This window comes from Ochotona princeps, chromosome 1 (genome assembly GCF_030435755.1).
Source record: "Ochotona princeps isolate mOchPri1 chromosome 1, mOchPri1.hap1, whole genome shotgun sequence".
Taxonomy (NCBI): domain Eukaryota; kingdom Metazoa; phylum Chordata; class Mammalia; order Lagomorpha; family Ochotonidae; genus Ochotona; species Ochotona princeps.
In genome coordinates, this window is record NC_080832.1 from 130599807 (window position 1) to 130743985 (window position 144179).

General features: G+C 43.9%; 1 protein-coding gene across 1 annotated transcript; it reads right to left on the reverse strand.

Annotated features, from left to right (window-relative positions):
- Positions 1–32741: 32741 nt before the first annotated feature.
- On the reverse strand, positions 32742–98109 carry RNF182 (ring finger protein 182). The gene is made up of 2 exons (XM_058667863.1): positions 98039–98109; positions 32742–34016 (listed from the first exon to the last, which is right to left on the reverse strand). The coding sequence occupies exon 2, from the start codon at positions 33809–33811 to the stop codon at positions 33065–33067; it is 747 nt and encodes a 248-aa protein (XP_058523846.1). The 5' UTR covers positions 33812–34016; positions 98039–98109; the 3' UTR covers positions 32742–33064.
- Between the last annotated feature and the right edge of the window lie 46070 nt (positions 98110–144179).

Genomic DNA, 144179 nt, shown 5'->3' on the forward strand with positions numbered 1-144179 from the left:
CAGTGTGTTTTCTGATTCTGATGGTTAATGCCAGTGTTTATGAGATAAACATTGAGTACAAAGGTCAAAGGGGATGCTTCTGTCTTCATCAAGCCCATAGAATTTGTAAAACAGAAACATAGGACCTTTTTTATGCTCTTAGAAGCTAGGAGAACTTCAAAACACTATCAGGTAGCCTAATAACAGCTTCATGATGTGGAGGAGGTGAAAATCTACAGGTGCAATTTCTAGAAGGTGAAGGAGACCCAGACAGGTTTTCCCAAAGCCCCATGCCTTGCAACACAGAGAACGGAGGTGACAGGTGACTAGGGCCCATTGCCGATGGCCACCTGGTGAAGATGGGAAACCAGACCCTCTGCTGCAGACTGTCAGAACTCCTCATTCTCTCACTGACTCCTGAACTTCCTCTGATTTTATGCCAGGGGTATGCTGGAAAGTGCAAGGAAGGGTGCACCACTGATTCCAATTTGGGCTCGAGCATCTATTTAGGAAGGAAGCTCTGTGGTTATTTTGCAGGCAGGGCCACTGGGGAAGAGAAGCCAGTGGCTCTCTCTGATCACAGAACTGGTAAATGGCAGAGCCAGTAGAGGGTTCAGACCTGCCTCTTGTACCATGTCATCCCCATGTTGCCAGACTTAACCCACCTTAAAGTCCCCTTCGGCAGAAAATAGGAAAAGATGAATCTCTATTTTTGGTGAAGAAGTCTGTGTGATAACCGATCAGACTCTGCTAGGAGATAATCTCACTGACATTTTGATTTCTAAATGTCATAACATGTAAAGAAACAAGAAGTCAAAATTAGATCTCAGGTGGATTAGGGGGAAATTGTCATGTTGAAAAAAAGGAGATGGGAGAAAAAAAGAAATAGAAACCCCACTTAGTCTCTCTCATAGAACAGTAAGAATCACTGTCAGCAACATGCCATCCTCAATGACAGTAGTGACACAGGCACCCTGAAGAGGACTCAGCTCAGCTGACTTTCCAGCCACCACCAAAGCATTCAGTGACAACAGTCACCAGTGACAGCCATGAGAAATGTTCCCAAAACATGCAGAGAAACGCAGTCACTGAAATGAAATCCTACATGGGGAAAATTCAAATGAGGACACAGCTGAAGGTAAGAGCAGTTTTCTTCTGGAAACTCCTTCCCTTTGTTCTACAGGAGCTCTGAGTTGGGAAGAGTGCTAGAAAGAAAGGAAGAGAGTGAAGTGGGAAGGGAAAGTTGAAGAGGAAGAGGGTAGAGGAATTCACCCTATATTGTGAAGTAGAGCGCTGGGATTGTGACCTGAAAGGCCAGCATCCTGCGTGAACACTGGTTCAAGTCCAGGCCATTCCATTTCTGATCCAGTTCACTGCTAATGAGCTCTAGAAGGCAGCAGCAGGTGGTCCAAGTGCTTGGGCCCTTGCCTCCCATGTGGGAAATTCAGAGTCCAAAGCACCTGGCTTTGTTCCGGACCAGCCTCTGTCCATTGTGGTCATTTGGATCAGTCTTTGATTAGTGGATCAAAGATCTCCTTCTCTTTTTAATTCAAATAAATAAACAGATTACTTAAAAGAAAACTACACTAGAAACATCTTCTTAAGGTGACTGTCACACTTATTTTTTTTCCTTTCAGGTGTAGTTTAGATGTAGAGAAAATGTGGTATAAGAATCCCAATGAACAAATCTGTAAACCTTGTATTTGAGGAAAAGCAACAGATTGGCAAAAAGAACTTCAGCAGACTGCTAACAGGTGTGAGTTTCATGCTGTGTCGCTGTAGGGAAGTAGGACATCCTCACTGACATAGGAGCACAAGAGGTGGGTGTGGAATGACTGCTGTCAACCTGACAGCTGGATGAGCAAAGGAGGTAGGTGACCAAGGGAAGGATACGCAAAATGAAGCCCAGGGCTGGCACTGGCTTCCACTCCAATCCTTCACAGCTTCAGGTCAGTTTGTGTGTGTCTGACAAAGGAAACAGTATCAATGAGCAAAGCCTCAGCTAAGCACAGAGCGCCACACTGGAGTCCTAACTCTGAAGGACACTTCCCAATTGTGATCTTGGCTTCCCTTGCATCAACAGTAACACCTTTGGGGAGGCCTTTAGCGTAGCAGCCTGACACACCTGCCTCCCTCACGAGAGTGCCTGGGTTCCATACTAGCAGCTCTGGCTCCTAGCAGCTAATGCATCCTGGAAGGCGGTAGTGATGGCTCAAACTTGGGGTTTATTCCTGCCCCAAGGTCACCACGGGGTGAGGCAACCAAGTTCTTTGGCCACAAGAACCACTGGAGACAAACTGGTGAGGGATGTCCAATTTATTGTGCGTAAGTAACAGGTTTATAAAGGCCAAGGAAGGGGCGGTCCAACAGTGCTCCCACCCACCAAAGTCAGTGTAATTGGCTAGGAGGCACATCTATTCCTCTAGACCCTCCAGTAATGCCTCTGGCAGGGCTGTGCCTCAAGTCATAGGCAGGTAAACTGTCAGCCACACCCACCAGGTAGCAGGCAGAGACCCAGGTGGAAACGCCCAGGTCTCAAGTGATGGTTCCCGCCACCTCTTTGTACAGCAGATGTGCATTGACACACAGAGATAACACACAGAGATCTTTCATCTGTAGACTCGTTCCCCAAAGGGTCACAACAGCCAGGTGGAAGCCAGGCCAAGCTCTAGCTAGAACTAACCTAGAACTCCAAATAGGTCTTCTACCTAGGTGGCAAGAGCCCAACTGCTAGGTCCATCTTCTGCTTCGTTCCATAGCCTTGCTTTTACACTGCCTAAAAGGAAGTTGCCAGGTACAGCAAGGAACACGGCTGTGCACACATCTTCGCTAATGGAAGTAAATGAGCCATTCTAGCTCTCAGCTGTTCACCTGCTCTCATTCTTGGAAGCAGACTGGTATAATCTTGATAACAGGAAGTTTCATTTTGATTGTGTCCAGAATAGCTTATCATGGTGTTAGTCATTGGAGGGAAAATGGACAGCTTTCTTAGAAAAGTCAGGGCATCTGTGGAGTGTCTGTGGTAGAGCGCCCAATGGCCATCTTTCATGCCTGATATTCCCACCTGTTTCCACTGGGAGAGAGATTTACAAAGATCTGTAGAAGTGCGTTGACTTTTGCTCTCACCTTGGAATTTGAAATAAGAAACTGTCTTTAACCTGGCTACAATGATCATCACCCAGCTCTGTCTAAATGAAAACCAAGAGCTGATCCGACATCTGGGTCTGCTCCTCACAGCTCCCTTCACTCACTGCCCCAAGCTTATTGATTTCCAGCAGCAAGATTCACAAATGTGTTTATGGAGATAATGAAGCAGACAGCAGCCTGGGTGTGTGGCCTCCATCACCGGCAATTTTCTGGCCTTCACTGAACTTGCATCTCTTATCTCAACGTGGGATCAGAACAAAGCTTCCTACGAACCAGTCTATGGCAGACAGTGGAAGGGTGCGCAGCTGAGCAAGTGAGCAACACAATCATCCACGTCTCTTCCCAATCAAAGCTTCACAGTCCAAACCATCTCTCTGCTTTAGTTATTCCGTCGATCTTAAATAACTGTCTTTAATTGACAGAGGAATGAACAGAATAGTTTCTACAGCACCTAGGAGGATCTGAGGAGCGGGAACTTATATCCTGTGTCTTTGTTAACAAAAAGAAAGAGGATAAAAGAAGCGCAGGATTTTTGACAGACATCTGGAAAATACTGCCCAGCTTCAAGGGTAAAATGAAATCTGCCTGCATTCTGTGCTCTGTTGAAAAACACAGTGAAAATATCTTTCCAAATCATTCCAGCCCTTCTTCTGTTTTCTCTCCACAGCTAAAACATATACATTTATTTCCTGATTATTTTCCTTGTAATATGATAAGAAGAATATTCTTGTTATTACCAGAGGAACTCTGAGGATGAGAATCTTTTCCTAATTAGTTGTTTTGTCCCTGTCCTCCTGTGATGGAATCATTCATCATGTTGAAAGGCTTTTGTTTCGAAGTTTCATTACATTCTGATTAAGCAGGGATTGTAAAGTGTTGTTCTGGTATTGCTGAGGTTTGCAGGAGCTTGTAAACCTTGAGCAGGAATCAGGTTTTTTTTTTTTTTGAAAGATTTATTTTATTTTTATTACAAAGTCAGATATACTGAGAGGAGGAGAGACAGAGAGGAAGTGGAGCTGCCGGGACTAGAACCAGCGGCCATATGGGATCAAGGCGAGGACCTTAGCCACTAGGCCACACTGCCGAGCCCAGGAATCAGGTTTTAAGGGACCACCCGCAAACACACCAAAGATCCAAAGGACACAAACGCCGCCTGGTTAGGGACACCCGCTCTTCAAATGGGGAAAAGACAGCCAGCAAATGCAGAGACAGACAGCGGAGGGATTGTGGAGAAAGTCAATGAACTGCTGATCTGAAGGTAGACTGTCATTCTACGAAGTACTATCAAGGTAAGGAATTTGGCTAGAGGTAAGCTGGGGCTGTAGGCAGTCAGCAATCCCTGCAGCAGCTAAAGAAATATAGAAAATTTGGGCTGGCGGAGTGTTAAGGCAGGCTAATAACCTACGTGCAATGCCAGCATCCCTTATGGGTGCCAGTTCCTGTCCCGACTCTTCTATTTCAGATTCAGCTCCTTGCTTATAACCTAGGAAAGCACTGGAGGCTGACTGAAGTCCTAGGGCCCCTGCACCTACATGGGAGATCCAGAAGAAGCTCCTGGCTTCTGGTTTTGGACCAGCCCAGCTCTAGCCAATATGGCCATTTAGAGAGTGAACCAGCAGATGAAAGACTTCTCTGTCTCTCCTTCCCTCTCTCTCTCTCTCTCTCTTTCTCTCTCTTTTTCTTTCTCCCTTTCTTCTTCCTTCCTCCCTTTCTCCCTCCCTGTAACTGACTTTCAAACAAAATAAATAAATCATTTAAAAATATATGGAAAGTTAAAATGAATTCTGGAAAGAATTCAGAGTAAGATGAAAGATCATTTTCTCACACCCAGTCATGGATAATACCAGGGTTACATGAGCATTAGCTAATCACAGTTGGGAACCTAGTTAATTTTAATTCGACCTCCAAATCTCTTCCATCTGAGTTACCAAACTCCAGAACTGGAAGTTGTTATCAGTTGAATTGTATTCCCTTGGAAACTTTTACATTGAAAGTCCTAATCCCCAAGACCTCAGAACAATCTTATTTGGAGATAGGGTTGTTGTAGATGCAATGAGGGGAGATGAGATCCCAGTGGGGCAGTACGCCCTGATCCTATAGAACCAACCACTTGATGAAAAGAGGAAATGTGCACACAGAAGTGAAGGCTCTAGAAAGGCATGTGGACACTTCAGATGGACTCCTAGATTCAAGCAACTACCAGAAGCCAGCAGAGATTTGACCTTTTCCAGTGTCTAGGAAGGAGCTTGGAGAAAAATCATTGTAAACTATTCAGTTTGCAATATTTTCTTGTAGAAACCCCAGAAGACTAACACAGAAGAAAACCTTAGAAGCAATTTTATGCAGCTTCTGACATTGTACAGATCTCCCTCCCAATGAGGATAGATGCCTGCTTCAACCAGTGTCTTACCTGGTCTCCTACTGCTGTCATAGGATATCTGAGATTGTGCAGTTTATAACAAGAAGAGATTTATTTCGCACAGGGATGGGGAGCTTTTTTGCTGCTAAGGCTCACCAAGGTATTTACATCATACACTGGCCATACAAAATTATCAAGTTAAACATTACCCTGCTATGAAGTTACTGAATTTGGAATCCTCCCTCTAGTTGACAAGGCAGGGCCAGACCAGATGATTTTGCAGGCCCTAATACAACTCACAGGCTAGATGTTCTCCACGCCTGATTTGCCACATGGCTCTGGATGCTGCAAAGTCTAACACGGAGCAACCTCCTATGGGTCTTAAGCTGCACCAGAACATGGCATATGTCATCACGTGGCAGGTGGGCTCAAAGGAGTGGCAAGCACGTGCATGTGGAAGGTGGGGACCAAGGGGCTGATCTGCTTTGTAACAAATCATTCTCACAAGGACAAATTCATTCTCAAGGAAACTGATTCAATCTCAAGAGAAAAACATGAAGCCCTCTTAAAGGTCCTGCCTCTCAAGCCACACGGCAATTCCATTTAAATGTTGAGTCTTGACAAGGAGAAACCACATCCAAACCATAGCAGCCGGAATCCATGAGAAATTTCCAGTGATGGCACATCGGCATTCTTTTTTTTTTTTTTTTTTTTTTTTTTTTTTTAAGATTTATTCATTTTATTACAGCCAGATACACACAGAGGAGGAGAGACAGAGAGGAAGATCTTCCATCCGAAGATTCATTCGATCCGAAGCCGGGAACCTGGAACCTCTTCCGGGTCTCCCACGCGGGTGCAGGGTCCCAATGCATTGGGCCGTCCTCAACTGCTTTCCCAGGACACAAGCTGGATGGGAAGTGGAGCTGCCGGGATTAGAACCGGCGCCCATATGGGATCCCGGGGCATTCAAGGCGAGGACTTTAGCCGCTAGGCCATGCCGCCGGGCCCCACATCGGCATTCTTGAGGCAACGGCACTAACTGCCTCACCATTGGGAGAGATTGTGCTTTTGTACTATAATCACTAGCAAAAATGGATAAATTTAGGCTTCACAACCTTCATCTTATCTAAAAAGTCTGTTTTACATTTGGGCTGATGCCATGGATCAATAGGCTAATCCTCTACTTTCGAGCACTGGAATCCCACCAGTCTCACTGGCTGCTCCATTTCCCATCCAGCTCCCTGCTTGTGGCCTGGGAAAGTAGTGGAGGATGGCCCAAGTCTTTGGACCCTGCACCCACGTGGAACACCCAGAAATATCTGGCTGCTAGGTCCTGGGTCCTGGTTCTGGATCAGCTCGGCTCCAGCCATTGTAGCAATTTGAGTAGTAAACCACCAGATGGAAGATCTTTCTCTGTCTCTCTTTCTCTCTGTAAGTCGGCCTTCCAAATTCAAATAAATAAATCCTATTTTTTTTTTAAAAAAATGTCTGTTTTACATTCTAAAAAATAGTGCAGCATGCGCAAGGTATATGAATTTCTGCAACTAAGCTCATAATTCAGGCACCCTCATTCACCCAGAGATAGCAAAATACTACTTGGGTGAAAACCACCAGTCTCTCTGTCCTGGCCTGGCTAATACAAACTTAAAAGCAACTGTACAGTCCACTCTTTCCTCTGCACAGCCTCCTGCCTGATCCAGTACCCACTAAGAACAAATCAATGCTAACTGAGTCATAAGAAGTACAATTCATGAGCCAGATCACGGCATCCTCCTTTCCTGCTGCAAAAGAGCAGGAAGTGAGTCACACAGTGACAGTAACAAGAGGAAAATCCCAACAGAGCCACCAAGGGCAGGTGAGAGGCACCTTCTCTGATATGTCCCATCGCACGTGTTTACCTGTACTTCAGAAGGGATCAACAGTTAAATGGCTGCCAGCCCCTCTTCAGTGGAATTCAACATGTGTCAGTTGTATATACGCTGGCCCTCTCCTCCAGGGAGAAGCACCCAAAGTGATGCAGTTGATGAATTTTGATGAGCCAGCAGCCAGCAGGTGCTCGGGGGTTCAATGAGTCATGATCAGGGATGGATGCTTTAGGTGCCAAACATGCTGTGTTTCCAGAATGCCTGGCTCTGAAGGTGAATACAAAACTTTCCCTAGTTTGCAATGTGGCTCCCCTCCAACATATCACATCATAGGAAACAGGCTGTTTTTACCTGACAATGCTCTTTAAAAGTTCCTAATTCTTTCTTCCAGATGCACCTAAATTTCTTGTCTCTGCCATTCACATTCAGTTCAACTCCACTGATGTTTCCTGAGTGGTATTTATTCTGGTCAAGTCTTATGCTAAACTACAAAAATAAGACCTCATGTGCCCAAGGAGCTTTTGGAGAAAGCAAGAAAATCAATTTCTGTCTCTCCTTCTCTCTCTCTCTCTCTCTCTCTCTCTCTCTCTCTCTCTCTCTCTGTCCTGCCTGCAGCAGTTAAAGGTTGACATTTCTGCTGCTTTTTCCTCTGAGGATCATGGAAACCTAGGCTCATAAGGCAACATCATATTTATTTGCTGTGGAGCAAACACATCTTAACAGGGGGTTCATAAAACTCGACTGACTGATTTAGAAATTCATAGGAAAAGCAGAGGATCAGGACCAGCTGAGATGGTTTTAATGCGGATGGCCACAGTCTAGGGTGGGCCACTGGCAGACTTCAGATGAACAGCTATGGGCATAGCACATCACTAAGCAAAGCATGAAGAATTCCAAAACTAGGCCTAATACAGTTGAGGATTGCAATAAAAAAAAATTAATGTGGTACTATAAAGCAGTGAGTAGTCTTCCGCACGGTTTACCCAATAGCCTGGCTGTGTCCACCTCCGGGGCCTAGGATGAGGTTGCACATATCTGAGACCTCTGACGGTTAGTCACATGACTAACTCTGACCACTGAAGCTGATCAGAAGAAATGGGTGTCATCTTGTAGAAGAACCACAAAGCCCCTTATGACCCGTGGCTGCAGGTCTCTCGGGCGCCTCTATTCACACGAACCTTCCTTAGCAAACCACGCACTGGCCCATCAGTGTGCATCTACACTTGCAGCTAAACCTCTGAGACTTGAGATGGTTTGTGTCTTCAGTGTAGCCTAGCCTCTCTTCACCCAAAGTTAGTCTCCAAATAAACTCCAGGTGACTGAAGACTTACGTGTGGAGATTTCTAAAATGTTAGAGAATATAGACAACTTTATTTTTTTTCTTTACAACTTTATTTTTTTCTTTATTTTTGACCATCTTCACATAGTTAATTAGGGCACAAAGGTTCAAGGGCTACAGGAATTTACAACTTTGGAGTATAGCAGAATTACCTCAAAGAGTCTTTAAAATGATAAACCATAAAGGAAAAGATCAGTGCATTTGACCGCATCAAATTTAAATCTTTCACTCACCAATAGACACAACACTACAAGGTCAACAGACAAGCCACAAACAGTTGATATCTGTCATATGTATACCTGGCCAAAAAATGTACAGAACATGCAGAAAATCACACTAAAGAATAATAAGAGGAAGACTAATAAAGCAAAGAAAAATGAGAGAAATATATGAAAAGACAAAAGGGAATGGGGAAACTGCTCAAAACGTGTAATGGAGGAAATACAAATCAAAGCAACTCAAGCCACTGCACAAGCATCAGTTTGAAAAACCTCATCTAAAAACATGCTGACACTCAGGAATGTCAAGAATGTAATGAAACAAACTGTTTTGACAATGTTAGTAGATGTGAAAAATGAATGGAACTAGATTGAAAAGCAATTTGACCAGACCAAGCGAAGCTGAGGACGTGTAAACCTCTCAATCCAAGAGTCATTCTTCTTAGTATAGTTCCTGAAGGAAGTGCATGCTTACATGAGGCAGGGGGTACAATCAGAAGGATTCTTCTTCTTATTACTAAAAATACTGGAAATAATTGAAACAGCCATCAACCAGCAGCGACATACTACACAGGCCCTCATGACCAAAAAAAAAAAAAAAATCTCAGAAATACAACATGAAACAACAGAAGCAACCACGTTGAGGAGGCCGTGTGGCATGCGGAGAGCGGTCCCTTGGTGTCCATCAGGAGTCGATTTCAGGACTCCACATGGACACCAGAATCTGCTGATGCTCAAGCTGCTTACATAAGATCATAAGATGGCATGGTGTTTGCATACAACCCAGCTGCACACATTCCTGTATCCTGTAAGCCATCTCCACGTGACTTGCAATTCATAACACCACGTAAATGCTATGGAAACAGTTATTCTACTGCATTGTTTAGGGGATCATGACAAGGGGGAAAAAGTCTGTACATGTTGAATGTAAAAGCAACTTCCTTCTGAACGTTTCTATTTTTGAATGTTTATTCATTTTTATTTATTTGAAAGGAAGAGAGTATTTGAAAGGAAGGGGTAGGAAGAAAGGGAAGCCTCTTATCAACTGGTTCACTCCAAAATATCTGTAACAGTTGGGACTGAACCACGATGAAGTTAGGAGCAAGAAACTCCAACTGGGTCTCTCATATAAGAAGCAGGGACTCAACTAATTCAGCCGTGACCTAATGCCGCCTAGATGCATGAGCAGCAAGCGTTATCGAAAGCAATGACAAAGGCAGGACTCACTCTCACTCACTCTGACATGCGATGTAGGCATCCCAAGCAGTAGTTTCACCCTGTGTGCTACAACATCCTATTTACAAGCACTTTAATCACGGGCAATTGAATCTGCAGATGGAAGGCCCATCCTCTCTGCAAAGGAAATGCGACTCCTTTAGTAAATACATACATACTTGGTGAAACAATGAAAGAGCATATGAGATTGATTAACGCTTCTGGAAAGACAGGACAATGAGGGCAAGAAGGAGTAAGGTTAATTATTAATAAAACCTGAAGCTAGCAGTGTGTGACTGAATGGAGACCAGAGGTGGCTGGGAAGTGAGTTCTCGAGTATTCATTGTAGTGTTCTCTGTACTTTTCCACTGGTGTTTTTTTTTTTTCATGTACGACTTCCCAAGGCCTCCTAATGAGCAAACAACAAGACAAACACCAGATCAGTGTTTTATTCACAATTCTGCTCTGCTTTTGTTATGGTAATGCAATTAAAATTAATAAATCCTAACTGTAACAATTCTGTGCCTCTCTTCAACAAATGAGTCACTCAAGGCAGTGGGTCTCAAATCTGGCTGAATATTGGAATCATTAGGTGCCCTAGATCGCAGACACAGAGATTTTAATTAAATAGGCCTGGGGTGTGGCCTGGGCAAGAACAGTGTTTACAGCTTCCAGATCATTCTGCTGCACAGCCATTGCAGAGAACCACTGCTTTAGGAGTACTGGGAGAAAGAACCAGGCTGTATATTCTTCCCGATAAAGGGGAGAATCTTTGGTCTACCACTGCCTTGTTGCACTGGCCAACTATGCTGTCAACTTTGCCATCACGAAAACAGAATAACACCTTTTTTTACTGGGCTGCTGGAAAAATTTTCATAAGAATGATATGTGTAAATTATCCTGTATAATACCTGATTCATAGCCACAATCAGACTTTTTCTCAGTTACTTTCCTTTATCGTCTTACAAGAAATGAACACCAAGCAAACTGATCAGACCTCAGGGGTAGGCTAAACAACGTCAGATGTCATCCCCACCTGTCCCCCGAGTCCTTCTCCTTCTCCAACCCGCTGGCCTCACTGTGAAACAGCCCACAATCCTGCTTAAGATTCATGCTTGGGATTCTGAAATGTTTTCATGTTTACATGTTCACATTTTAATGTTCATCCAGAATGCAGCTTTTAACCCAATTCTCAATATTTCTAACTGGTATCACTCTTTCAAGTGTATCAACAGTGATCTTGGAAGTAATGCAATGGAAAATATCCCCTTTTGCTTTATTTTGTTTGCTTTTAGCTTTTAAGGATAGAAGAGGTATGTTCTGTTACAAAGCCACAGTAATCTAAATTATTTTGCTCATGAGTCCAGCTAAACCTTGATTTCAGAAGCTTGGATTCTATTTTCAAGGCCTACTGTTTTTCAAACTACCGTTCACGAACTGCAGACATAGCTGTCTAGAGCCATCTCTTCCAAATGTACCCACTAACTTCTCAGTTCTCCTCTTGCACATTATGAGAAGTGGGAGATGAAGAATCAAGAGGTGTGAGAACCGTAAGACTCTGCATAGGTGGCCTGTCCAGGGATTCTGCCCACCAGACTCTACATGTTCCACAGCTCAAGCAAATGTTCCGTGAGTGCTCAACACATGCCAGGTGTAATTTAAGAGATGAAGTAGTGCCTAGGACTTTTTCTATCCTTTATCTGCATCCAGGTGACTGCAGGAAAGTTGTGACATCTCTCTGCATTTAGTGTGCATGTGTGTGAAGTAGAAATGCTTACATCTATCTTGCAGCACTCTCATTGTCTGCTAAGATGCTTGATAGATTACAGCACGATTATGATTTGAAGAAAAAGCTAAGAAACTAAGTTGGCGTCAGATTGTGGAGGTCTTTGAATACTAAAGAGTTGAGACTCGAGTTTGTTGTTAAGAAGACATTCTTGAACTTTTGAATTTTTTGATTGTTAATATTCCATGTTTTATTGTTACTAATATTACCCAGATAGGTTCTCACATTAAAAGTGTATATATATATATATATATATATATATATATATATATATATATATATACTCCAGTTCCGGTGATATAACACAAACTGTCTTGCCTTCAGAACTACCCAAATTTGCACGGGAAGATACTGGTAACCAAAAAACCCTATTTTTATTAAAAGAGTTGAATCAATAATTAAAAACATTCCAAAAAAGAAAGCAGTAGGTGTAGATGGCTTTAAAGGTTATTCCAGCACACATTTAAAGAAGTTGTGGGGCTGGCACAGGAATGCATTGAGTTAAGCTGCCACCAGGAACACCAATATCCCATAGACATGATGGCTCCAGTCCTAATCCAGTTCTGGGTTGATGAACCTGGGAAGGCAGCACAAGATGGCCAGAATACTCAGGTACCTGCCACTCTTGTGGGTCTAGGCTCCTGGCTATGGCATGTTCCACACCCGGCTCTGTTTAAAACTCTGCCTTTCAATTAAATACAATAAATAGAGCTGACACATACAACTCAGTTTTAAAAAGAAAACACTGTATCAGCTCTCCACACTTTCCAAAAAGAAGCAAAAAGAATACTTCCCAAGTCACTCAGAAAAAGATCTTGTTAAAATGAAATGACAAACTATAGCCTGGAAGAAAGTATTCTTTAAAGAAATTTTAAACTGTATCTATTTTACTTGAAATGGGGGGAGGGGAGAACAAAGGAGGAACAAAAGGAGAGAGTAGGGGTAGAGAAAAGAAAAAAATTTCCATTTGCTAGTCCACGCTCCCAAATGACCACGATAACCAAGGCTAGATTAGACTGAGACCAGGAGCCTGAAACTCCATTCAGTTCTCCTACATGGTTACAGGGCCCAAAGATCTGAGCCATTTTCTGTTGCCTTCCCAGGTACATTGGTAGGGAACAGAAGCAGAAGTGGAACACCCAGGGCTCAAACCAGCACCCATATGGGCTGTCAGCAATACAGGTGGCAGAGACTTAATCCACTACATCACAACAGTGGCCCCTGGAAGGAAGTACTTGCAAAACGAATCTCCCATAAAAGTCGTGTATCCAAATTACTCCCTAAAACTCCAAGGGAATGCTAAAACTCGATAAGAAAACAACATATTTTTTAAAATGTACAAAAGACCTGAATAGGTACTTCATCAAAGGAGATACATAAACGCAAAAATGTACAACATTTTATTAGGAAGAACAATGTAGATGTACAATGTAATGTACATAACAATGAGATGCTGCATATTTACTAAAATGATCAAAATTTTAAAAAATGATATTATCAATTGCTGCTGAGAATGCAAAGACATGGAAATACTCATTGCTGGTAAGAATGCAAAAAGGAACAACGGTTTAGACAACAGATTAGCAGTTTCTGGCTAAGCCAAACAAAATTTACTACATGAACCAGCAATTGTAGTTCTAGATATTTACCCAAATGACCTGAAAACATATGTCCATTTAATAACTTCTATATGGTTCTTCACATAACTTTACTTACACTCATCAACACTTGGAAACAACCAGGATCGCCCTAAATAGGTAAACTAAGAAACTGACAGAGTCACACCATGGTGTATTATTCAATAAATACACACACACACACACACACACACACACACAAATGAGGTATCAAACCATGTGAAGATAGAGATAAATTGTAAGTGCATTTTGCTTGATGAAAGCATCCATAGCACACACTACCAGGGGAGGGTATTTAGCCTAATGGTTAGGACTCTGGTTAGGATGGCTGTATCACTGTACTAGGCTTCAATACCTGGCTCCATTCCCATTACAGCTTCCTTCTAATGTGGCTCCTGGGTAGACAGGGATGACAGTTCAAGTAATTGGGCTACTGCCACCGGTATGACAGATCTAGAGTTCCTGGCTCCTGGCTACAGCCTTGTCCAATCCCAGTCACTGTAGGCATCTAGAAAGTGAACCAGCAGATGGGATTGTCCACTCTCTCATAAATAAAAGTCACACATACAAAACAAAGCTATCAGGGCTACCTGGAGAAATGGGTGATTTGAGGACTGGCAGAAGCAAAAATACACAAGATGAGCTTAGAACATCTTGAAGTGCACCAAAGTAAGGAAGTGTTCAAAAACCAAGACAAGGCCCAGTACCATGGCCTAGCAGCTAGGGTTCTTACCTTGAATGCACCTGGATCCCATATGGCTGCCGGGTCTAATCTCGGCAGCCTCACTTCCCATCCAGCTCCCTGCTTGTGACCTGGGAAAGCAGTCAAGGACAGCCCAAAGCCTTGGGACACTGCACCTGCATGGGAGTCCTGTAAGAGCTCTTGGCTCCTGGCTTCAGATTGGCACAGCACCAGCCATTGCAGTCACTTGGGAAATGATTCACCAGACGGAAGACATTTCTCTGTCTCTCCTCCTCTCTACATATCTATATCTATATCTATATCTATCTATCTATCTATCTATATATATATATATATTTATATATATCTGACTTTGCAATACAAATAAATAAAGAAATCTTTAACAAAAAACCAAGACAAAAATCCAGAATGATTGGGGTGTGTCAAAAGGATCTACTCACACAAGCCAAATAAAAGCATCTCCAGTGGCTGACACTGGAGTGATTTCAGCAATCAAATAAATAAATGAAACTGTATTGGATTAAGCCCCAAAGTGTAAGATACATATCCATGAGTCCACACCAAAACACAGAATAAATACACAAAGGAGACGAGACACATTTCCCATGCAGAAATTCTCCGAATAATTGCTGTAGATATGTTACTGAAAACAAGATCTGGATTGCTCACTGCTCACAAGCCAAGAATTGAGAGAGAGAATCTGATGCAAGAAAACCATATTTATTCACAATGTGGCAACCTGAGGAGATGTTGGATACTTCCCCTGTTGGAGTCGGCTGGAGAGCATTTGAAGGAAACAGCAGAAATAAAGAGGATAAGTACTGGGCCTGATGCAGTGGCTCAATGGCTAAATCTACACTTTGCAAATGCCAGAATCCCACCTGGACACCGAATCATGTCTTGGCTCTACTTCCTGTCCAGCTGCCTACCTGTGACCTGGGAAAGCAGTAGAGGATGGCCCACGGCCTTGGAACCTTGCACCTGTGTGGGAGACCTGGAAAGAAGCTCCTGGTTCCTGACTTCAGATCAGCTCAGCTCTGGTTGCTGTGGCTCTTGCGGAGAATGCTAAAACTCAATAAGAAAACCACATATTCCTGGAAGTCTCAAGTCAGGGGTTAATGTTTGATAAAGCCAGATGTGGGCTAAAACGATGAGTACTATCATTACTTACTATCATTCAGCAGAGTGAACAACCGAAGCAACTTTTCCTACCATGGGAGATGAAAGGAAGAATCCTATTTCTAGTTACAGACCCCACCCTCAAGGAAGATGCGGAACTTCACCCTCCAAAGGTAACTCTCTATTGAGTTCCCTCCGAAGAGAACAGCCTGAAAAGCATCAGAAAGCATATCTTTAGAGAGGAGATCTTCAGCAAATGCTGTATCAGCCCAGGAACGAGGTCAGCATCAAGCTCATCAGTTGCATGGACAGTCTTATTGCATATTCTGATATCATGGCATTGGACCTCAAGGTCTCACTCCCTAAAACCTATAAGCCCAATCTACCCAGTCAAAAAGACATCAGACAAATCCCAGATGAAAGACATTTTACATAACACCTGGTCAACAGGGTAAAGGTCACCGGAAACAAGTCTGAGAAACTCACAGGCAACAAGGGGACTTAACTACTGAATATATTGTGACATCCTGGATGGGAACCTGGAATAGAAGAGGGACACTCAAACAAATCTAGAAGCCCAAATAAGCGCAAATGTTCATTAATAAAAACATAATCATATTGCTGCGTTGAGTATCAACAAGTGTATCGTTTTGTCAGATGCTGATAGGAGGGGAAAATGAGTATGCGCTTTGGGGGAAAGAAAAGCCTCATTCATCCGTTTCCTTTTTTATTTTCTGGATTTTTCTGTAAACCTAAAGCTTTTCTAAAATTTAGGAAGAAAATAAAAAAAATTTTCTGAATACCATCTGCAAACATGGGGGAACATATTTCTGAGTCTCTGATCCAAGACCCAAGCACCTTGACTGTGGCCGTCATTTGGGGAGTGAACCAGCCAGAGAAGAGCTGCCTACTTCCCTCCTCCTTCCTAACCCCAACCCCACTCCCTCTCCTTCTCCCTCTCCCAGTCAAAACAAGCTGGCACAAAAGAACCAGAGCTTGAACCCAGCATAATAGTCTAGTAGCATAATCCTCACTGGTAGCAGTTCAGAACTGTTGAACTATCAAAACCACTTGAGCAGGACACTCATAGCACGCCCCACATTGGAACCTGGGATGGGTGGAAGGCTGGGTGGGGCTTCTCCTTTTATCTCTCCCCTTACCCTGGGTACAGAAAAAAATGATAATAATAATTTGGAAACAACGGTCTTATTCACTTTCCTGTAGCCCTTGACCCTTTGTGCCCTAATCAACTATGTAAAGATTATCAAAATAAAATAATTACAAAAAAATAAAGAAAAGAAATAAATAAGAAAGAACCAGAGCTTATGGAACAGAAAAAGGCAGCCCATCACAGGGAAATGAGATCAGGGTTACAGTTCTTGTTGTAAATCTAATCAATGGAAGAATCACAGTAACATAATCAACACATGTTTAGGAAGGGGGATAAGCGAGAATAATGTGAATTTAATATTCTTTCCTTATAGGAGAATCAAGAAAGACGGTGGAGACATTGGTTAGTGTTCATGCAAACACATACACACACACACACACTCACCAGGGAATACCTCAAGGGAGTAGACAGAACTGGGTATGGAGAAAGATAACTTTTTTAGGATTTATTTCTTTTTATTGGAAAGGTGATACACAGACAGGAGGAGAGACAGAGAGGAAGATCTTCTGTCCACTGATTCGCTACCTAAGTGGCCACAATGGCCAGAGCTAAGCTAATCCAAAGTCAGAAACCAGGAACCTTTTCCAGGTCGCCCACACGGGTACAGGGTCCCAAGACTTTGGGCCGTCCTCCACTGCTTTCCCAGGCCACAGGCAGGGAGTTGGATGGCAAACGGGACAGCCTGGATTAGAACTGGCACCATATGGGACCCTGGATGCTTTCAAAGCAAGGACTTGAGCCACTAGTCTACCATGCCAGACCCGAGAAAGAAAACTCTTTCTCACTTGGTAGCAGCCTGAGCGTCACTACTGGTTGAGGACAGGAGTTGCAGCAGTGATGGACTGAGACGATGCATTCAGGGCCAGTGGCCTGAGATCCAGGGCAGGATTGCCATGGCAGACCTGTACATGAGGCTGCTTTAGCAAGAGGGAACAGGGCCTCAGGTTGCTGAGTGGTCTATGTGATTCACCAGCATGGTGTAACCTGTACAGTACAGAAAGCACAGTACATCGCATCAAATGTATGACTGCCTAATGTACAGCAAGTTACAGTTTTGTAAGCTAGTCTTGCGCAGTAATTGGCTGCTGTATGAATGCCAGACACCGACAGCCTCATATTTACCTGCGTAATTGAAAACAAATGATGCCTGACAAATGCTTAATTATTTCTAGGTTTCATATTAGAACAATGTCAGCATCTTGCAAAGTAGATTTTGATGAATAACTTGGCCACAATAAACCTTTTAAAAGAAAAGTACTGGCTTTGATGATCTGAGATTTTCAGATTATGAGATCATTAATCATTGTAAGTATTATGTCTCATTTCTGCCAGACTTATTTCTTACCCTTAGGCCTATGGCTTGGTGATCAGACTTAAGGAAGCAAAGGCTTTCTGCTCGTAGCTATTCAAATTCTATTAAAAAATCATTCTAAACCAGTGACTACTCTTTCTACCTCTTCGTTATATATAGGAAATGTTGAAAAGAGTGTGAAATACATTTTACCAGCCCCCCTGCACAGGATGTTCACTGATGACTCTTTCTCTGGGTGAGATGGATATCAAGAATGTGTACCCTTTGCAACTCTGAACTCCAGTTGACCCCTTCATGTTTCAAGTGGAATTAGCCTATGATTATACACCTGCTTCCTAAAAATGCTTAGTCCAGGGGTTCACACTGTAGTTCAGTGGGTTGAGCTGCTGCTCATAATACCAGCATTCTATATGGGAATGCTAGTTAGGTTGCTGCCACTCTGTGTCCATTCCAACTCACTGTTAATGTGCCTGGGAGAGCAGAGAAGGACGGCCTGCATGCTCGGGCCGTGCTACCCATGTGGGAGACATAGATGGAGTTCTGGGCTTAGCCTGGCTCTCCTTGGCCACTGCAGTCATTTGCGAAGTGAACTAGCTCATGGAAACACTCTGAGTCTCTCTTTCTTCCTCCACCACACGCCATTGCACCTTTCAAATAAATAAATCTTAAAGCAAACAAAGTGGTTAGCCCATTGCATTCTACAGGTACTTCAACTACCTTATAAGGAAAAGTTAATATTTAGCCCCCAATATAGCATGTAAACGGCTTCAATCACAGTATTTAAAAAAAATGTTTTAAAATTTCTAGAATCCAGGGGAGCTCATTTTGAGTCACCACAGCTGATCAAAGCCATGAGCAGAATTCGTACCCAAGGCAGCCCCTCAGACTGCAACAGGAGCTGGTGGAAAAGCAGGACAGATCAAGAGCAAGCCAACGCACGCAGCAGAACCGCGGGAAAGCTCAGGAGTGAGAGAGAGCCCGGCTGCCTCATAAGCCTGGGCAGAAGAGCTCCAAACTGAATATTCTCACGAAGGTACTTAAGATGCCATACTCGGGAAAACAAGAAGAAAATATCATTCAGAGAAAGAAAACAGACATTCCGAGAACAAGAAAACACTCTGCAGAACTTAAAGATGATGGCACAGCGGATAAAAATCTGGGGAATTGGGATGATCGGAGCTGGCACAGAAGAAATGAGCCCTGGAACTGCTCTTCCTCCAACCCCGCTGAAGATCCCACGACCCATTGAAGACCCCGCACCAGGTGCACCTGCACGCCCAGGTAGAGTGCTCTGCTAAAAGCAGCTATTAAATGATGGGCTCTGTGTCTGTAACGGAGGACACCCTCCTTTCCCTGAGCCTCCAAATTACTGGCAAGCAGGCTTACCCTCTGTAGGGAAACTCCTCTACTTAACAGAAAGCTCTACGTACAGTGAGAACACAGCATCTGCCAATAAAACAGGAGGAGCCACCCAGGGGAGCAGTGCATCAGTTGACAAGCCGCAGTTAGGCATGCAGAGTTTCCATCAATTTGTTTAACTTGTCACTAGACTGAAAAGACACCTGAAGATCAGAGACTCCAGGGATGGAGCACCACAGAAGACGGAAAGCAGAGTAAACAGACGAAACCACTCGCGGGAGAAAGGCAACGCAGGGAGCAAGGGAACCATGGGAACTTCAGAATTCATGTTGCCACTAAGATAAGGAAGATGTCCTAATCATGAACACAAGAACGAAGAATCATTACCGGGGCCCGCATTGGGGCACAGCCAAGTTACGCTGCAGTCTATGATACTGGCATTCCACACTGGAAAACAAGTTAAAGTTCTGGCTGCTCTGTTTCAAATCCTGCTCTCTGCTGATGCACCCAAGACAGCAGAGGAAATGTGGGAGACCAAGATTCAGTAACAGATTCCTGCGTTCTAACTGGCTCAGCCCCATTGCAGATATTTCGGAGAGTAACCTGGAAGATGAAAGGTTTCTCTTTTTCTAGCTCTTCATCTGTTCGTTCTCTCTGCTTTCAAATAAATCAATACATCTTCAACATTTTTTTCTAGAACTGAGGGACTTCCACACAGAAGTAGCTACTAAATGCCCCGGTTCTGAGAGGAAAAATAGTCTGAGATGTCCTGAGTTGGATCATTAGGCCTAGAGGACGGAGGGAAGGAGAGATAGTAGCTAGCAAGTCAAGCTAACACAAAGGGGTTGCACCTTGCCTAATGTGTCTTGAGGCCTGGACTCAATACCACAAAGGGTGAACCATCAAAGCACCTCCACCCTCTGTTTACAGCCCCAACCTATAGAAACGCCAAGAGCACGTCTCCCTGCGAACTCTCCCCCTTTTTGCTGACACGCTCCTGGCCCTCATAGCCATGGCCCGCTACAGCCAAATGCCAAAAACTTGAATCATTGGAAGTAACCCATGGAGTCTGGAGCCAACCAGAAAGGTAAAGTCTGGTTTACTGTATAGTAGACTCCTGATCCACATAGACAGTAACGCAAGGGGTGTGCTAACAGGGGCAACTTCCCTGTGGTTTGGAGCAACTGCTGCCATGTGCTTGTGAGAGAGCAGCAGGCACACATTCAGGGGCTATTTGCTGCAATATGGACTATAATCCAAGCAGCAGGCTTGACACTGCAATGTTTGCACAGTTATCAGGAGTTTTCTATTTTTATTATTTATTTTCTCAAAATTTTTATTTTTATTTTTTTTTTAAAGATTTATTCAGTTTATTACAAAGTCAGATATACACAGAGGAGGAGAGACAGAGAGGAAGATCATCCATCCAATGATTCACTCCCCAAGTGAGCCACAATGGGCCGGTGCGCGCCAATCCGATGCCGGGAACCTGGAACTTCTTCCGGGTCTCCCACGCGGGTGCAGTGTCCCAGTGCATTGGGCTGTCCTCGACTGCTTTCCCAGGCCACAAGCAGGGAGCTGGATGGGAAGTGGAGCTGCCGGGATTAGAACCGGCACCCATATGGGATCCCGGGGCTTTCAAGGCGAGGACTTTTAGCCGCTAGGCCACGCCGCCGGGCCCTCAAAATTTTTATTTTTAACTTTGAATTTTATGATACAATTCCATAGCCTGGGATCCCCACCCCCACCAAATTCCCACCCCCGACTGATTTTCCCCATATTGTTACAATAGTATAGTCTTTCTTAAGGAGTAATAATTCCATCAGTCTGTTATATAAGTGTGCCCCGACATTGCTGGTACAGGCAACATCATATAGTCCAGCATCCCGTTGTCCAGATAAGTCCAACAGTTTCATTGGGAGCCCAGCTTTGATTTGGAGATAGGGAATACATATTGCATTGTACCTTCACATCTGGATATGGTAGTCTCTACTACGCCATCATTATACATTTCCTTAAATGAGAAGCCACGAAACAAAGTCAATGACAAGTATGAAGCTAAAACAATAACAACAAAATAAAGAAAAAAATACAACACCATGGAGTCGATAAAGCACACAACTGAATAATTAACTCATGGATGACAAAAAGAAAATACAAAAGCATCTTGGATAAATTGATGACACTGTGATCCATGAGCCAGCAATGATTTAGACAAGAGAAAAGAAGTTATTTGGAAGAAATGAAAATGAAATAAAAAACCTTGAAACACATGGGTTGCTGCAAAAACAGTATGGAAAGGGTTATTGATCTTACAATTTGCATGATGGTTGCTGTATATCAGAGAGAACATATGGTATTTGTCCTTTTGGGATTGATTTATTTCACTGAGCATAATGGTCCCTAGTTTGGACCATTTAGTTGCAAATGATATAATTTCATTCTTTTTGATAGCTAAGTAATATTTCATGGAGCAGATGTACCAGTTTCTTTAACTGCTCCTCTTTGGATGGGCACCTGGATTGCTCCCATGTCTTTGCTAGTACAGACTATGCTGCCATAAATATAGGGCTACAAATCCCCTTCTCATATACAGTTTTCATTTCCTTTGGGTATATTCCTAGGAGCGGGATAGCTCGGTAATATGGCAGGTTTATTTGCAGTTGTCTAAGCACTCTCCATACTGATTTCCATAGTGGTTGTACTAGCCTGCACTCCCCCTAGCAGTGAAGGAAGGTACCTTTCTCCATACATCCATTCCAGCTAATCTCACTGGAGTTAGGTGGTACCTCAGTGTGATTTTCACTTGCATCTCCTTAGCGGTCAGGGAGCCTAGGCATCTTTTCATATGTGTGCTAGCCATTTTGAATCGTTCTTTTGAAAAATGTTCATTTCCTTCACCCATTTTTTCCACAGGTTTTTGTTTGTTTCTTACTGTTCCTTGGATTCTGAAGCTGTTTGTAAATCTTAGATATTAGTTTCCTATCACCCGTGTAGTGTGCAAAAATCTTCTCCCATTTTGTTGGCTGAGTTCTCTATTTTCTAAGAAGTTTCACCAGGTAGGTGATTTGCATCTCTGGGCTGAGCTGGTTTAGTAGACTCCACCTCTGCAAGATAGTCTTGCTTTTCTCCCACATTTTTCTTGTGGAACTGGGATATATTAGAAACCTGCGGGTAATAAGACCTGAAAGGTTTTAAAGGCAGAAAGGTGGACCAGTGTTAAACCACTGCTTCCAATGCTAGCATCCCATACTGTAGTGCTAGTTTGAGTCCGGGCTACTCTGCTTCCAGCCCAGTTCCCTGCTAATGTGCCTGGGAAAGTAGCAGATTTCAGTCCAAGTACTTGGGCCCTGCCACCACATGGGAGATCAAAACGGAGTTCCCAGCTCCTGGTTTCAGCCTTCCCCAGTCCTGGCTGATATGACCATTTAGGGAGTGAATCGGTGGATGGAAGATATGTCTCTCTCTCTCTCTTTCTCTCTTTCTCTCTCTCTCTCATCTCTCTCTGCCATTGTTCCTTTCAAATAAATAAACTTTTAAGTGCAGAAAAAAGATGCCAGACAAAAAAAGCATAGTTTAGAACACTGGAATTTCTCCATATCCCCAGGGGGTAAAAAAGCAACAAAGCAATGGGAAGATGGACTTAAAACCAAACCATCAATCAAAGAAGAGAAGAAACACATACTCGGACATGCAAGGTCTTGACATATTCTCTGTACATCATTTTCCCCAGAAGCCGGTGGTGGTTGTACTTCACCAAGAAATGAAAAACCCAAGAAAAAGAAGGCAAGGGATTCAACAAAAGGGGATCTAGAGAAGGACGGGAAGCCTGGAAGTCCTGCAAGTCCCCCAAAGAGAAAGAAGCACAAATCCGGTTTGGGTGGAGGGGGCGAGGGTTGATGGAGGGCTCTCTGTGAGGGCAAACCGGCAGGTGCTCCAGCAGGTTTGATGGGAGCGGGGGAAAAAAAGAAATGCAGTTATCGGAGACGCTAAGAATGCTTCGGTCACAAGTAAGAGGAAGTCTAAGTACATTTCAAAATGAGGTTATTGGTTAAGAGGAATCAGAGAAAACAAAAACTTGTGTAACAAAAAGATGTACTTGGAGTGCACTGTGACCTGAGCAGTACGATAGTGATAACAACTGTAGTACAGAATGCTGAGTTTACTAAACATCACGCTGTGGCTATATTTGGAAAGTGGGAAGAGTGAAACGTGTGGATGTAGGCAGAAGGTCATACGAAAATCAAATCCTCACTTTCCACAACACAATGGTAATAGATGATTAAAACTGAAAAAACTGTCACATAAGGACATGTTTCTAAAATATGAAAGAGGAAATTTTTAAAAAATTAAAAGAAGAATGTGGTTGCCCTAGTGACAGGCAGAAAACAGGGGTCAGAAAACATGGTTTTCATTGAACACCCTCAGTACTATGCCTTACCACCACAACCATATATAGCTGCAACTTTGATTAAAAAAGAAAAAAACAGAAGTTACTTTTTTTAAAAAGCAGAGACAGACACAAGGGTAGAGCTCTCAGTTCACTCCCCAAATGCCCACAACAGCCAGGACTGGGCCAAGCCAAAGCCAGGAGCCCTGGACTCAATCCAGGTCTGCCCTGTGGGTAGCAATGTTTCTCAAGAGTCTGCATTAGCAAGGAGCCAGAGCTGGGAATCAAACCTGGGTATTCTAATATGGGACACAGAGGTGTCAACCACTAGGCTAAATGCCCATTCCAGAAGCCACTTTCCTATCAGACTCTCTGAGAAAGTAGTTCAGTGGTTCTGGCAGTTAACAGCATCTCTGGAGACTGGGGAGTGAGAATGAGAGTGGCAAGGCAGAGATTCCAAGGACCTGCTACTGGGGTGTGGATCCAAGCAGAGAGGGAAGAAGGCACATGCTAGGGCAGTGTCTTCCTGGGTGTAATAATGACTCCAAATACTGAGATCAGAATAGCACATGACACCCTTACACAGCAGGCAGGAAAATCACCTCCAAGACTTGCTGACATTATCCAGGGAAAGGTCTAAATCGGGCTGGTACAGGAGGCAAGGGAAGGCAGATGCTTCATTCCAGATCCTGATCATCTGTGTCCTGTATATTCAACACTATCTCTTTTTCTTTCTTTTTCATTTTGCTTGAAAGGCAGAGTGTGAGAAAGATCTTGCATCTGCCTGTTTGCTTCCAATACGCCTGCAGCAGCCCGAGGTGGATCAGGCTGAGGACAGGAGCCAGAGATTCCACTAAGGGTCTTGTGGGTGACAGCAGTTGGGGTATCTCCAGGGTGCCTGGTAGTAGGAAGCTGCAATGAGAGTGGAGTTGAAACTCCAGCCCAGGCTCTTCAGTCTGGGATACTGACACCTTAATCACTGCCAAACGCTGGCTCGCCTTCCTTTTCCTAATGACTACAGTCATCTGCTGTGTATGACAAAGCTGTTAGTGTCTGTTTTGTGGATGTTCTCTGTATTCAGATGCTTTGCCTTGTTTCTGCAGAATCAAATAGGATGCTGAAGAACTCAGATATTTCATGTCTTTGTTAAGTAGTTCTGTAGCTAGACAGCTTAGAACAAGATATTCTCTGTCCAGTGAAATATTTTACTGTCTGTAACTCAAAAATTACATGTTCTTGAAAAGAGCAATTGATAGATACTATGTATGGTTAACACAGCAGAGATGAACTGCAAGAACCCTGGTCAGAATTCATCTGCAGGCTTTGTAGAGGGGAACTTCTTTCATCACTTGTGAAGATCAGCTCTATTGTCTGTCAAATAAGGCAGCTGGACTCTGAAAAACATCTTCCCAGCCCTGACATGACATGGTCAAACTTCAGATCTGGTAGTAAAAAGGTGGAATACTGGGGTCCATCCTGAGAATGAGTAGTTGTACCGGCTCAAAAATAACGAGTTCTTAATGACCCAGCTGAGACCTCCCTCTGCCTACCTTGAGATCTTTCCCTGTGTGTCATGACACATAAAAGACTGATGCTAACTTAGGGACTGGAGTGAGCCCATACATCTTTGACAAGAATGCAAACAGTTTAAGCTGCAGACAAATGCAGTGCTCATCAGCCTTTTCCTATGTATGCACAAGCAGTGGGTTGCCTTCCCCTTTGCTTTACCCCTGGACCATGGTTTTCCTTTTCTTCCTGACTGCCTTTTCAATCCACACACTGGTTCAGCAATACACAGCAGCAGTCAGATTTCGTATGATTACTTCTTATCAATTCTCTGGTGCAGCTTTCCCAAAATGTGCTCCACAGAATCAAATTCCACAAGGCATTAGTAGATGTTTGGAGAAAGATTTTCATGGTTAGCTAAATTTGGGCAAACACTGGGTTACAGCACAGAACAGGTTTATTTCCTTTCTCATTCATGAGTCTCTAGTGGTAAGATCAAGTTTGCCCAGCCTCTTGATCATACACAGATCACAAACACAAGGAAGGACCTCATTCCTTGCCCTGGGGATCAGCTAATTGGACGTGCTTCCCATGTATTTTAGAAGAGCGGTTTTAATGAAGCGCTCCTTTTAAACAAGTGTAATGGTCTTTGTGTTTTTCCAGCGAGGTATGACATGCATGGATACCACGTAAAATGGCTAAGAGCTATTGACTTATCATGCGTGGTCAATAATGTGAGTTAAAATAATATATCTTGGGCCCGGAGGCGTGGCCTAGCGGCTTAAGTCCTCGCCTTGAAAGCCCCGGGATCCCATATGGGCGCTGGTTCTAATCCCGGCAGCTCCACTTCCCATCCAGCTCCCTGCTTGTGGCCTGGGAAGGCAGTTGAGGACGGCCCAATGCATTGGGACCCTGCACCCACGTGGGAGACCCGAAAGAGGTTCCTGGTTCCAGGTTCCCGGCTTCGGATTGGCGTGCATCGGCCCGTTGTGGCTCACCTGGGGAGTGAATCATCGGACGGAAGATCTTCCTCTCTGTCTCTCCTCCTCTCTGTATATCTGGCTGTAATAAAAATGAATAAATCTTTAAAAAAAATAAATAATATATCCTGAGTCTTGTATTAAAAAAAATGGCAAAGTTCCCACCTGGACTGTAAAGCTGTAAGAAGAAAAGAGCGGTAAGCAATCAGAAGCTCACTCTCCCTCCTCCCCAGCTCCAAAAATAGAATGCAGTATTATTTGGTCTTCCTTCCAAGACCACTTCTTCACACCTTCCTCCAAACTGGCAGCAAAACAATCCCACAAAATTAGCACAATAATCCCACAAAATTCCCTTTTAATTAGTGACTAGAGTAGGTCAAATGATAGCCTGGATATACTCTTGTAATTTAAAATAATAAGTATATAGCACCAATAAACTTAAGCATAGAAGTACAGAGTTCTGCGACAGATACAGCATGGTTGCACGGATGACCCTGTCTCTTGCCCACAGGCCATATCCCAGGGCCTGGGTGAAGTCCTTGTTACTCTGCTTCAAATTCAGCTTCCTGTTAACACATCTGGGAGGCTACAGCATTTCAGTGCCTGACACCCAGGAACGAAAGAGACTCCGATGGAATTCTGGGCTCCTGGCTGTGGTCTGGCCCAGCCCTGGCTGTTGCAGGCATTTGAATAGTAAATGTAGTAAGATAGACATTTTCTGTTCCTCTCTCATTTTCTCTGTCATTCGGCCTTTCAAATAAATAAATCAATGTTTAAAAAGAAGGAGGAATAGCTTGAAGAACATCGTTCTGACAGTTTTAGCTGGAATAGTTTGAAAAGAATTACATCACGCAGAAGCAACGGCAACAGCTAATCTTCACTGCCCAGTAAGATGAACACCGAGAAGGGGGAATATGTGCCCGCAAGAGGCAGAGTCCATTATCTTATAAGAAGTCATAAATATAGTTGCGAGCGGTCATAATATTGTAAAAAAAATAGTATTAAATGCAATAAAGACCAACTGGTTGAAGACTAATGTGGCTCTCTCTCTCTCAAAACTGCTTCCCTAATTGTAAAGACGTGTGTACTTCTGTGTGTATGAGGGAGGTGTGGATGCAGGACAAGTGGATCTGCGAGGTGTGTGTGAAGGTGACACTGTGTATGCACAGTTCTTCCATAGATGGCAACACAGAAACCAGAGAATCTGGGCAGAAAGGAAGAGAGCAGGAGGTTTTAGCAAAGAATCTCTCAAAATAATTGTTCCCTTATTGACTAACGATGCTGTTTAGCATTAAACATAGCACTTCACAGCTCACATGCTTTTTAAATTCATTTAAATTCCATGTTCAAAGATGAGCTTTCTCATCTGGAGACGTGGAAGAATGAAAGATGCAACTGATTGTAGACTGCTGAGAAGGAATGTAACATAAAGTCTGCTCTTTGGGCTAGATAACCACAGGGCAGGATGCAGGAATCCACAGAGAATTCACACCCAGCTCCACTGATTGGGATTGTATTGGCAAGAATTAGGGGAAAACACTGAGTCTGGAACTCACCTTTACTTAAGAGAGAGAAAATGCAGCAATAGGTTAACTGTTGACTCCTAGTGAACATATTAGTTACACTATTCTCTCCACATTGTATTTGAAATTTGTCATGGAGAAAGACAGCAGCTTAGGAACCCTCTTCGCATGAACCAATCTGAAGTCTTCCATCTGTGCTCACCTTAACCTCCACCCCAACCCCTCTCTTCAGGTTCCTGTGGGCACACATTCTCCAACTTCCACTCCACTTGCTCCAGCACAGCTGCTTCTGCCAGCTCCACTGTTGGGCATTCAAGTCAGCGTTTCAGGGAGCTCAGCCTTGGCTGTCCTTCTTGTATCCCAGCTGCTCCACTTCCCATCCAGCTCCCTACTTAGGGTCTGGGAAAGCAGTAGAGGATGGCCCAAAAGCCTCTGGATCCACATGGGGGACCCAGAAGAAGCTCCTGGCTCCTGGTTTCAGTTCAGATCAGCTCTTAGCAAGTGAATTAGGGTATGGAAGACCATTCTACCACCTTGTCTTAGTAAACCTGCTCCAATAAAAATAAAGAAATCTTTAAAAAAAAAAACAGTACTAGTCCCCACGCCAGACCAGACCAAACCAGGAGTAAATGGATGTGAAAACATAGAAAAAAACTGGAACCTGCAATAACCACTTGGAACACCTGCATCACTATAGGGAAGCCCAAGCTCAATTCACATCTCCACTTCCAATTCAGCTTTGCACTGATGTACATCCTGGAGGCAGCAGGTGATGGCTTAAGCCTTGGTCACCCACATGGGAGACCTGAAGGGTCCCTGGCTCCAGCCTGGGCCAGTGCTCTGCTGTTTCAGGCATCTGAGTGATTCAAAAACATGTAAGATCTCTCTCCTCTCTCTACCTAACACTCTGCCTTTCATACAAATAGAAGATAATCTTTAAAACAACCCATTCTCATAACGCAACCTTGCCTTCTTTTATAAAATTCTAACCAGCTCAATGTAAAGGGTGAATGTATTGCAAAACTAATAAGCTCCCAATTAAAAGGTTTTTGAGAAATTGTTCCAATTTGAACGTCAATTAAATCAGATTCCAAGCATATTAAAAAATACATCAGGGCCCAGCGGCGTGGCCTAGTGGCTAAAGTTCTCAACTTCAACATGCCGGAATCCTATATGGGAACCAGTTCTAATCCCTGCTGCCCCACTTCCCATCCAACTCCCTGCTTGTGGCCTGGGAACGCAGCCAAGAATGGCCCAAAGCCTTAGGACCCTGTACCCGTGTGGGAGACCCAGAACTCCTGCTCCAGGCTTTGGATTGGCACAGCTCCAGCCATTGCATTCACTTGGGGAGTGAATCATCGGATGGAAGATCTTCCTCTCTGTCTCTCCTCCTCTCTGTATATCTGACTTATCAATGAAAATAAATAAATATTTTTAAAAAACACATTAGCAGGGAGAATACTGCAGTGCAGTACACTAAGCCACCCCCTGGCAGGCACATCCAAACCAGATTGTCTGAGGTCAAGCCTCACTTCCTCTGACCCAGCTTGCTGCTGATCCAGCACTCTGTTGGTTCATGTATCTGAGTTTGTCACAAAGAGGCCAGCATGGAGTTCTGGGCTCCTGACTTCAGCAGTTATTGGATGAGTGAACTAATAGATAGAAGATTCTGTCTCTCTGCCACGATGGCTCTCAAATGAATCAATGAATAAAAACATTTCATTTAACTGGAAGTGTGACAGGGAGACAGAAACAGAGATCTTAGATCTCCTGGTTCAAAGTCCAATGGCCGCAATGGCCAGTACTGGGCCAGGCCAAGATCAAGTGATAGAAGATTCATCTGGGTCTTTCACATGGGTGGCAAGGGACCTAGACTTGCACCATGTGTTACTGCTTTCCGGGAACACCAGCAGGGAGCTGGATCAAAAGTGGAGTAGCTTGGACTCAAATCAGTAATCATTTGCGATATCTGCATAAGAGATATCAGGCTAACTGTGCCACAATGCCATCCTCTAAATTTTTACAAAAATTCAAAACATATAAATTAGCACATATTCCTAGTTCATATGCACAGTATTCCCCAAATAATTCAAATTTTTTTTACTCCTACACTTCAAACAGCTTCTTGCCAAATAAACAACCATACACTGAGTATACTTAGATCTAGCTTACATCACACATTTAGATAATGTAAAAATCTAGGGTGAATCTGTATTGCCTGAGGAACTGCTTGGAATTTACACAAATGTCCATATTTAGTTTATTTGCATTAAAAAACGATACCTCTTACAACATAAACGTAAGCTTGTATGGGAAGACCCCAAATTGGGCCTATGGGTTCTCATGGTGGAATAGGGACTCACAAAGGGTACTGACAGCAGAGAGAAGCAACATTTACAAAGGAGCGACAATGCAGGAAGCAGGCAAGACCCCAGCACCGGGCCACGCTCTGCCAGGTCTCTGATCCACAAACAGGACTCACCCTGATTTGGAGGAAAACGCGGGCATAACAGTGGCATTTCAAAGGGGCCCAAGTGAGCATCTGCTATCTACCAAGCAGAGAATAGAGCAAGAGCAGAATCCTCTTCCGCCTCCAAGGTATTCTCTCACGTGAACTCCCCTCTTCCTCGTGAGCACCCCAGGCTTACAGGGCTCACCTCCACAACTGCTCCAGGGGGCTGCTTCCACAACAGCTGTCTCCAGCTTCAGGCTCCACACAGTTTCTACCACTGCCATGCAGGGCGTTGAAGCAGATGTTCATCACTTCCGAGTCTTTCCACAGTCAGGCTTGACTCTTAGTTTCCAATCAGCATAGGCAATTGCTCTAAGTTTTTTCTTTGCTCATTTATGAAAACATTCTAGAAGGGGATGAAGCTGCTATTCTTGTGGAGGTCAATGCACTAACATCCATATGTGTACAACTGCTACATATTCCCAAACTACTGCTGCTTATCTAACAACATTCCTATTTAGATCATCAGGTAATTTGAAAAATTTACCCAGAAACTTCCCTCAGCTCAATCAGACTCTGTTTTGTTGAGCACTTGAGCAAAATCTGAAATCAAATCAAACCAATTACAACCCAAATATATATTTATAAATACAATGTTTTATTTCATTAGGCCTAATTTTTCTCCTCTGCTTAAAAAATAAATAAACAAAAATCTGAAGGCCTTTTTATGAGTGTGATGGATTAGGTGAGCTCTGTTCGGAAGTACTGGTCTTTACGTGCATAATACAAACATTAGCTTAACCAGCGTTTCTGAAAATCCAGAGGTTTTTTTGAAGTTCACAGAGGTCCCCAGTAGTATCTAAATCTCAACCACCAGTCAGAGAAATCAAACTTCAGTTTGGAAATATTAACAGTTTAATAGACAAAACATTATCACAATGAATAAAAGACTAAAGCATTGCCCTTTGTTCATTTAACAGCATGAAGAATGTTCTTGCTGTTGTACATTTAAAACTTCTTAAAACCAAATTAAGTTACAGGCAACAATACACAAAGACATAAATCTAGCACTACAGACATTGTACAAATAAGCAAAATACAAAGTACTCATGTCCAGTGCTTTCTGGAAATTTCATTATATAACTCACCAATGCATTTTGAAGCTACACTTCTGACAAAATGAATGTGTTTTTGAAAAAACCTATAAATGTATAAATCCAAACCACAAAACATTTCCTAAACATTCTATTTACTCAAAGTACAAATGGAGTTCTGGAAACTGCATCCACAATGCTATCTAAACTAGATTTCATGGAATCATAAATGTATTTAGCTGTATTGTGGAGCTTAATTCCTTGGACTCCATCCCACTTGCTCATCATACTTACCTTGGGCATAAATATTCTCAAAGTTAATTGCTATACAATTAAAATCAAATTGCTATTCTAGATAAGCATCAATTTTTCTTCCATAAGGAGATTGGAAGTGGCCCACTGGAACTATAGCACACAACAAATATTTCATCACAAAGTATAGCAGTCATAGTAATGTCTCCAAGAGTTACAAACATGTTCATGTTAATCAATAATGCAGACTGTAGAAGCCAAAAACCTATCTTGTTTGCCTAGTTTCTGTGAACATTCTAACCGCCCCAAATCTAAAACCTGCAAAATGATTTCCTCTTATAAATATATACATTCAATCTCCCCTACATCATGAAAAGCCATTTAATAACTTTAGTCGCTAAGTTTATGTATACTTTCCTTGAAAATAGACTGTGTCAGAAGTTGAATTGATTTCAGAACAGACCTTAAGGGAGTGGGGATGTCAGCACGTGAAGCATGAAGCTGCAGCTTGTGCCTCCCTGAAGGGAATGTCAAACAGGCCAGGAGCTTTGTGTGGCTCCTGCCCATCGCACCTGGACTACAACCACAACACACAGCCTTGCACACTACCCTAACCCACTGTCCTCTGTAACCCCCAGCAACACCTCGGTGCCCAGCGTTTAGGCTGTCAACCTGAGCAGCTCATTAACTATTCCTGGGACCTCCTTGTCATAAAATGCAGCAAAAACTGTGACGGGAATTTCATTAAGCAAGTCCTCTCCAACTTGAACATGAGATGGGGGAGGGGAAGACAATCCTCCCAAATGTGGAGCCACTGATATAAACGGGACTCCATTCAGGGTGATGGTTAGCTGACCTGGTAACGTGGTTTACAAAAAAAAAAAAAAAAAAAAAAAAAACAAAAATATTGAACTAAAATGTTCTAAGTAAATGCTTCAAGAAGGTTTCCATGAACATGAGCTGTTCTATGAGAACTTCATTCTGTTCACTTCTTGTGAGAAGCCTGAGGGAGAAGAAAACCAATGTGGAAGCAAGCGTGTGTCTCAGAGTGGCCACCTGTGCCATGCAAGGGATTTCAATGCTAGTCTCTCAATGCTTTTCCCTCTAAAACCAGGGATTCAGCTGAAACCACCCCAGGGAAGGCGCTCACATGGAGGGAACGGGTGTCTCCATGGGAGAAGCAAAGCAGAGAGTGCAACAAGGACTTAGGAAACATGTGATATTGCCTCAAGAGGGCTCCCCCAGCAGGCTCAGGGAGCAGTTTCCCTCCCCAGTGCACCTGCCATGGGAGACTAGCCCCACCCTTCACCTGGCAATAAGAGCCATTGGCTAAGTTCTGCCACAACACAGCTACCCATCCCCAGTCCCAGTGTACAGGCACTGTCCTGGCTCTGGGGATTTCCTCTGTGGCCAGCATGCCATGAGGGTGTGCTGATGTAGTTTTGCTTCTTTGTTAACCCCTGCACAGAAATGAACATTTTTACCTCCAGTGTACAGGAAAAACTCAAGTCAACATTTTGATGGCAAACAGACTGCCAACATAGGCCCCAGGGCTCTGTAGAATGTCCTGGACGCAAAAGAGAAGACAAGATAAATCATGAATTCCCTAGATTCAAACACAGCAGCACATTGTCAAGTGCCTGGCTCTGCCTAATCAGTTAGGAAGGAGGTGCCATGCAGTCTAGAAATTCATGGCACATGCACTGGCAGAAACCGTACACCATGAGAATAACCAGACTCGAGGGGACAAGGCTGACAAAGACCACCCCGAGGGTGACTTTCTTGGACACCAGTAAGTAGATCCCCAAGGGCAGGGAGCTGAAGTAGAGCAAGCCCAGCAGCCACACCAACACCCGGATGGAAGTCTGGAACAGCAGCGACGTGCAGTTCCACACGGTCCAATTGTGTGACACGGTGGTGACAGAGTCGAAACTTGCAGGCCTGTAGAACTCCACCACGGGCGTGGAGCTCAGGGATGGGGAGCTCTCTCTCTGTACCTCCATGATGGTGATGACCAGGCAGTTGGAGGACGTGTGAGAAGGGCTGACCAGGGAGGCTAGCCTCTTGGGTGTCAACAGTAGTTCGGTGGGGTTGTCAGGCAGGCACTTCTTCCCTTTGCCTCCGCCACAAGTCAAGTTCACGAGAATGTTGTTGTCATCAGGTAGGCTGCTCACCTCATCATCTGGCAGGCAGGTCTCAAACCTGCAGAAGGGGCAGACGATGACCCCTTGAGGGGAGTCCCCAAAGTCGATGATCTTGTAAAGGCATTTGGCACAGACCCTGTGACAACAGCCCAGAACTTTGGGCTTCCTCTGTTTCAGATTGTAACGGTTGTAACAGATCTTGCACTCCAGCTCATCTGACACCTGAGACTCAGCAGTGTCCTCAGATGGCTGGCAGGCCATCTTGGATTCCGGATACAATTCCGCAGATGCTGCAGGATGAGGACTGACTTGGATTAAGGAGTCCCTTTCAATATTCTATTGACCCACTCAGGCAGAGAGGCAGAAGGGCTGGGGACGTGGTAGAAAAAGCCAGAAACCTCTGGGCATTTTCAGCTTCTGTGCAGAACTACCTCAGAGGCAGAATGTAAGCAGGCACATGGAGGGTCTGCAAAGAGAACAGAGAGATTCTTATGGAGCAAGCAGGCCATGGAAAAGGCATTCCTGAAAAGCACTTTGTGGGATTTCCCAAGCTTTACAGATTAGATGCAACGGAGGACATAGCATAAATCCCCTGCATCGCACACACTACCGCCCAGGGAGGGAGACTGCGTGCTGCAGGCTTAAGCTGTTTCAGGTCCCGGGTGTGCTGGAGACAGAGGAAAGAGGAGCCCTAAATGGGTTCAGTGTGCACTGCAGGGCATGTGCTGTGGAGTAGGGCCCTTCAGGACACTGGCAGTCCAGATGTGAGAGATTTTCACTCTGGAAGTTGTGATGAATCCCAGTCTCTGAAAACATAATGGGACATGGTAGCAGAAATAACAGACCGAGCTGTGGCACCATTGGTATGTGTGCCAGTCGACCACATGCCCTCGATACTGCTTAGGAACACATAAAAGAAGGAAATCTTGAGGCCAGTGTTGTTTTAAAATCCAGAATGCTCCACTTCTGATTCAACTTCCTGCTGATGTGCCTGGGAAAGCAGGAGAGCATGGCCCATGCTCGTGGGACTCCGCCACCCACATGGTTGACCTAGATGGAATGCTAGGCTCCTGGTTTCAGCCTGGCCCGGCTCCAGTCATTGCAGCCATCTGGGAAGTGAACCAGTGGGTGGAAAGCCAATCTCTCTTTCTCTCATTTACTCTTTCAAATAAATTAATGATCCCTTTAAAAAAGAAAAGAAAAAATGGAATCGTAAGGGAGAATGCTAACAGCATGCTTCAGGAGGCTTGGATAGAGGTGAGAGCTCATTTAAGCAAAGTAGGCTGCTCTCGACTTCTCAGTGTGAACACATATATCACATCGATGGCTTTACGACTTTAACTTCAACCTCCAATTCTTGGTTTCAGTACCAGGCTTGAAAAACATAGCTGCACACATTCACTCACTCAAGGAAGAAAGATGCATAGTACCACACCCAAAAGAGTGTCACAAACAAGTCAAGAATAATTCCCAAGAAAGTAAATACAGACAACATTTGCACAATTCTATCTGCAGACATGCATGACTACCAAAAAAAACACAACATTTACCTACTTACCTATTCTGAGAGCTTCTTTGTCTTAAGACGTATTTAATTATCTATTTATTTAGAAGGCAGACAGAGATATCTTTCATCTGCACAATCACTGCCCAAGTTGTTTCTTTAGCTGGGACTGGTCCGGGTTGAAGTTAGGAGCCTGGAACTCCATCTGGGGCTTTACATGGGTGGCAGGAACTTAAGGCCTTGGGCCACCTTCCCCTGCTTTCCCAGGAGCATTAGTATGGAGCTACATAGGAAGTGGAGCAACCAGGACTCAAACCAGTGCTCTAGCATGGGATGCCAGCATTGCAAGAGGCTGATTTAACCCACTTACCCCATAAGATTGCCTCCCCTTGAGTATCCTATGTGAAGTCTTTTCCCACAGCAAATACAAAGTACAGCACAATATACAGTCCTATTACTATTACTAGTGGTATCACTATTACTGGCTTTGGAATAATGGTTAAAGGTTGGGTTCCATGAGAACACTCAGTTTTCAACTGATAGTACTAACAGCAGGGAGCAACAAGATGAGAAAGCTCCAAATTACTTATTAGCTTCAATAACATATTTTTGGTGGCAGATTTGTCTTAAGTTATGCTTTAAAAAGGCACCAAAATGTAATTGAATTTCTGAGCACACACCTAAGCAGAAGGCTGTCAGAACGGTTCTGACGAACAGAAAGCAACTGTGCTGGAATTTAAATTTGCTACGGATTTATGCTGCATGATCACGAGTAGTTGTCAATACATAATATCTTTGTTTTAATTTATTGTTGCAATTTTTAAATTGTCTTGTTACTTTACACAATTATACAATGGATCTCAAGGCAAGATAGGTGGTGCCAAAAGGAAGTCAACATAGGTAAGATTCTTCAAAACAGAGTTTATTGGGGCAGGCCTTTGGTGCAGGCGGGGTGAGATACCCACATCCCACATCAGAGCACATGGTTCTCATGCCAGCTCCAATTCTGATTCCAGTTTCCTAATGATGCACACCCTGGGAGGCACCAGTGATGCCTCATGTGGTTAGACCCTGTCACTCATGTGAGAGACCTAGATTGAGTTCCCAGCTCCTGGCTTCGGGCAGGCCCTGTCCCAGTTACTGCAGGGGGAGTGAACTAGAATTTGGTGTAGTGCTCACTCTGTCTCATACACAGATACGTAAGTTTTAAAAACTAATGTACATGAGTATTCTTAATCTCAGAACCGCTACCATGAACCAACCCCTATGTATCTAGTCTTACACATCAACAGCTCTTCTATTCCATTTCCTAATTATTTTCCTCATTCATTATCCTGATCCTATTCAGAACATACATGCTCAGGCCAATGCAAAATGTGATTGTGTCTTGCCCTCAATTCCACACAACTTTGACCAGCTGCAGAATGGCAGGCAGGGGAAATAAAGATGTTCCAGTCCAGTACTAATCCAGTCCTTGCTGCCTCCACACACGGGCTCCAACCTGGGCAACTCCTCAATGACCAGCTTCACAGGAGCTGCCACTGGCTTCCTGATGAACACACTTCCTGCTCTTACAACAGCCTCTGCAGCAGCCACTGAAGACCATAGGCCCACCTAAAGAAGATGGATTTTGTTCACCTTGTAGCCACCCTCCCACACAGCCCCAGCGACTCCCAGATGCAGGCATGCAGAAGCTAGGAGGAAGAGTAGGAATCCAGCAGTGACTGCCCCCATCACCTTCAAAGGATCAAACTATGTATGGAGTTGTGTGAAAAAAGGAACCCAATGTATGAAACACACAGAGAAAGACATCACAAAAATGGTAAAAATACAATGCGGACAATTAAGCAACACCAACAAAGCAACACGCAACACCAACAAAGGTCACTGTGATGGTGAGACACACCATCGCATTGCTGTTTGACAGTCGGCCATCACATCCTCCTTTTCTGTATCATGCTTCCAACATTAAGTGAAAGAGCAGCAGTAGGAATGCCATGTTGGGCTTGCCACAGTCTCCAGCTGGTAATTCAACCTAAACTATCATCTTTACAAAACTGAGTTATTATTTAAATCAATGCTTTCTGCTGATATCAGACCTCTGAATAGGATACAGTGTGATGTAACCATTAACACATTGATTTTTAAAAATTCACTTAGGGGAAGTTCCTTGGTAACATGTAGAGAAAATACTAAAATACTCAAAGAGCTCATCAAAAAGGTACGTACTCTAATTCCAAGGCCAGCTCTAGCACACCCACTTGGAAGATGTCATCAAGTCCCACCTCCAAGAGTAGCAATTTCTGGGCAGGAGCCTGATGCCCTGGTAGCTTCCGCAGAAATGCAGCCAGCACCAAAGTTTCTTCATTGAACAGCAGAATACAGCAGAGTGCTTGTTCTCTTGAGAAATAAGCTACTGACTGCTAGGGAGTTATTTTAAAAGCATTTATTTGTCTCAGAGTAGATCTAAGCTCCCTCAAATAACTTGAGCAATAACCTAAGGTCTATAGATGCACCCTTACATACAACAGGGTTTATCTGATAAATCCATCACCTGTTGAAAATTTCTTAAGTGGAAGTGGAATATTGAATGCACATGACCTCCCATACATCTGGACTCAATAACAGAGTGCAGTTACCTCCTGTGATTCTAAAGCTGGCTGCCTGGGAACACCAAGCCACTGCCCAGAATTGCCAGGAGTGCCAAGGCTGGCTTGGGGAAATATTCAAGTGCCAACTTTCAATTACAATTCCTACCTAATGTGCATCTTTTTCACATCATTGTAAAATCAAAGCATCTTAAGTAAAACCATCATAACTCAGGAGGCATCTGTACACACTGTTTTTTAGAGATCTATTTATTTTTATTGGAAAGGCAGATTTACAGACGGAAGGAGAAACAAAGATCCATTGGATGGTTCACTCCCCAAGTAGCTGCATTGGCCAGAGCTGACCCGATCCGAAGCCAGGAGCCAGGAGCTTCTTCTGGACCTTCAAAATGGGTGCAGGTTCTCAGATATTGGGCCATTCTCTATTGCATTTCTAGGCCATAAACAGGGAGCTGGATGGAAAGTGGAGCAGTCAGGACAAAAACCAGGCACACATATGGGATCCCAGCACATGCAAGGTGAGGATTTAGCTAACTGAGCCACTGCACCAACAGTGTAAACTTTTTTTTTAAGGATTTATTCATTGCTTTGGAAAGTCATATTACAGAGTGAAGGAGAGACAAAGAGAAAGATCCTCCATCCGCTGGTTCACTCCCCAAGTAGCCTCAATGGCCAGAGCTGAGCTGATCCAAAGCCAGGAACCAGGAGCTTCTTCCGACTCTTCCATGTCTGAGGGTTCCAAATCCTTAGACGTCCTTCACTGCTCCCAGGCCACAAGCAGGAAGCTGCAAGGGAAGCGGAGCAGCCAGGATATGAACTGGCACCCATATGAGATCCTGACTGTGCGAGATGAGTACTTTAGCCACCAGGCCACCACACTGGGCCCTGTGTACACTTTTTTTTTAAAGGTTACAGTTAGTAAAAGTGTGTGATCCAATGAAAGACATCCATTGCAGCCCATTCCCCCATCACCTACACTCCTATCAAAAGCTGTGCATCACAGCTGATGAAGATGCTGAATGTAAGAAGCCAGGCCCACAAGAATATATACTGCATGAGCCCATCAGAAAAATATCAAAAAGCAAGCAAAAACTAAGCTGTAGTGATCAGGGTTGCAAAGTTAAATGGTAGAACTTGTGTATCAGAGCCAGGAAAGATTAAGCATAACAGGACATCTGGTGCCTTGGAAAGGAAGGCAGCAGGGCCACAGCAGGTCGTCACAGGCTGCCGAGGGCTGTGCGTCTTCTCTTCCTTGATCTGGGTGGCATCTGTGAGGACAACGCCCTGTGCAGTACACAGGACAGTTTCTGCGTTACTCTTACACTTTTATACTCAGTGTAAGAGTAAAAGTTGGGGAGCAAAGATGGAAGGGAGGAAAAGGAGAAAGGGAAAGAAGAAAGAAGGAACGAAAGAAGGAAGGAAAGACAGAGGGGAGAAAGTCTGTAACTAGATATCTTGGTTATTTTTTAGAAATACCAAGTTTTCTAGACACCAAGTCTGAAGATGTTTCAGGCCATGGATGCTTCAGACAAACAGCACTTTATCCCTTTATGAGCTGAAAGTCTCAATTCTTCTGCAGAATGGAAACACCACTCACGATCTTTCACCTTCATGTCCAGGAACGGCTATACTTTGATCTAACAGGTGGAATCCCCAAGCAGAGCACATCTGGGATGTCCCTTGATGACAGGCACTATAAGGATACCCCCTGTACTCACGCTGAGAGTCTGGCCCTAAAATGGCCTTTAAAAATAAATACAAAAGGATTTCTTTCTGTAGAAAAACACATTTTCAAAGATTTGAATCTGGCAGCTTTATTTACCACTTAATCAGTCTTTGTTCTTGGGTAAGTTATCTGGCCGTAAGAATGCACAAAAAGCTAGTACAACTTTTGTATATTAACTTGAGCCAGTAAGATTCCCACAAATGATTCTTTTGTTCACTGCCCTACAGGACTCTAATTATTTGACTTAAATCAACTTTTATCCCACTCTCTCCCTTGGGAGTGGATCATCTGCTGCTTCTGTCCACCTGGGGACTTCTTGCCTCCCCTCTGAGCCCAACACTGCCTTCCTGACAGCCTTGCCACTGTGCTCACCGCTCAGCCCCAGTGGAGGGATCAGGCTGGATAGGGTCAATTGCAGGATCTGCCCTCCCTCCGAAGGTGCACACCCATGTACCCCGCCTCATGGGTCTCAGACTGAGGACTCCACTCTCGCTCTGCTCATGGGGATCAGCGTGACAAGCATGGGACCAAGGCAGCAATGCTGTTTTGCAACTTCTCTGAGTGAAGCAGAAGGAAAGAGGAGTCATCCAGGACCAGCGGAAGGGCACAGGGCCAGGAAAGGATGTATCAAGGAACTGCCACGCCATCAAGAGTGAGAATAAAGCCCCAGACACCAAGTAGGAAAGACAGGCAGGAGGAAGAGATGCAGATAGAAGCAAAATACACACACACACGCACACCCCTAAGAGGGGCTGAGTTTCTGTATCCAATGGCACATTAGGCTCCCACGAGCGAGTAAGTCCCCTTCTTGATTTATGCTAATTTTTGCTTGAATTTGTGCTACTTACAACTTTATACAGCCTAATTCAGTTACCAAGTTGTATATTTCTGAGCTTTTAGGTCTATATTTGTCCTTAGTATTACAAAAATTATAAATAAGTAACTGAATAACCAGACCTAATAGGCATTCTTTATTGTTAAAATTTCTTTTGCACAAATATACATGTACATATCTACACATATGTGAGCAAGAGGCATCCTACATGCTGCTTTTTATTGGTTAGTTTGTATTTTATACCGTGTGTTTTACTTGGTTCTTTTTTCCTTCATCCATATTAGCCTGAACTCCCACTCCAACTCCAATCCCATGCCCCTAGTCATCCCTATTAAATATCTGATATGTTTTCTTCCATGTTTCTCCAAATACATATAACTACAATGACACCTTAATTTTATCCTGTTGCTTTTTCTACATAGTTTTCTGCACCCATGTTTTTCCTATTAAATAATGGCTCACAAAATGTCTCAAATCCATTAATAACCGCCAAAACTTCCTTTTTAATGTTGCGTGATATTCAGCCACTCGAATGGATTACAGTATATCTAGCCATTGCTCTTCTGGTAGCCATTGGCTTGTCTCCATTTTCCCGTCCCCACCCCCAACATAAACAACACCGCAGGGCACACCTTGCTCATGCATATCCTCACACACTGGTGTTTCACATGCCTTAAAAGATCAAGCAGTGGAATTCCTGGATCAGAGACATCTTCCAACACATGCTGCCAGACTGCTTTCCCAAAAGTCTACAACGGACATGTCAATCAGTAAAACAACTATACTTGGGCCCAGCACAGTGGCCTAGCGGCTAAAGTCTTCACCTTGCATGTGCCAGGAACCCATATGGGCACCAGTTCATGTCCCAGCAGCCCCGCTTCCCATCCATCTCCCTGCTTGTGGCCTGGGAAAGCAGTCAAGGACAGCCCAAACTCTTGGGACCCTGCATCCATGCAGGAGAGCAGGATGAAATTCCTGGCTCCTGGCTTTGGATTAGTTCATGCTAGCCACTGTGGCCACTTGGGGAGTGAACCATCAGATGGAAGATCTTCCTCTCTGTCTCTCCTCCTCTCTGTATATCTGATTTTCCAATAAAAATAAATAGATCTTACCAAAAAAAGACTATACTTTTCTCACAATATTAACAGATATTATGATACTCTAAAGCTTTTGCCAGTGCGTCATGTTTCGTTCTATTCGTTTGGTTCTGAAAGCTTTCATTAGTGGTGTCTAAGCAAGGTACTTCAAAGGTTCACAGATGGGGTGGGCACTCAGCATAGCAGTTAAGAAGCTACTCAGGGTGTTCACATTCCACACTAGCGTTTCAGAGCTCAAGCCCAGCTGTGTTCCAGTTTCCTGCTAATGCACACCCAGGAGGAAACAGCCTTTTTACCATTATATAATGTTTTTCCTTGTTTATGATTCTTACTTAATACCATCTTATCTAAATGTAACACTGTAGTTCTATCTTCTAGTTACATTTGGGTGAAATTTTAATCTATTCTATTACTTTCAACTGGGGTTACTTTAAGAATCTCTTATAGTTTTTAACCCAATTCTATAGTTTAACTCAGTCTGGCAGTGTCAAGTTTTTAATGGGGAAAATTTAGCTCATTCATATGTAATGGAAAGGCTATTTATTAAATTGGAAAAAAATGTGTATTTGCTATCTTTAATCATTTGTGTTTCTATTTTTTAAAAGAACTCAATAATTTTTTTTAAAGATTTATTTATTTTTATTTCAAAGTCAGATATACAGAGAGGAAGATCTTCCGTCTGATGATTCACTCCCCAAGTGAGCCACAACGGGCCAATGCACACCGATCCGAAGCCGGGAACCTGGAACCTCTTCCAGGTCTCCCACGCGGGTGCAGGGTCCCAAATCTTTGGGCCGTCCTCAACTGCTTTCCCAGGCCACAAGCGGGGAGCTGGATGAGAAGTGGAGCTGCCGGGATTAGAACAGGCGCCCATATGGGATCCCGGGGGCATTCAAGGAGAGGACTTAAGCCGCTAGGCCACGCCTCCGGGCCCAAGAACTCAATAATTTTTTTAAGATTTTTAATTGTTATTTGAAAGGTAGATTTACAGAGAGAGGGAAAGATAGATGGAAAACTTTCAGCCACTTTCTCACTCCCAAGATGGCTGCAACAGCCAGAGATGAGCTGATTCGAAGCCAGGAGTCAGGAGCTTTCTTCATGTCCCTCACATGGGTGCAGGGTTCCAAAGACTTGGAGCGTCCTCTACTGTTTCCCCAGGCTATAAACAGGGAACTAGATGGGAAGTGGAACAGCTGGGACATGAGCCAGTCCCTATGTATAGGGTGATAACAGTGCAGATGGAGGTTTAGCCTACTATACCACAGCATTGGCCCTTAAAACTCATATTTCAACACATAAAACTTGTACCTATAGACAGGGTGCCATGTAATGTCTCAATATATACACTGTAGAAAGCACAATCGTAGTAAATGCAACTCCTCAAACATTTACCATCCCTTTAGAACATAAATATTCAAAATATTATCTAATTTTTTCTTCTCATAGAGTACAGTGACAATATCTATAATGACCTTACTATAAACTAGAAGCCCAGAACGTCTTGTTATTCTGTCCCTGTAATTCAGAACATTACTCCCTACCTCCTAGTCCTCCCTGGTCTCCCCAGCCACTGGCAACCACATCATGCTTTTAACTTCTATTAATTCCTCTTTCTCTCTCTCTCTCTCTCTCTCTCTCTCTCTCTCTCTCTCTCTCTCAAGACTCCACATAGGAGTGAAATCATATGATATTTCTGTGCTCATCTTATTTCACTTAATATAAAGAACTCCAATTCCTTCACATTGTTACAAATGACCTTCTATGGCATATATGTTTTTAAATTAATTATTTGAGAGAGATGAAGAGACTGTCTTCAATTCCTGCAACAGCCAAGTCCAGGATTGGGCTGGGGCTGAGCCAGCCCAGAGCCAGGGAAAATGAACTCAGTTCAAGTCTCCCATGGGGCAGCAGGGACCCAAGTACTTGACATATTCTCAAGGTACACACTATCAGGAAGCTGGAATGGGGATTGGTGACAGATTTCAAACCCAGTGACTCCAATATACGATGCAGGTACCTACTCTGGTTAATTTCTATGGTACACTTTTCTTAAGTGTTTTTGAAAATCAGAAAATATCAGATGTGATGATTCTCAAAATTCTTTTAGAATATCCGGTGCCTCACACCCTTCCAGGGAAACAGCAGCTTGCTTATGCATGGGATGCTGGGACTAACTTCCTGTCCATGTCTACACCAAGTTTTAGCTCCCTGAGCCACAGACAAGAAATCGGCCACCAGCCTGACACTTCCTCCTGCAGGTAACTTGCTCTGTCTCTCTGAAAGCTCCTAAAGAGTTCTAGAATGTTCCAAAATGAGGAAGTGTCTTTTTCCATACATCCTACCCACAACTTGATGAGGCATTTGAAATTATAAACTTAAGTCTTGACTCTGAAGCTGAGAAAATGTGCTTCTTTCACTTAAATAGCTATTGTCTTTCCTCCACCTGTTCCTTTTCCTCCTGATTCTCCTGTTACTCACATTTCATATCTATCTACTTTCTCTGGTCCTTTGCCTTCTTTTGGATTTTTATTCTGTGCTTTCAGATTTCTCCACTTGGCCAACAACATTATCAAGTCTCAAGAATGATCATCAACTCCCTCCACACACATTTGCCAACATCCCTGAGTGGAAAAGCATGCATTTCATCCACAGAAGGTTGTTTGTGCCGCATTTAAATCTCCTTATGTGCCCCTGCTATCTTGTGTGAGGTTGTGTCACTGTGCCCAGCCTCCGCTCTCCTGCACTACACATGTATTCTATCTGTGCCTGCAGTGTCTTCTCTATGGCTGTGCTCCATCATGGTCTTTGTTCTGTCACTGAGGTTCAGCAATGACTGCTGGAGGACCCGGGAGACTCCTGAGATCACTGATTCTCCCACCTGTGAACTGGCAACGCAACACATGCAGGCTGCTAGGATCCTGGCAAGAAAATAAAGGGGGAAGACGTTCTGCTCCAAACATCAACCCAAATATTTTCTTCATGGTCACTTGTGAATTACACACACACTGGAATGAAAGTAAATTCCTTCCCAGGAGTTTCCTAATTTCTGTAGATCAACTTCATCCAGCACCCAATACATTCTGATCCTTTCAAGGCTCCTCAGCTGCCAAACCTTAGTGCCAGCCCAGCTCAGGAGAAAAGCTCTCATCTGCTCCCCATCTCCATCCTCAGCTGCCACAAAGCCTGGAGTTTAACTGGCTTATATAGTTCTGTGGGTTCCAGGACTGCTCTGAATCCAGGGAGGTAGAAGAGAGTTGAAAGGGGCAAAAGAGTAAACCACTGTGGCTTATAATCTTCCCAGAATCCTTACTAACTCCAACCCCTGGACGTTGTTTCCACATTTATCCAGATGGAAAACATGGGAATTTGTGTTGGAAAGGTTAATTTGAGGAGAATATTGGCAATCCTAATCATCGGTAGTGAATATCATAATGATATGTATATCAGACTCATATTCAACTTTTACCTAGTGTATGTCCTTTTTTTCCCCTCTACCGCAAACTAACCTTAAGAATTCACAAATTCAAGGGTTTAAGAAACCCTTATACTTTTCCCTTGGCTATCTCCCCCAAATAATATCTTTGAATACTTACATTTTTTTTAGGATGGTAATACTATATATCAGTCACACCAAAAAGGTTGTCAGAGAAGACCTCGATATTTTTCTAGTTGAAAAACAGCCCTTGGTATTCTGCTTTCTGTACCGAGGACTATTTGGATCTTCTTCCCCAGTTTTTCATGATCTAAATCTTTCATTTAAAATTTTAGATTTATCAGTAGTCCACCCAGCCTGAATGTGTAGTAGAATGTTTGCAAATGAGGATGCATCAACCCACCATCATATTGTTCAAATCGCTTCTTGCAGGGTGACCCCCTTGCATAGGTAGGAGAACCTGTCTTACCAGCCCCTGAATCTAGGCTGACTTCCTTACGGATGAATGAAAAGCAGGTATGTGAGAGTTTGGAGCTCTGACCTCAAGGTGCCTTGTAGCTTCTGCTCTTGCACTCCCAGAACCTCGAGACGGCCACAGGAAGAAGCCCAAGTCATTCTCTCTGAAGAGGAGAAACCAGAACAAGAAAAGAAGTCCAGACAAAAAAACAATACCAACACCAGTCAAGTGAGTGAAGTTATCACGACCATCCAGCCTGCCCTGAACCACCTGCCACATCACCATCTAAATGAGGGATTCTGAGAGAACCCAGCAGAAGCACGCTGCTGCTGACCCTTGAACATGCTGGTCCACAGACTTGTAACCCAACAGAACAGTTGCTGTTTTAAGTCACTGTGTGTTCAGGTAGCTTTCCAGTAACAACTGATAACCAAAATACACAGATCAACTGCCTTTTCAAATAATCGAAAGCTAATATTCATAAAAAAAAATGTTACTGCTTCGTTTATCAATGAGTGTGTTCGCTACCCTGAAGATTTTCTTAGAATTCTGAAGTTATCCAATCTTGTAGTACCTGGAAATTCTGGCGTTAGAAGTTATTGGTCAAAATACAGTTTCAGCATATTCTTCCATATAAAAACACAACAAAAAGCTTTTATAGTTTTTATTTTAATATCTTGCTAATTAAGAGTCTCCATAAAATGTTCAAGAAACATCACATGACTCCCACAATGTTAAACAGCATTTACCCACTTAATAGAGAAATATACAGAGGAGTTACACATCTTTCCCAAACCTCCATTAGAAGTCAAAACAGAAGGATGAAAAAGCAAAACATTTAAGAAAATAGAAGTTAGACAGAAAGAGTTATCACTACGATTCTGTTTGCCTGTCTAGGGCTTTATTTCTCCACTGTCTCTGAGAATTAATTATAGAGGTCTTACAGCAAGTTTAGCTTCTCCAAAATGTTTCACACACAGGTTTCATTTTGCTTGAGTCATGCTCATAGAGTCCATCAACTACTGCAATTTGGCATTAACAGGGAAGGTTACATTTTTTTCCCCACTTATGAAACAACTGCCAACCTTCAGTCTTCATTTCCTGAGTACTCCTCCCACCCTGGAAAATAAATATTTAAACACTGCTCTCAAGACAGTGAGACAATCTATTTTAAAGGGCTTTCACACGAGAATGGATATAAACGAAGGCACTGACTATGTTTCTGTTTCTAGATGGTGCTAAGGACTTGCTCTATGTTCAATTTATTTTTGTGCAAAATAGAGCATCTCTCTTCAGACTTTTCCTTTCTATATCAACAGTTCTCATCATCTCCAAAGTTCTTTTACTAATACCTCTATCCCCCATCATATGCAAGAGAATCTAGCACTTGTGTATCCTGGTTTTTTTGTTTGTTTGTTGTTTGTTTTTGACTAGTAAGGCAGAATAGTATGTTTACAGCTGACCTATTGGTAAGTTATGCACACTTTCTATCTCTCTGATGCCAAATCTCTCATTCACAAAACTTACGCCCCTAATCTTATTATTCATGGCGCTTGCATCGCAAATTAAGCTTAAACACTCATGCATGTAGCATTTATCCTCAAAAAAAGTACAGCCTTCCCATCTAGAGATTGAGAAGTTGGCTTCCAATTAGAGCTTGACAGATTCATGTAACTGTTAACACTATTAATAATAATGTGCTAATCTCAGTCTCAATTACTTCAGTTCTCCCTTAGGGAATATTAACAATATTTGAGCTCTTATAACAGATAGTCTCAGACTTGAGGTTGCTGCCATGTCTTCTCAATACACACACACACACACACACACACACACACACACACACACACACACTCCCTCTCTCTTTCCTGCTAGAATAGAAAGTTCCAATTTAGAAAACACTAAAGGAATAGACTCAACAGATGCCAAGTTCCCATTCCCGAATGGCTAGCAGCTGGCTCTAAAGAAATTCCACCTGCCACAACAGCAACCTCTAATGGTTGCTTAGCAGCTTAAGGGGAAATTTCAGAAAGCCTCCTTCAACGATTCAAACCTTTATTCACCCCTCTCTTAAGACCAAGCAATCCAGTTTGATGGCAAATCATAATCTATTCATCAGGATATAGACCCAGTTAATGTTATAGAAATATAAGCCATTAATTTTGGAAGGGAGACCATTATATACGAGTATGAAGAAACGATGCATGATGCACTGTTGGTCTGGACCTTGAGTCCAGCACGGAGGGAAAGCCAGATTGCCTATGGCCAGGGTCTCCATGTCTGCCTCCCTCAGGCCCCTGGGTGTGCAGGCAAGAGCATGCTCTTCCTCTGAAGACCATCTTGAAATGGAAGCACATAGGAACTGGAATATAGAAACCTAGGTTTGGGACCAGGCTGTGGCTTGACTGGTCATGTGATGCTGGACTAGGAGAGGTTAAGTGTAAGTACTTTGCATAATCAAATACTTTATGGGTGCTATTTGAAATTTAGAAATCATGTATATATCCATTTATGCTTAAAGGACTTCAGCATCCTAAGCATGCAGTAGATAGAACAGGCATCAAAAATAGTACCAGAGGGTTACATGGGTTTCCTGCCCTTAAAGAAATCAGCATATAAAGTAAATAAAACATAATCTACCAATGTTGCAACTATCAAATAATTACCACTGCCCTAGGAGCTGAAAAGGAAGTACCATCCTTTTTCTTGTACTTATACTATGCATATGCTCACCAACAAATGGCATATAAGTCTCACGAGTTTAGATTGTTTGACTGGTACTCTACTGTTTTCCTGAAAGGGGCACAGACAGAATTTAAGATCACAGGTTAATAGAACCATGGCCTGAAAATGACATTATTAAAAGTGAATGAGTTCTCTCCCATTAGACTAATCTCTTTCCTATTAATTTCTTCCTCTATAATTTCCCTTGGACAAAATTTTTAAAAATTCTCTTCTCAGGAAAAACTGTCTAAAGAAAGCACAGGTTCTTTGCACCATTTCTGTATTTTCAAAATTACTCCAAAGTAGGCTAATGATTTTGATACCTATTTCACTCAATGAGATGAATACAGGATAGATGTGTTCTCTCTCTCTCTCTCTCTCTCACACACACACACACACACACACACACACACACTCATTCACGCACCAAGTGGTTTGTTTTTCAGACAGAATAGACTTTTTGGTCAATAAAGTACAAAATTAAACTCCTGAAGCTATGACTAAAAATCAGACTGTCCTTCATTTCCATATCAGTGACTGACAGCAAAGTTGCCTTCAACTGCTACGGAATACACTTAAAGATTTAATGTTGGAGCCCCAGTTCTTACTCAATGACTGCTCCCTTCAAACTCAATGGCTTTAAATACCATTTAATGGCATCGCTCCCAGTTCTATGACCAGATCCCATGCCTATGTTCAGTTTAGTACCAACTAGCCAGGCACCTTCACACGTACTATCACTAATATTTTGAATCTAAAATGTCAAAGAATAAAGTTCTTAACCCCAATGTTTCTTACTGTTTTCTCAATTATAACAAAGTCATCAATATTTTCTCAGTTTTTCAGGCCCATAACTAGGAATGATCTTTCGTTCTATATCACACCCCACTCCTTAAACCCAATCCATGGGCAAATCAGTTCAAGCCGCAAAGTTTATAGCCAAAGTATGTCATTCCATCTTCTTTATTAATATCCTAATCCAAATTTAGACTTTGTCCATTACAAAATTGCCTAATTTGTCCTCATGCTTCTAGTCTTTCTCTACTACAGCTTATTTTCTTCGCAATAGCCAAAAATGAGCTAGTAACATCACACATTGAGGGATGAGCAATCAGCCTTGGAGCTAAGACTGTGCTTACGATGCCTCTGTCCCACACCAGAGTACCTGGAGTCAACTCCAGGCTCCAGTTCCTGGTTCCAGCTTCCTGGAAGGTGGGGTTCGAGTTCCCAGCCCTTAGCTCTAGCACTGGCCTAACCCCAGCCAACATAGACATGTGGGGGAGTGAAGTAGCAGATGGTAGCTCACTTACCTGCTGTTTGTTTGTTTTGTCTGTCTCTGCCTTCAAAAAATAATAAAAACGTAAATTGAGCACACATGTCTGCTTACCATACTTGAACGGCTTTCCATTACACACAGATTAAAATCCACAAACCCTGCATGTCAGGGTACTATACCGATGGACCTCTTCTTTCCTCCACCTGCCTCAAGCCACAGTCCATATTGCTGCTAGCTCTGTGAACAGTTCAAGCCCTTTCCTGCTTAAGGTTGTGTCCTCAGGAGGAAACATCAAGTTCATTCCCTGTATATCCTCAAGGAACTCCTCCATAATGACTTTGATTTTCAAAGTCTGCTGCCCTTTATCTTCTGCTACAGCAATTGCTTACTCTCTTGAAACTTCCAGAAGCTCAATGAACTAATTTTTTTGCTCTCAATTTCCATTACAAGAATATAAATTCTAATACAAAAATCAGTGGTAGATTTGATTACCATGGTAGAGCACAAACACCTGTCATAAGCCAGAACAGAGAAGAAACTTACTAAATAACTTACCATACAAATAAAGATACTGACTTTTCTCTACAACCCCTCCAACCTCTAAAAGCTGTGGTGGCCAAAGCACCCTTTTTTTAAAAAAAAAAAGGAATTTATTTATTTTTACTGCAAAGCAGATAAATACAGAGAGGAGAAGAGACAGAGAGGAAGATCTTCTATCCGATGATTCACTCCGCAAGTGGCCACATCGACCACAGCTGTGCTGACCCAAAGACAGAAGCCCAGAGCCTCTTCCAGGTCTCCCACGCAACACAGGGTCCCCAGGCTTTGGGCCACCCTTGACTGCTTTCTGAGGCCACAAGCGGGCAGCTGGCTTGGAAATGGATCCATTGGGATTAAAAACAGTGCTCATATGGGATCCCGGACATGGAAGGCAAGGACTTCAGCCGCCAGGTCACTGTGCTGGGCCTACAATGCACACTTCTAAGCATGGTGGAAACATCATTTGCTTTTGATGAACATTCTTGGATGCTACACAGTTTAAAATGCATATGTTATAACTCTAATATCTCAAACTTTTCATAAAAAGTTATTGAATCAGCTGAACCTTCTAAGAAATCTTTAATCAATAAAAAAGCATGAAAAAGAGTCATAAGACTATAAAACATCACATCAAAAGCGCCTCTAAGAAATATGAAACGAGTGAATAAATTGTATTCATTATAATTTAAAATTCCAACTCTGATAAATGTTTGTGTACAATCAGCTTTAGAATCAAGGTCATCACTCATACCTATTTAATAAAATTCAGAGAACGAAATTCCCATAAGATTGGCTATTTGTAAACTTCCTGGCATCAACCTGAGAAGGCATACTTTGTAGCTATGGTTTTTAAATATATCTAAACACTTCTTAACACATTAATTTCTTTCTAAACTTAAATATTTTTAATTGTATCTTTAAATTATTTACATAGTTCGAAGGTACACACATCCACACGGGCCTCTGTCTAGGGTGGGGAGGTTCAAGGTGTGTAGCAATGGGGGTGGGATAAATATTTTAGTTTTCTTCTTTTCTCTTTTTTCTCCTGTCTGGAGCATGGGAAGGTGAGGAAAAGGCCACTCCTTGCTGTCAAACTACATCCACAATCAGGGATGGGGGACAGTCATCTGATGACTCCTTAGAGACCCCAATGTGCAGAAAAGTGTTATTTAAGTGCTTTTGATAGTTCTGACATGTCATCGGCTTCATTGCAACAGGGTTGAGAAAATCATCCCAAGGTCTATTGGTTGACCAGCTCCACCTTAGTGCTTCCATTAGACCAGGGACATGTTGCAAAGCTTGGCCAGGAGAGTGGTTCAACCTGTTCTGATTTCCTCTGATGAGGCACTTGACATGCTCTGCTGGCCTAGATGAGCTGGCTGTCCTATCCCTCGAGTGAATCTGGGCATGGTGTCCATTGTACAGGCATCAGCAATGGAGGATGCCCAATGCCAGCATATATACTCTAAGATCAGACCACATGTATTGTGATTTTCCCTGTGGCTGGGGTTTGAATCGAAAGATCCAGTTAGACAGGCCCCACGAAACCTTGCCTGTAATGACGTCAGACTTGATCCTTGCGTGTATCAGGCAATGCAGGGTCCAGTTCAGTCCATTACTGGAGTAGCAGTCAATGCACATACTGGTGGCTGCAGCTGCCTAGTCAGTTTTGTCCCCAGCCCCATCTCTAATGCCAACCTATGGGTGCTATGGCCTAGCCCAGCCCAGTATCCACAAGCTCAGTCTTCACACACATCAGTGGATACCACAGCCTAGTTGAGGTGACCCCCAGTAACTCCCACCAGGCTTGGCTCCAGTTCTGGTTTTTGTGTGCCAGCATTCATGTATGTGTGCCAGTATGCACTTAACTTGGCATGGCCTGCCCCCAGTCTCAGCTCTAGCTGGTGGGTATTGCAGTCCAGCTCAGTCTAACATGACTCACACTCCATCCAGGCTTTCACACATACCGGCAGGTGCTACAGCCTGGCTCAGCCTGCCCCTAGACCTGACCCACACACAGGCTGAGTGCTGCAGCCTTACCTGACCTGGCCTGCTCCCAAGTACAGCTCTTGTGTACCTTAGCAGGAGCTACAACAATAATTTCTACCTTTCTTTTTTTTATTATTTTATTTTTTAAATTTATTTTATTGTATTGTTGTTGACAATCTTTACATAGTTAATTACAGTTTAAAAAAAAGGTTCAGGGGGTATAGGGAAGTGGGTAATACTGTTATGTCCATATTGTTTCCATCATGTATCTGAGGTAAAGGGGGATATTGAGGGAGAAGCCCCACCCGGTTTCCCACCCACCCCAAGTCCCGGATGTGGGGCATGCTCTGAGATATTTGCTCAAGTGGTTTTAATAGTTCTCCAGTTATGAATCGCTGCCAGTTTCGCTCGATGAGGTCGTCCGCTGATTGATATGGTCCATCATAAAGTCTCCGTTTGCCCCATATTTCGCTGCCAACATATAGCTGAGATGAATGATTGACCTGTTCTGTCTTCTGTTTTTTCTTGGTTAGAGTTCTGAGTCCAGCAGTTCGATTGGGGAGATCTCCAAAGAAACTTTGAGGTATGCCCAGACCAGATTCTTGTATGTTCTAGCAAGCACAGGGCCCGGCACAGTCCATCACCCCAATCAGCTGGTGGTTTCAATTGCTGGGTTGGTTCTGTTTTCAGTCCCGAGTTGCACTGGAACCAATGGGTGTTGCAGTCCAGTCTGGTTCTGCCCAGCACATACTCGGCCCTTACATCAACCAGTGGGAGCTGCAGCCTAGTTGGGGCGACCCATAATAACCCCCACCAGGCCCACCCCCTACCCTGATTTGTCAGTATGTGTGGCAGTAGAACAGTCTGTCCCCCATCCCCTTTGGCTCAATTTCTACCTTTCTAAATACTCAAGAGGTTTCTCATATAGTAGAAGCTAGAAATATATTATTTTATGATATTACTCCAAATGTTTTGGTTGGTGACTTTTTGTTTTTTTAATTATTTATTATTTAACTTCATTAATTACATTGTATTATGTGACACAGTTACATAGATACTTGGGTTCTCCCACCCCTCCCCAAACCCTCCCACCATGGTGGATTCCTCCACCTTGTTGCATAACCACAGCTCAAGTTCAGTTGAGATTCCCCCATTGCAAGCATATACCAAACATAGAGTCCAGCATCTTATTGTCCAGTCAAGTTCAACGGCTCGGCAGTGTGGCCTAGTGGCTAAGGTCCTCGCCTTGATCCCATATGACCGCTGGTTCTAATCCCAGCAGCTCCACTTCCTCTCTATCTCTCCTCCTCTCAGTATATCTGACTTTGTAATAAAAATAAAATAAATCTTTAAAAAAAAAAAGCATAAAACATTTTCCTAAAACTCCAAGTTACATTTTTATTCACTTTTTGTGAATTCTAAAGAATAAATCATAGTTCCCCAAGCATTAATAAAACGGCTACCATACTCCACATGGAGAATAATCACAATTACCGAATGTTCTACTACATGTTCAGCAAATGTGAGTAGCCAGGTTATGGTAATGCTTCAGTTAATAAAGGGAGAAAAGGCTCTTCCAGGGAATAAAATAACTTTCTAGATTCCACATGAAGAAACAGAGATGGAGACTAAACTGCACTGAATCTCTTTGCTCTAGATGGCCTTTCCTCAAAACAGACCTTTTTGGAGTCAATACCAATGAACATGTCACTTGGTCACACAGCACACAGCTATACAATGCGGCAATACTGTCTGATATTTATCTGAATGGGATGATGAGTAGCAAATAGAAAAAGCAGCAATGTGTCTTAGTGAGATTTTAAAGATACTTGTAAAAAGGAAGCCCACGAGGAAACATGATTTCATGTCTAATATACATTAAAATTAAGCAAAGTTGTGGGCAACAGGCACACTAAACATCCTATTCCAAAAGGCTAACTTTGAAGAATTCTGTTTCAATCAGCCCAGGAAATGATGGGTTTGGAGGATGCTCTTAAGCTATTTTAAAAAATAAATCCTCCCTGTTTTCACAAGTCAATAGAAAAAGACTTAAGTTACTGGTACCATAGAAGAACTAGCCTGATGAACCTACACTAAAAAATAAATCAGAAATAAAAAACTGCGAAACTCTTTGCTGGGACCTAGATACAATCAACAGAGAAAGAATGTTACCCTGGACTCTAACCAAAGGGCAGCCAGGAAAGCAGACCTAGCTGCCAGGACACAAGCTTTAGAAGGCATGAAGCCCATCTTAAAATTGTCATTGAAAAGCAAGCAACAAGATCCAGGAGCGGTATGATTACCTCAAGCAACACAGTCTGAGCGCTTAGATTTTGAGTTGCTTAGGAAGAAAGCCCACGTTCACATATTATATATTTGACAATAGGAATGGAAATGGATACATCCAAGCTCAGAATCAGAGATGTACTATACAAGCTGCCTGCATCTGGACAAGTCGGGAAACCATGAAAATAAGAGTGGCAAACTAGGGGCTTCCCGTGACAAACCAGGAAGTTCGAAAAGAAAATGAGATGCTGCGGATGACAAAAGGCTAAGGGAACAGAGTTAACGGGCTTGGAAGAGGAGAGAGAGAAAAGGAATATAAAGAGCAGGAGAAGAAAACAAAAGGGTACTCTTTAATCCAAGTAGAGAAAGGGGCAGGGAGGACACACACACACACTCGATGGACGCTGCACACAGCATGCATGCTTGGGACAGGGAGACACTACAGGTGGGAGACGGCATGCAGAGAGAAAATACAGTTGATGACTCTGAACAGCTACAACAATGAGGGAGTTAGGAAACCAGCCGACTGGAGAGAAACAGAGATGATAAGGCAAGAGGGAGCATTTTCCTATGTACAATAATGTTAATTCGGGCTCTTCAAATGGGTCCATTTTTTCCCCAGTTGGCACTAATGAAAATCCAAAGGGTATCAAATCAAATTTCAGATTGTAGGCTAACTGAATAACATTGCATTATGAAAGTTCAAATATCAATTTTGCTTAACAACAGTGATCTCGGCATGATAAGGGGAAAAAAGTATGTTAACACATTAAAAATTTTGCAATTGAAAGATTAAAACTGCAGACAAGAGCAGAATTTGAAAAACATGCATTTTCTTCCCTAATCCAAGTAAGAGTTGTGGTAGAGTCCTGGTCTTCAACACACCTGCTCTGATGGAGAGAGACCAGAGGCACCTCAATGCCCTGTGGCTGCAATGGGACCATCAGCAGCCACAGGGTTCCTCCCAAGTAACACATGGAATTTCTCTCTGAGAAGACAAAAGCTTGCAACCTGCCCAAAACCCCCACTGCACAATGATACAAAGATGCTAGCAAATAATGAGCTCATGTTGAAAACAGATAGACTCAAACTTTACTTTTTTTTTTTTTTTGCTTTCCCTGTATATATTTTTTTTTTCCTGCCAAAGGCCATTTGGACATTTATAACATCGATCTCAGGCCATACAAAATGATCAGCATAAAAATTTGCCTGCTGTGGATTTACTGAATTTCGAGTCCCACCTGCCATTGTCTTGGTAAGGCCAGATCGAAGGATTGTGCGGGCCTTAAACAGCTCTCATACTTGTCACTCCCACCAAGCTTTGAGGTAACCAAACAATTGGTGAAATAATCTTCTTCATAGAAGCATTTCAACTAATAAATACAAGAATGACAGGATTATAACATTTCACAACCCCAAATGATGATGTGATACATCAAGCTTTATGGGCACACAGTCATACTCCCATTCATTCGCATCTCGACCAAGGCTGCTTTGCTACAATACATGACCAGGCCCCTCAAAGCCAAAAATACTTCCTCTCTGCCAACCTCCAACCTAGACAGCAACTATCGATGGGTGATAAAACCACTAAGCAAACAGGCAGGTGGATAACACCTATGCTCACCCACGGAGCCTCTCAAAGTCAGGAGACAGGCAGCCAGAGCCTGTTGGTGCCAGGCAACAGGCAGCAGACACCTACCAAGTCTCCTTGCCAAAAAAAACTGGGAATCTGATCAAATCTTGGGTTCTAATTCCCAGCATATGGAAAATAAAGGGAACAGACAAACAACTACTACCAAGGGAGAAACAATAAGTGTGATATTCCATAGGCCAAAGCATACAGCTTCTTCAATAAATAACTTCTAAGAAAATATTTTTTTTTAAATAACAGTAAGCCTACAGACTAAAAGGAGCCTAAGATATATGTGAACTACAAGCATATGTAGACCTTGTTTAGATTCTAACTCAGCAATTGTGGAGAATGTACAAGACAATCAGTGGATGTGAATACATATTCTACCGTTGATGAAAGTAAGAAATTACTGAGTTGTTTAGCGTTGTGCTTGCTAAGTTTTTAAAAGGCAAATCTCTTCCCTGTTCCAAGACTGAATACTGAGATGTTCACAGATAAAAGAATTTGACATCTGGGCTTTGTTTGAAAATAATCCACTGGGGAGGGGGGCAGATAAATGAAGCAAGATTGGCCATATGCTAATCCTTGTCAGGCTGAGTGAGGAGTAAAAAGGGAACCATTGTACCATTTTCTCTACTTCTGAATATGTTTAAATTTTTCCCATAACAAAAAGATAAAAATAAAAACCACTGGCAGAGTTTCCTATCTCCACTTCCCAACATTTTTGTTCAGAGATCTTTTGTTTCTAGCGTATTCATTCTTGAACCATGTATTTATTGAACCTTGAGCCCTTGGCCCGACCCTTCAGCAAATGTCCGGTGCAAAGCTGGAGACCATTACAGCAACTGACAGTCCACATTGCAAGAGCAGCATCCCAAGAGCTGAGAGCACAGCCAAGCAGCCTAGCAGCCGAGCAGCCGAGCAGCCGGGCAGCCGGGCAGCCGGGCAGCCGGGCAGCCACGCCACCCGTGCTCCGCAGCATCTCCTCCTCTCACTGATGTTCTAACCTGCCCTCCTAAGGCAAAGACGGCCCTTCCCTAGGTGGTCCTGACAAACCCCAGAAGCTTCCCACTGCCTCCAGGACCAGGAAACACTGCATTCACCTGCACACCACTCCCCACATGCCCTTGACTTTGTTGATTAACTACTCTGCAGCGACCAAATTCCCACACCCACCCAGCGCTCTCCGCATCACCTCCTGCTCTAACCATTAGAAACCTGAAACAGGTGTGCCGAGCGCAGCAGGCATCCCCCTGCTTTGCATCTCTAACTACAAACTGCAAGCAAGGCGGTGCCAGAAAGGCAGAGGAAAACCAGCAAGGAAAAGAAAACAAGGGACTATTTACCATCATGAACTACTTAGACTAATAGTTTTTGACATACATAAGGGAAATGGCATACTCCAACGTTTGAATTTTTTAAACCCTGCAATAACCACTTACAGGTTAAACAAATTAAAATTTGCTTAAGTCTTGTACTTATGCCTTTAAAAATAGGGGGCCTGGGGCTTGGCGGCGTGGCCTAGTGGCTAAGGTCCTCGCCTTGATCCCATATGGCTGCTGGTTCTAATCCCGGCAGCTCCACTTCCTCTCTGTCTCTCCTCCTCTCAGTATATCTGACTTTGTAATAAAAATAAAATAAATCTTAAAAAAAAAAAATAGGGGGCCTGCATTATACTGCAGTGTGTTAAGCTTATGTGATCCCAGTATCTCACATGGGCACCAGGTCAAGTTCAGGCTGCTCCACTTCCAATTCAGCTTTCTGTTTGCGAGCCTGGAAAAGTAAAGGAAGTTGGCCAAGTGTTAGGACCCTGTCCCCCACATGGGAGGTCCTCATGGAGCTGGTTCAAGCCTGGTGGCACAGCCCTGGCTTCTGCAGCCATTTGGGACATAAACTAGCAAATGGAAGATCTCTCAAACCTCTCTCTCTCCTACTTTTATTCTTTTAAAATAAACTTTTATTCTTTTAAAATAAACAAATAAATCCCCTAAAAATCCTAGAACTTGCTTTTGTGTTGTTGTCTTACTGGTGTGTTACTGCTACCTAACCCATAGTGTCACTCAAAAATTCTTTGGTGGATTCCAACAGGTGTTTGAAACCAACAGCCCTGTCCAAGGACCTGCTAATCTCCAAGAGCAATACCGACTTTCCCAGTTATTTAGCGGGGGCTGCCACTCCGGCAGTATAACATTTAGTAAATATACACACACTGTGATGGTAGTATCTAGGAGTAAAACCCTAAGTTGAGCTACAATCATTTTTGCCCAAACCCATCACAGCTCTGTGGTAAACACAGATCAGAGCCAAGGGCTAGCATGTCTGAGTGGGCCTGATCCTGTGAAGTGGATACCACTTGCTAACCTGTTATTTGCTGTTATTCTACAACTCGCAACTGAGTTCCATCTTAAAGTCAAGTCAAGGACCTGAGCATCCAGCAGCCCTTGCTGTCCAGTGTCCTTAGAATCTCACATGCATAAAGCAGCTGCTTAACAATGTTCCCTGTGGGTTAGTATTGTGAGGCAGTGGCTAAATCTGCCACCTGAAATGCCAGCATCCTATATGAGTGCCAGTTTGTATCCAGGCTACTCCATTTGTGATCCAACTCCCTGATAACTGTGGTAGACATCCGTGGACCCAGGCCTTCCTCGTCTGTGCTGGAAACCGAGAAACCGGAAGGGGCATTGGCAAACTGAGGCCCGGCTTTGACCTGGTGGCTGACAGGTGGCCCAGGACCGCACATACATATCCTGTTTTCCAATGCTTGGAAGGTCCTTACCTTGTATTGGGGAAATAAGAGAACCAAGTAGGAGCCACTGCGCTCAGGTCAGGCTCGTGTAGATTGCTCTCATCAGGAAAGATTTTGCCTTTAAGTTGATTGGTGGTTGGTGGGGAGGGGGAAGGGGGAGGACTAATCAGGTTGCTATTACTGGTGTTCTGGGTCTATATAAGCTTTGCTGTTAAACTCAGTATAGGGATCAGTTAGCTGACTCCTGGTCTTCTCCTCTCTCTAGTAGTCTTCCACAGGCATTCCATCGCCTCACCTTGGGATCTCCCAAGAGGACTGCAGAGAAGAGCCTCAGATAACTGTATGTGATGGCTCAAATCCTAGGGTGGCCCCTGGCACCCGGAAGACCCAGATGGAGGCGCTCCTGGCTTCAGCTTGACATCACTGGCCATTGCAGCCATCTGGAAAGTGAAACAGTGGATGGATGATCTCCTCCTTTCTGTAACTCTTTCAAAAGATTAAATAAGCTTTATTCCTTCTGCCACCCAAGATGACAACAGGAAAGAACACCAAGGCGGCCCTGCTATATTGAAGAAACAGGAGGCTAACAGGGTGGCGAACCCTCTTGTTTGAGAAAAGTCCTAAGAACTTAGGCATTGCACAGAATATTTGGCTCAAGAAGAACCTCACACATTTTATCAAATCTACACTCCTCTGTATCCAGCTGCAGCAGCAGGGAGCCACTCCGTGTAAGGCCATTAACAAGCTCACCCAGGCACTGGACCACCAGTCAGCCACTCAACTGCTAAAGCTGGCCTAGAGATACAGACCAGAGGCAAAACAAGAGAGGCAGAGACTGCTGGCTGGGGCTGCCTGGTCCAGAAGAAGGCCTGTACTACTTGTGACCTTCATGCAGGGGAACTTGGAAGATAAAGGCTTTGTGTAGGCTGGTGAAGTCATCAGGGCCAAATACAATGACAGACACAATGAAATAAATATACCATCACTAGGGATCACAAGCCAAATGTGTGATTCATGTTGCCAAGCCGAAAAAAGGGCCAAAGCTGAAAGAACCAGCCATGAAGCTGAGATAAATGTACACCATGGAGTTCCCTGCACATAATAATAAAGATTCTCCATCAAAAATAAATAAATAAATAAACTTATTTTATACATAAATAAGTTCACTGTTGTTGACATGACTTACTTCTATCTTTTTTTTTTTTTTTAAAGATTTTATTATTATTGGAAAGCCAGATATACAGAGAGGAGAGACAGAGAGGAAGATCTTCCATCTGATGTTTCACTCCCCAAGTGAGCCGCAACGGGCCGGTACACGCCAATCCGATGCCAGGAACCTGGAACCTCTTCCAGGTCTCCCACGCGGGTGCAGGGTCCCAAGGCTTTGGGCTGTCCTCGACTGCTTTCCCAGGCCACAAGCAGGGAGCTGGATGGGAAGTGGAGCTGCCGGGATTAGAACCGGCGCCCATATGGGATCCCGGGGCGTTCAAGGCGAGGACTTTAGCCGCTAGGCCACGCCGCCGGGCCCAACATGACTTACTTCTAAGGAAAGCAAACTGCTATGTACCAACATCCAAATGCATGCAAAGGTCAGCAATGACATTTTAAAGAACTGGGTTTGAATTCCAGCACAACCAGTCACTAGGGACATGACCTTGAACATGTGATTGAAAATGCCTGTGTCCTGGTTGAAATGTGCTGGATCTAACCTCACAGTTCACTGAAAGAAGTCAGAAAAGCAAGACAATACACACTTGGCTGAACAAGGTTCCCTTATACGATGAGCTTGGAAACTTCAATCCACAGAGGTGTGCCCATGTTTTGTCCTGTTTCTGGTTTCACCCTGGATGTTCACTCATAAAATACCTTTCCTTGCCCTGTGATGTGGACAGACTCTCCCAGTCAGGGTTCTCTGAGATAACTTTCAGCCCTCATATACCATCCTCCAACCCCAAAACACATAAACTAAGAGATGTATACAACTGTGTAATCTCTAATCAGCTCAAATCTGCACCCCTAGGATGGAAATCTCAGTTCTCTTCAAATGCCTGCCTGAGAAAGCTCATGGCTGCCGTGAGAGGCTGCACAGCATGCTCCGGACAGCACCCGGCGACAGACCCCAGGCCTTCTCCTTTGAAAGCTGGCAGCTGTGAATACTTTCCTGGCCCCACTGAGGTATCAATCTCCTACTACCCAGAAATGTCTCCTCAGGAATCTGGGAGCCACTTTGGAATATGCAGACACCCACAAAACTCCTCTCTGGCCCCCAGTTCTCCTGGAAGAACAGGAACCCAACTTAAGCTCTTGTTCAACTCCGCAGAAGTTCCCTTTGTCCAGAAGATATTGAGAAGCTCGTTTTTCCTCCAGATCAACACCAATGAACAAAACCATATTGCCTGACCATATAGACGAATGCCCCTTCAACATCATTTAATATCTTTCCTTCAAAACACCCCAGAATTTTTTTAATATGATTTTTTTTTTAGATTTATTTTTATTACAAAGTCAGATATACAGAGAGGAGGAGAGACAGAGAGGAAGATCTTCTGTCCAATGTTTCACTCCCCAAGTGAGCCACAACAGCCGGTGCGCGCCGATCCGATGCCGGGAACCTGGAACCTCTTCCAGGTCTCCCACACAGGTGCAAGATCCCAATGCACTGGGCCATCCTCGACTGCTTTCCCAGGCCACACGCAGGGAGCTGGATGGGAAGTGGAGCTGCCGGGATTAGAACCGGTGCCCATATGGGATCCCGGGGCTTTCAAGGCGAGGACTTTGGCCGCTAGGCCACGCCGCCAGGTCCAACACCCCGGAATTTAAAAGACCTTTTGCTTCGGTGGAGTTCAGGTCTGGCTACAACAAAGTGTCTTCTTTATTTCAGTGATATTGAATAAAACCTGCCTTGAGATTTGTAACAAGTTTTTGGTATAAAATTTCTCTTCAACATTATTCATTTAACAAACCCTTACTGATACCTCCCTGGTGCCAGGTGCCATGGAGCTAACAATGAGCAAGACGTTGTCGCCTTGCTTTGCAAAGCTGCCAACTCGGTGAAGGGGACAGACAAGTGAGCCAAATACAGCAGAGAGAGAGCATCCCCAGAACCACGCCACAAGGCTCTCCTGTCTCCTCAGTATTCATTTACTCAACAGCATGACCAAGCTACTGGAAAGACTCTCTTTCTATATGACCATCAAAAGTTGTGGACTGTAAGACAGCATCAGGCTCCATTTGCCCAGTGATACTGACACACTGTGTAACATTTTACATTCTTACTAAGTGTCTCCGTGTGCACCATGGTAATGTGAAGGCATTCCAAAAAGTTAAAGGAAAAAATTATGTATTTTTGAAGTAGTCTCAAAAATATTTTCTTATTGGGATTAATAATTTAGAACTATTAATATTAATATTAATAATTTAGAAACATTAGATATGCATATATAGTAAATATATAACTTTGTGAATAAATAATTTATTAATTACTTTTATCACACCTACAATATATTCACTAGCATTTTCTACGGATAATAGCATAATTACAACTCCACCAAAGTTATTTTGTATCTACCAACGAAGAATTCCAGAAAAAATGAAAAGAACAGACTAGGTTTTTCTTATGTTCCTAGAAAGTAATTGATTCCCTTCTCCTTTAAAAAAGAAAAAACTTAATTATTTTCATCGGAAAGGCAGACTGGCAGATTTACAAAGAGAAGGAGGAGACAAGAAAGATCTTCCACCTGTTGGGGTTCACTCCCCAAGTGGCCACAACAGCCAGAGTGTTGATCCAAAGCCAGGAACTAGGAGCTTCCTTTGGGTCTCCCACACAGGTGCAGGGTCCCAAGGCTTCGGGCCATCCTCAACTGCTTTTCCAGGCCACAAGCAGGGAGCTGGATGGGAAGCAGGGCCGCGGAGATGAGAACTGGCGACCATATGGGATCCTGGCACTTGCAAGACGGTGACTTTAACTACTATGCTATTGCGCCGGGCCCAACACTAACTTTCAAGTAAAAAATCTTAAGAAAAAAATCCTAAATGGGAAATCTATATTATTGAAAAACTATGTACACGTTTCAAAATTTTTGTGCACCAAAATAAACTTACCTTTAAATTCCATTTTCCACAATCTTTTTGTAGTTTCTTTGTATATATAGTGTACTGAAGAATTGGAAGGATAGAAATAGGGTTGGTGCAATGGCTCAATTGGCTAACCCTGCAGCTCCAAGGATGAGCATCTCATACAGGTGCCAGTTCACTTGTTGGCTGCTCCACTTCCAATCCATTTCCCTGCTTGTGGCCTGGGAAAGCAATAGAAGATGGCCCAAAGCCTTGGGACCCTGCACCTGCGTGGGAAACCCGGAAGAGCTCCAGGCTCCTGGCTTTGAACTGGCACAGCTCCAGTCATTGCAGCCACTTGGGGAGTGAACCATTGTACGGAAGATCTTCCTATCTGTCTCTCCTCCTCTCTGTATATCCACTTTTCCAATAAAAATTTTAAAAAAAGAAAGTTAGTGTTACACAGAGATACAGGGAATGACAGAGAGAGAGGTCCATTTGCTGGTTTATTCCCCAAATAACCCCAATGGCCAGAGCAAGACTGTCCAAAGCTGGGAGCCTAGAGCTTTTTTTCAGGTCTCCCATATGCATATGGGGTCTAAGGCTCTGGGATATCCTCTGCTACTTTCCTAAGACATTCGCAGGGAACTAGACCAGAAGTGGGACAGTTAGGACTTGAACAAGCGCCCAGATGGTATACCACTGCCAAAGGCAGCAGCTCAGCCCACTATGTCAGGGAAGCAGTCTCCTTGGTTCGTTTTTCAAACAAAACTTTTTATTTTTTCCAGAACCAGGAAGAAATTTTTCAGAAATTTTATCTTATTCCCAATGCCACAGCACCGTCTCACCATTTAGTCTTCATCTTTTTTAAAAAGATCTATTTGCTTGTTAACAGACAGGGAGACAGAGAAAGAAGGAAAGCTTCCATCTACTGACTGACTACCCAAATGGCCATGATGGCCAGTGCTGAGCCAGGTCACAGCAAGGAACCAAGAGTTTCACCCCAGTCTCTCACGTGAGTGGCAGGGGAAGCACATGAGCCACCCTCCTCTGCTTTCCCAGGCCTTTAGCAGTGAGCTGGATCAGAAACAGAATAATCAGGAGACAATGTGGCATCCATATTGGATGCTGGCATTGCAGGTCAACGCCTTAGCCATCAAAGCACAAAGCCGGCACCTCTATGGAATTTTTGAAGATCCTTTACAAATTCAAAAACTAGATGCCTTGAACAGAAATATATTCAAGTAATATATTCAAGTAATATATTTTTTAAATCACAAAAAATTAGTCTAACAATTCATGTTTAATAATGAAAGCCTTTTTATTGACTGAAGCCTAGTATGCTCTGTGCCACTATTACTCCACGCTATGAGAGTGAGGACTTTGAAGAAAGAAGACAGGAAACAAGAATGGGCAGAAAAAAAAAAAACAAATGGGAACCAGGAAGGAGAAAGTGGAGGAGGAAGAAGAGAAAGGCATAAGATGACAGAACTTTTTTTACTTGCACTCATTACGGGATTCTATATGCAGAATAAAACAGGAAATCTACAAACAAGCCCAAGAAGCCAAAAACAAATTTTAGCAAGGTTGTAAGACACAAGCTCAAGGGGTACTTGTACATCAATGTACTAGTAATCACAGTACATATTAGTAAATAACTGAAAATAAAATTAAGAAAGATTTCATTTCTTAATAGCACCAAAACAGAAAGGTACCTAACAAAAGAGTACAAACACTGAAATACCACAAATGACAAAATAATGTTAAGGAAACTGAAGGAGATTTAAATTAACAGAGAAACCTTCCAGACCAATGAGTGGGAGTGGATCAAGTGGAGGTACTTGGGAAGCTCCCCTGGCGAGTCATAGCTCTCACTGGTGAACATGCCGTCCAAATCTGGGGGTCAGACTAGCAGGGCATAGTAGCTCCAAAATGTGTAACTTGGTAATGGACCGTAATGTACTGGGCAGGACTGAACAAACCTTTGTTTACAAGCAAAACTAGAAACCAGCATGGAACACAGGTCATACCGAGCTAGGCTCTTGCACCTACTGGTCCCCAGAGCAACCACGGGCAGGTGCATGATTTACAGCTAGGAACAAGCCCAATCGGGGAGGTAACGGGACACCCTAACTAGGTTGAGGTTCCCACCAAGGGGCGTATGTGCTGGAATTGGGGCTGCGTTCTATCTAGGAAACAGTTGCAGTCACCCGAGGCACTAGTGTGGGCTGGGATTGGATGCACCAGGCCAGTTCAGACCCCAACACCAACTGGTGGCATGGAGAACCAGGGGGTAGATGTGGGACTGACTAGGCTGGGTCTCAACCCCCTACTGAGCCATGCGTGAGCTGTATGTGGGTATGGACGAGCCATGGCTGGGCTGAAACATCCAACAACAAGAACCAGAATGGGGTGAAAGCCAGCCAGGAAAAGCCGCTGTTCCTGCTAGGGCAGGAGGTGAACTGAGTTGGGTTGGCTCAAGGACCCCCTGGCATGTGCAAAACCTGCCTTTGGGAGGGGATCTGATGGAGGAGCCTGGGCAACTCCTCTGGCAGGACACAGTCCCTGCAGGTAAGCGCAAGAAGCATGATAGGAAACAGTCCAGAATAGGCCATGGAAAGTTTCCCACTGGCACACATTCAGCATGGGTCAGGAGCAGACCAGGCTGAATCAGTCCGTATCACCCACTGGCAAATCCGATCACCAGATCAGAGTGTGGGATGAGCCGGGTTTGGTCGCGACAAAACCAGTACACATTATGGAATGCCAGGGCGTGGTTGCCTGTACTGGATATGAATGCAGCACCCAACCAGCACACATGAGATCCAGGAAGGAAGGGAGGGGCAGAACTGGCGGGGGGATTAAGGGGCTGGTTCCCTCACCGGACAGCTACTCCCAATGGAGAGCGTGTGCTGGGATAGAGACAGACTAGACTATGCAAGGCTACAACACCTGTGCGCTGCATGTGGACTAGATCAGGGAAAAGCCAGGCTGGGCTGATTATTCCTGCTGGTGCAAGCATAAATTAGAGTGGGTGAGGGATGTTTGGGCATAGCCGCAGAAGCTGGCACTGGGGACTAATTCTGTCAAGTCAAATCACAGAACCACCTAAAGAGTGCATAAACCGGGACAGAGAGACCTGGGAGGGAAAAAGTGGGTTCCCCCTTCTTGGGTCACTATTCCCGTGGGAGGGCATGAAGACTGGGACGGGGGCTGGGATGGCTAGATAGAGAGGCACTCAACAACACCCGTGAGGGCTGGATGGTTGAGTTGGTTAGATAGAACTAAGCTTTAATACCCATTGACACGTACAAGAGCCAAATGGGATGGGGGACAGACTGGTCTTCTGCTACACATACTGGCAAACCAGGGTACGGGGCGGGCTTGGTGGGGGTTATTGTGGGTCGCCCCGACTAGGCTGCAGCTCCCACTGGTTTGTGTGAGGGCCGAGTACGTGCTGGGCAGAACCAGACTGGACTGCAACACCCATTGGTTCCAGTGCAACTCGGGACTGATAACAGAACCAACCCAGCAATTGCAACCACCAGCTGATCGTGGTGATGGACTGTGCCGGGCCCTGTGCTTGCTAGAGCATACAAGAAACTAGTCTGGGAATACCTCAAAGTTTCTTTGGAGATCTCCCTAATCGAACTGCTGGACTCAGAACTCTAATCAAGAAAAGACAGAAGACAGAGCAGATCAATCATTCATCTCAGCTATATGTTGGCAGCGATATATGGGGCAAACGGAGACTTTATGATGGACCATATCAATCAGTGGACGACCTCATCGAGCGAAACTGGCAGCGATTCATAACTGGAGAACTATTAACACCACTCGAGCACATATCTCAGAGCATGCCCCACATCCGGGACTCGGGGTGGGCGGGAAACCGGGTGGGGCTTCCCCCTCAATATCCCCCTTTACCTCAGATACAAGATGGAAACAATGTGGACATAATAGTATTACCCACTTCCCTATCCCCCTGAACCTTTTTTTTTTTCTTTTCTCTTTCTTTCTTTAACTGTAATTAACTATGTAAAGATTGTCAACAACACAATAAAATAGATTATAAAAAAAAAATAAAAAAAAATAAAGGATACCACATTGTGGTAAAAACAGAAAAAAAAAAAAAAAAAAAGAAAGCCTAATGTTGTTAGAATGTCGATTCTCCTGCCTACGGATGAACTGACAGACAGATACATAGATGGAAGAATTGATGGAGGAACAGAGCAGCACTGAATACCCAGAAAGGGACCCCTACATTAACTGTCTAGTCCTTTTTAACAATGATGCCAAGAAAACGTTATAGACACTAGAGGAAAATAATTCAAAGTCCATAAAGATGAATAAGGTTAGGATTTATACACTGCTGTAAACATTAATTCAAAATGAATCACAGAAGTGATATCTAAAATTGTAAAACTTCTCAAAAAAAAATATTACCTAATCCTACAGGAAAAAACACATTACGAATATCTCAACATTAGGGCCTGGCACAATAGCCTAGTGACTACCGTCCTTGCCTTCAATGCCCTGGGATCCCACATGGGTGCCGGTTCTAATCCTGGCTACTCCACGTCCCTCCCAGCTCCCTGCTTGTGGCCCAGAGAAGCAGTACAGGATGACCCAAAACATTGGGACACTGTACCCACATGGGAGACCAGAAGAAGCTCCTGGCAACTGGTTTCTAGACACTTGGGGAATGAACCAGGTGGAGCCAGGTGGAAGATCTTTGTCTCTCCTTCTCTCTGTAAACATGACTTTCCAAAAAAATAAATAAATTTTTTACCAGTATATGACAAGATTAGTCACAGATTGGGAATATATGTGCAAACTAAGTTTCTAGTAAATAATTTAAATTCAGAATACATACAGCATCCTTTAGATGTCAAAAAATATATATAACTTAATTTTAAAATGAGCAAAATACTTGAAACGATATTTCATCAAACAAAGCTCAGAATTGCCTAAAAAGCACAGTAAAACATGATTAGTTTTGAAGGGAATAAAAATTCTATCGCAAACTGGAAACTGCATATCCCCAAGGTCATAGTCAGTTAACTGTTGACAAATACGCTGCTGGGCATGCAAAGCATGATGGGTTGTGCAAAAGTTTGCAGTTCCTTAGGAAGTAAAACATAGTTCCACCACATAAACTAGTAATTCTGCTCCTATGAATTATCCAAGAGAAATAAAAAATGCAAGTCTATTCTCTCTCTCCTCCTTTCTTTTAATCACTCTGCTTTACATAAACATATACATATTTATTTTAAAGGGAAATTACCTCACTAAAGCAATGAGAAAATTGCTATCTGGAATTCCACACACAGCAAAAACCAGCTTCGAAGATTAAGACACAATAAAGTTTTAAATAGAAATGGAAAGAAATATGTTTTTCAGCAGAAGAAATATCATGCCAGAGGGGAAGAACAGACTTCTATGAAGAATGGAAAGAAACTGCAAATACAAATAAATATTTTCTGTATGATAGCAATGATAATGTATTATATGAGTTTATTCAGGTAAATTAAAGTCAATCAGACACAGCACAAAAGAGAGCCTGAGATTTTACGGAGTTAAATTATTCTTAGAACACTGTCTCATCAGGGAAGGGATTAAAGTACTTATTTAGAGTAAATCCACAAAAACATATGCACTGATCTCCAGGATAATAGTCAACAGAATAACAAAATGCATAAGTAGCAAGCCAGCAGAGAAGAAAACTAAACAATAAATACTTGATCAGTCCATAAAAAGGTCAAGGATGTAGAAAAAGCAGAAAAGGTGGGATGATCATGAAAAAAATACAAGGATGAAAATCTAACTTCAAATAGATGATCAATACTTTAAACGTAAACGAACTGATTGCATGTTTCAAAGTTTGTCAAGTGACTCAAACAAATAAAAACCAACTCTATTTAGGAAAGGAACAACTATGCTTATGCTGCACATGAAAGTAACAACTTAAACATAACAGTCAAAAGGTTGAAGTATAGGAAAAATTATACCATGCAAATATGAACTTAAAAAAACTGACAAATACATAGGTCAGACAAGGGGACTTTAAGGCAAAGATTATCAGAACCAAAGAGAGGCATTTCATTTTAATAAAGGGCTCTGAAAAATCAAGGAGTTACAATAACAGCAATTCTGATTGTACCAATAGCTCAATAACAGCTCAAAATATGTATATGTGTGTGTGTATATATGTGTGTGTGTGTGTGTAATTAAACTGACAGAATAAGAAGAAAAAACAGAAATCATCATCATGTAAGGACAGGCCAAGCTTAACTTTCACAACTGACGAAATAATCTGATGCAAAATTCTAAGATAGGATACGCCATACGGGACCGGCACAATAGTGTAATGGTTAAGGTCCTCGCCTTAAATGTGCCAGGATCCCATATGGGTGCCAGTTCTAATCCTGGCAGCTCCACTTCCCATCCAGCTACGTGCTTGTGACCTGGGAAAGCAGTGGAGGACAGCCCAAACCCTTGGGACCCTGCACCCACGTGGGAGACTTGGAAAGAAGTTCCTGGCTCCTGGTTTCAGACAGGCACAGCACCGGCCGCTGTGGTCACTTGGGGAGTGAATCATCTAACGGAAGATCTTCCTCTCTGTCTCTCCTCCTCTCTGTATATCAGCCTTTCCAATAAAATAAATAAATCTTCAAACAAAAAGTATACACCATACAATTCAAAAACAACAAGAAAATCCATCCAATCCAGTTAAGAAACGGGCAGGCAACCTCAATAGACAAATCTCAGAAGAAGAAACACAAGTAGCCAATAAATACATGAAAAAGCGCTCAACATCCCTAGCTACCAGGTCAAAAGTGCAGTAAGATATCATTTCACATCTACTGAGAATGGCTGAAATCCAAGTTAGTGACAAATGCCAGTGAGAATGTGGAGAAAGGGAAACCTTACAAATACTTCGATCAGAAAAATCAAAATATGACATGAAAACTTAAGGATGCTATTAACGCCATGCAAAAAGGAAACAATCGGCTTCAACAGAACACCTGTATTAAAAAGTAAGGCCAAATATCAACAATCTAAGCATCATTCTCCCAAATGAAGAAAAAGAATAACAAAGCCAAAAAACAATGAAGAAACCAATAAGCCAAAAACAGAAAGTAAAGAATTCAATAGCAAAAATAGGAAGAAAGTCAAAAGAGGTTCAGTAATCAAATAACAAATTCGATAAGCCTCAGGCAAGGCTGATTAAGGAAACTAAAAGGAACAAACTCTCAAAATCAGGAATGAAAAGGGGCACACTAAACCATAAACACTCTAAGAGTTATTTATTTTATTTGCAAGAGTTACAGACAGGAGGAAGAATTTCCTGGATCCTGCTTTGTTAGACCAGTGTAGCCATTTCAGAAATGAATCAGAAGTAGAAGATAGCTCTGTTTGTAAATCTGCCTTTGAAATAAAAGTAAATAAATCTTTTTAAAAAATTTTCCTGCAAATAAACTCCAGAATTCATTAGTAAATTCTTTCAAACATTCAGGGGAGAACTACTACCAATCTCTTCCATGGAACTAGATCAAAACAGGGAAGAGTTCTCAACTGAGTTATGAGATTAGCAAATTCTTAATACCAAAACAAGGAAAGGTCATTATACAAAAAAAGGACAAATCATGGGCCGATCTCTCACAGAGACAAATTCTTACACAAAATATTAGAAAACTGAATTCTGGGTGGGAGTAAACTCATTTCTGACTCAGTGGACTGCAGCAATGTGGCATTCCACAGGTTCCACCCAAGACAGGTCTGGGCAGCCCTCAGATCTGATGGCAAGCAGATCAAGAACTCTAGTAGTGGTACGTCAGGTGCCATTTTGGGCACTGTAGCAAAAGCTTACGATTGCAGGGGACAACAGTGAACTGCGCATGTGCTGAGCTTGCGAAAACTCCCTGAGTTCCGTGGATTGCACTGGTCCCACAGGAAAATAATACCTAGACTATGGCATCGTACTAGTCAAAATAGGTCCGTGTGGCACCCAAATCTAACGTCCAACATGTTCCAGCAAGATCACCACCAACAACAACCTAGCTATATAGGACACCTGGTGTCTCCCTAATCCTGGCACCTGTTCCAACAGTAAGTGGGAGAAAGGTTCTACAGACAACAGTGCAAACTCAGCACGGTATCACAGGAGGTGGTGACTGGTGAGCCAGGAGTTGAGGCTATGGAGACCACAGTGGAAATCTAACATAAGAACCGAGACCTGGAACTCGCTGGAGGGAGTGGCACAATTGGCTGCAAACAAAGACCTGTGTACCAACAGCAATCAGTAAAATTGAATTGAAGACCTGTGGGTGACACAGCTTAGAAACCTGCCCCAAGGAGAAGACTCTGATAACTAGAAGTACAATGACCAAGAGCAAAAGAAGAGGTACAATGAATATTACTGAAGACTCCCCTTCAAAGCAACAAAACCCTATGCCAACCTCAGAGTTAACTGAGGAAGACATGGAGAAAATGGGGGACACAGAATTCAGAAAACTCATTTTAAAGTTTCTGATCAACAATGAGAAGCACATACAAGAGTTCAAAGAATTTAAGGACTATTTTACACAAGCAATAGCAGCAAGAAAGCAAATCAAGACTGATACATCAGAAATTAAGAACACAGTAGAGCAAATTAAAAGTATAGTGGAGAGTCTCCAAAATTGAATGAAGCAAGCAAAAGAAAGAATCTCAGAATTGGAAGATACTTCCTGTCACCAGGGGGAAGCAAACAAAAAGCTGGAAGCAGAACTGGATCAGGCCAAAAAAAGTATTCAAGGATTGTGAGACACTATTAACAGGCCTAATATAAGAGTTATGGGAGTCCCAGAAAGTGCAGAACGAGAAACTGGTTTTACAGATACATTTAATAAAACAATTAGGGAAATTTTCCCTAATCTAGAGAAAGAATTGGGGAACAAGATCCAGGAGGGGCACCGAACTCCCAACAGGCTTGACCAAAAACGATCTTCACCAAGACACATGATCATCAAGCTCTCTTCAATTGAACATAAGGAAAAGATCCTTAAATCAGCACATGAAAAAAATCAACTGACATATAAAGGAATGTCAATTAAACTCACAGGAGATCTCTCACAGGAAACTCTACAGGCAAGAAGAGAATGGAGTGACGTATTCCAGATTCTGAAAAAAAAAATCCTGCCCTACAAATGATACTTCAGGATGTTCTCTTCACAGAGAACAGGAATAGCACCCAACGAAACCAAAGACAAATGGGAAGAAGATCCCAGTAAAATGACAACAGAAGACTAAACCAATGAACAACCCATTCCTAAAATGACAGGACCAAATTACCACTCACATTAACCCTGAAAGTAACTCGCTTAAGCTCAATCAAGCATCACAGATTAGTAGACTGGATTAAAAAACAAAACACAGGGCCCGGCTGCGTGTCCTAGCGGCTAAAGTCCTCGTCTTGAACGTGCTGGGATCCCATATGGGTGCCGGTTCTGGTCCCGGTGGCTCCACTTCCATTCAGCTCCCTGCTTGTGGCCTAGGAAGGCTGTCGAGAAAGGCCCAATGCTTTGGGAACCTGCACCCGTGTGGGAGACCTGGAGGAGGTTCCTGGTTCCTGGCATCGGATCTGCACAGCACCGGTCATTGCACTCACCTGGGGAGTGAATCATCGGATGGAGGATCTTCCTCTCTGTCTCTCCTCCTCTCTGTGTATCTGATTTTGTAATAAAAATAAATAAATCTTAAAGAAAAACACATCTATTTGTTGTCTAGAAGAGATACATTTCATCAACAAAAATCAGAGGAAGCTATATCTCATGGATTTTGTTTTTGTTAGTTTCATCTCTAAAAGTTTCTTGTGATTAAATTATTCAATGATTCATAGATCATACATAGTATCATTTTCTTCAAGAAGGTCCTTGATTTTCTTTTCCATTTCTTCAGCGACACATTAATCATTCAGTAGCATGTTATTTAACTTCATGGTGTTGTTAATTTCTTTTTTCTTCCTGTTGTTGATTTTGTTCTGTGGCTTTTCATTTAAGGGGATATATAATAGCTGTGTAATGGAGACTGTCATATCTAGTCACATGTTATTTAACTTCATGGTACTGTAAGTTTCTATTTTTCTTCCTATTGTTGATTTTGTATTGTGATTTCTCATTTAAGGGGATGTACAGTAACTGTGAAATGGAGACTAACATATCCAGATGTGAGGATACAATGCAGTATGCATCTCTACTTTCAGACAAAGATGGACCTAGAATGAAACTGTTCACTATATCTTAACAATAGGATGCTGGACTCCGCCATTGTCCATGCCTGCAACGATGGACACATGACTGTGTATGAAGAACTATACTTTAGTAATGATCTAGGGGAACTCGGTCAGGTGGGTGGAATTGGGGAGGGGATAAGGGAAATCCCAGGAGCCTATGGAATTGTTTCATAAAATGATAACAATAATTATAAATAAAACAAACAAAGAATCCCACTGAGTCCACAAATGAACAGGTGTCTGTAACAAAACCCCTGGACCACACGAAAGCCTATCCCATTTACATACAAAGGCAACAAAAATAGAAAGTGAAAATGTAACGCTAACATTTGTAATAACAAAGAAAATAATGACTCTAACTAAAGATGTACAAAAGTGCTACAAGAACTTCAACGTGTCAGCTGGAATAAATAAAGGCAATCTAATCAAGGTGAAAGATACATGTGCTTATTAATTAAAAGACTCCGTACTGATCTAAACGTCAATGCACTTGCAACTGAATCTCAGTCTGTGTGCGCATGTGGAAATCGACTGTGACTTTAAAATACATGTGTAAATGTCAAACACAAGGGATAATCTAAAAGAAAAATCAATGGGGAGAGAATGTAATTGAATTGCATACTCTACATATCATCACTACAAAAACATGGGACATTTTATTAGTCAAATAACCCAACAGCACACAACACATAGTTCAGTAACAGCCTCACAAACACACAATTACTTGACCTATGAATAAGATATTACTGCAATTCAGGGCAAAAAGGACAATGTTTCAATAAACAATGTTAGGACAACAGTATCTTTATATGATATAAAGAATGTCAACCTTGGCTTCCTCCCTTATGCTATATTAAAAAAAAATCAATACCAAGGGGGGTAGCAGCTTTCAGTGTGAAAGGTAAAGCAATAAAACTTTGTAATAACCCACGAGGATTTCTTTATGACCTTGAGGCAGGCAAAAATTCCTTCAAATACAAAAAGCACTAACTTTAAAGGCAAGATTAAATATTCCTATACACCAAAACATGTTACGAAATAAAAAAGAATGTAGGAGAAATACCTGCAACTCATTTATCTACCAAAGGATTTCTATCTAGAAAAACCTAAAGAACTAAAAGCAGTTCGGTTTTCTTTCACATTTTATCTTATTTGAGAAGCAGAGAGACCTATTTCTATAAATAAAGAATTTTTTTTTCACCTGATATTTCAGTTTCCAAATGTCCATGACCCCCAGGGGTGGGCGAGGCCAAAGCCGGGACCCAGAAACTTTTTTTTTTTTAATTTCATTTTATGACACAGTTTCATAGGCTCTGGGGTTCCCCCACCCGCTCCCCATGCCCTCCCCCCATGGTGGATTCCTCCACATTATTGCAGTAGGACAGATCAAATCAAGTCATGATTCTTTCATTACAAGCACGTACCATGCAGAATGCAGCATGTTACTGTCCAAATAGATTCAACAGATTCCTGGGATGAGCATCTCTGGTCTGAAAGCAGAGCCGGCAGGGTATTATTCCATCCAATGAAAAGCCTCAACATAGCATTAACAACAATTTACATCATTATGGGGTTAATTGACATGGTTTTGAGTGACCAATGTGCTAGAAAATGCACATTCTTAACCACAACCTGTGACTACTTCATTGACTTTTCAATTTTAGTTTATACATATCCGGCTGCTGTCCACCTTAAAATGGTTATAGGGTACTATTCAGCTGTCTCACGTCTATTTTCATTTTTATATTTAACAGCTTGTAGTATTGAAGCATGATTTAACATGAACTTGGTGAGTTTTAGGATAATCCAAACAGGCTTATAACTCTAACAAAGCATTTGTTAACAACAGAGGTGCAGAATAGTTTTAGGTGGGGTGTGCAGAGAAATCTTCACCTTCCTAGTGAAAGTGACCTGCCTAGTTTGGTATATGTGAGTCCAAGCTGACCTTTTCTTGTCTGCTCTAAGGTTTCTTTATTAGTCTCTGTCTATCTAATCTGATTTTTTTGGGGGTGGGGGGCCTCCAGAGCGACCCTGATGGTCATTGCAAGAGAAGGTGGGGATCCAAAGTTGGAACTAAGTAAGGACCAGAAAAAGCTCCCCTCCTGGGACCCGAAGGCAGTTTACTGTTCTTCTGTTTCTGAGGACTGCTCAGGACTCCCGGCTGTTCTTCTGATGACATTAGATTTTGTGAGGAAGGATCTGGGCTTCTTCCAGCCCATGTGGGAGATCCAATAGGAAACGGTTGACCTCAGAGTTCTCAGTCTGCGAGGGCACTCCAAATCCCGGTGAGGACCCGGAAATCCTATGCAAATTTCCACACAGGTGGCAGGGGCCCAAATACTTAAGGCCATCATCTGCTGTCTCTGCAGTATGCAGTACCAGAAAGCTGGATCAGAAATGGAGCCACGCCTCGAACCAGGCATTCTACTCGGGAGCACATGCACCTCCTTGGCTCCCTCAACATTGCACCAAATGTCTGCCTTCTATCTTCTTAACGGGAAAAAATTTAAGCTGACATTTCACAGAAAAGACAAACCAAATGGCACGAAGAGGGGTTCTACAACAGTTACTGAGAAAATATGAACAACTACCACAATCATGTATCCCTTTCCTCCCACTACTATGACTGACAATACATAACATGTGCAACAGAGACAACCACCGGAATTTTCACACATTGATGCTGAGAATGTTACTAATGTAATTACTATGGATAATCGCTTGTATCAAAGCCGTATGTGACCTCCAACGCTCCCACTGCTAGATGGGATCCTCAACAGAAATGCTCACATACACACATAGATGTATGGCAGCATTACTGGTAATGGGGGAAAACTGGAAACCAAACGACTGTCAAACAGAAAATGCGTTTGGAAATGTTGTACTATGGGCAATGAAATACTACACTGATGAGAGAAACAAGAGTTAAATTATTAGTGCCAACAAGAACACATATTTGGTGAAAGATTCATATACATATAAACTGTAAGTACACACAGTTCGAATCCATTTGCATGAAGTTTTTAAAATGGAGAAAATCCAATCAATAGTGTTAGAATTCAGGCCACTGGTCACTTCTAGGCAGCAGGAAAAGGAAAGCAAAGATCTGAGAGATCATCCTTTTCTGCTTTTTGATGTAATGATTCCACAGGGGATTACTTTGTGAAGAGTTACTCACTTTTCTATACGTACGCTAACTTTCAATAACAAAGTTGAACGAAATATGGAAGTAATGATTCTTTAAGTTTCTATTTGACACATTTAACGTAAACCAGGTCAAAGAACACGGATTTTGACAAGTATCTGGAAGGATTTTCTAAAACTCCACTAGGGAGTGGGGTGTTGAGCCTAGTGGTTAGACTGACCTCACATGGCCACGTCCCACAGAGGAGTCTCTGGATTCCATACCCGCTCTGCCCATGACTGCAGCTTCCTGCTCACACAGAGCTTGAATGACAGCAGGTGATAGCTAAAGTGTGGGGCTCCTGATGCTCCCATGTGATCTTCAGCCCTGGCCCTGCCCAGTTCCTGCTGTTGTAGGTATCTGGGTCTCACTCTTTTTGCCATTCACACTAAAAACAATTAAAACTCAAGCCTGATCATTTACTCCCTTGCTTACAACACATTAGCTTCTTCCTACCCTGACCACCATCTCCCCCACCCGTCACATCTCTTACCACACCTTCTTCCCTATCTCACTCCGCCCCCACCCCCGGCTTTTCCTGCTCTCCTGGAAGAGCCATAGTGTCTAGAACAAGCTTTTTGTATGCACAGCTCCATCTTCTGAGCTCGCTCACCTACGCTCCTGCCCCATCAGTCCCTTCTTACATCAACAGCTCCATCCTTCATTCAGCATAGATATGAACTATTTCCAAGCCTTTTTTGGATCTAGAAACTTACACAGACATCCTTGTCTTCTCAGCTACCTATTAACTTCAGGGGACTGGGAATACAACTCATGTGGTCATTGTGGGGCCATGGGTGCCTGCAGAAGTGACCAGCATGCAGTGGGATATTCAGGAAGCGCTAACTCAATAAATGAGCATGTAACATCAACAGCATCCTGAAACACATTTACTCACAATATGAGGTTTTTTCACATGGGCTGTCTAAATTTTCTCCTTTATTAAATTGACTTTACCAGGAAGAAAAATTGACCATGACCTAGAGGTTAATAATCAAACCATTTATATTTACTGCAGACAAAAGAAAAATTGAATCTCAGTTCAAACATAATTTGAGCTCTAAAATGGATTGAGTTCCTCCTAATTATGTGTCCCGGGGTTTATTCATAAGTTTCTAATTTTTATGTAGTTGTAGACAAAGATAAGGGAGGAAGAATGTTAAATGTGCTATGATGCTAGTTCCTTAACGTGTGCCAATCAACAGCGTAGTCCACTTCTAATGTCCCATGACAGTCAGATTACCTCAAATGAATTATAGTAAGTTGCCTTATTTTTACAATTTACACATCTTAAACATTTTTATATGTATTCAATGTGAGGTATGATGAAGACATTTATTAACCACATGTTTTCATGACTAAAAGAGATCACCACAGCTCCAACAGTTACTGTGGCATAATATGGTTATTACAAGCATGCTATTGATTGTCAACGACATGACAGATGTCCCAACAAAATATCTCCCACTCATTAATATGTGGCTTTCGTGGATCCCACCATCAGAATCAGAAAGAATGACACTCCCCTCCAACCTGAATATCCAAAGAAAGGCTTTGGTATTCTGACCTTAAGAATGACTGCCTATTAGCTATGATCGTGTCCTTAGCCTTATATATCTGTCTTGTATTGATGACATAAGGAAGACTAAATGAGCAGTGAAATCAATATTTAGGGGCCACATCTCCTCTACTGTTTTTCACTCAAGCACAAGGCACCAGAGTGCCCCTAGGGTGCCAGTTCTGAAACAAACAGCACAACTGCAAGCAAAACCAAAGACTGTCTCTGGCCTCCTGAAGCTCACAGCCCAGAGAAGTGACATTAAAACAATCACACAATGTGAAAGTCACATTATAATTACTACAAACACACCATTTCTCCAAGTGGGCCACTGTGGCTGGCTCGTCACAAAGCCTCCTGCCCCCTTACTATGCATTCTGCATCCAGAACAAGATCTCTGAGAAGTGACAGTACTGCCTCCCTGCGGAAGGCCCATACGGAGCCCCCAGCACCAAGCTGCAGCCCGGCCCAACCATGGTCACCGCAGCACTTGGAGAGTGAACCAGGGGCTGGCGGTACTCCCCGTCTCCTCTCCCTACCCTGTGTGTCTCTCTGCCTCTTCAAATATTTAAAATCTTTAAAAGTAGACTCACAATGCAGTTTTTCATAATGTTAGAATGGACTCTACATCTTGTGAAAGGTGTGAAGAATTTGACTTAAAAAAATAAGTGGGGACCTTGAAAAAACAAATCGTCAGAATCAGAGGGGTTTTTCATGATTATTTTTAAGGAATGATTAGAAATGATCTTCAAGTGTTCATCTCTTAGGAGGAAAAGGCTGTTAAAAAAAAAAAAAAAAGAAATAGCAGAGACCTTCACCGTATTGGGTGGTTTTTATTCGTCTTTTAGGTTGCACGGTTTCCATCCATCATACATCACTTACCATAACAACAGCCTGCCAGGTAATGGCATTACACCCACTACACAGCTTGGTTCCATCAACTCCCAGTCTCTTATTTGTTTGTGCGTCATTTATTTTTGCCTCTGTAATGTCCTACATATACTAATCTATTATTTCCTAAAACCAAAAACTCCGTGAACTAAGGATAATGACTGACACCTTCAGATTCTCACAAAGCTTTAACAGAAAGTTGCTAACCCAACTTCTACAACTTTCTACCACCAGTCGTTTGTCAGAAAGAATTTGCTGTTTTATCCTGATTTCTGTGTCTGCATTCCTCCAATTACTCAGTATCAGCCCTATGCTCAGAGCTAAGCCTCACTGCCTCCAACCTACACACTAGCATCATGCACACTAATCCTCCCTGCACACCCAAACACCAATGCAAACGTCCTTATTTAAGAGGGAACTAAATCGACATAAAGCAACCCCTGTTACCAGAAAACTTTACACCCAAAAAGTCACTCCATCTCACTCACTCTATAAAAATATGAGCACTGCTGAAAATGTGGGAGAAATAGGAAGTTAGTGAATCCAGATAGGCAAGCAGTTAGTCTATACAGTCTGACACCATTACCTGGCAATCAAAACATCCACCTTCTATAATGCACCTGCTACATCTGAGTCCTGCATGCAGAGGATATAAAAGGAGTGGAAGACGGGAGAGTGTCCTCTTTCCATCATGAGGCTCCTGAAGGCACTGCTTACCCATCTTTCAGTGCTGCAAAAGCTGCGTTACAAGAACAGAACGTCATTCCTAGACAGAGCTTCCCTCCTGCAGGTACCGCTTTCAGTTTCCCTGTATGCCACAACTTACGGGCAGCTCAGTGGTCCATTCATGTGGTGTGTAGGGTGATCCACACTCCCATGTGTGAATGGTTCTTCCCTCACTGCCAAATTGTTCTTGTATGCACACAACACTAGTCTCTGCTTAGTATTTCTATCTTTGTGGGAGACAGTAGCCCAGTTTAACAACAAATTCACTGTCCACAATGTTGCCATCTACTTCCATTATCACCTTCCCAAGTTAATGTTACACATATAGCCAATACACATAACAAATGAGCTAACAATAAACCTGTATATTGCCTTGTGACATCCTTTCATGTTTAGGGCAACTCACTGGGACAGGATCCATTCATCTTTCACTTTGGTTTTTTTTGTTTGTTTTTTTTTTTTTTATAATCTATTTTATTGTGTTGTTGACAACCTTTACATAGTTAATTACAGTTAAAGAAAGAAAAAGAAAAGAAAAAAAAAAAGGTTCAGGGGGATAGGGAAGTGGGTAATACTATTATGTCCACATTGTTTCCATCATGTATCTGAGGTAAAGGGGAATATTGAGGGGGAAGCCCCACCCAGTTTCCCGCCCACTCCGAGTCCCGGATGTGGGGCATGCTCTGAGATATGTGCTCGAGTGGTGTTAATAGTTCTCCGGTTATGAATCGCTGCCAGTTTCGCTCGATGAAGTCGTCCACTGATTGATATGGTCCATCATAAAGTCTCCGTTTGCCCCATATATCGCTGCCAACATATAGCTGAGATGAATGATTGATCTGCTCTGTCTTCTGTCTTTTCTTGATTAGAGTTCTGAGTCCAGCAGTTCGATTAGGGAGATCTCCAAAGAAACTTTGAGGTATTCCCAGACTAGTTTCTTGTATGTTCTAGCAAGCACAGGGCCCGGCACAGTCCATCACCACGATCAGCTGGTGGTTGCAATTGCTTGGTTGGTTCTGTTTTCAGTCCCGAGTTGCACTGGAACCAATGGGTGTTGCAGTCCAGTCTGGTTCTGCCCAGCACGTACTCGGCCCTCACACAAACCAGTGGGAGCTGCAGCCTAGTCGGGGCGACCCACAATAACCCCCACCAGGCCCGCCCCCTACCCTGGTTTGCCAGTATGTGTAGCAGAAGACCAGTCTGTCCCCCATCCCATTTGGCTCTTGTACGTGTCAATGGGTATTAAAGCTTAGTTCTATCTAACCAACTCAACCATCCAGCCCTCACGGGTGTTGTTGAGTGCCTCTCTATCTAGCCATCCCAGCCCCCGTCCCAGTCTTCATGCCCTCCCACGGGAATAGTGACCCAAGAAGGGGGAACCCACTTTTTCCCTCCCAGGTCTCTCTGTCCCGGTTTATGCACTCTTTAGGTGGTTCTGTGATTTGACTTGACAGAATTAGTCCCCAGTGCCAGCTTTTGCGGCTATGCCCAAACATCCCTCGCCCACTCTAATTTATGCTTGCACCAGCAGGAATAATCAGCCCAGCCTGGCTTTTCCCTGATCTAGTCCACATGCAGCGCACAGGTGTTGTAGCCTTGCATAGTCTAGTCTGTCTCTATCCCAGCCCACGCTCTCCAGTGGGAGTAGCTGTCCGGCGAGGGAACCAGCCCCTTAATCCCCCCGCCAGTTCTGCCCCTCCCTTCCTTCCTGGATCTCATGTGTGCTGGTTGGGTGCTGCATTCATATCCAGTACAGGCAACCACGCCCTGGCATTCCATAATGTGTACTGGTTTTGTCGCGACCAAACCCGGCTCATCCCACACTCTGATCTGGTGATCGGATTTGCCAGTGGGTGATACGGACTGATTCAGCCTGGTCTGCTCCTGACCCATGCTGAATGTGTGCCAGTGGGAAACTTTCCATGGCCTATTCTGGACTGTTTCCTATCATGCTTCTTGCGCTTACCTGCAGGGACTGTGTCCTGCCAGAGGAGTTGCCCAGGCTCCTCCATCAGATCCCCTCCCAAAGGCAGGTTTTGCGCATGCCAGGGGGTCCTTGAGCCAACCCAACTCAGTTCACCTCCTGCCCTAGCAGGAACAGTGGCTTTTCCTGGCTGGCTTTCACCCCATTCTGGTTCTTGTTGTTGGATGTTTCAGCCCAGCCATGGCTCGTCCATACCCACATACAGCTCACGCATGGCTCAGTAGGGGGTTGAGACCCAGCCTAGTCAGTCCCACATCTACCCCCTGGTTCTCCATGCCACCAGATGGTGTTGGGGTCTGAACTGGCCTGGTGCATCCAATCCCAGCCCACACTAGTGCCTCGGGTGACTGCAACTGTTTCCTAGATAGAACGCAGCTCCAATTCTAGCACATACGCCCCTTGGTGGGAACCTCAACCTAGTTAGGGTGTCCCGTTACCTCCCCGATTGGGCTTGTTCCTAGCTGTAAATCATGCACCTGCCCGTGGTTGCTCTGGGGACCAGTAGGTGCAAGAGCCTAGCTCGGTATGACCTGTGTTCCATGCTGGTTTCTAGTTTTGCTTGTAAACAAAGGTTTGTTCAGTCCTGCCCAGTACATTACGGTCCATTACCAAGTTACACATTTTGGAGCTACTATGCCCTGCTAGTCTGACCCCCAGATTTGGACGGCATGTTCACCAGCGAGAGCTATGACTCGCCAGGGGAGCTTCCCAAGTACCTCCACTTGATCCACTCCCAAACCCAGTTTACATACATGCCATTGGTTTTTAGGCCAGTGCCCGGTGTACTCTGGCCTCCCATTTGGCCTTGTATGAGCTGGTGAATGTTGCAGCCCGGCTCACCCCACAGCCTATTCAGGATGCACATTTGGGTGCTGCTGCCTTGCCCAGTCCAGTCTATGGTGGATCCCTTTACCTGTGATTGATGGCAGGCTCCTTGGTCACACCTAGCTTAGTCCATAACCACCTAAAATCTAGGTTTACCAGTGGGGCCAAACTTTCTACAGGGTGTGGCCCACACATCCTGCACAGAGTCCACCCCAGTATAAGGTTCTAGAGTGCTAGTTAAAATTATGGACCTGCCTAATGTGACCAGTCTCCTGAACCAACATCATGTCAGGCAAAAAAATATCCTGCTAGACAATCCGGGGTTTATCTTTTGCATTATAGGTGTTCAAAGCTCAGCATTATTGAGTGATTAGAAGTTCTCCAAAAGAAGAGTTACTGGCGTTGGGAATCTTTAGGATTGACTCAGAACCCAGAAACAGTGGGGTCACCCTAGAGCTATCTAAGCAGCAATTCGGACATCCATTACCCCAGAGCTTCCCAGCCGGGCGGCCAGCAGGCAAAGCCTGGCACCGCATGGTGCACGGGCCGCCCTGGATGAGGCCGAGGACTCGTTCACTGCCTTGCGGCAGTGTCTTTGGCGTGAGCCCCCAGCATTGGATCCGACCCGGCAGGGGCACCCCCCACAGCCGCCACACTGTGAGGAGCGGCAGTTGCCCCCGAATCCCAAGGCACGAACCCCTCCCAAACTCACCTAGCTGCCAGATATTAGCAGCTGGGTGGAGCTAGGAATTTTAAGCCAGTTCCCAAGTTCCCACATGGTGCACTTACCCTGAGGAATGAGCTCTCTTGGGTCCTGGATGAGGCCGAGGACTCGTTCACTGCCTTGCGGCAGTGTCTTTGGCGTGAGCCCCCAGCATTGGGTCCGACCCGGCAGGGGCACCCCCCACAGCCGCCACACTGTGAGGAGCGGCAGTTGCCCCCGAATCCCAAGGCACGAACCTCATCTTTCACTTTGTATAGCAAAAAGTGAAGCTTGGTACCAATGTTGTTTTTTTTCGAGACCCCTGCAGTTTATTTACTAAATCCTAACTTTTCAGCCCTGTAACTATTGCAACATAATTTTTTCAACATGATTTCAATATTTTCAACATAATTTTTTTACTGCTAATTGGTAATGTGTTGCACAGTTAAGTCTGCATGGGTGTCCTGTATACAAAATGATGGGACACACAGGATTCAAGCCCAGACATGACGACATGACTAAGCAGCCCATGCTCTTCACATGCATACCAAAAATACAAGGAGAACTCACAAGTCTTGACTCACTGCCAAGTAACTCTGTTTCGTTTCTTTCTTTCTGTGCCTATTACCTTCATTAAATCTGTTCACTTTCTTGGGAAGTGTAGGCACAAACTCAAAGGAAAAATGCCACAAATGATGCATGCCCATGGGATGCAACCAACAGATGAATGTTGCAGAGATGGATTTTCTATTTCCTGTAGTCCCATTCATATTGCACTGATTTGGAGACAATTAAAGCTTTTTTTAAAAGTTCACCTTTCCCAACCCTTTCCCCCCAACAAGAAAATACATTTGCTTCCATTAAAAAGATAAATCACAGAACTATTAGACTTACTTTGATTTTTCAGTTTCCAACTGCTGGAAAACTGCATTTCTTTAAAAGTATTTGTTTCTCCAGTACCAGACCAGATGAAGTTCCTGACTCCTGGCTTCAGCCTGGCCTTGCCCAGAACCAGCAAAGAGATTATCTATCTTTCCTTCTTTCTTTGTTTCTTTCATTCTACCAATCTATCTCTTTCAAACAAATAAGCACATATTTTTAAATATGATCCATATTAACACGAGCAGGGTCCAACAGTTATCTTCATATGGTTTATATCTATTTTTTACAAAGTCTTGAGAAAAGAAAGGAGGCCAGGAAGGGATTTTTCAAAGAGTTCACGAAAAACACATATTATGAAAAAACTGTGCATGGATTTAAAAAATGCTTTGTACCAAAATAATCAATCTCTTCATTCTACTTTCTTACAACTATTTCGAAGTACTCTGATAATGACTTTTTTTAAATTAAAAGTTCTCACCCATTTTCAAGTGTCTGCCACAGAAATGCCAGTTTTCACATGCTTTCTAAAATGGAGAACGGAATCTTGTGGGCTTTTCTCTGGATCATTTAATAAGCCACAGAGGCAACCACTAGACATTCCTAAGCAGAAAGATGTTTGAACATAAAAATCTAAAGTTCTTGGGGCGGACACTGTAGGGTGGTAGACTAAGCCTCCACCTGTAGTGCCAGAACCCCATAGGGAGTTTGAGCCTCAGAGGCTCCATTTTTGATCCAGCTGCCTGCTGACAGCCTGAGAAGGCACTGCAGGAGGGCTCAAGTCCTTGGGCACATGCACCCACATGGAAGCCCTGGAAGAAGCTCCTGGCTCCAGCCATTGTGACCACTTGGGGAGCAAATCAGCATATGGAAGATTTCTCTCCGTGTCTCTCCTTCTCTATATATCTCTGCTTTTCAAATGAGAAATCAATAATTTTTTTTTTAAATCTGAAGTCTTTTAACAGTTTGGTGTTTTCCTAAAACCAACCTCTCTGCTAGAAACAGGTATCTTATAAAGTCCCTTTACTTACTCAAGAAATACTTATTGAACACTGACTCTGTTCCAAGCCAATGCTCTAGAAGCTGAGAATACAGTAGTGAAAAACCAGAGTCACCGTATTCATAGGTTTCAAACAGCACACACAGACAAACTAATATATCCTCTGTTGTTGCTGTTTGTTTACAACACGTGCCCAGGAGTAACAGTGCTATGGATGAAAACAAACCGGGCTGACGGAGCAGCAGAGGAAACGGTTAGCATTTCCCCCAGATGCTCAGGGAACCTACTGCACTAACAGCTGCCTAGCCCTGATAGAAGTGCAGGAAGGAGTCAAATGCCTGGAGAAAGAGTCGCCCAAACGAAGAAGACAGCAGCGCTGTACACAGAGCCCAGAGCAGGCTGCGTCAGTACAAAGCTCCACGGGCCAGGGCTGTGTCGAGCAAGGGGAAGATGGCAGATGAGACTGGGGAGTTCCAGGGGTCACATGTAGGCCTCAAGGCCCTGAACTGGCTTTGCTAGCATGCTGAAAGACAAGCGTGGGCACGCAAAGGGTAGTTGACGGTGGAGCTGGTGAGAGAAGATCAAAAGACTGAAGTCAGAGTCAACAAATTTGTATTTGATTTAAAGGTGGCAGAGGGGAGAAGGCAAGGATCAAGGATGGCCTGAGCATAACAGCCTAAGCAGGAGGAAGCAGACACTTCCTGACATGGGAGAACCTGTGAGGATTAGGTTGGGAAGACAGCACGAATGGGGAGTCCACTCTGGGATGCGCTGGGCGGCAGGTGCCTACTGGTTCATCTGAGGCAGCACAGGAGGGGAACGAAGGCAAGAGTTTTTGATGGGAGATAATGAATTTGAGCCTCACGGCTCAAACACAGCTAAGTTGCTATTAGACACGACACAGGAGAGTACCTAGGAAACAGGAATCGACAAAGGTAAGGATCTAAGGACTGGACTCTCAGACACTTTAGAGTCTGGAGAAACCAGCACAGCTCACTGAGCAGGCAAGCTAGTCAGGAGGGCAGAGAATCAACCCAGGTGTCCTGCAGGCCATGTGGGATGCACGTGATTACTGTCCAGCCAAGATTCACTCCATTGCCTTTCCCAGTTGTGGATACAGCATGCTCCTCCGACCCACTGAGGTTGGGCCTATGTAGACGCATGGAAAAGTTAGTGGGCAAGAAGGAAGAGACCTTCAGCATTATTATGTGGCTTGACTTTACTATTTTACTTCAGTAATCTGCCAAGACCAAAGCATTTCCTGGACAGCTTGGTCCCTTCAGCCTGAGCCCCAGGATAAGCACACAAAGGGCCACAGCCCTGAGCAGAGACTCCCAGCTCAGCTCATCCTAGCATCAGCTGAAATGCAGCTGGCCTATGATATCCATGAGCTGAAGTTTAAATGTGAACTACTGAGCTTTAGGGGGATCTGTGATGGCTAGAATGCATGGACCCAGAGCTGTCACAACTGCCACAAGTCACTGAAGGCTGGGTAAGATGCAGATGGAGAACTGATTCTGAATATTCAAGAGAGACATCCCTCTGAAGCACTTGGAGCACAGGAGGATGTATGAACTCCTAACTGAAATGGGTTAAGAAAAGCAGGAGAGACCGGAGTGGGGGGACATCGCACGATGGCTCAATGGCTGAATTCTCACCTTGCAAGTGTCAGGATCCCATATGGGCACTGGTTCAGGTCCTAGCTGCTCCACTTCCCATCCAGCTCCCTGCTTGTGGCCTAGGAAAGAGTAGAGTGTGCCCCATAAACCCTGAGAACAGGAAGAAGCTCCTGGCTGCAGATCAGTTCAACTCTGGCCATTGTGGCCATTTGTGGAGTGAACCAGTGGATGATCTTTCTCTCTGCCTCTCTTCTCTCTGTAAACCCGCCTTTCCAATAAAAAAATAAATCTTAAAGAAAAAAAGAAGAAAGAAACACAGGACAGAAAGAAAAAAGAGCACGGAAACAACTACTTCAGGAAATTTTGCTAGGAAGGAGAGCAAAGTGAACCAGAAGCTGAAGAAAAAAATGCAGGTGTCAAGGGAAAGTTTGTAGCGTTCCCATGATGAACAACGCTGCAGCTCACAATGCTAGTTTGGAAACTGAAGGAAATGAACCAACTGTGGGAAAATTCTATAGACAAAGATCATTACGAATGGGCAAGAAGGGAAGGTACATAACGTGCAAGTCGAGAGGGTAGTGTCAGTCTGGAACTCCTTCACTCAGTTTCAGGAGAGATGATGAAGTATCCAGGCTCACCAGCAGGGAAGTTGGCAGGTGCAGCCAGAGAAGTCTGCGGAGGCTCTCTAAAAACAAGCCCACGTGTAGAAGATGAGAAGGGAGGGGGTGAAAAAAACAGAGAACTTGTCGGCATTTGTGCCCGCCTGTGAGCTACATTAACCGGCCAGTTACTCACGATGAGGCAGTATACCACTGTTCATCCCACTGAACTTCCTTTGGAACTACTGCAACAGGTGAAAACAAACAGCAGCCACTCAGAAACAGGCAAAAGTATTAACCATTTGGACCTAATGAAACACCTTTCAAACCATTCCGATGTCATGAAACTACCACAGAACTTTGAACCAGACAGATACAGAATCTAAATGATTGAAAAATGGAAACATAGTAATTGGTGGGCACAGCTTGGGTATGGAGTCCAGGGCTGGGCTACTCAGTATAGAGGCCACCAGCCATGTCTGGTTTCTGGATTCCTAAAATGTGGCTGGTGCAACTAAAGAGTTAAAATTTTAATTTAGCTGGATAGTGTTTTACTTATATTTGGAAACTGAAGCAATGGTAAAAATATTTTCCCTTCAACCTTGCTGTAGGACTACATTTCATTTCAAGTGCTGAAAACTCGGCACCCAAACTGAGATGTTCCATAAGCATGAAATACATACCAACTTGCGAGGGTTTCGTGGAAAATAAGCAACAAAAATGCTAAGTATATCACTAGTAATTTTATATTAATGTTGAAATTATTTTTGGTATACTGCCTTAAATAATATATACTATTAAAATTAAGCACCTTAGGGCCCAGCGGCGTGGCCTAGCGGCTAAAGTCGTCACCTTGAACGTGCTGGGATCCCATATGGGTGCCGGTTCTGATCCCAGCAGCTCCACTTCCCATCCAGCTCCCTGCTTGTGGCCTGGGAAAGCAGTCGAGGACGGCCCAAAGCTTTGGGACCCTGCACCTGCGTGGGAGACCCGGAAGAGGTTCCTGGTTCCCGGCTTCGGATCAGTGTGCACCGGCCGTTGTGGCTCACTTGGGGAGTGAATCACCGGACGGAAGATCTTCTTCTCTATCTCTCCCTCTCTCTGTATAGCTGACTTTGTAACAAAATAAATAAATCTTTTTAAAAAAACAATTAAGCACCTTATACTATCGTTGATAACCCATACAAGCACTGACTCTGGGACCCTGTGCCCAAGTGGAAGACCTGGATGAGTTCCTGACTCCTAGCTTCAGCCTGGCCCAGCCCCACCCCACTGATAACAGCTATTTAAGGGAATTAACCAGAAGATGAAAGTGGATCTGGGGACAGATTCTGTAAAAGACTTGTGGCCTTGCCTCAGTGGGATTGGTTTGCATGGAGAGCTGGGGTTAGTGACAGGCTTAACTAGATTGGAATTCAGAACTCACTTTATACTCATGGGATCCAGAGCTGGGAGGAGGCTGGGCTGGGCCATGCTGCAGTACCCACCAGCACATGCGAAGGCCAGGATTGAGGACAGACTATGCCTAGCAGGGCTGTAGCACCTGCTGACATGCATGAATCTCAGGGCTGGGAAAGGGCCTAGTACGGGAACCTGAGAAACTCTCCTGCTAGAATGCAGCTCCTGCTAGGGAACACAATAGCCAGATCTATGTGCAGTTCGAGCCAGGAAAGGCTGCAGCACTTCTGGGAGTATGTGTGTGCCAAGTCTGGGGGCAGACCAGGCTGGTCCAGGCCACAACACCTGGTGGCATAGACAACAGCCATGACAGGGCACAGACCAGGCCAGGTTGGACTGCAACACCCACTAGTTCACATTAGAGCTGGGAGTGGGCCAGGCTGGGTTAGGCCAGCAAGAGCTCGGACTATGGGCAGGCCAGGCTGAGCCAAGATGTAGCAGCTGCTGGCAGTGCTAAAACTAAGGGTTGGCCATCTCAGACTAGACCAAAGAACCCACTGGCATGCTTGAGACCTGGGACTAGAAGCGGGACTGATTGGGGAACATTGGAGACTTCCTTGCTGGGTTGATGCTTCCACCAATGTGCATGAAAGCTGAGACTGGACGGGGGCCAGTCTCAATATAGGCCAGACTAGGCTAGGCTATCACACTAATTGGCATATATGAGAGCCAGAATTGGTGCAGACCAGCAGGATAGGCCACAGCACCCACTGAGAAGTGCTGCGACTAGGTGCAAGTCATGTCAGGTTGGGCCACAGTACTCCCTGGAAGATACAAGATCCAGGGCTGGGAATGAGCCTGGTAGAGGAACTATCGGCACTCCTCTGTTGGGCTGCAGTTCCCACTGAAGATCATGAGAGCCAGGGATGGGGATGGGCCAGGCTGGATAGAACAGTAGCATCTGTTAGCTTATATGTGAACCAGGTCTGGGGACAGGACAGACTCAGCTAAGTTGCATCACCCGTGGACATGCACAAGATCCAGATAGGATGCAGGATTTACCAGGTAAGCCATAACTATGCCAGGGCATGAGAACCAAGGGTGAGAGTTAAAGGAGATTACACTAACTAGGCTGTGGTACCCACTGATGTGCATGAAGACCAGGCCTGTGGATACTGGGCTGGGCTAGGCCATAGCACCCATAGGTTGGCATTAGAGATGGGGCTGGGGACAAAACTGACTAGGCAGCTGCAGCCACCAGTATGTGCATTGACTGCTGCTCCAGTAATGGACCGAACTGGACCCTGCATTGCCTGGTACACACAAGGATCAAGTCTGACGTCATTACAGGCAAGGTTTCGTGGGGCCTGTCTAACTGGATCTTTCTATTCAAACCCCAGCCACAGGGAAAATCACAATACATGTGGTCGGATCTTAGAGTATATATGCTGGCATTGGGCATCCTCCATTGCTGATGCCTGTGCAATGGACACCATGCCCAGATTCACTCGAAGGATAGGACAGCCAGCTCATCTAGGCCAGCAGAGCATGTCAAGTGCCTCATCAGAGGAAATCAGAACAGGCTGAACCACTCTCCTGGCCAAGCTTTGCAACATGTCCCTGGTCTAATGGAAGCACTAAGGTGGAGCTGGTCAACCAACAGACCTTGGGATGATTTTCTCAACCCTGTTGCAATGAAGCCGATGACATGTCAGAACTATCAAAAGCACTTAAATAACACTTTTCTGCACATTGGGGTCTCTAAGGAGTCATCAGATGACTGTCCCCCATCCCTGAGTGCTGATGCAGTTGGGCAGCAAAAAATGGCCCTCCCCTTCCCTTCCTGTGAAAATATAAAAAAAAAGTTTTTGAAATATTTGTTCCACCCATACCTCGATCCTCCCCACCCTAACTGGAGACCCACATAGGTGTACATCCCTCTTAATTATATAAACAATGTTAAAAATAAAACAATTTTTTAAGTGACAGGGAAGTCAAAGAAACTTCAGCTAAATATTTGCAAAAGTTTCACTTATTTAAGTGATTAATTAGTGCAATGAGCATCTGATTTCCTGAAATGAACAATCATATATATCAAATTTATATACACAATTAGGGGGAGTGGCATGATACCTCAACTTGCTAAACCTCCACCTCTAAGCCCCAGGGTCCCATATGGGCTCGGGTTCAGGTCCCTGGCTGCTCCACTTCCTATCTGTTTCCCCGCTTACGGCCTGGGAAAGCAATGGAGAATGGCCCAAAGCCTTGGGACTCTGCATCCACATGGGAGATCCAGAAGAAGCTACTGGCTCCTGACTCCTGGCTTCAGACCAGCTCAGTTCTGGCCACTGAGGCCCCTTGTCTCTCCTTCTATCTACAAATCTGGCTTTCCAACAAAAACAAGTAAGTCTTTAAAAATACATATATACATATATACAATTAAAATATTTAAGGATCTAAGTTATTATAAACAAGTGATAATCTGATGAAATCCATATGTTCAACTTGAATTGAAATTTCCTCATACCAGACACACACACGGAGAACGACAAGACTTTAAACTAAGTTTAATGGTCTAATTTATGCAGATCTTTTCTTCTTACCTGTAAAAATGATTTCTTTTCCTTTCTACACACAAAAAATTACCCTTACCAATAACTAGATACTTTGCAGTATCAATATATTTAATCCTTACAACAACTAAATGAAATACTATTATTCTCCCTGGTTCACAGGTAATTGTCGCAGTTTGTTTCCAACACTGTAACAAAATGCCACAAACTGGGTAACTTAACTTACAAACAGGAATTTCTCACACTTCTAGAGCCTGGAAGTTCTAAGATGGTAATTGTTACAGTTTGTTCCCAACACTATTAAAAAAAAAAAAAACCCACAAACTGGTAACTTAACTTACAAACAACAGGAATTTCTTTCTCACACTTGTAGAGGCTGGAATTTCTACAATGACGATGCAAGAAGGTTCCTGTGAGAGCCCCCACTTCCCAGCTCCATTCTCACTTGGAAAAGGTGCAATGGCAGCTCTCTAGGGGTCTTGGCTACCAAAGCACTGATCCCAATCTTGGGAGCTCTGTGCCCATGACCCACTCACGTCCCAAAGACCCAAACTCCACTGTCAGCCACTCTGGAGGGTCAGGGTTCTGGCACGCGGAGTTGCAGAGGATGTAAGTACATCCTCCACTGCAGTCGTGAAAGGAAGCAACAGGGAGATTAAATAACTGTTCCGAGGCACAAAGCCAAAAGGAGGCAGAACTGAGATTCAAATTCACTTTACCCTTGACCCTGAAAAAACACAGGCTGACATTAATTCATTCATACACTGAGTCTTTGCATGCTGCAAAGACTTTAATGAAAACTCCCTCATTTCTCTCTTATCCCAAGCGTTATCGGGGAAGGTTTGCATCAGAAAATTCCCATGCTGCACAGGGACGTCTCCCATCACCATGGTCACACCTGCACGTCTCCAGGACCCTCAGGGAAGGAGTATAATGCGCTGACTCTCACACAAGCCCACTCGGGGCATGTGACACCCATGGATGGAATTCTTTCTTTTCATTCCACACTGCCACAAACAGCCCCTTTCCATGTGAACTCTGAATCTGGAACACAGTACAAAATTAAACAAGAGAAATTCAGGAGATAGACGCTACTTCCACCTTATTTTTTGGCTTTAATTCTAAAAATAAGTTTGAGGATAAGGGTTCTTTCCTTACTTCTACTCCAACCTGAAGTCTGCATCAATAGGTATAAACAGGATGTCTTCTTGGTTAACTCCCAGCTATGGCCTCTCCCTCAAAGTTAACCACACCCGCTGCCCTGCTGCTCGCTCACTCTCTCTCTCTCTCTCTCTCTCTCTTTCTCTCTCTTTGATTTTACTTGACACGCAGAGAGCGAGCGGCCAACAAAGCCAAAGCCAGGAGCCAAACACTCCATCTGGGTCTCCAATACAGCGGGTCATATTAGGGCCCAAGTACTTGCTCTATCACACCACCTACTGCCTGCATCAGCAGGAAGCTGGAGGAGAAACTAAGCAGCAGGGATTCAAACGACGGACTGCAATGAGAGATGCTCCCATTTCATCAGGTGACTTAAGTCCAACTCCTGCCTCCACACCTGCTATCTTGAATCCAGCCCACCAGGTGGTTCTAAGCTGCCAGTCTTTCCAAAATCGACATGACCTCAGGTATCTCCACTGCAGCAGGAAGGCACGCTTGCTGTGCTGGTAGTTAACGTAGCAATCACAGTTAGATTCTAACCAGGATGGCTTATCCTCACAAAACAAGATTTACGCTGACCAGCTCCGTGATCCTGGAAAATGTGTTTATTAACCTTTTATAGAGGAAGAAACAAGAATGATTGTGAGGATCAAACGAGACAGCGAGTGTAGACTCGGTCGAGTATACCTGACACCAAGCAAGTTTGCAGTAAACGATGGCTTTTATACACTCTACTATTCAAAGGACCTACAACACTATGCCTAATTACTTGCCTTTATAGATTTCTGTCTCAATGAAGCCACTTTGAATTATAAAGGCCCCTGAAATTAAAAAGCTTCATCATTCTCTTACGCCGACTGTGAGAACACGTATTACGGAGGAAGGGAGCAGTAGGGAGAGAAACTGAAACACCAAGGACATTAAAAAGACGCATGCAAATTATTTTGAAAGATCCATTTTCTGCTCTCTTTGGACTAAAGCCTAATTCTAACTGCTAAGGGAACACTAGGCTAGCTAATGTGCTTTGCTACTTTTTTTTACTTTTTCTTATCATCTTTTAAGACATGAGCATTAGGCACCAAACTGAACTGAAAATGAGGCTGGCACAGTAGCCTAGTGGCCTTGCATGCCCAGGATCCCATAGGAGCGCTGATTCGTATCCTCGCTGCTCCACTTCCCATCCAACTTCCTGCCTGTGGCTTTGGAAAGCAGTAGAGGATAGCCCAAAGCCTTGGAACCCTGCACCTGCATGGGGGACCCAGAAAAAGCTTCTGGCTTCTGGTTTCAGATTGGCTCAGCTCAACTCTGGCTGTTGCAACCACTTAGAGAGTGAACCAGCAGATGGAGGAGCTTTCTCTCTGTCTCTCCTCTTCCTCCTCTCTGTATATCTACCTTTCCAATAAAAATAAAATAAATCTTTAAAAAATATATGGTAAATTCTTAGGGGGGACAAGACATGCAGAGTTCCAACGGAAGAGAGAGGATGAGGACAGACTATCACTTATTCCAGTACCCAGCTTCACACCCTGCCTCGCTTCCAATTCCAGCTCCTGCTAGTGCAGCCCTAGGAGGCAGCAGGTGGTAGATCAAGCACTTGGGTCCCTGCTGCTCACATGGGAGACACGGACTGAGTTCCCTGCTCCTCACTTAAGCCTGGCCTAGTACTGCTATTGCACGCATTTGAGGAGTAAAGCAGCTAAAAGATTCATTCATATTCATTCTCTCTCTCTTTCTCTCTCCTTCCCTCTATTCTTCTCTCCCTCAAGCAGATAAACCCAGGGGCGAAAAGTAAAGGTGGACCCCAACTATACTTGCCTTAGGACAAAGCATGAACAAACATTACCTAGCAGGACCCATTTCATAGAAAACCTGTATTCCTTTAATGTAAGAACTCATCAAATAAATGAGGACAACCCTCAGAAGCCCACACACCATAATTTGTGTCATTGTTCCTATACTAAGTACATAGCAGTAAATAGAAAATAAAGTTTGTAGGGCTGATGTTGTGGTGCAATAGGTTAAGGCACCACTTGAAATGTCTGGTTCAGGTCCCAACTACTCCAATTTCTAATGTCTGTCTGTCTTTGTCTGTCTCTCTCTCTCTCTCTCTCTCTCTCTCTCTCTCTCCTGATAATGCAAATCCCTGGGAGGCGGTGGATCATGACTCACGTTCTTGGGTTCCTAACACGTTGAAGGAGACCTGGCCCAAACCCAGATGGTTCACTCCCCTAATGGCCACAATTGCTGAGCAGTTGAGTAGACACCTGTTCTTCAATGTAACTGTGCCTGATCCATCACAGTGAGAAACTAAAAATTCATGTCTTCCTTGTATGACTACAGCTAGAGAAGACGGAAGATGGTTCACAGTGGGCTGAAACTCAGAACCACAACATCTCATTCAAACACAAGATGTATATTTGACAGTTTCATTTTATAATTTCTTACCTATTTATCTAATTGATGTACCTGACAATTAGATTACATTACCCATGTGGAAAATCTGTATTCTTGGGCCTTAATTTGTGATTTGCAGTGTTCTAAGTGTATTTATGCTTCAGTTCCTGGGAATCACTGTTCAGGTGGTTGGCAGGAAAAGCAGGAGTGAGTGAGGAGGTGCAGCAGCCCTATTGTGGGCCCCAGCCTCTGGAATGTCTACTACACAAACAGAGCTCAGCTGATGGCTTCAGGATTCTGGACTGCTGGGTGCAACAGTGATGATAAGAGCCCTGGGTCTCTTATTCCCTTTGCCGGACCACCACGCCTCCCTGTCAACCCTCCAACACCACAGGGCTCTCAGTCTATAATGAACTCCCCTTTTAGCACCTGCTACTCACTGAACTCTCCACCCCCCAGCCCTCTGGTTTTTCACCTCCCCTGATTGTAACGAAACTGGGATCTAGTTCAAGACAAAGGGGGAAATGAGCAATCAACCATCCACGTGACAGAATCCCAAATCTCTGTACCACCACACGCATGGCTGTGACCATCTAAACGGTGAACTGAAAGGATTCTAACATGCAATTTATTTTAGATGCACACAGTCATAAGATATTTGTTTCCAATATTCTTCTGGTTGATAGAAATTAACCATCTCACACTCCTATTTTTAAAAGAAGCCCGAGGGACATAAAGTACTTTTCAAGTATTACAAAAATAGCTAGTAACTTTTCTCCTTAAAAAAGATGGCTGCAAACTTGATCAAAAGAGAGAATTTGGGCAGTGCACATAAAGTTCCACAAGAAAGAAATGCTATAACAGTGAAAAACAAGTAATTTCTCAACAGTAAGAGCTCAGATGCCTTCCACAAAGCAATACATAGCCATGGATTTCACAGTACATTGCACCAAATCGAACTTGCCTTTCAACTCCACTTTTCCATGAACTTTTTGCAGGAGCCTCATCTACAAGGAAATATTGGATAAACATTTATGGACCGAGGTCCAACACTAAACTACATACATCTGTAACAAGTAATTGGTACCCAAGGAAATCAACCAACTCCCTAGCACTCTGTCACTCTAATTAGGTACCAGACAGAACACACAAACACATTTTCCCCAAACACCTGCGGATTGCCCAGCAACTTCAGACATCTCATCTTCATTCGAATAGAGGAACAACAAAAACCATACCCAGGCCCACAAGTTTCTCAGCCCCCTGTCAATCACTATTAAGAAGCCACGTCCCTATGGCCATGTGTCTCCCGGGTCTCTTCTGAGCACAGCAGTGATGATCAATACCACCAGTGCACAGCGGGGTCAGTTCACAATATCTCACATTTATAGCATTTTTCATTAACAGGGCATATTATTGTTGCCAGCCACAAATCTAAACCTAAATGTTTGGGTAATGAAGAAATCATTTAAAAACTATCAGGCTTCGCAAATAGGCCTTCATGATTGTGACAACACATTGTGCTAGATGCTAAATTACCAACCAGTAATCATGTTATCACAGTGCAGCTAGAAATTGCAAGAGGATGTTGACCCAGAAACAGCCAATAAAGGCGTCAGTGGCTTTAGGCTGCCCAGCAGGCTTACACGGTTAAATACAACAGACTTGCAATGGCACAAATACAATGTTAATCCTAACTTCAACAAGAACGTCTCCTGGCTCATTTCATATGTTTGGATATGCTTGACAAATTACATTCCAGAAAGCATAGGCAGAACAATGACGGGGGGGGAGGGGCGACAGTTATTAGACCATATTTTACATTATATACCAAAACTGGAATCAGTTTAACTTCATAAAACTGAAACTCCAGCCTAGAACTACAGGAAGACTCCTACTGCTGTGCATCAGTGAGAGTGATGGATAGTATTTTACACCTGAGGATAGGCAGTGCTGTCTCCCATTTCCACCAGGTGGCTAATATAAGCCACAGAGAGAGCGTTTTCCATTTGCATTTCCTAAGGAGACAGTCTGTATGTCACCATGTTTTGTTCCTTCCTTTTTTGCGTGTGCACATACGTCAGAACACTGCTATCACACAGAAACATGCCAGATTACTGTTTTTCCCTGCACTGACACGAGCCCCATTTCATGCTTCAGAGCTTTGATCATCAAACCATCCCAACAAAGCAGTGTCTATAACACAGGACTGTTTATTTCTGTTTACTGACTTTATTTCTTGGCACAAAATGACACAACTCCGAAGGTGCCAAGCTATAGAAGGACTGGAAAGTGTGCCAGTATGTGGTAGCAACAGAGACAAAATATACACTTTCACCATGCCACAGGAACATCGGATGTCTATGTTCTTGGGTGCTCAAACCAAGGGTGACACCATAAATGTTTAGGCTAAAACGCAGGTGTGGGTTGCATGCTACCAAAGACCTGAATAAAGCTGTATGTTTAGTTGCTTAGAAAGAACACAAAAATAATCTTTTTTTAATACGAAATGCCAGACTACATTCTCTGTGTGTACAAAGTACCCAGCTAAGCTTTAATATGCTGTCTTTCACGACTTAAATGAGAAAATACGTATTTTTCTCTATTGGTTCTCTTCTAGGAACAAATCTGCTTCATTTTAATCAATCCACCACTTCATTATCATCATGAAAGAGCATTTAGTAGAACACCTGTGAATCACTCTGCAGGTAAAATTCAGTCCAAAAACAAGCCCAATAGTGAAATAACCTGCAAATCATAGCAACGTAAACCCTTTTAGTTGCTAACACGATCTTTCAATGAAGTGACACTGCTGAAAATTACTGGCAAATAGGAAGACTTAGACACCAGCAAGCTAACAGGTGTTGGAATCCCAAAAGAGGAAGAGGAATATTAGATAATCATTCTATGCCTGACACCTCAAGCAGCTGTAATGCCCCAATTATAATCAGCTGCAATCCAAAAAGCTCAGCGCCACTGGTTTCTATTAACTACACAAATATAGTTTCTTGTGTTCTGTATAATGTTAACTCACCTGTTCCAACTTTTAAATAACCTGTTTTCTTTCACATCATTAACATGCAAAAATGACTTCTAAGCATCCCAAATCCAAATCTTTACAATGTCATTTTAAATGTATTCTTTGCGCCTGCTACAAGCTAAATAGCACAAACTCATCACAAGGCTTGGGGCCACTGGTAGAAGAAGGGTACCGTAACTCGAGCACCTCCCTCCCTCTCCAGTACCCGCATGCCCTTGGCAACTGCATCCTCGCCACACTCATCAACATGGATGCAAACACCGCCCAGCTAACTGCCCGCCCGACTGTTGTGGGGTTACTTCCTCACATACACACAAAAACACAAGGTATTGCCCAGTGTCTCAAAGCAGGGGTGCAGATCTTCTCAAAAACAATGGCTATGATACAAGCAGCTCGCCCGCAAAGCATTGGTGCGGCTCTGGTGGTCCCGGATCGGGAAAGCCGTACTACCTTTCCCCACCTAGCTGCAGGTGCAACCACACTACAGCTTCCACAGAGAAAGGTCACGCGGGGTCAGAAATCCAAAAGAACTTCAGAAGCCACAACTAAACGCTTCGGTCACCGACGTTAACAATGTGCTCACTTTCCAGAGATTTGTAAAAATCGCTCACTGGTTCCTCTTCCCACCCTCTCATCCCATCCACGGACAGAGTAAACCAAGAAATATGACTAATCCATATATATTCTCATACCTTTTTTTCCCCTAAAAGCCTCGATCACAAGCCAAAACCAAACAAACAAAAAAACCCTACAGGGAGGAGACACACCTCATAAGCAGGTTTCCGCCCTGCGCACACGGCGAAGATCCCCCCCCCCCCAAGTTGGTGCCAGGACCACGGAGGGAGGGTGAGGCTCAGCAGCAGCGCCGGCCCCGCGCGCTCCGCCCGAACTTTGCCGCCCCCTGGGCTCGGGCCGCGCTGGCCGCCCGGCGCGGTCGGGGGCGACCAGGCGGGCGGCCGCCGGGCGCTGGGGAGGCCTCGGCGGCGGCTACGTCGAGCGCGGTTGCTGGCCTTTTCCCGGCGCGGCCGAATCCGTCGGGGACTCCAGGACGGCCCGACGCCCCGGGCCCTCCCTCTCCGCGGCGGGCGGACCCCGACTCCCTGGGCCCCGGGCGCGCGCGCGCCTTACCTGGCCCGCGGCGGCGACGGCGGCAGCAGCGACCGAAGGCCGGGGAACCGTTCCGGCGACGGCGGCAGCAGCAGCGGCCGAGGGCCGGGGAACCGTTCCGGCGACGGCGGTGGCGGCGCCCGGGAGGGGAGGGAGGCGCCCGCGGAGGAGGAGCTCGGGCGCCGAGTGAGCGGGGCTGGCGGGCGAGCGGCTTTGTCTCTGCGGCGCCGAGCCGCCGACCCTGCGTCACCATGGCAACCGCCGGGGGGCTGAGCCCGGACCCCCGGGCGCGAGGGTCGGGACCCCGCCTGTCTGGGGGGTCCCCAGGAGGCAGGGACCCTCGCCCTCCTCAGTGCGCCGCCGCCGCCACCAACACCCCTCGCTGAGCAGAAGAGGACGAGCTCAGAGAAGGTTGCTCAGCGACAGTTCTTGTCTCCATCCCGGGGGATACTATCCTACTGTTCCACACTGGACCTTCCAGAGGCTCATTGCCGCCACCGCCGCCACACCTTCCCCCTGTGGAGGTGCAACCTCCAAATGGAAATTGACATAAGGGAGAAGAAAGAGCAACGCAAAGTGACAAAGTGTTGAGCAACTGGTTCAGGCGCTCTGGGGGCTGATGCCGCAGCGCGCACAGAGCTGCCAAACAGACGCGGTATCTCCTTCTCTTCCTCCTCCTCCTCCCATTTCCAAGCTTTGGATTAGGTCTCACACCTCCCAGATCGCACGTCTTGTTAAGGGCTCCCTTGGGAGGGATGGGGACGGGGGAAGGGCTTTTATCTCTAGCGCTAACTAAACGCAAGGTGCACTTGTAGCCTTCCGGCTAGAACACAACTTGGAGGCTGCCGCCCGGCCCAGTCACCCGGTTGTGACCAGGGAGCATCTGTCTAGCGGGAGCCCTGGGCGTGGATTGCCGGCCACGCGCTCGGGAGAAGAGGAAGGCTCACCTTGGCACGGCTGGGCACGCCTCCCGAGGAAATTTTTGAAGAAGGAGGGAAAAGTACTAGCGGACCTTGGGGCCGCACTTCCTCCCAAGGACAGAGCTAGAGGGCAGCTCCCATAGGGTGCGTGAGTCATGCGTGGCTCCACGCGGTGTTTTCTCAGATCACTTTCTGAATCCAAAAATTCACCCAGTCTTCCTCTAACTCCTCCCCCCCCCCCACCCCCGTGTTGCTTCCCTTCCCGGGATCATGGAATTTATTTTCTGGCATTTGTAAGTCGCCAAAAGAATGTCAATCACGAATTTAAAATTAAATAAAACCAAGGTAGCTGCTGTTTGCTGGTGTTGCTGAGAAGCCACGATGCAGATCAATATTATTACCAATTGAAGCCACACATATTAGCTAATGAAAATATGAAAGAAAGCAAGAATAGCTTTTCCCTCAGAAAGATGGGCCACTTTGTTTCAATGGGAATGTTGGTACTTTTGTGACAGGCCATGAAGCAATTTGGCAATATCTATCAAAATTCAAAATGTACATTCCTTTCCCCCCAGCCATGGCAATTGCAGAGACACGTCATACAAAAACCGCACGTTAGTGTATTGATAAACACAGAAGCATATGCCTTGCGACAGAGTTGTGACTAAATAAATGTATCAATTTTCCACCATGTAACACTCTGTATTCATTAAAAGGAATAAAATGTATTTTAAAAGAAGAGATACTGGTTTCTCATTAAATAGAAATGGAAGCTCAAAAGAGTATGTACAGAAAAATGTTCAATAATGCCATGGCTTGGCTATGGCTTGTGCCACAAAGGATCATGTGTAGAAGCTTGGGTCCTCAAGGTGATATTATTCCAAAGTGGTGGATCCCTGAAGTGGTGGCATCCAAGGGCAGGTGCCTGTGATCTTGAGGGGATTAATGCTGGCCCCAGTGTGTTGGGTCAGCTGTTGCTCAAAGCGGTTGTTAGAAAACTGAGCTGTCCCCTATCATGCGCTCTTATTTCCTCTCTCACCATGCAGTCTCTCAGACACACGCTCCTGACAGGTGATGCCATCCACCACAAGGACCACATTCAAAAGCAAGACTGGCACCATGCTGTTGGACTCCAACATGGTGAGCCAAATAGATCTCTTTCCTTTACAGGTACTCATCCCAGGTGTTCTGCCGCAGTAACACAAGATAGACTGAGAGAAATAACGAAACAGAAACACAGATGCAGAAATAAACAATAATGCAAAAGTCTCCAAAAACTCTTGGAAAAAATGAAGTTAAAAGATGAGCTTATTGGGCCCAGCATGGTAGCCTAGTGGCTAAAGACCTTGTCTTGCACATGCCGGGATCCCATATAAGTGCTGATTCTAATTCGGGCGCCCCACTTTCCATCCACCTCCCTGCTTGTGGCCTGGGAAAGCAACTGAGGATTGCCCAAAGCCTTGGGACCCTGCACCCATGTGGGAAACCCAAAAGAAACTACTGGCTTCTGGCTTTAGATCTGCTCACCTCCAGCCGTTGCCACCTCTTGGGAAAGTGAACCAATGGACAAAATCTCTTCCTCTATGTCTCTTCTCCCCGCTATATATCTAACTTTCCAATAAAAATAAATAGAACTATTTTTAAAAATGAAATGAGCTTATTTTGTTGCAAAATATTTGCAATGCACATATATGAGAGTCTTCAAAAAGCTTATAGAATATGCACACTGTCAAAATGCTATACATGGGGCCCGGCGGCGTGGCCTAGCGGCTAAAGTCCTCACCTTGAAAGCACCGGGATCCCATATGGGCACCGGTTCTAATCCCAGCAGCTCCACTTCCCATCCAGCTCCCTGCTTGTGGCCTGGGAAAGCAGTCAAGAACGGCCCAAAGCTTTGGGACACTGCACCCGCGTGGGAGACCCGGAAGAGGTTCCTGGTTCCCGGCTTCGGATCGGCGCGCATCGGCCCGTTGCGGCTCACTTGGGGAGTGAAACATCGGATGGAAGATCTTCCTCTCTGTCTCTCCTCCTCTCTGTATATCCGGCTTTCCAATAACAATAAAATCTTTTAAAAAAATGCTATACATGGATTTCAAGTTTTTTATACCAAAATAAACTTATTTTTCATTTTATTTTTCACAACTCTTTGAAGAGTGCTTATAGAATATTGACTTAATTGCTAACAGTGGTTAACTATTAACTATAGAAGAATTAAAGAAATGAATGGGCAGACACTACCTGGTATCCCTGCATCCCAAATTGGAGTACCTGGTTCATGACCCAATTTCTCTACTTCCAGTCCAGCTGCCTGTTAATGTGCTCAAAGGTAAACAACAGATGATAGCGCAAGTATTGGGTGCCTGCCAATGCTTGGGAGACCAGGACGGAATTCTGGGTTCCTGGCTTTAGGTTGGTCCCAACCAGCACAGCTTTGGGGAAGTGAGCCAGCAACTGAAATAAATGCAGACATGCATAAAATTGTTTATCAAAGAATTCAAGGGACTATTACTTGTGACTACCTACAATTTGGTATGGATCCACTAGTCTCTTAAACATGAATTAGTAATTCATCAATGAAGAATAAAAAAATAAAGATCTTTCTGAAAGGTTCGTTAGCCTATACATGCCTGTCTGGAAATGTTAATGCTCACGAGGAAGGGTCATTGGATCAGCCACACCTGTCACAGGATGCTGAAGGTTTGAAAAAATCTGCATTGATGAGATACTGCACTCTATGCATGGCACATGCTTGCAAAGAAAGAAACAAGACTGGATTTGAACTGTAACACTGCAATAAGGTGGAGTAATCCACCATGGGGGGAGGGCATGGAGAGGGGATGGGGGAACCTCAGAGCCTATGAAACGTTGTTATAAAATGAAATGCAATTATATATAAAAAAGAAGAAGAAAGGGGAAAAAAAAGAAAAAATCTGCATTGGACCCCACAAGTGACCTGGAACTGCTCTTTGCTATCAGGGGTTCCCCTAGACGTTCATTTCTCCCAAGGAGGTATAGCTCTATATTAAGATCTGCTCCCACTTTATCTCTCAGGAAAATTAAAAGATTGTGAGGAAGTCATCTTTCATAAATGTGTCACCTTCAGTTGAGTGGGTTAAGTGGCAGCATGTAGTCCAGCTGGCTACATGGAAAATAAAGCAGCTGAAGCTTAGAAACCATTGTATTGGATGCATAACTGGTTTTTGCTATTCTGTCTATTTCTAAAGTGAGATTAAAATAATGAATTTTCTCTCCTAAAAATTTCATCTAGAAATGAATGGTCCACTTCAGTAGCTGCCAGTTTAGCGATGGCATGTCAGTAAATGAAATACACACATTTGGAACTGTAATTAGCAACTGTGCATCCTTAATGTTTTTATGGATTGTATGTTTAAATAATATGTTCGATATATTCGGTTAAATAAAATTATTATTAAAATTACAATATTTTATCTTTACTGTTTAACATGATTATTAGAAAATTTTTAATATTTATTACTTTGTTTCAATTATCAGATCAGCATTCATAATAATTCCACCTTGATTAATTTTCAGATTTAACAAAATGCAGCAAATATTCTCGGGTGATTTATAGTGAGCTTATTGCAGTCCAGTCCTTCTTTTATATCAAGAAAGTGATGTATCCTTCCAGAAACATCTGTGAAAAAAATCTTTGTCAGTCATCCACCTATATCATTATTTTTTTCAGTTATAAATCATAATAGTAACTGATTTCTTTTGCACTCTGTGCCCAGTAGCAGCGTTACTAAACCGTTAACATTCCACACTCTATTGCTTCCATAAAAAGGAAAAAGGGGCCCACTGCTGTAGCATTATAGTCTAAGCCTTGGTCTGCAGTGCTGGGACCCCATAAACACATCAGTTTTAATCTAGGCTGCTCCACTTCGTTGATATTTCAATTTTAGTTTATATACAACAGGTTCTATACAAAATAGCTATAGATTACTGTTCAGCTGTCTTATGTCTATTTTCATTATAATATTTAGCCTTTTGCTCCACTTCAATCCAGTTCCCTGCTAATGGCCCAAGTCCTTGGACCCCTGCACTCATGTGGGAAACCTGGTAGAAGCTCCTGGTTCCTGGCTTCGGACCAGCCTAGTTCCAGCAATTGCGACCATTTGGGGAGTGAACGAGCAGATGGGAGATTCTTCTCTCTGTGTGTCTCTCCTTCTCTCTTCTTTCTAATTCTCCCTTTCAATTAAAAATCTTTTTTTTTTAATGCCTTTCATTAAAAAAGGAAAAATAATGTTTACTTCTATGTCTTGTCCCCCCAAAAAACAACTAAACAGAAAAGCAACCACCCCAAGAAATATATTAAAATTACTTGAGAGCATGAGATCAGATATATTTTATGCCATTCAGCCCTGAGTTTTGGGAATATGTAGAGGGAAAAAAAAAAAAGAAACAAGCCTTGATGTTCTCTCATTACAAACTCATTAAACAACAGCTCCTTCGACCCCTGCCTTCTAGCCATGTTCTGACATTGTTTAATGAGGTAATATCAGCGTGTTCAAAACACATTAAAAAATGCTTGTTTATGTCTTCAAATGCATGGTAAAGTACTTGTTTATGTCTTAAAAGTCATTTTCCTCATAAAAAAAAATGTTTATAATTTGAACGGAAAAACCTAACCCCAGCCAAACAGAAAAGTGGAGAAGGAAAAACACACCCTCAGCTCAGTTTCCAAAAGCTGAAAATTCAACTCACAACTTTCTCTCCTCCCTGTTGCCCCCCAGGGCCCTGCGCAAATCTGTTCTGAAAGGCAAATGTTGACTAGCACGTCCCAGCAAGCAGAGCAAAGCTCAGCCCTGAATCCACAGTCCTGGTGGACCAACAACCTGCTGCAAAGGCAAGTTCACATCAGATTTGTCTCAAAGGCTCCAAGAGGGACCAAATGAACTTCTCATTATAGCGACCGTCTTGGGGAAGCAAAGATTCAGCAAAAGGATGCGTATTGTATGTAACTGTGGGTGTAGGAATGGCCTTTGCTCTGTGGGGGTTGTGTTGGTCTATGCTCATGGTTTCAGTAACAAAAAAGTGAAAGAAGGGGCCCAGCACGTCAGCCCAAATGGCTAAAGTCCGTGTCTTTGCACACGTTGGGATTCCAGATGGGCTCCGGTTCTAATTCCGGCAGTCCCACTTCCCATCCAACTCCCTGCTAGTGGCCTGGGAAAGCAGTCGAGGATGGTGCAAAGCTTTGGGACTCTGCACCCATATGGGAGACCCGAAAGAGGCTTCTGGTTTTGGATTGGTGCAGTTCGGGCTGTTGTGGCAGCTTGGGGGGGTGAATCATTGGACAGAAAATCTTTCCCTCTGTATATCTGATTTTCCAATAAAAATTAATAGATCTCTTTAAAAAAATGAAAGAATACCCAGCTTCCTCAGGAATGCCAAACTGCCCACCATTGCTTTCATAGAACTGAACGAGATTACTTCTCTGTGTAATCCATCCCACAAAGATCAGTCTTCTCGAGTCAGCATTGTGGCACAGAGGGTTAACCTACCACCTGTGATGTTGGCAGATCATATGAGCATCACTTCAAGTCCTGGTTGCTCCACTTCCAATCTAGCTCCCAGCCTGGGTGCCTGGGAAGGCAACAGAAGAGGGCCCACGTGTGTGGGAGACTCAGAAGAAGCTCCTGCCTCCTAATTTTGTCTTGGCTCGGCTCCAGCTCCAGCCATTGCCGTCATCAGGGGAATAAGCACCAGATAGAAGATCTCTCAATTTTCTGTCTCTCCCTCTCTGTAACTCTGCTTTTCAAACAAGTAAATATTTTTTTTAAAGATTTTATTATTGTTGGAAAGCCGGATATACAGAGAGGAGGAGAGACAGAGAGGAAGATCTTCCATCCGATGATTCACTCCCCAAGTGAGCCGCAATGGGCCGGTACGCGCCATTCCGATGCCGAGAACCAGGAACCTCTTCCGGGTCTCCCACGCAGTTGCAGGGTCCCAAAGCTTTGGGCCGTCCTTGACTGCTTTCCCAGGCCACAAGCAGGGAGCTGGATGGGAAGTGGAGCTGCTGGGATTAGAACCGGCGCCCATATGGATCCCGGGGCTTTCAAGGCGAGGACTTTAGCCGCTAGGCCACGCCGCCGGGCCCAAGTAAATATTTTTTTTTAAAAATGAATTTTGAAATATCCTTGATACTAAACCAAGCATTATGAAAAAATAACGTAATTGTAAATGTGACCCCCATGCACTCTGGCACATCGGTCAATACCAATGTGAGAAAAGCTGCCACTAATTAGAGAAATGTTTCCTCTGAGGATTCTGCAGAGCAGAATAAACGGGATTTAGATGTACTGTCTTATTCACGTATTAGCCCTTCTGTTTATGATGCAGCCCACTTTAAAAATATGTATATGTTGTTTACCAATGGGAAAACGCAGAGCAACGGAGTTCAAGAAACAAACACTTCCCAAGTCTCTGCCAAGAGTGCCTATGAACAGATCCAACATCCTATCTCAGCCAAAAATATAATTTGATAGTCATCAGATCACATTAAACTCTCGATGTACTTCAATGAGATTTAAGTAAATTTTGCTTTCAACAAGTTAACTTTTGGCCATCTTGAAAAAAAAATGTGTTCAACGAGTTAGCTTTGTGAAGACACCGTTTTCTTTCTTTGGGAAGGTTCACATCTCTTCCCCAGGCCTCCCCACAGCTGGCTGTCTCCACTTCCCAGCAGGAAAACAGAGCCCAAATGGGAACTAGTCCCAATATTATCTGCACTAAATCCATAGTTCATTTACCTTCTGATCACCAAAGCAGCTGCAAATGGCAATGGTTTGCTTCTAGCCTTCTCATTTATAAACCGGAGAGCGTGGAGACCTGTCTTCATACATCTGAAGGAGATCATTCAGTAATGCTCATTAACCGAAGACTCCATAGGACTCAAATGTCGTAACACTATGAGACGAAGAGGCTAAGAGCTATCAAAGGAAAATTGCATGTTGAACACATCATTATAAAGGTGAAACTATTTGAAGGGGCCCCTTTGTGACTAGATCTTTTGAACATTGTAAATGAAGAAGATTACACCATCAAAGACAAACTAAGGGTATTGTGTCCAGACAGGCTGTTCGTGGACAGGGCGTGTGCTGTGCCAGAGGAAAGATACACAGCAGCACCTTCCACTGCCTGCCATGTGGAGGAGAGCACCTGCCTTTACTAGACCCGCACAGATCACAGACAACACCCCCAGACTTGGCCTTGTACACTGGCAGATTAGACCAGAGTGAAAACCTGGAGCAATCTCTGCCCGCTGCAGTAGAGACAACTCTAGGAAAGCATATGGCGCTGTGTTAAAATGGAGGCCCTGTGATATTTGCAACACAGAGACACTGAAGCAGTTATTCCATGTATTTATCTGGAAAGCAAACTTAAATGGGAATCTTGTATTTGTATTTTCTAACTCAGGACCCTAGACAGGGAGCCCAGGAGGATTTCAACAGAGGCAGACACAACTTCTCAGAGGAATCTAGAGAGCAGAATAAAATCTATTGCCAACACAGTCACAGTTAACACCTGGGAATTGTACTGCAGGTAAGTGGCAAGCAAAGATAGGAGGTAAGGGCTGAGGCAGAGGAAGAATATAATTGTAAGAACTATATAAGAAGGACATACCAACAGGAGTAAGAGAATACTAGATTGGAGAGGTGGTCGAGGTGGCTGTCTCTCTGACTTGAGACCACTATATAACCAAACCTAAAGGCATTAATATCTCATTTTATATTTCCCCAGAAGTAGATCAAAATTCCCAACAAGGAAATAACTTCTGAAAAATCCATCAGAAATGTGTACTACCAGGCTGCCTTAGTCTCTCTTACACAGCTATAATAGCTGAGAATGGTAATTTCTTAAGTACAGATACATATTTATTACAGTTGTGGAGCTTGGGAAGTTCAAGGTGAAGGGGCTCACTTCTGGTGAAGGCCTTGCTGCATCATCCCATGACAGAAGGCACAAAGGAGTACAGAGAAAGAAAAATGGTATTAGTTTTTGTTTTCTCTAAAATACCTGACAGACACTTCTTGGAAAGGATTGGTTGATAGCGTGGAGGTTCACAGATCAGGACAGAGTGACCCGTTAGACTGTGTCTTGAGAGAGGATGGCCATGGTGGCACAGGTGTGGAACATCAATCACATGGTGAGCCAGGAATTAGAGAGAAAAAAATAAGTCAAACTAAGTTTAAGTGACCAATTCCGAGGAACGGCATTGTTGATACAACATGGACATTGTATGTCAAAGAGCCAGTTTGAGTCTTAATTACTCTACCTCCAGTCCAATTCCCTGCTAGTGTACTTGGAAGGGCAGCAGAGGACAATCCAAGTGCCTGGTCCTTTGTCACCATGTGAGAGGCCAAGATGGAGTTCTTGGCTTCTGGCTTCAGTTTGACCTAGCTGTGTCTGTTGCAGGTGTAAGAGTGGGCCAGAGAATGAAAGATCTCTCTCCCACCCTCTCTCTCTATCTCTTGCTTTGCATTTCAAATTGCTAAATCAAGTAAACGAATATATATACATATAAATACAGACACACACGTAACTAGCCTTTCATGAGAACTACCTTTTGAGGTTAAGCCCTCAATGACCTATAGATCTTTCACTAGTCTCACCTCTCAGATGCCAGAATCTGATTAAATCTCTACCCTTAACCCAAACACAGGAGTTCAAAGTTTCAACACCTTCGGGGAGCCAAATCCTATTTGATCTGTAATAGGCACTAAACTCATCCTTTCATCAGAAAGCAAGAATACTAACCTGTTCCCCTGTAACAGCACTTTTATCCATTCATGATAGCAGAGCTCTCATCACCTAATCACCACCTATAGATCCTCCTCTCAACACTGTTGGATTGGGGATTAAGTTTCCAATACGTGAACCTTAGGGATCCATTCAATCGATAACATACTCACCGGGTAATCTTTAAAGACCACTCTATAGAAAATGGATTTGGGGAAAGCAAGGAGAGTCCTGGGTAGACCAGGTCAGTAGATCAGGGACAAGACAATAATGGCTTGGACCAGGGAGGGGTGAGCGACAGTAGAGAGGAAGAGTAAAAAGAAGAAAGAGGCATTTTGCTGGAGGATGAGGAGGTCTCAAGGACCACACCTGATGTTTCGATGACCATGCATGAAACATGAGACCGAGATCAGCTGGTAGAAGTGGACAGAACTGAGATGCCAGAATGCAAAACTAAGACTTATTGCCATGCTAACCCCTGGGCATGGGGAAGACAAGCAACTACCAAGAGAAGAGCTCTGTGGCAGACAGGACAACCTCAAAGCTTTCCCTGTTTCCTCTTTCTGAATCCCCTGCTCTCTGTCCCCTCGCCTGGTATGCTTGTTGCTGCCTCTCACCTTCTCAAAGAAAGCTTTACTGTCTACCTAACCTGAAATACTTCGGGCTGCTCACGGTCACATGGCCCTCTCTTAGCCGGTTTCCAAAACACTTATCTCCCCATAACATTGTCACTCACTTACATTTGCCTTGATCACCACCACCCCACAGAATGTGAGCTCCCAGACCACAGAGACTTGCCTGTCCTTTTCACATCAACTCCTCAGCTTCTAGAACAACACCTGGCGCAAGGCGCACTTGCAAACACCCAGAGGTGAAGGGATGAATGGACAGCTTCCAAATTCCTGGTTCTAGATGGGAGGTCAGACTACCAGAAAGAAGACAGGGGTGGCAGTGAGAGCTCTGCAGCAGGGGGCAGTTCCTGCCTTGAGCAACAAAGAGAGGGAGGTCATTCCAGGTGGAAGAAGCAACAGCTGCAAGGCGCAAGGACAGTAACCAGCATATCAAGTCCTCAGGGCTAGAATTCAGGGTGCCTGTGGGCTGATGGCAGGAAATTAGACTCAGACGGTAGCAAGGAATAGATTTATACACTTGTGGGAGGAAGAATCATTTTCTTTAGTAGCATCAAATCTAGTGGACACCTCCTGGAATCTGACTGTTTCTCTCTGGAGACTTCCTCAAATACTTTTACCTTTTTGATCTTACCCCTTTGGTGAGGCACACACACACACACACACACACACTTTCTCACACGCTCTTTGACATTCCTTGTGAGACTGCCTTCTAAGGAGCTTAGCAAATATTAAAGCTGAACGTGATTAATAATGAAGTGTTTTGGAAGTTAAGAGCCTGGCTGGTCCCTGTCCCAGCCATGGATATCCAGTGTCCCCAAGCCCACAGCACTGTCAGCCTCATCAATGACATCTTGCCAGGCGGAGGCCCCAGGCCAAGAATCCTCCAAGCTGCCTGCTGTGTCAGCCAAACAGAGCTCTTAGAATCACAAGGGGCTTCAGTTAATTCATTTAACAGAAAAGACATTCACCAGAACAGTTTGACTCTAATGAGAAACAAAAGCTTTCCTAGGTGGGAGCGGACTGCTTTCAGACACATTATGGATACCAGCCTCAACAACACATTTATCTTCCTTTTCTGCCATGTGCTGCATTCTGTCAATTTGATCATTCCTTTTGGGTTTTAAGTCCACCCTCCTACTCATGTTCACATCCATAACCAAAGTAAACACCATGCTCAAGTGATCTTCAGTCTCCCCTTCATCCCTTTCATGGTTGCTGGCTTGAACATGTTGTGCCCTTCTCCTTAACACTCCAGGGCTCCTCACTGCCTAGAGCATATCAGGGTAAGCATATCTCCATCCGTACTCCAGAATTAAATTGTTTCTCCTGCTTCATGTTCTTAACTACATTGTCTTCAAGGTCTAACTAAAATGAATTGTTCTCTAGCAAAGTGGTATTTTTTTTTTTCTGCTTGCAATGTACTTCTGAAACTTACAGGCTTAGTAGGATAAAAATTCTTCTATCTGGTGTTTCCCATGGCACATAAACTCAAAGCTCTCTGATGAAACACACAACCCTATATTTTGTATTTATACAGTTCTTATATTGGCAAATGTCTAGAACAGAAACTCCAGCACCACCAAGATGGGTGTCTTACCTTTAAATCTCGCTCAGCATTGCACTTTGTCCTCCATTAGCAGTTAGTCTGCTAAATTGCTGAAGTATATTCTGCCACCTGGAAGTCCCATCGCATGCCACCATCAAGGTCATTGCTATGGTATTCTGTGTAAGTGTCCAATGAGAGCGCATATCAAGGGTTTGCTTTGTCTTTCTGTTCTGTGTGGGAGGTGGTGAGTGGGTTGCTTGGGGTTGAAGTTGAAAGCAAACTAAAGAGGTGCCAGTTTGTAAAACGTGGCCTGGAAATTAACTTGCTTCAGTGTTCAGAGGGCTCTTATACTGGCACAAAAGCCCAGCTTTGGATCACAATCCGATCTCCCATCCCCGAGAGTCCCCAATTACTTCTAGATGCCTCTTTTGTTCCAGATTTCTTGGTCTTAAACTTTGCTTCACGGCCTTGAATAACCCAGTCCTGGAGATGACATTTGCTTCATCAGCTTCGACTCCAAAAGGTTTTATAGGACCAATTTGTTTAAATAAACTTTTCGGTTGTGGTTTCATTTTTCTCTTCAGGGACTTTGTAAACCTGCAATGCATGCGCACAAAACCAATCAGAAATGCCAGGGAGCAGAAAGCCAGCTCAGTCTCAGGGGATTCAGGGGACTGACAAAGGCATTGCGTACACTACAGATGGATGTACTGGTTGTCTTCATGCTTGTGGTGGTAAATGTTACATTATTAAAGCACTCATATCAGGCAGGATACTTTTAACTACAAGGAAGGAAAAACATACTAAAAGTCACCCAAATAATGGGTTTATTATGAGCTCTCCAGAGACAGGCAATTTTGGGACCTCACAGCATTAGCAGAGACCAGAAACCTACTGTGCTCTCTGCCCCAGTCAGTTGGCAGTGGTGCCCCTTATAGGCACGAAACTGTGATCTTGGCTGCAAACCTCCTGTTTTAACAGAGGTACATGAGAACAAGAGGACACAAAAATTGACAACACACATGTCTCATTCTGCTACTTTCTTTAGTTAGTGTGGAACATTTTACCCACAACCCATCAGCAGCCTGAAGGAACCCACATTGAGTCACGGACTAACTGCGGTCAAACAGAAATTCTAAAATCATGATTGGAATAGGCCACAGCACATCATTCCCTGGGACTGGACACATTAACAGGTGGGGAAAAAGGGGGCTCTGCGAGTGTCAAGAAGGAACTCACAGGCAATACATCAGCACTGAGAAGAGTAAACAAAAGAGTTTCTATACAGATTCATCCAAACCCAATCAGATAATAATAACCCACTATTGCCAATATCATTATTTCTCAAAGGAGTGACAAAGGCTGGATCTAAAAGACCAAAATTATCCACGTGATTTAGGCTGTAGCTTGCTTTTTAATTAGCCTGTGTGGTTTTTTTTTATGGACAATTCTTGAAAACATTTATCTTGCACTTCCTTAAATTAAGATGCAAGGCTATTGCCATTCATTCTTTTCATGCTGATTGTCAAATTAAATAGTGGCTTAGGTCTAATTAGAGGAACTGGAGGCCGGTGTGACTTGTGGGAAAATTCCTCTCAGTTTGCCCATCACCATGAGCTTCTGCGCAACTGAGTCACCCAAGCTCTATCGTTTCATGCTCGCCTGACTACAGCTCTCATTGGCCTTTTATCATCACCTCACAGCATGCCTGGGTGTCGACTTCGTTTTTGTCTTGGCTCTTGAGCACCACAAATTCATTTTAGTGACTTTTGCATGGATTTGTGCCTCCCTCCTCCCCACACGCTTGCCTCTGCATTTGTGTCTTGTATCACACATCCGTAGCAGGGTTCTTTTGAGCAGACCGCAGTCTACCATTGCCCACAGAGATATGAATTCCCCTGAGGTTACACGCCACATGTATGGACTACAAATATAAGAGTATGCTTTCAGTGCTGTGTCATGAGGCATGCCAAGGAACAGCAGCGGGAATGAGCATAGCAATTGAACCATTCTAACAGAATGAGTGAAATGCTGGGAACAGAAAGATAGCCTGAGCTCAGAGAACCTTGAGGCAGAGTAACCACCAATGCTTTACTGGAGGAGCATCTAGCCGGACAGGCCTGCTGTAGAGGGCTGAGCCAGCGGAACAAGGTGAGTCATGAAAGACAGTGACTAGGAGGGACAGTGGTGGGGAATTTGATCATACACTGATTCCAAAGGCTTTTCTTGACATTCAGTGACTTCATATTACTTTAAAAAGAATGTGAAGGTTTGTGATGCTGGCGTTACATATCAAGAGTGTCAGGCACTGCTTGTAAACCAGTTCTCTGCTAGTGCAAAGATGGCCCAAGTACATGGGCCCCCAACTACATGGAAGACCCAGATGGAGTTCCTTGTTCTGGACTGGCCAGTCAGGCTGTTGTGGACATTAAGGCAATGAATCAAGAGATGGAGGTCTCTCTCTCTCTCTCTCTCTCTCTCTCTCTCTCTTCTTCATCTTTCAAATAAAATTGATCTTCCTTTTTGTTTTTTAAATAAAAAAGTAAATTTTGTTTTGGTTTCCCCATCTTTCTCCAATAACCTGCTATGCACTTACTTCCTCACTGGATTCAATAATGAAACCATGGTAGAACATGGAATATTCCTAATAACTTCTTAGAGTAAGAGACAGAGAAAGGAAGGGAGAGAGAAATGAAAGGGCAAGCGGCTCTACCTTCAGACCAGAGATGGTCTCCCCAAGAAACCGTTGAACTTATCTGGACAATAAAATGCTGGACTTTATGCTTGGTAGATGCTTGCGATGAAAGAATCTCAACTGAATTTGAACTGTGGTAATGCAACAAGGTGGAGGAATCCATCATGAGGGGGTGTTGGGAGGGGTGGGGGAAATCCCAGTGCCTATAAAACTGTGTCACATAATGCAATGTAATCAATAAAAAAATAGTAAAAAAAAAAAAAAAAAGGAAGAAATGAAAGTGCAGGGAGAGAGAGAGAGAGAAAACCACTCTAACCATGTAAGATTTAGTTCCCCTGAAGCCTTTTAATATCACATCAACAAAGCAGGTAACAGGCACTATTTCATGGCTATGCCTGCACTTCACTTTATTTTTGTAAACTCTCAAATCCCCAACCAATTTTATTACCATCACCTTCATTTTCTTCTTAGTAACATCTCCTATACCACTCTCCATGGGTTTTGAGCTGACTTCTTACCCAGATCCAAAAATAATCACAATCAATTCCAAGAATAAAATTCTCCTGCGTACCTGGGTGGTTTTGAGCTTGTCCTTGCTGACCCCTTGCCACTTGAGACATTTGATGCAATGTCACGAGATCCCACCCAAGGCAGTCGACTTCGCCTTGCCCCAGCTGCACCCTGAGTGCCTGTTTTCCCACGTGATTTAACTAGAAGAGGGCACACGAAGATCTCCTCTCATAAACACGGGAGCCAGTGATTAAGAGCAGAAATTATTATGGAACCCTTCTGCTCCTCTCCTAACGTGGGTAACCCTGGCTTCATGCCCATATTTTGATTCCTAAAGCTAAAACATGAACAGGATTAAATTACTTACCCTGTGAGAAATTAGAAATATCAAAAGGGTTAACATATAAAAGGTGTTGGGCCCGGCAGCGTGGCCTAGCGGCTAAAGTCCTCGCCTTGAAAGCCCAGGGATCCATATGGGCGCCAGTTCTAATCCTGGCAACCCTACTTCCCATCCAGCTCCCTGCTTGTGGCCTGGGAAAGCAGTCGAGGACGGCCCAAAGCTTTGGGACACTGCACCCGCGTGGGAGACCTGGAAGAGGTTCCTGGTTCCCAGCATCGGATTGGCACGCACCGGCCCGTTGCGGCTCACTTGGGGAGTGAAACATCAGACGGAAGATCTTCCTCTTTGTCTCTCCTCCTCTCTGTATATCCGGCTTTCCAATAATAATAAAATCTTAAAAAAAAAACAAACCACCAAATAAAAGGTGCTTAGACCAGTACTTCAAAAATAAATTCTATTAAGTACCTGCACAACCTATGGATTGTGGTTTTTTTTATTGCTGTTGTTATTTTGTTTATTTGAAAGTCAAGAGTTACAGGACAGATAGAGAGAGAAGACAATAACAGAGAAGTCTTTTACCAGCTAGCTGTCACAACCAGGGCTGGAGAAGGCCGAAGCCAGAAACCAGGATCTTCTGGGTTCCCTTGTGAGGAGCAGGGACCCAAGCACTTGGGTCATTTTTCCAGGCCTATTAGCAGGAGCTGGATCAGAAGTGGAGCAGCCAGGACATGAACAAGCACCCACATAGGATGTGAGCATTGCAGGGAGGTTTTACCCACCATGCACCTCACCAATCCCTGGATTATTGTGTGTGTGTGTGTGTGTGTGTGTGTGTGTGTGTGTGTGTTTCTGCCACAATTTTTATCTCCTCTCTTTTGCTTTCTTTGTATTTTATTATTATTATTACTATTATTATTTTATGATACAGTTCCTGGATTTTTAGAATAGCTTTATTCATATATCTTACAATTCATCTATTTTGTGTGTGCAGTTCATTATACAGTTCAATTCATATATTTACACAATCCTCCTTTCTTTCAGCTATCAATCATTTATCCACCTGTATTCCCAACCAAGCTCTAGGCAACCACTAGTCTACTTTTTATTCCTACAAATTTGCTTGCTCTGCATATTTCCATAAGTAAAATCAAGCAATAACTGGTCTTTTGTGACAGGTTTCATTAACTTAACATAACACTACACAACTTCATTCATGGAGTCACATGTATTAGTACTTCCTGCTTTGTTGTTGTTGAGTAATATTCCACTGTAGGGCTATACCCATTGAGCAGTTGATGGACATTTGGGTGGTTTTCACATTCAGGGTACTATGAATAATGCTACTATAAACATTCTTACACCAATTTAACTGATCATACATTTTCATTTCTCTTGGATAATTTCTTTCCCTGGCAACAGAATTGTAGGTCCCTATGGTAACCCCATCTAATTATTTGGGAACTTATGAGATGATTTTCCCAAGTGGCTGCATCACTGTTCATTCTCATCAGCAATGTTTGAAGGTTCCAGCTTTCTAGCAGCTTTGCTAACATTTGCTGTTGTCTTTCTGATTCTAGCTCTCCCAATAAACAGAAAGTCCTATCTCATTGGGATTTTGCCTCTCATTTCTGAATGACTAATGATGTTGACCGCCTGTGTATGTGTAAGTGGTTTATTATTATAAAATATGTGTTGCTGCTGTTACAGGGAAACCTGTGTCTCCAGAAACATCCTGAGAATATTTTAGGGTCCTGGCCGCCCTGAGAGTTAGAGGATCTAGTTCCTTACAGCTTGATGCTTGCAATGTGGAAGACACTAGCCAAGCTGGTAATGCTACACACATGGGTGCCAGTGTTGTTAAGCAGTCTTCTGGATGCTGGCATCTCACGTGGGCACCAGTTCCAGACCCAGCTGCTCCACTTCTGGCTCCTAGTTAATGCACCTGGGAAAGCAGCAGAGGATGGCCCAAGAACTTGGACCTCTGCCTCTGCAACCATGTGAGCGAGAGGAGGAAGGTTCTGGCTTTGGCCTGGCCCAGCTTTGGCCATTGCACTCATTTTGGAGTGAATCAACTGTTAAAACAATTTCTCTCTCTCTCTCTCCATTCCAAATATATAATAAATGAACCTTTAAAAAATAATGTTATATTAATTGAAGTAATGCATTACATTTTGGGTTCACCCACATGCTGCTTTAGCTCCCACTTCTGCCCAGGCTTCAATGACCATAATTTGTGCTTTTTCCAAATTCTGTTGCCTTGACACCTTTTGCACATATACAGGGTCCCACTGTGATGCCCTCAAGAATACAGGATATTTATGTCTTCTGTAGTGCACATGGCAGTAACATGAAGTTAAACCAAAGTCTTAACACAGCCTGCAAAGCTGCTCCTTAAACTAGCCAAAGCAACTGAAGCTGAGTAAATTCATCAGTTCTTTCCACTTCTTCAACTGTCAAATGATATTCATAATATCTAACACAGAGGTCTCCTGTGAAGAGCAAGTGAGATTATATATATATATTATATATATTTATAATACATTTATATACTATATATATCAAGTATTTGGCACTGTGATAAATGTCTAGATATCTATATAGTGGTTTGTGAAGACAATAGTTATTTCTATGGAAAGTGAGCATTAAACCCAGGATTTTAGGCACCTGTGGTCCACCTGAGCTCACTGCCCTGCTCTGGCTCCTAACTGCAGCTTCCTGATAATGTAGACCCAGGGAGGCACTGGAGATTGCTCAAGAATTCCTGTTATCCATGTAGAGGGAAGGCTCCTGATCATTAGGAAATTAGGGCATTTGGGGTGTGAATCAGTGGATAACTCCCAACAAAACAGTTAAATACACCTTGACAATATGAAGACATAGATATGTTTTTGTCTATACCTACAATGCCATAATGCAGTTAAATAGAAGAATGTTAAGCTTTTTTTTTAGAAACTGTACCTAACAGGGGCATGACCTTGGGCCTGGGAGTTTAAACTTCCAGCAGCCTTCTGGCTGCTGGTGGGTCTCAGGACGGGGAGTCTCATGCCTGGATCCCAGACGCCAGCCACCACGTGCACGTGGTGAGCTGTCCCCAGTGGCCAATGCACCATTTGGTGCTAGGCTCTGCCTGCTGGCCGTCCGGCCGGGCAGCTCTGGGGTTTTGGTTCTTTGAATTGCTGCTTAGGTAACTCCAGATTGAACCCACTGAGCTTCTAGGACGTGAACCATCATAAAGATTCCCAATGACAGTAACTCTTCCTTTGAAGCACTTGTAATCACTGAACAATGCTGACCACCAAATACCAGTCCATGCAAAAGCTATGGCTCAGGGCTTGTCCAGCAGAATCATATCCTGTTACCTGACATGATGATAGATCAGGAGAAGGGTCACATTAAGCAGGGCCATTACATTAACTAGCACTCGAGAACCATATCCGGGGGTAGATTCTGTGGGGTATGTGTGGGCCAAACCCTGTGAAAATTCTAGCCCCATTGGTTAGCTCAAGGGTTGGGGTGGTGATGGACTAAGCTAGGTGTAACCAAGGAGCCTGCCATCACTCACAGGTAAAGGAACCCGCAACAGTCTGGACTGGTCATGGCAGCAGCACCCAAATGTGCATCCTGAATAGGGTGTGGTATGGGCCAGGCTGCAACGTTCACCAGCTCATACAAGGCCAAATGGGAGGCCAGATTACGCCGGTCACTGGCCTAAACCCAATGGCATGTATGAGAACTGGGTCTGGGAATGGATTAAGTGGAGGAACTTGGGAAACTCCCTTGGCGAGTCATAGCTCCAGCTGGTGAACATGTGGTCCAGAACTTGGGGTCGGACAAGCTGGGCAAAGTAGCTCCAGCAGCTCGGTAATGTGTCAATTAGTAATGGAACAGGGTGGACTGGGCAGGACTGAGCAAACCTTAGCCCACAAGTGAAACTAGAGACCAGGATGGAGCACAAGACATGCCCAGCTAGGCTCTTGCACCTTCTGGTCTGCGTGAGCCACGGAGGCTGAACCACAGTGTCTAAGGCAGAGGTCAGGACAGGTTATGGGCTGAACCAAGATGAGTCAGAGCAACCACTGGCAGGAGCGTGATCTATGGCTGGGAATAGGCCTGGTTGGGGAGCTAAGAGGACAACCCTAGCTGAGTTGACGTTCCCACCAAGTGGCACACAAGCTGGAATGGGGGCTGCGTTCTGATCAGGAAACGGTTGTAGTCTCCCTTGGCACAAGTGTGGACTAGGACAAGACGCACCAGGCCGGGTCAGACTGCTACGCCCTCTGGTGTCCTGGAGGACCAGGGTAGATGTGGGATGGACTAGGCTAGGTCTCAACCCCAACTGAGCCATGTATGAGCCATATGTGGGTATGGATGAGCCATGGCTGGGCTGAAACATCCAACAGCAAGGACCAGTTTGGGTTGAAGGCCAGTTAAGAAAAACCACTGTTCCTGCTAGGACAGGAGGTGAACTGAGTAGTGCTGGCTCATGGAGCCACTGGTATGCGTGAAATCTGGCATTGGGAGAAGTTCTGATGGAGGAGCCTGGGCAACTCCTCTGACAGGACACAGACCCTGCAAGTAAGCGCAAGAAGCATGGAAGGAAACAGCCCAAAACAGGCCATGGGAAGTTACCCACTGGCATACATTTGGCATGGGTCAGGGGCAGACCAGGCTGAATCAGTTCTCATCATCTACTGGTAAATCCAAGCACCAGAACAGTGTGGGTCGAGCTGGGTTCGGTTGCAACAAAAATCAGTGCACATTACGGAATGCCAAGGTGAGGTTGCCTGTGCCAGATGTGACCGCAGCACCCAACCAGCACACATGAGAACCAGGAAGGGAGGGGCGGATCCAGCAGGGGAATAAGGAGTGGTTCCTTTGCTGGACAGCTACTCCCACTGGAAAGCATGAGCTGAGATGGGGACAGACCAGACTAGGCAGGGTTACAACACCTGTGCGCCTCATGTGGACCAGAACAGGGAAAAGCCAGGCTGGGCTGATTATTCCTACTGGTGCAATCTACAATTAGAGTGGGTGAGGGTTGTTTGGGCTTAGCCGCAGCATCAGCTGGCAGAAGCTGGCACTGGGGTTCTAGTTCTGTCAAGTAAAACCACAGAACTACCTGGAGAGTGCATAATCTGTTAGTGGGAGTGGCCTGGGAGGGAAATAGTGGGCTCCTCCCTCTTGGGTTACCACCCCCCATGGAAGGGCATGAAAACTAGGGCAGGGGCTGGGGTGACTTGAGAGACACCCAACAACATCCATGAAGGCTGGATAGTTGAGCTGTTTAGATTGGAACAAGGTTTTAATACCCATTGACATGTATGAGAGCAGAAGGGGATGTGTACAGACTGGACTAGTCTGCCACACATATTGGCAAACCAGGGCAGGGGCGGGCCTGGTGGGGGTTATTGTGGGTCACTCCGACTAGGCTGCAGCCCACATTGGTTTGTGTGAGAGCGGAGTATGTCCTGGACAGAACCAGGCTGGACTGCGACACCCATTGGTTCCAGTGGAAGACAGGGATGGTAACAGAACCAATCCAGCAATTGTAACCAACAGCTGATCAGGGTGATGGACTGTGCTGGGCCCTGTGCTTGCTAGTACATACAAGAATCTTGCTGGGAACACCTTAGACAAAGTTGCTTTGGGGATCTCCCCAATCGAGCTTCCAGACTCAGAACCCTAACCATCAAAAGACAGAGGACAGAACAAGTCAATTAACCACCTCAGCTATATGTTGGCAGTGAAGAACTGGGCAAATGGAGACTCTATGATGGACTATGTCAATTAGTGGATTCTTCAAAGACCTCGTTGTGCTTGGAGTTGTGAGAGTGGCAGCAATTCAGAACTGTTGAACTACCAAAACCGCTTGAACAAGACCCTCAGAGCATGCCCTACATCTGGGACCTGGGGTGGGTAGAAAATTGGGTGGGCCTTCTCCCTTAAACATGAAGGAAACAATATGGGAATAATAGTCTTACCCACTTTCCTATAGCCCTTGAACCTTTTTACCCTAATTAACTATGTAAAGATTGTCAAAAATATAATAATAAATAAATAAATAAATAAATAAATAAATAAATAAAACGAAAAAAGAAACTGTTACTAAAGGACTATACCACTCTAATAACATGGAGGGGGGAATGATGGGAGGGTAAAATGGGGAGAATAGAAGGGAAGGAGAAGGCGGAATCCCTATGCCTACAAAACTGTATCATTGGAAATAATAAAAATAACTTTTAAAAAAACTATGGATAGGTTTTAAGATACTTTTATACCAAAATAAATACTTCCAAAATCATTCTCTGTGAAGGTTTTGAAGTACTTTAGTAAGAGAGCAAGACTCCAGATCCACAGGGATCAAATGGTCCAGGTGGAATTTCCAAGAGCACTTCTATTTGAATGCATTCCAAAGAGAAGACAGGAAAGCAGGAGCACTGGGCAGCCTGAACACTACATGGTGCTGCTGGCATTGACATTAGCCTCAAACAAAGAATCAAGCTGGAGCAAAGTTCTTCCGCTCAGCAGAGAGGAGCCACATTTCAGGCAACTGAATATGGTGGTTTAGCAGTAACAGGTCCACCTGATAGGCTGGCTGGAAAGCCAGATGGTTTTGCAGCCTGGTCACTTGCTGCCACCTATGGGTAGAACATTAAAAGTGACCTAAGGGGAAATTAAAATTTTCCACGTTCATTACCACGCACATAAATGCAATTTTTATAGAACATTCCAAATTTTTTATTGATTCACTGTTCTAGTACGCAGCATCTGACAAGGAAAATTCAGGATGTTCAGAGCCCTTACAATCAACATCATCAAATCCATCTGAGAGCAGTAACTCAAATTGTGCTGAATGAAAAGTAAATTGATTCTCAATTAGTAACACATTATCACCTTTAACTGGGAAGAATTCAAAACGAGAGATCAAATTTGGCTAAGTGGGTTTCAAAAACAAAAATTCATAGTGTTTAAACAAAAAAATAAGCTCATCAAAACCAATTTTAGCAGAAAAATTGCATTTGTCACAGTTACCACAGAATTAGGATCTTCACAGCTACTTTAAGTAATGCTTTTTCTGCACAGCCAGGTATACCTGCACACCCTGACAGGAGAATGAGTTTTAATGAGAAAAACATCATGGCCTGAAATGTTTATACCAGCTATGCAAATACGTGTAACGCTTTTCTAGTGCCAGAGCTTAGCAGATTCAAAGCTTCCTCCAGGTCTCCCATGCAGGTGCAGGGTCCTAAAACATTGGGTCATTCCCTGATGCTTTCCCAGGTCACAAGCAGTGAGCTGGAAAGGAAGTGGAGCAGTCTAGTCATGAGTCAGCACCGTACGGGATCCCGACGGATGCAAGGCGAGGATTTAGCCCCTGCAGCATCACATGCTGAGCCCATAATTATCTTTATCTTTTTATACTCCCTACCTATCCCAGTGGATGAAATTGAGACAATACATTTTTGTAGAAACCATGTCAACAAAAAATCACTCTATGCCAGCTGTTTTTCTGGATGCTTGTTCTGGGCATTATTATTGATAGGAGAAAGGATGGGCGGTGGATGGGTGAGTGGGTGCCAGGGACACAGAGTGTGTTGAAATGACGAACACTAACTACAGTGCTGCAGCCGTTCTGTCCAGCTGGAGCATAAACTCAGCCGAGGGCCTGATATGTTCACCATGGTGTATAAGCCTGCATTATTTCAAAAGGGTAATACATAAAGGTTACACTTTGACGGAGTGTGATTCAGCTCAAGTAGATAGTTGATTACTTCTAGCTGAAGAAGATAACATCGCCTTTGAGAAAAATGAAAATAGATTCCCATCCACTTTATTTATAGCTATATCCCTAGTGCTTGGAACAGTTCTTGGCACATAACTACACTCCACAAGTATCTATTGACTAGAATATTAATATCATACCCTCCTACTACAGGCATTCTCTGGCATACTTGTGAACATTAAAAAAAAATGATTCTCCCAAGGTCATTTCACAGAAACTATCTGAATTCCAACTGGCATCCCAATGTTTGACTTCTAGGATCTCAAAGTTCATCATTAGACTGGACCGCATTGTACTACTCGGGTCTTAGAATTCAGCCTTACCGACACTCACAAATACAGACAGAGTGAACCCACAGTGTTGTCACCTGCCTGTGCCGCAGCCATCCTCAGTCCACCTTCTGTCTGGTGCTGTCCTAAGGGTTCTGCGATAATCGCTGAATTACATAACCATCCAAATGAGGCCGTTCTTCCATCTGTTAAGGCCATCAGAGCTCCTGTGCGGTGAATTTCAATTTAAGGAGCTTTATGTCCCATCTGGAGCAGGAGGATTCATTCCTATATAAGAGCAAAAGATCATTGTGATTTCAACCTAGTTTTAATGGGAATGACTCGATTCAATTTAAATGCTTAAATAGAGTTTAAATATTGTATGTTTCAGCACAAAGAGAGAATCACCTTGCCGAAAATTATTTTCAAAGGTACATTTTCACAGCAGTAAGGACTCATTAAGCATAAAGCATAAATAGGAGAGTGCTCATCGCAGTATTTTTTGGAACAGAAACAAACCTGGAGCTATACCAAATATTCATCAAAGGACAGAGAAGAATAAAGAAATTGTGTTATGTTCATACCATGCTGCTATTCAAAAGAGTAACGGAGATTTACATGTGTCAGTGTGACAAGATATCAAAGATACGGCAGTATATGCAAAAATCAAGATGCAAAACACTGTGCCTGTTTTTAAACTGACAATTATGTCAGTATACATGCATCAATGTCAGTATATGAAATAACTGTCAGTAGATGTGAATCGGAAAGCCTGGAGGAATATGCATAAGCAGTCATTGACCTAGCAGCTAACACGATGGGCCAATTTCACTTTCAGCTTTAAATACGGTCTCTGCATTTAGTCAACATTCTGATGATCTTAGACAACTTCTTGCAACTTAAGGGAAATGCTTGTTTTGTTTCATTTTAAACGTAAGCAGAATAAGTGAAGTTAAATTAATAAATGAATCGAAAGTTGAAAATGAATGTATGTAACCTGAATGTGATCTTTTGAGAGAATTATTGTGTGTCACAGCATTACAAATGTATACATGCATTAACCCAGTAAATCTTTAACACAGAAAATCCTTTATTCACAAAGGTGATGATTACATTGCATATGACAGTAAAAACTGGAAACAATCCAAGCAACTAACGGAGAAATAGTTGAACTGTCATTCCCCCAAAATAATATACAGTCACTTTATACTGTGTTATGAAGACTAGGAAATAGCATGGATGGCTGTGTTACACCATTAAGGAGAAAGGGTGGCTATGTTTTGTGTTGCTATAATAAGATACATGAGGCTGGGTGAGGCATGAAGAAAAGCGGTGTATTCAGCTCACAGTGCTGGAAGTTCAAGAACATGGCACCAACACCTGACCAGCTCTGACGAGAACCTCTGGGAACAACTTCCTAACAGCAGGTACAGCTTCAAAATGTGGAGTGGTGCACGTGGAGGAGAGGCGGGTGGAGAGGTGCCAGGCTTTCTCCTAACAACCCATTCTCGTACAAGTGGACACATCACCCCTTCCTGGGTAATGCCCCAACACCTAACATCTAACCATTTCCCAAAAGGAAACTATATGCAAGCCACCTCAAGAAACAAATGCAAAATTAAATGTTCAAACATACTCGGTTGCATTTCACCATGGAAAAGAAAATAGGAAGAAATGATTCAGAGCTGACAGAAATGTTTACATTGTATCATTCTCGCTTATTTTTTGTGAGCGAATTTCTTAAAGAAGAAAATAAAAGCCTTATGATCCTGCGCCTGCATGGGAGATCCAGAGAAAGTTCCTGTCTCTTGGCTTTGGATTGACTCAGTTCTGGCTCTTGTGGCCACTTGGGGAATTAACCAGTGGACAGAAGATCTACAAATAAATATTTATTTTTATTGGAACAGCAGATTTACAGAGAGAAGGAGAGACAGAGAAAAAGATCCTCCTCTCCTCCCCTTCTGCTCCTCTTTCCTCCAAACCCTGCCTTTAAAATAAAATGAAAGCAAATTACACCAATCTGAATAGTGCAATCACAGCTATTGATGAAATATTAAATGGAATAACATTATTTATCATCTTCCTGACTTATAAACTCATTCGCATTTTTTTCTTTCATTTGACCCTTGCTTTCATTTTCAGGAGAAGCAAGTTCTAATTTACATGAAATTGTTGAGAGCAAATCACTGACTTCTCACTTTGTTTTATGAAATTTGGGACACTCTCCTTAGGAGAGAATTGAGCAACAAGTGCATGTAGGAGGGGCTGACACTCGACATCAAGAAAACTGAGTCCATTCATGATCCATAGACTCAGTATGTATTTCTCTCTGCCAGTCACCTAACTTCTTTATTTTTCAATTTCCCCACTTAAAAGAAAACTATATTGAATTTAAAATCTTCCCTCTCCACTTGGCATTATCTTAAAATGAAGGAAATGGGAGTAGAATAAAATTCTGTGCGCAAGATTGTACAAGGAGTCTTCAAAAGGCGCATGTGAAGTGTGTATTATGAAGAAACAACTATGCATGGATTGCAAACTTTTTGCATTGAAACAAACTAGTCTTTTCACTCTATTTCCCACAAACTTTGTGAGGTCTCCTTGTATTGAATAAGTATTATTATTTTTGACATCAAAAGGTACTAATATTCAAGGAGGGCTAGACAATTGAGTGTAGTAATGACACTGAGTTAAGATTCAGTTCCAGGATGTCTGGCAGCTTCCACCAAACCACTCTTTCTCTTTCTGAACTTGTAGAATACAGCTAGGAGGTTATACAAAGCTAGCCAAGGCACACAGCACATCAGTATTAGAGTCACAGCCAAAGTCCAGGTGTTTACAGGCTAGTCATCTATTACTTCATTTGTTCTTTCTCTAATTTTTGAAAATTCAGGGGCAGATATGAAAAAAAAAATCTGTATTCCTTGAATCATAGCTCATTGTCCATAGTTATCTGTGTGGCTACTTTCCTGGTTTTGCTTATTTTATTTCTCCCCTTCACTTCCATACTCCCTGTAATTCACTCTGGAAGTTTTTCTTGATCTGATACTGTAGGGCCTATCCACTTTCAGTCTGTATCTCATCTCCTGTGCTTATTTGCATCATTGGTTTAAACGTAGTGAGCATCTCCAGCTTGCTGTGCTCTATACCTTCTAGTTTGTGTGCATGGCCACAACAGCCCCTTATCTCCTGCAATAATGCTTCTTTGATGTTATTACTCTGTGTGATGACTTCCGGTTCCTACATAAGGCATTTATCAGGACAGGACAGGGTGTGCTATAGTGACAAGTCACCTTGGGCTCTCAGTGGCTAACACAACAAGGCTTCATTCTTACTCACGGTCGAACATCTTTCCTTGCTTTCCAGCATCTATGGTTCTTCACTGCAAGCCACAAAAAGAGCGGCAACATAAGAAAAAAGTCATGCGGAGGCAGGTATTTTGGTGGAGTGGATCAAACCACTGCTTGGGATGCCCACATCCCATACCAGAGTACCAGTTCAAATCCCAGCTGCCTCCTGCTAATACACCTGGAAGGCAGCATGACAAGACTCAAAAACTTGGGCTCCTGCCACCTTGGTTCTGGCTCCTGTCCTCAGCCTGGCCGAACCCAAGTTATTATTGCCAACTAAGGAGAGAATCCATAGGGATTTTTTGGGTGACCATGACCCAAGTCCTTGGGCCATCTTCTGTTGCTTTGCTAGGTGCATTAGCAGGGCAATGGATTGGAGTGGAGCAGCTAGAACTCCAGCCAGTACTCACGTGGATACCAGCCTCACAGATGACACCTTAATCTGCAACGCCACAGTGTTGGCCCCTGTTTTTGTTTCCTTAAAGTATATGAGAATGGCAGACAGCCTGGAGATACACTCACAATGTTACATGACCATCTTGCATCCTTTCAAACTAGCAAGGGGGACAGTTTTCCCAAAACACACGGTCCTAGTGAGTGTGGCTATCCCTGCAAGATGCCTGAACCCAGCACCCCATCTTCTGCTAAGGGGCTTTCCTATCTGGCCCATGTGTGTGTCAGGGCATGGGAAGTCAGGCAAGGTCACAAGCTGGCTGCATTTTCTCCTTATCACACTGTCTGAAAATCAGCTTTTACTTGCATAAACAGCGAGCTTTGGATCAGCTCAGCTCTGGCTGTTGGCGGTCATCTGGGGAGTGCACCAGTGGAAGGAAGATCTTTCTCTCTCTCTGTCCTACTCTCTGTAAATCTGCCTTTCCTATAAAAATTAATAAATCTTGAGTTTGGGAGGGGTTCGGGCCTTGGGATTCGGGGGCAAGTGCCGCTCCTCACAGTGTGGCAGCTGTGGGGGGTGCCCCTGCCGGGTCGGACCCAATGCTGGGGGCTCACGCCAAAGACACTGCCGCAAGGCAGTGAACGAGTCCTCTGCCTGCTGGCCGCCCGGCCAGGGAGCTCTGGGGTATGGGTTGTCTGAATCGCTGCTTATGACAAGGACGCTAAGGCACACTGACTAAGGCAGAGGCCAGGACAAGTGAGGGACTGAGATAAGCTGAGTCAGAGCAACCACTGGCAGGCGCATGATCTACGGCTAGGAACAGGCCCAGTTGGGGAGGCATGGGGACACCTTAACTGGGTTGAGGTTCCCACCAAGGGGTGCGTGTGCTGGAATGGGGGCTGCATTCTATCTAGGAAACAGTTGTAGTCACCCAAGGCACTAGTGTGGGCTGGGATTGGATGCACCAGGCCAGTTCAGATCCCTACACCATCTGGTGTCATGAAGAACCAGAGGGTAGATGTGGGACTGATTAGGCTGGGTCCCAACCCCCTCTTGAGCCATGCGTGAGCTGTATGTGGGTATGGACGAGCCATGGCCGGGCTGAAACATCCAACAACAAGAACCAGAATGGGGTGAAAGCCAGCCAGGAAAAGCCACTGTTCCTGCTAGGACAGGAGGTGAACTGGGTAGGGTTGGCTCAAGGACCCCCTGGCATGTGCAAAATCTGCCATTGGGAGGGGTTCTGATGGAGGAGCCTGGGCAACTCCTCTGGCAGGACACAGTCCCTGCAGGTTAGCGCAAGAAGCATGATAGGAAACAGCCCAGAATAGACCATGGAAAGTTTCCCACTGGCACACATTCAGCATGGGTCGGGAGCAGACCAGGCTGAATCAGTTCATGTCACCCACTGGCAAATCCGATCACCAGAACAGAGTGTGGGATGAGCCGGGTTTGGTTGCGACAAAACCAGTGCACATTATTGAATGCCAGGGCGTGGTTGCCTGTACTGGATATGGGTGCAGCATCCAACCAGCACACGTGAGATCCAGGAAGGGATGGGCATAACTGGCGGGGGGATTAAGGGGCTGGTCCCCTCGCTGGACAGCTACTCCCACTGGAGAGCGTGGGCTGGGATAGAGACAGACCAGACTAAGCAGGGCTACATCACCTGTGCGCTGCATGTGGATTGGACCAGGGAAAAGCCAGGCTGGGCTGCTTATTCCTGCTGGTGCAAGCATAAACTAGAGTGGGTGAGGGATGTATGGGCATAGCCGCAAAAGCTGGCACTGGGGACTAATTCTGTCAAGTCAAATCACAGAACCACCTAAAGAGTGCATAAACGGGGACAGAGAGAGACCTGAGAGGGAAAAAGTGGGTTCCCCCTTCTTGGGTCACTATTCCCGTGGGAGGGCATGAAAACTAGGACGGGAGCTGGGATGGCTAGAAAGAGAGGCACTCAACAACACCCGTGAGGGCTGGATAGTTGAGTTGGTTAGATAGAACTAAGCTTTAATACCCATTGACACGTACAAGAGCCAAAGGGGATGGGGGACAGACTGGTCTTCTGCTACACATACTGGCAAACCAGGGTAGGGGGCGGGCCTGGTGGGGGTTATTGTGGGTCGCCCCGACTAAGCTGCAGCTCCCACTGGTTGATGTAAGGGCCGAACCAGACTGGACTGCAACACCCATTGGTTCCAGTGCAACTCGGGACCGAAAACAGAACCAACCCAGCAATTGAAACCACCAGCTGATCGGGGTGATGGACTGTGCCGGGCCCTGTGCTTGCCAGAACATACAAGAAACTAGCCTGGGAATACCTCAAAGTTTCTTTGGAGATCTCCCCAATCGAACTGCTGGACTCAGAACTCTAATCAAGAAAAGACAGAAGACAGAGCAGATCAATCATTCATCTCAGCTATATGTTGGCAGCGAAATATGGGGCAAATGGAGACTTTATAATGGACCATATCAATCAGTGGACGACCTCATCGAGCGAAACTGGCAGCGATTCATAACCGGAGAACTATTAACACCACTCGAGCACATATCTCAGAGCATGCCCCACATCCGGGACTCGGAGTGGGGGGGAAACCGGGTGGGGCTTCTCCCTCAATATCCCCCTTTACCTCAGATACATGATGGAAACAATATGGACATAATAGTATTACCCACTTCCCTATCCCCTTGAACCTTTTTTTTTCTTTTTTTTTTCTTTCTTTAACTGTAATTAACTATGTAAAGATTGTCAAAAACAATACAATAAAATAGATTAAACCTGAAAAAAAAAATTAATAAATCTTAAAAAAAAAGCAACCTGAAGAAAAACAATAAGACAATGGGTAAGGGGTTTTTTGGTTGTTTCAGAGAAAAGTATCTATGATTTGCTTATGGTATATGCCTAAAATATTATGGATATATTATGTATATTATACATATAACTATATACAAGTGTATATATAATTAAAATCCCAAAATTATAACCTTAGCCACAGTGAGAAAGAAATTCTTTTTCCCAACCCTTTTTGCTGAATTAAAGCATATAATCAGTAAAATTGAAAGGAGGAATGATTTTTGCCCTCTGGCGAACATCTGTCTGTAGCAGATGCCACGGGTTGCCTCACTGAAACCTTTCCCTGGCCGTCTGACCCTTACCTGCCCCAGACTGAGAATAAAAGCTCCAAAGATGCACTTTGCCAATCTATGTTGAAGCTACACAGTTACACAAGAGAATTTCAAAAAGTTCTTGGAGATCAAATTGAAACACACTTATTTTACTGAAGACATGAAAAACGCTGAAACTCTTACATAGATTTTTTAATAACATATGTTTTCCCCATGAATTATTAAGACAACTTGTGTACATGAAGTTTGTTTTATTTTCTACCAAAATAAATTCATCTTTTAATCCTATTGTCTATAAGGTTTTTTTAAGTACTCTGGCATACCCAGCTCCGGCTATAGGCTTGTAAAAGAAGTTCTTTGGGGAAGCAAGGCTTACAGAGGATGTATTTTCTCTCTCAGAAAATAGACTACTGGTAAGAAGAAATGCTTTTGCCACCTTACCCACCCCCCACTCTGCTTGTTTCCTATCTTCAAATGTGGTCACAGCACCTGGAGCTACCAGGGAACCATGAAGCAGCACAACGGAGCAACACCCTTGGAGAGACAAGCAGAGTCATCCCAGACCATGTCCTTGAAGGCACTGTGGGGCTGCTGCCTTCCTTCACACTTCAGGTGAGATGAGTTCTTTAAGGTCATGTAGACTGTACTGTTATCTGATGGTATTCTTACCTGTTAGGCTGGGCAGAGTATAATGCTAGACTAAGGAGAGCAGAAGTGACTCCATGATGAATCTGCTCTCCACCCTCTGGAATTACTGCCTTTCTCAAGCCAACACTCGCTATTCTGAACACACTCTGCTGAATATGGAACTACAGCCTTCTCTCTGGTGCAGACACAGACACCCATTGCCTTACCTGTTACCCCCATCCCCCAAGTGTAAAAAGTATAAAACCTCAAGGGCTGTATACCCTAGGTGGCCATTTCTCTCATGTGATCACTTTCATGTGGAAGCAGCCCCGGGGCCATCAGTGTCTCTCTGTCTCTGTCTCTCCAATAAATTCTTGGCCTGCACTAAGAGACTCTTTCTCTCTCTCAAGCATGTCCAAGCACAACCAGACTTAACATTAAGAATGAATGCACCAAAGTAGGTCACCATTATCAAAAGGAGCAATGCTGAATCTCTGTAAATTGACAAAAAGCATTCAACAGGCAGGATCTACATCTAGTTCTTTTTGATTGGAAAATATAAGGAAACCATTGATTAACATTTTCACATTGTCAGCTATAAGCCAGGAACTTGTTAGAACCTTCTTCTCGACTACAGCCTACCAGGTTCTTGGCTAGCCCAAATAGCTGCACTGACAAGCCTCTAACTCCAACAACACAGAAATTCCACGAAGGAAATTTGTTCTTGAAAGAAATTCTTTTTTAAAAAAAATTATTTATTTGGCAGGCAAAGAGAGAGAGAGAGAGAATGGGAATCAGTCTTTCACCTACAGGTTCACTCCCCAAATGGGAGCAATAGCCAGGGCTGAGCCAGGCTAAACCAGCAGCCAGGATCTCCATCTGCGTCTCCCATGTGGGTGGGAACCTGTGCCATGCTCTGTTGCCTTCACAGGCACATTAGCAGGGAGCTGGATTAGAAGCAGAGCAGCAAAGACTTGAGCCAGCTCTTGGATATAAGCTGTCAGCGTCACAAGCAATGGCTTTACCTGCTGTGCCACAATACCAGTTCCCTTAAATCTCAAACGTTGAAGACAGCAAAAGAGATTAGTTGAAAACAACTGGAGCCACACTGTGGATGGAGAATCCTGGTCAATTTGCTAAGTAATTTATTTGATAATGATGATGCTGACAATAACAGTAATAGTTATTATTTGCCACCATCATGAATCAAAGTGGGCCATGTCTGAGTTAATGAACAGTCGGGCACTTCTTTGTTCATCCTCACCGTTTGTGAATCTCACAGTGTCTCCACACTATTTTCAGGGGAAAAGTCTCATGATGGTCCCTAATGCAAGTGGCAGAAAATGATCAGAGTGAGAGCAAAATGGCTGAAAAATTCAGACAGGATTAAAATAGTTTTCCTTGTTCTTAAAAGTAATACATATTGGTTGCAGGAAAAAAAAAGCACTGTAATAAAGAAAAAATGTACTTTATTTTTTTTATGTCCATTTTCTTTTACTTGAAAGGCTGAGAGACAGAGAAACATCTCATCAGTTGATTCATTTCCCAACAGCTAGGACTGGGCCAGGCGAACTCTGAAAACCAAGAGCTCCATCTGGGTTTTCCAACTGGGTAGAGACCCAAGCACCTGAGCGTCTTCTGCTGCCTTCCAGAAGGCTGGATCTGTGCAGAGTACCTGGGACCATCACTCTGCTATGAGACACAGGTGTCCTAAGCGACTATTGAGCTTACTGTGTCTACCTCCCAAATAAGGAGAAATAAACTCATCAACCTTATCATCCAGATAGGATCACTAGTGACATAGTCTTAGATCTCTTCCAGGTTTTTCAGGGCACATGTGTGAATGCTACTTAAAACTAGAACCAGACTATAAACTTCTAACCTGCTACTGTTATATTGAGAACGTATTCTCTTACAATCTATTATTCCTTAAAAATGTGACTTCTAATAGCCATAAAGCATTTTACTGTAAAATAGAATCATGTTTTATTCAATCATTTCTGTATACCACTGAGATTTGATCCATTTGCCATTCTTAGATACTCTAAATAAAGTTGCAATTTAATGTCCCTAAATTACGGTAAGTACCCTAATTACTAGAGTGAGCTGGTGGAGAGAGGAAGTAGCAATGGACCAGCCCACCCACCATCAGGCAGCACAGCAAGAACACAGGAAAGCGCTATGGGTCAACAGACTCCCTGGAAGGAAACTAGACTCCAGACATTATTTTTTTTTTGTCATCCACCAGGCAAAAAGCTCCTAGCAGCAGGAAGCCTGGATGTACAGGTGATAATAGGAGCTGAGGAAAGAAGTGCTCCTTTGCTCTCAAAAAAAATAAAGGCAAAACCAACTAACTCTAAAGGCCAGCTGAAGAGCATGAAAAACTGCCAAGACAAGTAGAGCAAACCATGCCTGAACACCCCTGGCATCCTTACATTCACCAAGCCACGGTCAGTGGTCCCTAAGTCGCAGCGAAGTGTGTCCATGACCTCCTCCAATATGTGGAACTCTCCCCAGACTATGAGATCTATCCATGTGTCCTTTAAGGACCGCACTTGACAAAAAAAGAAAGGGAGAGTAGACACAGTTCATTTCCGGAAACAACTAAAGAGAAAACCCCCTTCATGCTTGACCTCTGCCACATCTGGACTATTCAATAAACCCATGGGAATACTTGGTAAATTATTGGTTTTTTGCCATCCATGGTGACTCTGGAAAAGCTACTTATATTCTCTTGACCTCAGATCCTTTGTCACCAAAATGCAGCTAACAGTGCTTATCTCATAGGGTTGCTTCGAAGGTTCCACAGTGTGATACCAAGAGCCTAATATGGGGACTTGTGTATGATAAAGAGGGTTGAAGAAGCAGCAGGCGACAGTACCAGTGAATAGTCCAAGAGGCTGGGAGTGCAGACTGTGAAGATGTACTAAGTATCCACATGCCTTATGCCTTAGAATACCAAGAAATTTCTCATATCAAAGAGAATCAAGACAACTTTTGCACTGTGGAACATGGCAAAAATAGAAGGAAGAAAAATCCAAAAAGAAACAAATGAGCCCAGTAAAAATGTATGGTGTCTATCAAGCCCAGGAAACAAAGGAAGAGGCAGCTTCAGTAAGTTTTGACTCAACCCCCACCCCCGCAACCACTGAAAACCTCAAGTTAGGGGCTGCAGGACAGTCCAACATTATTGAACAAGGGGAACTAAATTAGCTTCCCTGTTGCTGTCAGATTCCTCTAGTGACTGATGTAAAGTTTGACGAATCTTCCCTGTGTGTCAGAGAATAAGCTCCTGCTTTGGCCTAGTAGGAGGAAAGAGGGCTTAATCTGCAGGAATCCAGTTTCCAGATGACAGAGAAAGACGAGTTCCTTGCTCTGTTCTGGCTTATTTTTTTCTGCTTCCATAACAGCAGGAAGCTTAAAATCAGCAAGTTGAGGCAAAGGCACCAAAGGGGCAAGGTGTCATAGATTACAGGTATGTCAGACAGCTTTTCGGCTCTACAACAAAGTACTCAAGGCAGGCTAACTATGTAAAGGAAAGCAATCTACTTCTGGTTTTTGGCTCTGGGGGTTTACAGGCCAATACTGAGTGGCCCCAGGGGTTGGGCCTCTGGCGGTGGGACTCAAGAGGACTGAGTCCCAAGGTGGCACAGTATATTACATGGCAAGAGAAAGGTCACCAAGGGACCTAGCAATCACTTTCCATCTTTTAACCTGATGTGCCCTGTTCTCTTTTCCAATTTCATTCTCCAGGAGTTTTAGGTCGGATGAGGGTGGGATGGCACCTGCTATGGACAGTGAAGAGGTCACCATGCAGGTTCTTCTGCAGAGGGAGCTAACAGAAAACCTACCTTTGATGGTAGCCTCTCACCCCAACACTGTGGAGGCTGCCCACTCACCTTAGCATCCTGGCTCTGTTTCCAAAGAAGATTCCCCAGTAGGAGCCACAGATAGAAGAATTTTCTCACCACCTCCAGGGGTGGGTAGGATGCAGGCTTACATGGAAGCCAATTCAGTAGTACTTTCATTATAGAAACTTAAGGATCTTACTTTTCTCATTAGTAAACCCTAACTGTTCCAACACAATCTCTGTGCTAAATGCAAAGGGCCCTCAAAGACATTTGAAATATTTTCCAAAACTTCTAATGATATACGAGTCACTGCCCTTATTCCCACCAACTAACAGACTAACAGGCTCTTGGTCATAAAAATTCAAAGTTTTCATGAGAAGAATAGTTTTTCATAAAGAAATATTGCTTGTAGTATAATGCTCTTCAAATTAATGACTGTCGTATGTGACAAAAAAATAGAAAATTGGCTATATCCTCATACCTCTAAGCTTGTACTAATACACTGAGCTCCACGACTAGGACATTGAATGTCTGTTTCCTTTTTTAAGATTCATTTTTTGAAAGTCAGAGTTGCAGGGGGAGAGGGAGAATCAGAAAGAGAAAGAGATGTTCCATCTGCTGGGTTACTCCTCAGATGGTTACAATAGCCAGTCAAGGCATAAACTGGTGCCCATATGGGATGCCAACAACACAAATGGTAGCTTTACCCACTAAGCCACAAACACTAGTTCCTGAATGTCCGTTTCTAAAAGGCAGATGTCATTCTTCATTCTGAATTGAGCTGTGGTCTCCTGAAAGACATGTTGTTGAAGTCCAAACTCTCTGTTCCTCAGAACATGATCTTTTGTTGAAATGGGGAGATTGTGGGTCTCACCAGTTAGGTTGGGATGAGCTCATACTGGAGTGGAAGTGGCCTTTCATCTGATGTGACTGATGCTCTTTGAAGAGAGAGGACACAGAGGAGATCTTCACAAAAAAACACACAAGGAGAAGACAGCCAAGTGGAAAGGGAGGCGGAAGTTGGAGTCCAATGTCCACAAGCCCGAGACAACATCAGGCCGCGGGAAGTAAGAAAGGCAAAGGAGGATCTCCCCCAAGATCCTTCAAAGAGAGGGCTGACACCCTGATTCTGGACTTCTGGCTTCCTAAACCACAAGAGGATACGTTTCTGAGGTTGCAAGCTCCCCAGTGTGCACTTTGTCACAGCTTTCCCCACTCACATCTGACTGGGACTCTGTCAAAGGACAGTCACATGGCTGGTGATCCAATCCACCATGAGTAACCCAGCACTACAACAACATTCTAAACCAAAGGAGAATAAGTCAGACCATGCTAGTGACTCCCAAACGTTATCCTCCTGCAAAACGTTCCTCTAAATTCCATACAAAAATAATCTCAACTTCCTACTGAACAATTATGTCTCCCACATCCAATCATTATTCAGTCTGTGTTACCAGAAATCATGTCTGTTTTCATCAGATATAATTAAACTGAAATTACTATTTAGTTGCACTATCTCCAAGTCTCTGCACACGTGTTAATCTACTTTAAAAAATAAATCTGACAGTCAAAAAAAAGTACCAAGAGATATAACTAACAAGATATGCAATGACATTTAGGAAGAAAATTCCACAACTTGATTAGATGATTTAGCAGAATATTTAAACAAATGAAAAGAAATACTAATTTCATGAATGGGATTTTACTGTCAATATTCATCAAATTAATTTCTGGATATATATATATATATATATATATATATATATATATATATATATATAATTCCAATAAAAGCTGATATTTTTGCCGAGACCTGAACATCTGATTCCCAAATGCATACAGAGAATAAAAGGGACCACAGTTGGGAAGATAAAAAGTTGGAAGATCAATCATAACACACCCCAAGACGAGTCCCAAATGTCTGGCCACTGGGACAAGAGGGTACTTAGACAGAAAGAAAAAAGAAACAGGACAGGAACAGCTTCATGCTTGTGTGAGCACCTTACTCTATCAGAGATGCCATTGCAAATGGGTTGGGGTGAGTACACTGATCTGCTTAGGGCATAACAAAATACCACAGACTGGTAGCTTAGCCAAAAGCAATCTGTTTCTTGCAAGTCCAACATCTAGATGTCAACAAGTCTGGTGTATCCCAAGACCTCTCCTCCCTCTCCATGTTCTCACGTGGACTCTGTTCTGTGTGTATACAGAGAGGAGGAGAGACAGAAAGGAAGATCTTTGAACCAATGATTCACTTCCCAAGTGGCCACAACTGTCAGAGCTGAGCCAATCTGAAGCCAGGAGGCAGGAGCTTCGAACTTCTGGGTTTCCCACGCAAGTATAGGGTCCAAAGGCTTTGGGCATCCTCAACTGCTTTCCCAGGCCACAGGCAGGGAGCTGGATAGGAAGCAGAACCACCAGGACATGAACTAGTGCCCATATGGGATCCTGGCACACGCAAGGCGAGGACTTTAGCCGGTAGACTGTTGTGCCGGACCCTAGTTCTTAAGTTGCTGTCTAGGTACCCTTCAGCATGCTTTAATGTTTGCATGGCTACGAATTCTACTATAGAATTTCTTGACCTTGTATTTCCCCTGATACAATCTGTACTGGCTCACAACAAACGTGAAGTCAGACACAAGGGCTTAACACAAAATCCCATCCACAATCTTTCCAGCCTTGTTTCTGAACTGAATTCCAACTCCTCTCCAAACATTACCGCCTGCACCCCTCTATATTCTGTGTCACCACGGTTCACATATAGTGACCTTCACTGCACTCTGTTCAGTGATAACCAGATAAGCCATTTCCTTTCTTTCTGCAAACCCACTCTCTTCCCAAACCCCCCTACTGTGCGACACTCCTCAGTAAATACATTGCTCCCTGTCCCTTGGCAGTCTTAATCTATTGGTATACATATAAGGCAATTCCCCATTCCCAAACCCACTGCCACAGAAAGATCAATGACAATGCTGAAAACACAGGCTTGCAAACCGTCGCCCATGCATCAACCTCGGCCTCCCTGAAGAGTCCATGAGCTAAAAATGCTTTTAGATTTCCAAGTGAGCTTTAAAATAACAAGTAATATTTCATGAAATGAAAAGCATATGAAATTCAAACTCCAGCAACATTAAGTAATACTTCCTTGGAACACAGCTACGACTCCCTTATATAAAATGACACAGCTTTTTCATATAACTCATGCACATCCTCCCATATACTTTAAATCATATTTGGATTACCTATGATATCTAATGCAATGTCAATGTTATATAGTTACTGTACTGTATTACGTAAGGAATAATAACATGATAAAAAAAAAACTCAGCCCTCATAGGCCTCATGACACAGTACAGAGCAACACTATGTGACATTTTCCTTTTTTTACATTTTATTATTATTATTATTACCATTTTATGATACAGTTCCATAGGCTCCTGGCATTTCCCTTATTTCCTCCCAAATTCCCTCCCCCCACCTAGTTCCTCCATATCATTACTAAAATATAATTCTTCATACACAGTCATATGTCCATCATTGTGGGCATCGACAATGGCAGACAGTCCAGCATCCTATTGTCAAGATATAGTAAACAGTTTCATTGTAAGTCCATCTTTGTCTGGAAGTAGAAATGCATACTGCATTGTATCCTCACATCTGGATATGTTAGTCTCCATTTCACGCTACTGTACATCCCCTTAAATGGAAAGTCATAATACAAAATCAACAATAGAAAGAAAAAAAAAGTCATAATGCCATGAAGTTAAATAACATGTGACTAGATATGACAATCTCCATTACAGAGCTACTATACATCCCCTTAAATGAAAAGCCACAAAACAAAATCAACATCAGGGAGAAAAAAGAAATTAACAACATCATGAAGTTAAATAACATGCTACTAAATGACTAACGTATAGCTGAAGAAATGAAAATCCAGAACCTTCTTGAAGAAAATGATGCTACTCTATGATCTATGAGTCACTGAATGATTGAATCAGAAGAGATGAAACTAACAGAAAACAACAAACTTATGCAATACAGTTTTCGCTGATTTTTTGTTGGTGAAGTGTGTCTCTTCTAGACAACAAATAGATGGTTTTTTTTTTTAATCCAGTCTACTAATCTATGACATTTGATTGAGCTTAAGCCATTTACATTCAGAGTTTAATATGTATGGATGGTACTTTGGTCCTGTCTTTTTAGGAATGGGTTGTTCATTGGTTTAGTCTCCTGTTGTCATTTTTTACTGGGATGTTCTTACAATTTGCCTTTGGTTTTGGTAGGTGCTATTCCTCTTCTCTGTGAGGAGAACATCTTGAAGTATCATTTGTAGGGCAGGTTTGGAAGAGGCAAATTCTTTTAACTTTGCTTGACTGTGGAAGAATTTGATTTCATTTTCAAAGACAAAAGAAAGCTTTGCTGGATATGTTATCCTAGGCTGACAATTTTTTTCTTTTAGAATCTGGAATATGTCACTCCATTTTCTTCTTGCCTGTAGAGTTTCCTGTGAGAGATCTCCTGTGAGTTTCATTGACATTCCTTTATATGTCAGTTGATTTTTTCATGTGCACATTTCAGGATCTTTTCCTTATGTTCAATTGAAGAGAGCTTGATGATCATGTGTCTTGGTGAAGATCGTTTTTGATCAAGCTTTTTGGGAGTTCTGTGCCCCTCCTGGATCTTGTTTCCCTATTCTTTCTCCAGATTAGGGAAATTTTCCTTTATTGTTTCATTAAATACATTTGCAAACTCAGCTTCTTTTTCTGCACCTTCTGGGACTCCCATAACTCTTATATTTGGCCTCTTAATGGTGTCTCACAATTCTTGAATACTTTTTTGGCCTGATCCAGCTCTGCTTCCAGCTTTTTTTTTAAAAAAGATTTATTCATTTTATTACAGCCAGATATACACAGAGGAGGAGAGACAGAGAGGAAGATCTTCCATCCCATGATTCACTCCCCAAGTGAGCCGCAACGGGACGGTGCGCGCCGATCCGATGCCGGGAACCAGGAACCTCTTCTGGGTCTCCCACGAGGGTGCAGTGTCCCAGTGCATTGGGCCGTCCTCAACTGCTTTCCCAGGCCACAAGCAGGGAGCTGGATGGAAGTGGAGCTGCCGGGATTAGAACCAGCGCCCATATGGGATCCCGGGGCTTTCAAGGCGAGGACTTTAGCCGCTAGGCCACGCCGCTGGGCCCTGCTTCCAGCTTTTTGTTTGCTTCCCCCTGGTGACAGGAAATATCTTCCAATTCTGAGATTCTTTGTTCTGCTTGCTTCATTCTATTTTGGAGACTCTCCACTGTACTTTTAATTTGCTCTACTGTGTTCTTCATTTCTGATGTATCAGCCTTGATTTGCTTTCTTGCTGCTATTGCTTGTGTAAAATATTCCTTAAATTCTTTGAACTCTTGTATGTGCTTCTCATTGTTGATCAGAAGCTTTAAAATGAGTTTTCTGAATTCTGTGTCCCCCATTTTCTCCATGTCTTTCTCAGCTAACTCTGAGGTTGGCATAGGGTTTTGTTGCTTTGAAGGGGAGTTTTCGGTAATATTCATGCATCTTTGTCTCTTCTTTTGTTTTTGTACTTCTGGCTAGCAGAGTCTTCTCCTTGGGGCAGGTTTCTAAGATGTCTTACCAACAGGTCTTCAATTCAATTTTACTGATTGCAGTTGGCACCCAGTTCTTTGTTTGTAGTCAGTTGTGCCACTCCCTCCAGCAAGTTCCAGGTCTCGGTTCTTATGTTAGATTTCCACCATGGTATCCACAGCCCCAGCTCCTGGCTCACCAGTCTCCACCTCCTGTGATACCATGCTGAGTTTGCACTGTTGTCACTGCAACTTTTCTCCCACTTTCAGTTGGAACAGGTGCCAGGGCTAGGGAGACACCAGGTGTCCTATATAGCTAGGTTGTTGTTGATGGTGATCTTGCTGGAACCTGTTGGACGTTAGATTTGGGTGCCACACGGACCTATTTTGACTAGTACGATGCCATAGTCTAGGTATTATGTACCTGCAGGACCAGTGCAATCCATGGAACTCAATGAGTTCTCGCAAGCTCAGCACATGCACAGTTCACTGTTTTCCCTTCAGTCCTAAGCTTTTGCCACAGTGTACAAAATGGCACCTGATGTATCGCTACTAGAGTTCTTGATCTGCTTGCCATCAGATCTGAGGGCTACCCAGACCTGTCTTGGGTGGAACCTGTAGAATGCCACGTTGCTGCAGTCCACTGAGTCAGAAATGAGTTCACTCCCAGCTCAGCGTGAGCTCAGTCCTTTCCTTTGCCTTTGCCTCCTTACGCAAAATGGTGCCCAATTCAGCTCTAGGGGGCTGACTAGGTTGTGAAATCCACCCTGTTCTTGCACTGTCCATCTGGGATCTACTGCTCTGTCTCTGCTCCTGGTCAAATCAAATGGACCAGCAGGACAGTTCTTTGTCTGGGTTCACCTCCCAAGCTCCCTTCCCATCTGGTTGCTGGTGGAGTTCCGGCTGCTGGTGGAGTTCAGATCGCCATTAGCTGAATGCCACTGGAGTATCAGCCACTGCAACATCACACCATTGTGTCCGCTGCTTTCCTGTGTCTGTCAGTCTCCAGGCACCCCTCCGCTGTTGTTCTGTCCTTTCCTATTTCCTGGAATGTGTCCTCTCTGCTTCATCCTGATTAAATGTTTTCCCATCCATTTAAACGTGTCCTTACCCTATTCCGCCATCTTGATTCTCCGATGTGACATTTTTCACCAAATATCCTCTATGCATAATTGATTGAATCCATGAATTTCATGGGTACACGAGTCCAACCATGGTTTTGCTGTTGTGGTGGTTTATCCGTTTGTTTTGGCTACTTTAGGGTCAACAGCAACGTCAAGGCCCACAGAGCCTAAAATGTACTCCTGTTAGCCTTTTATAAGGAGAAGCTTGCTGCCCTGTCCTAGACAACAGGAAGCCATGCTTGGTGATCAGTACTCCCAGTATCTGGCTCAGCACCTGAGGACTCAGTAACTGTCTGATGAATGACTAATCTAATCAATGAAGAACATACTCTGCGCTTTCGAGTCTAATTGCAGGACGATGCGATCCAGCATCCTTAAGCGCCTGTCTTTTCTGAACTTCCATGTGTTCTCGCTTCACCGAGTAGTCTTCAGTTAGCCTCATTCTTGGCACAGTCTGTCAACTCAATCTTTTTTTTTAATTTATTTATTATATATATATTTATTTATTTATTACATTGCATTATGTGACAGTTTCAAAGGTTCTGGGATTCCCCCAACCCCTCCCCCAACCCCTCCCCATACCCTCCCCCCATGGTGGATTCCTCCACCATGTTGTGGTATTACAATTCAGATTCAGTCAAGATTCTTTCTTTGCAAACATATACCAAGCATAGAGTCGAGCATCTTATTATCCAGATAAATTCAACGGTTTCTTGCGGAAACCATCTTTGGTCTGAAGGCAGAGCTGGCAGAATATCATCCCGATCAATTAAAAACCACAACATAACATCAATGACAATTTACAGCATTATGGAATTAGTTGACATGGTATTGAGTAACCAATATGTTCAAAAAAATGCAAGTTCTTAATCACATCCTGTGACTACTTCATTGACATTTCAATTTTAGTTTATATGCTACTGGTTTCTATACACCTTAAAATGGCTATAGGGTACTAATCAGCTATCTCGTGTCTATTTTCATTTTAGTATTTAGCAGTTTATTGTGTTGAAGCTTAATTTTGCTCAACTTGGCAAATTTTAGGATAGTCTAAACTGGGTTATAACTCTAACAAGGCATATGTCAACAATTGTGTCAACTCATTCTTTTTTTTTTTTTTTTTGCATTTCTTTATTTTTAGACAATCTTTACATAATTAGGGTAAAAAGGCTCAAACGCTACAGGAAGATGGGCAAGACAATTAGTTCCGTATTGTTTCCTTAATATATCTGATGTAAAAGGGGATTTTAAGGGAGAAGCCCCACCCAGTCACCCACCCACCCCAGGTCCCTGATGTGGGGCATGCTCCGAGGGTCTTGCTCAAGTGGTTTTGATAGTTCAACAGTTCTGAATTGTTGCCACTCTCACAACTCCAAGCACAATGAGGTCTTTGAAGAATCCACTAATTGACATAGTCCATCGTAGAGTCTCCGTTTGCCCTGTATTTCGCTGCCAACATATAGCTGAGATGGTTGATTGACCTGCTCTGTCTTCTGACTTTTCTTGGTTAGGGTTCTGAGTCCAGCATTTTGATTGGGGAGATCTCCAAAGAAACTTTGTCTGAGGTGTTCTCAGACCAGATTCTTGTATGTACTAGCAAGTACAGGGCCCAGCACAGTCCATCGCCCTGATCAGCTGGTGGTTGCGATCGCTGGATTGGTTCTGTTTTCAGCCCCGACTTCCACTGGAACCAATAGGTGTTGCAGTCCAGCCTGGTTCTGCCCGGCACATACTCAGCTCTTGCATAAACCAGTGGGTGCTGCAGCCTAGTCGGAGTGACCCACAATAACCCCCACCAGGCCCGCCCCTGCCCCTGCCAGTATGTGTGGCAGACTAGTCCAGTCTGTATCACACCCCATTCGGCTCTCATGCATGCCAATGGGTATTAAATCTTTGTTCCATCTAACTAGCTCCACTATGCCACCCACACAGATGCTGTTGGGTATCTGTCTAGCCACCCCAGCCCCATCCCAGTCTTCGTGCCTTCCTGTGGAAATGGTAACCCAAGTGAGAGGAGCCCACTATTTCCCTCCCAGGCCTCTTCCACTCCCAGATTATGCACTCTCCAGGTAGTTCTGTGGCTTGACTTGACAGAATTAGACCCCCCAGTGCCAGCTTCTGCCAGCTGATGCTGCGGCTAAGCCCAAACAACCCTCACCCACTCTAATTGTAGATTGCACCAGTAGGAATAATCAGCCCAGCCTGGCTTTTCCCTTATCTGGTCCACATGAGGCGCACAGGTGTTGTTACCCTGCCTAGTCTGGTCTGCCCCCATCCCAGCTCACGCTCTCAGTGGGAGTAGCTGTCCAGCAAGGGAACCACTCCTTATTCCCCTGCTGGATCCGCCCCTCCCTTACTGGTTCTCATGTGTGCTGGTTGGGTGCTGTGGTCACATCTGGCACAGGCAACCTCACCTTGGCATTCCGTAATGTGCACTGATTTTTCTTGCAACCGAACCCAGCTCGACCCACACTGTTCTGGTGCTTGGATTTACCAGTAGATGATGAGAACTGATTCAGCCTGGTCTGCCCCTGACCCATGCCAAATGTATGCCAGTGGGTAACTTCCCATGGCCTGTTTTGGGCTGTTTCCTTCCATGCTTCTTGCGCTTACTTGCAGGGTCTGTGTCCTGTCAGAGGAGTTGACCAGGCTCCTCCATCAGAACCTCTCCCAATGCCAGATTTCATGCATACCAGTGGCTCCATGAGCCAGCACTACTCAGTTCACCTCCTATCCTAGTAGGAACAGTGGCTTTTCTTAACTGGCCTTCAACCCAAACTGGTCCTTTCTGTTGGATGTTTCAGCCCAGCCATGGCTCATCCATACCCACATATGGCTCATACATGGCTCAGTTGGGGTTGAGACCTAGCCTAGTCCATCCCACATCTACTCTGGTCCTCCAGGACACCAGAGGGCGTTGCAGTCTGACCCAGAATGGTGCATCCAATCCCAGTCCACACTTGTGCCAAGGGAGACTACAACTGTAACCTGATCAGAACGCTGCCCCATTCCAGCTCTTGCGCCCCTTAGGGGGAACCTCCACCCAGCTAGGGTTGTCCCCTTAGCTCCCCAACCAGGCCTGTTCCCAGCCGTAGATCACGCTCCTGCCAGTGGTTGCTCTGACTCAGCTTGGCTCAGCCCATCACCTGTCCTGACCTCTGCCTTAGACACTGTGGCTCAGCCTCCGTGGCTCACGCAGACCAGTTGGTGCAAGAGTCTAGCTGGGCATGTCTTGTGCTCCATCCTGGTTTCTAATTTTACTTGTGGGCTAAGGTTTGCTCAGTACTTTCAGGTACGCCCGTTCCATCGCCTTTTCATACACTGATGAGCAGTTGGAGCTACTTGTGTCAATTCAATCCTAAGTTCATAATTTAAATGGCTACAGCCTACACAAATTCCTGGCACAAGCCAGACGAGACCAGATATTATTTGCTAAAAAAAGAGCTGACGGCCTTCAAAGAACCAGGGAATTACCTGGAAGGAAAACAAGTGACAGATGCTGGAGGAGACAGAAGCAGCCAGGCGCTTCTCCCAGGTCTCCTATATGACTGCAGAGGCCCAGACACTTGCGCCATCTTTTGCTGCTTTCCCAGGCACATTAACAGGGAACTGAACTGGAACTTAAACAGCCAGGACTACAATTGGCACCATCATGGGATGACAGTATCACAGATGGCAGCTTAACCCACTATACCACAAGACTGGCTCTTAATTTTTCAAACTTATTTACAATTACATTCTTCCCATACTTTTTTTGAAGAGGGAAAAGTGTAGCTTTTGAATTAATCAAATCACTTCCTAGGTATCTTCAACTAACCTGCCATCTGCAATGCAAGTCTTATTCAGACTTAATCCTTGTTGTCTCAAAGCAGCTGCCAAATATCATGAGATTTCAAAATGTCCACTGACCTATCATTAATTAGTCAACTAACTAGCCCACTGGAAGGGATGTTCTCAAGTTAAGAGAGTTTCCAGATTTTTCTAGAAATGTAATGACTCAAAAAATAAATGCAAGCAAATGGAAAACAGGTTCATAAATGAGTCACAGTGTCTGAAATTTCACCTGTTATTTGTCGTGTGAGTTTGTTTTCTACTAAGAATTATACAAACACACCCTTCAGACTTGTGATACTATCCCATCTCCACAAAGGGTGCTGCTCCTGAGAGTGTTAAGTTCTTCGATAACACTTGGCTTCACCAGGGGTCAGGTGGAGGAAGCAACCACAGGGTCCTGTCATTTGAGGGTCACAAAAAGGCTGTCTGGTAACAGATTGTAAGTCACAG

What these genes read in the sequence shown, in the direction of transcription:
- RNF182 (XM_058667863.1), bottom strand. Translation starts at nt 33,811, where the DNA reads ATGGCCTGCCAGCCATCTGAGGACACTGCTGAGTCTCAGGTGTCAGAT.